The sequence below is a fragment of the Aphelocoma coerulescens genome, chromosome 3, assembly GCF_041296385.1.
Source record: "Aphelocoma coerulescens isolate FSJ_1873_10779 chromosome 3, UR_Acoe_1.0, whole genome shotgun sequence".
Lineage (NCBI taxonomy): Eukaryota > Metazoa > Chordata > Aves > Passeriformes > Corvidae > Aphelocoma > Aphelocoma coerulescens.
Window position 1 is genome coordinate 58,576,142 of NC_091016.1, and position 144,179 is coordinate 58,720,320.

The 144,179-nt window shown below is 40.0% G+C and overlaps 2 protein-coding genes across 9 annotated transcripts; both read left to right on the top strand.

Moving 5' to 3' along the window:
• The first annotated feature begins 7,230 nt into the window (after positions 1–7,230).
• On the top strand, positions 7,231–24,185 carry FBXO30 (F-box protein 30). 5 transcript variants are annotated; one of them, XM_069010438.1, is made up of 4 exons: positions 7,231–7,402; positions 11,934–12,038; positions 18,391–20,473; positions 21,302–24,185. In XM_069010438.1, the coding sequence occupies exons 3-4, from the start codon at positions 18,407–18,409 to the stop codon at positions 21,503–21,505; spliced, it is 2,271 nt and encodes a 756-aa protein (XP_068866539.1). In that variant the 5' UTR covers positions 7,231–7,402; positions 11,934–12,038; positions 18,391–18,406; the 3' UTR covers positions 21,506–24,185. The 5 variants fall into 5 exon arrangements, with proteins under 5 accessions (XP_068866539.1, XP_068866542.1, XP_068866540.1 ...); XM_069010439.1 differs by lacking the exon at positions 7,231–7,402 and adding an exon at positions 7,416–7,904; XM_069010440.1 differs by lacking the exon at positions 7,231–7,402 and adding an exon at positions 7,966–8,210.
• Positions 24,186–39,360: 15,175 nt separating this feature from the next.
• On the top strand, positions 39,361–82,718 carry EPM2A (EPM2A glucan phosphatase, laforin). 4 transcript variants are annotated; one of them, XM_069010443.1, is made up of 4 exons: positions 39,361–39,899; positions 58,482–58,656; positions 79,202–79,443; positions 80,822–82,718. In XM_069010443.1, exons 1-4 carry the CDS (start codon positions 39,638–39,640, stop codon positions 81,100–81,102), a joined length of 960 nt encoding a protein of 319 aa, XP_068866544.1. In that variant the 5' UTR covers positions 39,361–39,637; the 3' UTR covers positions 81,103–82,718. The 4 variants fall into 4 exon arrangements, with proteins under 4 accessions (XP_068866544.1, XP_068866545.1, XP_068866546.1 ...); XM_069010444.1 differs by having other exon boundaries at positions 39,816–40,268; XM_069010445.1 differs by having other exon boundaries at positions 39,816–40,268; positions 58,486–58,656.
• Positions 82,719–144,179: the final 61,461 nt, after the last annotated feature.

Genomic DNA, 144,179 nt, shown 5'->3' on the forward strand with positions numbered 1-144,179 from the left:
CTGTAAAAGGCAAATTTTACAAATAGCTTAAAAATAAGCTGTTAACTGTACATCATTTTGCCCATATACTTCTAAATATGAGCATTCTTCATAATATCACTCTCTTGGTTAAATCCTACTAGAATTCTTCCTTTTAGGATCATATTCACAGCCCTGTGTCTTTCATTTTCATGCCAAAACTGCCTCTGATTTACCTGCTTATGATGCATCTGTCAATTTTGTCTTGAAGAGGTAAGAGTGTATTAGCCATTCTTTGAAACAGCCACAGTGGTTACTTGTCTTTGCATCGGCAAGTCACCAAAACTTAGACTTTCTGAGATACATGGAAGTTTGTTCCATGTAAGAGTAAGGTCTAGCAAGAAAATAATTTTATTTTTATATAATATATAAAAATTACATATAATTATGTGCCATATAGAAATATAATATTTAAAGGTATTATATGTAAATATGTATTATTCTATATATTACAGACAGAAATATAAGCAAATATGGATATTTCTTCTTGTCAAATGTGCAAATACTAGGGACCAAGAAACAAATCTTTCAAGCTCACTAATTAAAAGTATATCTTTCAAACCTGAGCTCAAATCCTAACATGTCTTCTAGTATGTCTTTTACCATCCTAGTAATTCACACTAATATGTACAAATAACTTCCCCATTTTGGATGTGATCAGCATTGCTGATAACAGTTCTGAACCATAAGTACAACTGAGAGAGTCAATAAAGCCCTATTAACTTACTTTCATTGTTCTTGTTGCTGGGTGTATCCCTTGTATGACTAAAATCTTATTTGATTAGGAATTAATTCTCAGAGACTGTTAGTACCTCTTTATGAACAATACTTCAGCAAAAAACCCAGCACAACTTTTGCAAGAAATGCATTGATTTGCAACGGTGGGAAATGAGCTCCCGTACAGCTACACTTGTGCAAGCTGCCCTGGGCTGTCTACAGCTCCACGTCTTTGTGTGCAGGTTCAGGCCACTGTTGACCTCAAATGACTTCAAATGAGCCTGTCTGCAAAAAAAGTTAGTGTTCCACCACAAGTCCTCTAAGTAGCAGATAGTCCTGCTTTGGCTGCAGGACAAGCTGTCTTGTGCCTGTGGAATACATGATGTATTGGTTTGTATATATAGGTGTCAGAGCCCTCTCTTGAAAGAAGATAGCTCCTATACACGGCCTCATAGAGCTGGTAGAGCTGTTCCTTCCTCTTCTTGTTCAGTTTTAGTTCCCAAGCAAGCAGTTTTGTGCACTAATTTTCATTTTAGAGAAGCATATGCATGCCTTATAATTTGCCATTTTTTATCAGAATTGTACTAATTATGTCAGAATGATCAGAAATAAAAGATTCAACTTCATTTCCCATTCACATGGTCTCTTATGGTCCTATTAAACAAAAGCTAACAGGCAACAGGGAAGCAACTCCAACTAAGTGGTTCACTAGAAACAAGGAAGTTCTATGCAGCCTACTGCAGATCACCATCATGTTTTAGAAGTAAAAAATGTGACACTGCTTTGAATTCTTATCACTGTCTCGAGACTCAAAATGTAAAAGAACTTAAATATATTCATGTACATATCATGATGTGGCTTGCTTTCCTTGCCACTATACTCTTTTGGACTGGCACATGTGTGCACAGCCCAGTCACATGTTCCTGTATGACTAATGAACACACTGCTTCCTGATCATTCCGAAGGGCTGGGAGGTACCATGCCTCCCTGTCAGTAAGCTTTGGTAAAATCTAAAGCCAGATGTTTTGAGGCACAAATGGTTTATAGTTTACTGGGTGATCAGTGAGCTCTAAGCGCACTCCTGATAGTCCTGACTCTTCTCACCTATCATGATACTGCCAAAGCCAGAAATAAGCTATGCTGTTGTGCAGCAGGCAGTAGTATGTATATGATATTTCAACCCTTGCTTCCCTTGCAGCCCTGCATGGCACTCCCAAGTTCAAACATTTCAGTAGTTCCACGACTTGACTTTCAGGTCCTTACCCCTCAGATAAAGCACTGAGGCAACATTTGTCACACCACCAGTTCAGTTTTGTAAAGGGAAAAATGAAAAGGAATGAAAAGCACTAGCGGCTGACAGAATCTTTCTAAGTCTCCTGAATTAATCACCCATGTCAATGCTAGCTAGCTTTTTTCTCTTACTTTTAAAACAAATGATGTAGCTTGGAATCACTAAAACCAGAAGTCACACAGTATGGCAAGGGTGTATAGTAAGAATATTCCCAAATGTATGGAAAAATTCAAAATACTAACAGATAAAAATTGCTGAAGTGTAGCTATACAAAGAACTTGCTAGTGCCAAGGAGAATTAAATCCAGTGAAGGTGTTACACCACTGTTATTTTATCTGTTTAAAGGACACTTCCCTCTCTGCTAAAACCCAGTTTTGTGCTATTAAGCCCAGGAGGTGCAATGATCCTCCTGAGCACTGCAGCTTCTAAATCAAACTTGCCATGAGCTCAGAGAGAGGTCTTCTGATGCTGCAATGTAAAACTCAGCCATACACACAGCTCCTCTCAAATGTGGTGTCAGAGGCCCCATCTGTTACCTCTTTCTACTACTCCAAATCAAGACACAGCTCCCTTAGGTTTGCTAGGCCTATGCTGTATTTAAACAACTTCAGGAACAATTCAGTCCTAAAGTCTTGTCTAGCCTAGCTGCCATCCATAATGGAAGATGCAACTCCACATCACAGACAGTTTTCCCTTCAGACTGGAGACTGATGAAGACAGGATGAAGTGATGAGACCCACATGGCAGAAAACAGCTCTTCCCCATGAAAGCAACTCCTGAGTTGAAGAGCCAATATCGTATCCCAGAAAATCGTACCCTACACGTAGCACTCAATCATTTTGAGTTTCTTTTGCTTAGAAGACCATCACTGTGATGCTTAGTTCTTCTAACAGTCACACTCTTTGTCCTAGGTCTACAATCAACCCTGGGAGTCCAATTTGGCAGTGTTGGGGTTTTAGTTCTCCTCCTGTTTTTCTTTTTCTCTTAAAGGAATTTTCCCCTTACATGTTGCCAGGGGGGCAAATTACTGGGTGCTTAAGGAAAACAAAGGACCTGGCCACAGAGGAAGGGGTGCATCTCTTTCACCTGGGTTTGTGGGCAGTCAGTTCCTGGCGTTTGGACGGAGAGAGAGGCTGCTTCTTCAGCTGCCTTCCTTCTACCGGAGAAACCTGGGATCCCAAGCCCGCCTTCCCTGCCCTGCTGGGAGCCGGGCCATGGCCGCCCTGCCCCCGCTGCTGCTTCGAGCCTTCGCTGCTCTGCAGCCCCGCCGTGCCCTGCCCGCCGAGATCTCCGGGGGGTTCCCACCACAGCTCCGCAGTTTGGATACACCTCGTCTGCCACCCGGGATTTGTGCTTGTCCCTGCTGTTCCAGCCTGCTGTTCCCGAGGGTCCGGCCGGACACCGGGATCGGCTGCCCAGGGGTTTGTGAAGCCTTTGTCCCATCCCTTCCCGGGATCCCAGGGCACCAGAGCAGCCGCGTGCTCCCCGAGCTCGCTCCGGAGCGCCCCCTGCAGCCGCGGGGGAACCATCGCACCTGCCCTGCTCACCGGGAGCCGCCAGCGCCCCTGCCGGCTGCGAGCGGAACTGCACCCGAGGGGAAAGGGCCCGGCAGCCGAGAAGGCCGGGACTGGGTTTGGGATTGTTTGCTGTTACTGCCAGAGTTATTGCTGTTTGTCTGACTGGTTATACACATATAGATATATAATAGTAAAGAACTGTTATTCCTATTTCCCACATCTTTGCCTAAAAGCCCCTTGATTTCCAAATTATAGTAACTCAGAGGGAAGGGGGGTTGCATCTGCCATTCCAAGGGAGGCTCCTGCCTTCCTTAGCAGACACCTGTCTTTCAAACCAAGACAGGCAGGATTAAAAAATTGTTGACTTTTTAGGTCGTGGAATCTCTGGAAATATTCAAAACCTGCTTGGATGCAATCTGGTGTAACCTACTCTGAGTGAATCTGCTTTGGCAGGGGGCTGGACTACATGGTCTCCAGAGGTCCCTTCCAACCCCAACCACTCTGCGATTCTGAAGGTATTTATATCCCAATACCTGAGTCAGAGGACCAAGAATTCCCACAAAACATCTGTAGCAACCACCCATCACAGTGGTTGTAACTAGGTAGGTGGGCAATCATGCTGACAACAGAAACATCTGACCTCAGAGGGTAGATTTTCCTACCAAAATCCCTTCTTATGCCAAAGACAGAATATGATGAAAAAAGATAAAACCCCCAAATTCATTAGCTTATCTAGCAGCTTCTTGTATAATCAATGTTCCAGATGTTCTAAAATATCAACTGTTACTACCATAAAAAAGCTTTAGTAAAGAGATTACTATGATAACTTATTCTACTTCGAGTCTCTAGGCTATTTACTGGCCTTTTCTTTAATGGCAGATGAAGTACCTTGTGAAAGAGGAGAGGCTTTTCTTGAAAAGGTATAACCATAAAGGCATTAAAGTAAGTATCAGACGTCTTGATGGGCCTAGGTTGAAAACACAAGCTCAAGAGCTGCAAAAAACTTCTTTTGAGGTCTCTGTTGTTTGGAAACATCCTGCTGTCAAAGCTGTGCAGTGCAAATTGCGTATGTGGCTTTGTGGGCAGATCTCAGCTGTTTATTTTTACACACTGCTAAATACGAACGCCCATGCATTAGTAAATCTACTTGCAAATGCATTTCGGAAACACTTGTAATTTGTTTTCCCGCTCTATATCTCCACATCGAAAGAACTTCCAGACATAAATACCCATCAGTAAAAAGTTACTGTGATAGATTGAATTTGAAATTAGAAAATGGTTAAATAATTCACATTTTGTAGAAAGTGACAGCAAACAAATTGCACTGCCTGCAACCTTAGGAGTAAATGTGGTTTATTTCACACACAATCACCCACGTAGAGGAGACTGTTTGCACACCTCAGCAACTGCCTAGGCATTTGACATAGACTTTGCTTCAGATAAGGGGAAAGACACAAATCACACTGCCTCAAGAATGAATTTACACTTCACTCTCCTGTTGGCTTCAGTGACAGTGTCATGTACAGAACAATAGTGGACCAGACATGGATATTCATTTTCCATTCATGAGCAACCAGAATGAAGTTTCAGTCATTTTGGATTTAAGCCAGTAGAAAATAACCCCTTCAGGGGTTCACCCAGTGAATCCTCAAAGACCTCCTGGCTTGTAGATCAATGGTACTAAGCCAAATTGTATGATTAAAACTTGCCTGTTTACCTTAAATAGCAGTTCATGAGAATGATGATGATTGTTGGGGGGGGTACAATGGGATAGCTCTGGGACCATGAGCAAGTAGATGCACCAAAGCACTAGAGAAGAAGCAGACTGTTCCCTGAATGACCAGGGAAGTCTCAGCTGAGGTATGAGGACAGAAGTCCAAGCCACAGAAACTCACTCTCCTCACTCAAAAGAAGCAATTAAAATAAAAAGCCCCACTTCTGTCATAGAAGCCCAGTTCCAGCACAGAGGCAGCCCGTGACAAAAGCACTGCAACACCCCGTGTAATTAATACCTCAGCCAGCCAGTGAGCACACTCCACTATGGTGAGAGTAAGCAGCGCAGTAACCTCACCTGTCCCACAGCAGGCATTGCCAGTAAGAAGCAGGTCTTGAAAACCAGTGACTGTCTACATGGATTCTGCCCAGCAATTTATATAATTGTCTGCTGAGCAGATGAAATGACTTTGCTTGGCTTCTCTGAGTCACAGTGCCAATCCCTACCATCTTCTGGAGTTCACTTGGCTAATTATTATATACTGATCCTATAATCAAACCTATGAGGGAAAAAAGGGCCTGTACTCAGGATCAAGGAAGACCAAGGCTGTCATGTAAGGGCGGGGCAAATCTGAGAGTGCTTATTATAGGAAGTGCTGGCAATGATGCCTCAATATTAAGGTCATCTTACGTTATGTCTACATAGCTAACATGACAATGATTACTTACATCTTTCATACTCTCTTATTCTTAGAGTAAGAAAGACTCTTCTAAGATGATAAATGTCCAAACTTGCAACAGTCACATTTTTAGTTACTCCCCACCACACATGGGTGAGATGCTGAGAGGCTTAAAAGGATCGATGTGGCTAGCTCTTAAACATGCATTACCTCTCCCCATCAGAAATCTACACAGATGGCAGGGAAATAAGGTCTTCAGAAACCGGGAGCAGGCCAACAAGGTTTTCCTGGAAGTTTAAAGAAAGAATAATTTTTCTTGTGAATTAACAAACTAATCTCCCGGCTCCGTATATTCTGTGGCCATGACATATCTATCTCTACCTTTAGTATTTTCCTTCTGAAAAAAAGGCGTGGTCAAACTGTTTTTCCTCAGGACTGTAAGACACACTGCAGTCCCTTAAAACATGGCATGCATATCAGGAATAAGAACCTTTACAGGGGTAACACCCTGTATAATTCCTACCTAGCTACAGCCTCTTAAAGTACTGGCTTCCATAGGCTGAAGGGCAGAACCTCCAAAGGAAGGCTCAATAACCTGCACCTCTGGGCGCATGGCCAAGTTTCTGGCAAGAAAGTTCTGGACCGTAACTGTAACACACTCCAAGAAAAGTGTTAGAGAAGCATTGCCAGTAACACCAAAAGGCGTACTGTGATGGCTAGCAGGAAAGGTTTTGTTGAGGTGACAGCTTTAGCAAGGCCCAGCGTCTGTAGAGGCCCAGAAAGGGTGACTTTGGTTACGGGATGGATTGTGGTGGTGCTGGATCTATGCTGGAACCAAAGCTGGTGATCCAGCCCCAGGCGAGCGGAGCGCGGCTATCTGGACCCAAGACAGCAGCCGTTCTCGCTGTGCCCGCCGCCCGCGCCACCGCCGGTGGCGAACCCCGGGGGGACTCGGAAGAGCTGCAGGAGCAGTGTCCCCACGGCCGGGGACTGGCTCCCGGCTCGGCAGGGCAAGGCCCGGAGCCCCGAGGCCGCCGCTCCCTCCCGGCCGCCCACGCCACTGCCGGCCCCGCCGGCGGCCGCCTGCACGCACGCGCGCGGGGGCACCGGGGAGCGCGCGCGACATCCGGGCGCCCGCCCCCTCCGCCGCCGGGGGAAAGGGCCCCGCCGGCGCGCGCGCGCTCCCGCGCCTCGGCCCCGCCCCCCGGCCGCCCCGCCCCGCCCCGCGCGCGCTCGCTGGCCCTGTCTCCGGCACGCGCGCGCGCGGCCGGCGGGGGCGCGGCCGCAGCGGGGCCGCGCCGGGAGCCCCGCGGGCGGCGAGGCCGGGCCGGGAGAGGCGGAGCGAAGCGAAGCGAAGAGAAGCGGACCGTGCGCGGCGGCGGCGGCCGGAGCCCGGCGGGGGGAAGGGGCGAGGTGCAGCGCAGGCTCCCGCGCCTGCTTGCCTGCCTGCGGAGCGACGGAGACGGGTGAGCCGCCGCTGCTGTCCGCGACTGGCGGGGAGAGCCGGGCCCTGCGTCCCGCCTGGGGCCGCGCCCGCTGCCCGGCAGCCGGGCGGTAAACAAATGGCGGCCCGGCGGGGGCCCGAGCGCCCGGGGGCGTCTCCCCGCCGCCGCCCCTGGCAGGTGGCGGCGGGAAGAGGCTGCGGAGAGCTCGGTGTGCGGCTCCGGCGGCGTCGCCTCCACCTCGCCCGTGCCCCGCGGGGCCCGCAGCGCCGGCTGTGTGCTGGCCGTGCCGGGCCATGTAGGGTGGCTGCTGCCGCCCCGCCCCCGCGCCGGCCCACGGGTGGCGGCGGACTGAGCTCTGCCGCGGCCGCTTCCTCTGACCCCGCCGTGCTGCCAGCGCTGTCGGGGTGTCGCGATAGCACGTGGGAAGGGCATAGGGCCGGCGTCTGCCTGGGGCTGTGGAGACCGCAGCCGAAGAGTCGCCTTTCTGCGTGAAAGGAGGGGGAAGAGAGCAGATAATCCAGAGGTATTGCTCCAATCCTTCTCTAACCCCCCGTGTTTGTGTTATTTCGAGTAGATGTGCTCAGACTATGTAAGAGGTGGTGTTTTGTCTCGCAGTTCCTTTTTTTAATGGCAGTTTTTTGACGTGCGGTGGAGCCTTTGTTTCTCTCCTTTATGAAGGTAAAGAGGAGTGTGTGGCTGTACTCCTGTAACCCCACGGGTCGGCAATCAGAAACATACAGGGAGATGACAGCAGCTTGTTCAACGGCTCGCGTATTGGAACAGTTGTGTGGCCTCACTTCCAAAAGTTCTAGCGTCGCTGTTGTTCGCAGTAGGTCTTCAGAATTCTTAAGGGAAATAACCTGTGGGCTGGTGAGGTGGCTTTCTTTTGTTCTGTAAAGCTCTACTCGGATTTGGCTGAGGAGCTTTTCATAATCCATGTTTCCCTTTTGCTGATTATGGTGTTGATATGCCAGATAAGTGTTTGTTAGCATACTAGTCCAAACCCAGTACCCCAGAAGTAACAGCCTCACCTTGCTTGTGCTAGCACTTAAGGCAAGATGTTACTTCTGCTTTCTCTAATTGGTGTGGAATACTTGATGGTTAAGTCCTTCACCTGGACACCTGCTGCCTTCTGCTGCACGTTGATGTGATACACCTTAACTTGTGCTGTGATTTGGGGGATTAAGGTTCGTGCATCCCATTTGATGAGGATGTTAGGTATTTATGACCTTCCCCTCTGCACCCCTCTCCCAGAAGTATTAGAAGAACTTTGTTGGTAAGCAAGTTGAATACCTGCAGTACTGAAAAATGCACTGGCAGCTTTACTCTGTCTTCCTGCATGCATACTCTGTATGCATGTAAATATCTGTGTGTAATTTCTCCATAGTGGTCAAGTTTCATCAAGAGAAGAAATAGATTAGTGAGGGTGAGTTGGGATTGTATGGCAAGCTGAGACTTTTTTGGGGTCTCTTGTCTCATTTTTTTCCAAAGTTAGAAGATGTTAGAGAACAGGAGAATCCCAGCAGAATGGGCAAAAGTTAGGCAAAAGCAGTGTTTTTACTCCGCTGCCTGAACATTCTTTCTTGTGCATTAAATTCTGCATTTACTCAATTAACTTCTCAAATTTGGATTATATTTCCCTTGCCTCCTACTTTGATGTTAGAAGTCTAATGGGCAAAATAAGTGCTGCGTTTAACAAGCAGTATCTGGTTGGAAACTTTCTGGACAAGATTTCTGCATGGTTTTGGACAGCCAGGTTTTTAGGTCATAAAGAGTGTCTACAACAGAGGGTGTAGTCTACAACTTTGTGAAGAAGAAAGCATATGTTTATTAGTCGTCAGATGAGTTCCTGTAGCTGTTGCAGATTTCAGCTGTGTTAAGAAATCCCTGTTTTGCATTCAATCCAATTGAACTAAAAGTAACAAAATTTTCCTCATATCGATAGACCTGTTTCTTTGGTGGGCTCTGTTTAAAAGGATGCAAATGCTGTTTGCCTCTGGCACTGAGATCCAGTGGTATAGAGATGGGAGCAGGGAATCATATATAGTCATCATTGTACTGGTGACAGTTTCCCTTCAGTTTCCTTATCTGCATAATAAGAATAAAAATAATGTATCTGTTGATGAGATGGTTAGATTGTATAAGGGGTGGTAAGTATTCCTGAACAGACCACAAATAAACAAATATTTACATTATTGATGGTTGCAGAGAAATCTGTGTAAGCTGTCTGAAATGTCCGGACACTGTCTAGTCTCAATATTTGAACGAAGGCAGAAGACTGAAAAGTTTTGTCATATAAACTGTTCTGAAACAGGCCAAGAGAGTTGAAATGGCAAGGGAGCTCTAGATTCTGACTTACTTTGCAAGCTACTGTTTTTAATAGTTTCTGATGTGACACTTGGTGTATTGTTACAACTTTATAGTAATCTGTTAATGCTGTTTGAAGCTTCAGTACCCTGCAAACGGCTGCAGTCGGTAGAACATCCAGTTGAGTAGATTGTGCTGTTTCTTACCAAATGTCCAACATTGATCTAAGCTCTTAATGTGAAATCGTGATTAAAAAAAAGATAGGTCTAAACATAAGGCTTGAGAATGAGAGGCATAGCGAGGTAAATTTCTGAGTGGTGTAGTTACAGCTGTTCATGTAAAACTTTAGGTAGTGTTTCAGGCTGATTGTGATACCTGGTTCAGACTTGGCTACAGAGGTGCTGGAAGAGTGGTGTTTTGTTGAAGTTCAGGCTTTTGTTTGTCTATTTAGAAACATCTCTAGTACAAACTGTAGTTTTCCAAAAGTCCTGTTTGACAGAGAAATTTGTTGGTGTGATAGATTCATTGCAAATAGGATCTTTATAGAAGTGTGCTTTATTGACAAAGCTTTAATGCTCTTACAAAATCTTGTTTTGGCTGAGTCACTATTGTCACCAGATAAGGAATGTGTTTGGATAGGATCGTTTGGCTGGAGTCTTTGGGCAAAAAGAAATAGCATCAAGCCTGTTGACATTTGGAAAAGGCAGTCTAAATGATATCAGAGATAACAAATCGATGAATCATTGTATGTCCTAAAACCCTGCACAAACTTGTAGTGAAGATGTTCTTGTATTCCAGTTCTTCATTCATGTTAGAAACATATTGAAATAGCTGGTATAACATGCTCACTATGAGATGTATTCCCAGCTTTCTGTCATCAACTATTTGAGATAGGTGAGGTTTTGTTTAGACAATAGTTTTATTTAAAACTGTCTATTTTTTTTACTGTTTATTTTTTTTGTCTCTGTTTTGTTGGTTTTAAAACCAAGCAGCTTGGAAGGGGGAAAAGCCTAACTGCTGCTGCAAAAAGTGCCTTTCATTTGATAAGAAAGGGAAATACCTGAAAATAGAATAAAGTTGTTAAAACTGTCTGTCTTATAATATTGTTTTACTTCAAATTTTTCAAAATATTTTGGGACAAACTCCCATCATTTCTACTTCAGTGTAATCTGATAAGGTATCTATGTGGGGATGTCTGTTAATTTTTTTTGGGTGCTGTCTGTTTTGGTGTGTATTAGGCCATTGTCTACTAACAAGAGTGTATTTTTAACAGAAAAAATAACTTGATATGTACAGAATACATGAGATTGCACTTCAGTGTAGGATGTTGGAGAGAAGTTGCTTTCATAGTCTATTTACTTTAAAGCTGTTTTCTCATTTTGCTATGGGACCTGGTTAAACTTGTGTAGTAAGACCTGAAACAGTATATTAATGAGATGTTTGGCCTGATTTCTGTAAGTATGCAGAGGTCAGGAATTCTTCAGCAGCAGCATGTATGAATTAAAATATTACGTAAGAAGGGTTTATTTTTGGTTTCTTTTGGGTGGTGAAAACTACCTACTGTAATACAGAATGCATTATTTTTTTCCAGTAGTTCTGTTTCTGGTTTCTGAGGAATTTTTTTTGCTTTTCTGGAGGATTTGTGAGTTGGTACTGGGATAAGAATGTCATTGTTCCTTTGTGCATATCACCTCAGTTTCACCTCTCTTAAGTTTTAGTGATAATCCTTGGGCATGAAAGAATAGAAAACCATCCTGTTAGAGTAAAAAGCTTTTTAATAGTAAGTAACTGCTTGGTAAGTTCCCATGTATGAAGACTGATGATGGACACATTTTAACTAGACTAAAATGCAGGTTGTAAAAGAACCAAACTTTATTTATTTTTTCTAGTTCTCCATCTGTTGCAATCTTTCATTCGAGTTTGGTTTTTTTTGTGAAATGGTCAGAGCAGTGGATTAAGTGCAGTAGGTCAGAATAATAACTTCTAATAATCTCTTACAGCCTTAAATATAATTAGGTTACCATCCAGTGTGACTAACAGCTAGCAGTATGCTAAAATGACAGAACTTAGGTTGTGCTTGGGAAGTCTTATTAAAAACTTTTTTATATTCCCATAAAAGCTACAAAAAATTCAATGTTTGTAGCCCCAGATAGTGTAAGAACATGGCCTTTTCAGGGGGTTGTACATATGGAAAGCAATGTCTACACCTGAAATGAAACCTTACTTCTGATCTCATTTCTTGCAGAATCTGCAGCAATCGAGGAGTCACACTGTGTTCAAGTTCAGAAGTGCTTTACACATGAAATCTACTGGCTCTCTAGCTGATTCTGCCCTGTCACCATCTCAACAGGTAGAGTGCTTTTGTGCCTGAGCCATGCAGCAAGTGTAGCTGTTCCTTGTGCGGTTGTCCTGTGTCAGTGTGTGGCCAAGGGCACATTGAGGTCTTTGGGTTTCTTCTCTGGGGAATGTGTCAAGGAAGCAAGAATGCATGGCAGATCTGTCACAAAAGTACTCTAAAGAAAAGCCTAGTAGTTTTGCTTTTGATTTTTAACATTCCTTTAACTGAGTTTAACAGGGATAGGAGAAAGTGTTCTGTCATTTCATCAGAGCTTCTATTCTAAAATAGAACAAAGCCAGACACGTAGGGCATCAGTGGAAGGTCCACTTCAGTCAAAGCAGTGTTTTGCTTTGGGTCATTTTCCCCTTGAATTCTATTCTTTTTATTGGCTGCAATGATTTGGGAGGAAGTAATCTCCTTGTATTCTCTGAATGGTAGGAAGATGGTTTGCCACTAAAAAGAAAGGATATTTGGGGCAGGGGAAGACATGGAAAAGTCTTCTTTATAAGGTTGGCATAAAAATGGTTGCACTTCCCTGTAATTCCAGTGCTCATTATTTCTGCTGTAGTTAGAGATTTCTTTTCTTTGGTCTGTTTTTTTTTTTTTTTTTTGTGAGGTGGATAGGTAATTTTGATTTGTGCTTAAAAAAGTAGCTAGTATATATTCCTTTGATGCTAGACCACTGATAAAACTATAATCTTTCCGGAAGTATGTGTCCCCCTGAGGTTTTTATTCTTGCAACAAAAAGCCATGCTTTGAGGATAACCTTTTTCTTCCACTTTTGTGTAGTACATAATAATAGCTGTAGACTATGATGATAGTGGTTGAAGTTGCATCCTACTTATATAGTCATTTGGGCTTTAGTAATTGGAGCTCTTCTCGTGTTTTCAGTGATCAACAATAAATTAATGTAGACTCGTTCTAGTATGTGTAGTATGTGCAGTCACTACCAGCCAAGGAAGATGCTTTCATCTTTGTTGTGGATAAATTCATGTTTGAAAATGCAGTGAACACTCATCCAACTGTTTTGAATATAGTTTTAGTTTTCCTGGTCTGCCTTGTTGTAACAGAAATCAGGGTTGTCCTGATGAACTTAGGGGTGGGGGGCAGTAATTAGTATCTTCTAAGGTTGAGAATTTAAGTTTGGCATCTGAAAGAGAAGCTCCTGACAGAAACCTGCATAAAAGATGGAAGATTTAGAAATACAGCTGTCATTTCTACAGTGTCCAAAACAAAAGGGATTTTTTTTGTATGGTTTGCATGTATTTGCTTGTGGGTGGATTTGGATGCTCCTGGGCGTTTAAACCTGTAGTACAGCTTGTGTGTCTCTAGTCTTCTACATCCTTGAAGCAGTAATTGAAGAACCTGTTGGCTTATTCAGTTGAATTTGATAGAAAAACCTCAAAAGTAGTTGAGCTTTATAGGTTTGGTGAATAAAAGGTGGCTGAATAATGGAGGCCTCCAATAGCAGTAATGGTCGCTGTGATTTCCTGTCTTACTGGCCCCAAAGAATTCCTATAGGAGAGAGTGAGCAAGCAGGCTTTGGGTTTGATAATAATAAGGATAGTGTTTTTGTGGTATAGAAGAAGGTGAGAGCTTGCACTTGCAGCAGAAACACTGTGTGAGTCTGAAACTCTTATTATGCTATTTTAATGTTTGTGTTACAACAGCAACTGGAAATCATGTGGCTGTAGCAGCTGGAATTTTAATCCTTTTAATTATGACAGATTTTCAAGGCATGTTCTGGCTGATTTGGTCAGCTGACTGTATAGTATGTACAATAACATCAAGTGATTGCACAAATTCTGAGAGCAGTGGTCACCTCACTGGAACGGGATGTATTTTTAGGTTTCTCTGCTAGTAACAGTCAAGTGTGTGTACTTAGGCACCCTGGACTGAAGGAACTGAAGCTGGTTGCTGACACTACACTATTAGAAAAGGACAGCTGTTGGTTCCTGCTGTAGTCATTGATCTGACACTGTCTTCTGACCATATTGTGACAAGGAACACAGTGGGATATAAACACTGTAAATATTATTGGTACATGCTTTAATGACAGGTATTTTTCTTTAGGTCAGCAATGACATTCTTTGTTAGCCTTTTCAATTTGCTGTATTAGAGAAAATGAAAGGACATTGTTACCTCTAGCGAAAATGTTCTTTATCTCCCCTTTACCCAACAGTTTTTTATCCTTACAAGGAAATATTTGGGAAGAGGGTAGTTCTTGTTCTCAGTATAGTACTGATGATATACTGGTTATGGTTCTTTAATGGGAAATTATTAATATGTGAATGCTCTTAATCTCTGAATGAAAGAGGTGCTAAGTTCTGCGGTTTACAAAGTTAGCTTACAAAATAGAGTGAGTCATGGCCATTTGCTGATTAATCAGTGTGCTAATTCTTGAGGTCTTATCCATTTATTTCACCAGTTTGATAGGGGCATTTGTTTTTTTTCCTTTGGAAATAATTGGCAATTTAAGAATGGAATTATATCAGAAACCTTAAGTAGTTCAAGCAGTTTAGGAACTCATGACTGCCCAAAACAGCTGTTGAGTTTGAAGCTCAAGTATTAAAATTAAAAATGCATAAAAGGACATTTCATACATTTAAAGAGACTTTGTAGTAACCTATAAATAAAATGTGACATTCTGACTAAATTGAAGTTTTGCAGCAGGTGCTGAGGAGTTAAAGCTTGTAAGCAGAACGCAGAATTTTAGTGAATGTTCTGCTGAAGGTCTATGGATGTCTGAAGATATTTCAAATTATATATTTAGATAATGAGACAAAGGATTTGAATTTTAAGATAAATGGCAGCTAATATCAGGCTTCTTGGTGACCAGTTTCTTATTTATAGAAACTCAGAGCATAAGTTACTTCAGCTATTTAATTGATTTTATGCATAACTGTTTCTTGATGAAAACAACCTGAAGCATCTGTTACAGAGCAAATTAGCATCTAGCTATTGATAAGACTTGGGGTTTTAGTGTCAGCTTTGTCTTTCATACACTGTCTGTTGGTGATACTTGATGTTTTCACCAGATTTGGTTTCCTTCTTACTTTGAAATGTGATTTGCTTATATGAAATAATAAAGTTTTGAATATTATGTGTGAAAGGAGTTCAGGAACCTGAGAAAAGCCAGTATCATTGTGCAACTCAGGTTTCACAATCTGACTTTTAAAGACCAAGATAGTGTGCTGGGGAGGAGGATGTTTTACTGTCTTAATAGAATGTTCTGTGTAAGCTCATGCTATTTAAAGATAGTATTTAATGATGGTTGACTAACTTAGGCTATGTCTACAGAAATGGTGCAGGCAAACACGAGCTCAGTTTGACTGTGTTCTGAGCTGCTGCATGTGAGCCAGCTTTGGCCTAGAAGCAGTAGAATAGTGCTGGCTTAGCAGTGTGTGCTATTTTTCCAACATAATTGACATATGTCCCCTTTCTGGGTTAAGTGAAGGCGGCTTGTCTGCCTTGCTCAAAATCAGTAAAATTTTGGCCCAAATTGCTGTCATGAGACACATCTTGACATGATTGATGGTGTTGATGTGAAATTCCCACTGAAGTCCAAGTGTCACAATTGATAAGGAATGGGCTGCAGCCAGTCATGAGGGTCTGGAATGGATGTGTGCCTCCACCCACTCTACGTGCCCAGCGCGGAGCCGTGCGGTGGCAGCGCAAAGGGCAGCCCAGGCCTGCCCTTGCTGCTGTGGAGGAATACGCCCGCTCCTGTGGGCATCCTCTGAGTCTTGACAGCACTACTCCCCAGGCTGCTGTCACACTGTACCCAGCTTTTTCACCCTGTGGGTAGAGGGCATTGGCAGCTCATGACATGAGTGCCCTCTTTTCACCTGGGATCCTGTCAAGTTGATGGTGAAGCCGCTTGATAGGGTGAGAGCATCCATAACCCCCACAGTGAGGCAGAGGTCATCTCGGTTACCCTCACAGGTAGGTGTGACCTGTGCAGCTGAGCCCAGTTTGCAACACACTGTCCCATCTTAAGAGAGTCATAGGTACTCCTGCCCCTAACGCACCCACGTGCTGCTCTCCAAGTGGCTCACTTCTGGCCAGCTTGAAGTGAGCAGGCTGTTGTTTTATGGGAGCAACAGGACTCTGCTTAGATAGATGAAGCAGGGGCTGGGCTCTGTAAAGGCCCTGGCATTATAAACGAGCAATTGTCTTTTTCAGTGCTATTTCCATTTTGTCTTATGCACTTTAAAATACACACATAACCTGAGAGCTTCCTTTTGATCTCTGCTCACCTGTTGACTTGAGGAGAAGTATTTTGGTTTCAGTAGTGATGGCAATTTCTGAGATTTTCTTTGGCCTAGCAACAGGCTGCGGTATTTGGCAAGGATTACTCAGAGAGGGCTTTGCTGCAAGAACCAAAAATATCTTCAGAGAAGTCAAATAATTTTTTCATTCTTTACTGAACATGTTTCATCTCTTTGTAGTAAATTCCATCTGACTTAATTTGCAAGTTGAAAACAGGTTGTGTGCCAGAGAGGTTTGCAAGAATGTTGAGTAAGTCAGTCACTGAGTCCAGTGACTGATACACTTGACAATTTATTCGAAACTTACTCAGTATTACTTACTGTAACTCAGTATATAAATGCTAAGGTATGGTGGGGGAAATTCAGCTGTGTTTTGCCTGCTAAGTGTAGCACATATGTTTTTTAGTTAAAAGTGTTCAGGAGAGTGGGTGGCTAAAATATTTAAGTTATCCAAATTACGACGGATGGGGGATGAGCACTGATTGCTACTTAAAGTTGGCATGAGTTTCAAAGCATTATAAAAGAATACAAGTGAGTGAAGTGTCACACAGATTTCTATTTAAATGCTTTAAATTACTTAAAGTGGAGTGTCTAAAAGGCACTTTTGTTTCCTTTTACCTTCAGTTTGAAGAGAAGGAATGATACTAAGCAGTTTTGTTTTTATAGTTTAGAGTAATTTTAATTTAAGAAGGTTTAATGCATGTAAACTGAAGTGTTTAGTCTAAAGACAATGTGTGAGAGCACTTGTTAGCAGAATAAGGAACCATTTTTATTAATCTTAAATTCCTTGAGCATTTTATTTCTCAAGAAAATGCCTAGAGGGTCAGGAGTAAGGAAAAGATGGAACTGAGCAACGTATGTTTGAAACAGTATTTTTGAGATTTTGCTTTGTGCAAGCCATTCTGTGATACCTCTAAACTTCAATCCCTACTGGTATCACTTCCGAGAAGGAGTTTGTAAGAGCATAGGGGAGAGCTTGGTAACTTGTGTGGGCCTGCACTCCAGCTAAAGAGCAGTTCCAGACTTTCTCAAAGTATGGTACAAAGACACAAAGTTTACTCTAATTTTTTTCTTTTTTCTTTCTTTTTTATTTATTTTTCCATGCCACAACAAAGAATTGAATTTTTTGTTGGTATCAGTGTGTTGTTATAGATTGCACCATGGATGTATATGTATTTTGATTTTTATTGCTGTTTGGCCTTGTTATGTAGAGTTGTTGATATCCTTACACTTTGAATTGCTGGTATTGTGATCAGGGCAGCCATAGGATGCATTAAAAAATTACCTTTTGTGGGTTGAACTGGACATATAGATAGGACCATGTTGGCAACTTAAGATTTATGTAAATGGTTTGAGTGAAATAAAAGGACTTATTTAATGTGTAGTGTAATTATGTAGTATAATTGCTACCCTTGTACAACAACGACTGTAGAAAATGGAGGGGCTATAGGCTATAGATGAAGAAAAAGAGTGAAGAGCTGTTGTAAAGGACTGCAGTCTGTCAGAAGCACAGAGTGGGGAGAGAATGGCACATGACAGGGAATTGAGATACTCACTGAAGGCTGCAGATTGCCTTAAACAGAACTGCAAGAAGAGAGTGCCAGCAGCTTAGGTGGTAGCAGGTAGCCTGGGAAACAGGTTGCCTCTGTTTAATTTAGAGAATTGGACGGACATCAGGATGAATCTGGATTCCTTCGTCTCTGTACTCTGTGCAATTGTATCATTTATGATTTTAGGTAGTAGGCTATATAGTCAAAGGTAATGCTTTGTTTTTCATGGAATGATTTATTTGCAATGGGCAGGGAAAAAGGGCTATTCCAGAGTGAAGGATTATACAACATTTTTACTTAAGTTGCATATATTAGGCCTGGTAAATAAACGTGTAGACTGTGTTCTGAACTCTGATACAAATGTGTATTTTTAATTTTCAGATGAACTTTTAAGCACCATTTCTTTGAAATAAGGTGTTACACACTTGTTTTCTTAGAATGTCAACTGACCAAGGATGCAAAACTGCAAATAGTAGCTAGTAAATATTAACAATATTGAGTTAATATTCATTCTGTGCTGTTGTCTCCTTTCTCTTTGCTCAGAATTGGATTTACAATCATGGAGGAACATCAGCAACACTTACACTGTGTGAACTGTGTCAGCCGTCGCTGTATGACCAGACCAGAGCCGGGCATTTCCTGTGATTTGATTGGCTGCCCCTTGGTTTGTGGAGCAGTTTTTCACTCATGTAAAGCTGAGGAACATCGCATGCTATGTCCACTTGAAAGAGTGCCTTGTTTGAATAGTGGCTTTGGATGTCCCTTCATAGTAGCCCGAAATAAAATTGCTGATCATCTAGAAGTTTGTCCTGCAAGTGTGGTATGTTGTACCATGGAGTGGAATAGATGGCCAGTCAGTTATGCTGACCGAAAATCTTATGAAAACCTGAGTAAAGATGTTGATGAAGTGGAGCAGCTAGATATGGCTTTAGCTCTTCAAGACCAGCGCATGTTATTAGAATCACTTAAAGTAGCAACTATGATGTCAAAAGCAGGTGATCAAATACCAGAATCTAGAGAGCAAACCTCTGTCAAATCAAGTGCCCCTGATACAGTGCATACCAATGGCTTGATGCCTGTAGATGAAGAGTCCTATGGTGCACTTTATCAAGCTACTGTAGAAACAACGAGGAGTTTAGCTGCTGCTCTGGATATCCTGAACACTGCTACAAGGGACATTGGTATGTTAAGTTCAAACCTCTGCATTTCACCACATGAAATGAAAGAAGATCCCAAGATTAAAGAACAAGCTTCTAGTGGCATTATTCAGGATAAAAAGTCTGACTCTGAAAATCCAGATGAAGATAATGTAGGAGCAGTTGGGGGAATTAACTTTGATAGCCTGAGTCAAAATTCACAAATGGAGCAAAATGGTTCTAGTGATATTTGTTGTGATGTAGTGCAAAACCATGACTTAAATCTAAACCTCAGTAACTCCTCACTTTTGTGTAATGGCTTTCATGTAGAAAATGAATGTTCAAAGGTGTTGGACCACAGTGAAGATCTTGGTGTATCTAATTCAAAACCGTCCAGTGTAGCAAATGGTGAATGTACTGCATCTCATGATGATGAAGCATTACAGTCGTGCAGCTCCTTCCCTGTAACAGCACAAGTTGAAGTAATATCAGCTGATCACTTAGTTAATGGCAATGTTAATCATGTACTACTTCCCCATAATGCTCATGAAGAAGAAATGTTAGAGAGACAAGTGGAGCAAGAAAGATTGAGAAACATAGATGCTTTTTTACGGCATCAATCATACAGATTCCTTGTTAACCACTATTGGTCAACACCAAAAGAAGACAAAGCTGTTGATACATCAGATTTGGAGATAACAGAAGATCCTATGGGTCTTCAGGGAATTGATCTAATCACTGCAGCTCTGTTGTTTTGCCTAGGAGACTCTCCTGGAGGTAGGGGGATATCAGAAAGTCGCGCTGTCGATGTGTATCACGTTGACTTTGGGACCCAAACATTTTCTCTCCCATCTGCTATACTGGCCACAAATACAATGGTGGGGGAAATAGCTTCAGCTTCTGCATGTGATCATGCCAACCCACAGCTCTCAAATCCAAGTCCATTCCAGACACTTGGATTGGATTTGGTATTGGAATATGTGGCTAGATACCAAACAAAACAGCGTTCAATGTTTACATTTGTTTGTGGACAGTTGTTTAGAAGGAATGAATTTTCATCGCATTTTAAGAATGTGCATGGAGACATTCATGCTGGCCTTAATGGCTGGATGGAGCAGAGGTGTCCTTTGGCATATTATGGGTGTACGTATTCTCAACGAAGGTTTTGCCCTTCAACACAAGGGGCAAAAATTATTCATGACCGCCACTTAAGGTCATTTGGAGTTCAGCCTTGTATATCCACAGTATTAGTAGAACCAGCAAAAAGCTGCTTAATTGGACTACACAATGATCATCTGAGTAGTCTACCTTTTGAGGTGCTGCAGCACATTGCTAGCTTTCTAGATGGCTTTAGTTTGTGTCAGCTTTCAAGAGTGTCACGTTTAATGAGAGATGTATGTGGAAGCTTGCTTCAAGCACGTGGAATGGTGATACTGCTTTGGGAGAAGAGAAAGTACCCAGAAGGAAGTTCGTGGCAGGTAAAGGAGAAGGTAAGTTTGGGGTTTTTTTTATCTTGAAGGTGAAAGGGAAAGTATTGGTCCTGTTTCTGCTTTTTCTCTTAATATTGTATCTGTTACTACTGGATTTTGGTATAATAACCCTTCAAGAAAGAGATTGTTGTATAGAAAAAGTGAAAATTGCTGCAGGTTGTCTCAGTCTTTTCTGCACTTGGAGAAGTAGAAGTAGAGTCTGTCTAGTTTTTGCTAAAATTGTAAATTTACTTCTGTTTTTTCCAATATTTTAAAATGTTAAAAGATTACCTTATGATTTGCTTTAAGATCAATATTCCATAGAAGTGGGAAAGCTGCCTGCAAAGTTTGCTTTTCTTGTCTGTGTAGTGTTTACAGCAATTTTTTTTTTCAAACCTGTTGATATCCTATCTATTGCCTTGGTACTGAGTGCCTTACTGAAATAATTTAAAACCTTTGGATGACCTTTGTGTAATACAGTTTTTACCATTTTCCTCACCCAAAATTGCAGAGTATTTGCAACACTCATTTGGAATTGCAGAAGTTGATAAGAAATAAATTGTTGTGGTTGGTCTTACAATACCTTGTCATTTAATTTCTGATTGTGTCTATTTTGTAGACACAAAAAACATTGCCTGTGTTTCTTCCCAGTGTTCAGAGTTTCTTGGAGCCTGAATCAGCCTGGGACTGACAATGCTAAATTCTGTATGGTATATTTTTGTCGTGTTGATTTTTAGTGTGAATTACAGACAACATTACCTGAAAGTTTTATAGTACAAAGATGTAATTTCTTGCTCTGACTTCAGGTATCTTAAAACATTGTGAGCCTAAGTGCAGCTTATTTTCTAGGTTTGGCGCTTCAGTACAGCATTCTGTACTGTAAATGAGTGGAAGTTTGCTGACATCGTGAGCATGGCTGACCACTTGAAGAAGTGTAGCTACAATGCTGTGGAGAGAAGAGAGGAGGCTGTTCCGCTGCCATGTATGTGTGTGACGCGAGAGCTCACCAAGGAGGGACGTTCACTGCGCTCTGTTTTGAAACCAGTACTTTAAGTATTGCAGCCACTCCAATTGCACACACACTCAAGCACCTGATATAACCTCGGTAATATTATGAGACACTTTATTAATGTACTAAAGATACTTTCTAGCTAAATCTACTCTGTCACTGTGTATATAAGGTTTGAAGTGACATTTATTTTTTATAGTACTGTTTAGCTGGAAAGTAATGAAAGTTGCCTTAACGTTTGAAAAATTCGGAACTTGCTGGACAGGGTAGTTTTATCTAACTTATATAATTTAAGAACAAAATCCTAAGGTGTGTTTTCTGATTCACGGGTGCCCATGTTGCTGTTGACTGATAACATTTCAAAAATGGCCTCTAAATGGTATCTGCATTTGGATAGGAAACACTGAATTGTAGTGAGAGAAAAGTCCTATCCAAATTTGGTACCTTCTGTATCTGGTCTTTTTTTTTTTTTTTTTTTTAACAGATTATAATCCAAATATTTGAAAGATAAGGATGAATTCAAAACTTTATAATAGATGTCTCAAACACAGCTTTTAAGCACATCTTTTCTCATGAAATCAGTGTTCTACTGCTCTTCCTAGTTAACAAGTGATCTAGGATCAGCTTTTTTAAAATAAAGGTTTTTTAGGAATGATTTAAGTGAACTCAGATTTACAGCAGCTTGATTTTTAGTACAACTTTGTTTTGACATGTCAACAATTGCTATTTTTCTTCTGAACTCTGGGAGCAAAACTTTTAGAGCTAAAACCATGGAATACTAGTTTTTACTCTAGCACCTACAATGATATCAATGTCAAATGTTCAGAAAATTTTTCCTTGTCCTGCAGTTGGCTGAGGGTTAAATTGCTTGAGAAGTCAGAAGTTCAAAGTATGTGATGAACAGTTATGAATTTGCAACGCAGCTAATGAAAGGGCTTTACTTGTTCTATGGTATTGTGAGAAGTATTGTCTCCTGTTAATTCGTCTATAAAAATGCTGCTTTTTTAAGGAGCATTTTAAATTACTGGTATGTATAGCAAATGTATCATCTTCATAAGATGAGACATGATTTGTTAATTGCATAAGGCATATCAGAAATGTTACGTTAAACCACATTTGTTAAACCAATAACTTCAATTTGCTTCCAGTCTTCCATAAAAAAAGATCCTACAAAGCGTTTGTGAACAGAGAATACACGCTATGAAAAATGGCCTGGTATAGCAAAACTGTAATAACTTGAACTGACTTTCCAACTTGTTTGTATTCCTGTCGGTGTCTCTAGCCTGTTGCACTTAGCAACTGTGCCACAAAGCTAAAACAGAAACAGACCAGAGCTTGGAACAATGAAATACAGTACCTATTTCCATTATAGGGAAAAAAAGATTAGTAAGGAGGAGATGTTTACAAAAATGGCTAAATTTATTACTTGTAATTTCTGTACCGGACACTTGTTTATGGCTAGTCTGGCTGCACTTCACAACTTTGGTATCTGTGCATTTCCCATTCTGGATTCAGTCCAGCTAAACATTCACTGCCTTTTTGCTGTTCAGAGTGCTACAGGTGCCCAGAAAAAAAATTCAGTTCTTCAGTGCCATGAGTTGAAATTATAAGAGCTCAAATAGAAGCTTTGCCTGGATCTTCAAACTGTGTGTTCTCGTTCCACAACTTCTTTCTTGTTTGAAGAGAAGAAAGGAGTAAACCTTCTACAGAAGTTAGCAACATTTGCAGTAATTCTTAGCTGTTACCACAGTTATCTGGAAGGGAGAATCTAGATTCAAGTACAGATCTGACTATACCAACTGGGTTTTAGGTAGGAATCTTACACCTGCAGCCCAGTTCTTGGAATGCACTGAAGTGCTCATTACCCACAAATTCTTTGGTACAAGGCAGGAGAGAGACTTTCAGTTCTTGTCTTTTAGCTCTAATGGCTCCTTGCTGCTGCTCTCCAATGTTTAAAAGTACTTGTGTGACTGGAAGGATCCTGAATGTTGAGGAGATAATGCTTGCATTTATGGCTAAATCTACTTTAAAACATCTGTCTTGGGTTACTGGTATTTTTTAGTGAGCAATGTGGTGGTTTTGGTACTCTACATTCTTTGTAACTCCCCAGAACCCTGATGAGTACAGCAGGCAGGCACATGTCTTGGTGCTTACAGGAAAGAGGATGTTCAGTTAGAGGAACTGGTGTTAGAACTTTGCTTGTAGCACAGTGCAGAACTGCATCTAAAGTATCATCAATTGTTGATCTATTAAAATGAACTTTTTAAGACTCTTCTTAAAAAATAACACTATTTCTCAATACATGCACTTTTATTTTCAAATGTAGATACAGGCTTTTTTGTTAAATTAGTTTATTTTTTATGAGAATCCAGAGCTATTAAAATATCAATGTTGTAAACAACATCTCTGCCTTGTAAACTGCTCCAAATGCAGGAATACAGTATACTTAGGATAAAACTTTTTTTTTACACTGCTATGCAGTTTGTAAAACATCTATGGTGTATAGTCAGTCTATCAAAATGTGACTTGTTCAGATTTGCCCTTGAATTTTAAATATGTCATATCCCTTTCCTGGTACATGTTCCATACAGCATATATAGACAGCTGTTGCAGTCTTTCTTTTACTTGATACCACATTGCTTTGTTTAAAATGTTATGTTTTCAATCATTATGCAATATTTTTTTCAATGTCTGTTGAAATTCTAATAAAACTTTTGGAGTTTCTCTTTTAGTATGACTGTATTTTCTTTAAAGAAAATATCCCCTGCCTTCTGGTGTTCAAGCATGGTGCTCAGTGTCTGCTTATAGGATTCCAGTAAGTACTCAAAAAATAAAGTTGCATACAGGAAACTATCTACAAACATTCAAACACTGGATAATTTGGAAGTGATTAGTATTTCTACACATTCATTTCAGTATGAAGATTGGTCAGTCATTTTTAGATTATCTACCCATTTCTATTGCTTTGGTCTATTATGCAGCATAGACTTCCTTCCACAATTAACGATTTGAGTACATAACATTGAAGACATATATTGTAGCTTGTAGGTTTGTTCTGAATAATAAATTGGAAAGATTATCTGATCAATATGATATGCTGCTGGTTTGCAAAGACCGTTTTCAGTGTGTTGTTTCGTGAGTAAAGTTTTCTGTAGAAAGTTGTGGGTTAGAATAGTACAGAAACAAAAATGTAGGGTGTTTAGATAATGGTTGTGTTTCAGCTTGCTTATGGAATGGCAAAACATAAAACATAATTAAAATAGAAGACTGCTCAGAAATTGACATTTTGCCCTGGCATTTGCTAATACTGGCATGCTAATAGTCTTTACAAATAAAAATGGTACCCATACTACACTAAGTTTAGCCTTAAAAACTTGTGACTATTTCACTTTTTAGACAGACCACATTTTGGTTTTCTCTCTCCATAACTGGATTTGATATTCTGCTGTGTAAGGAAATATTTTTCTTTCACTTTACCTTCCTTGATGCTTAAAGTATTCTAGAGGATTTGCCTCTACGTTTTAGGTTGTTTTTTTGAGATTACTAGTGCTGAAACTGTCTTCCTGACTCTTCTGCATGTAATTTTCTAAAATGAGATTTAAGTTCAGTGGAGAGTTCAATACCTGCTGTAATATCAGATTTTAATTCCTTTAGTCAGAATATCTGTTCAGGCAGCTTTGATCATCTTCAGATGAGCAGAAGGTAGCAGTTGTTTACAGCACTGAGGAAAAAAGTAGTATTCAGATAGGATTTATAAAAAGTTATGGCATGTAAAGCAGAGTTTGAAGAATGGGAGTCTCATACTGTGACCTTTTGGCATGTAGTGAATATTGAAGTAGTAATCTAAACTGGAGAGAGAAACTGAATGAAGAGATAGAATAACTCAGGCATCAAGTCCCAGCATATAGAGACTCTTCTTAGACACTGTGTGAGAATACTGGGAGTTTGACTTGTGCATGCTGCAGCTGTGTGGTTTATCAGTTTCAGTGGTGGTTTATCAGTTTTTCCGTAATAGGAGAACAACTCCTGCTGCTACTTGTGCTTTAATGGGCTTTAGTTGTAAACTGTCTCCAAGCACTGCTTGCATTCTTGAATCAAATATTAGTTAAGTTGAATGCAGTCCTCTCTACTGAATGCAAGGTATGTATTTGATGTAGATTCTACATGATGGTGGTATCAGAGGCAGTATTTGGTAAGAATAATAGAAAAATAAGGTTCTTCAAGAGGATTCATCTGCTTAGTTTTTATCAGTATTTGCCAGAAAAAGAGACAAAAAATGTGTTAGGGAATGCAAGGAGCAAGACTGAGAGCATTCAGTATAGCTCACTAATAACTTGGTAGTCAAGAAAACGTTATTAATCATCATTAGATGCAGTATGATGAGAGAAGTCCACACCTCTGCCATTTTGACAAGCTAAATTCTGTGATGCATGCAGTAGTAGGTATACTTTACAGTGTCAAGTAGTAAAAAAAAAACATGTATACAGAATAGATATATATGATTTTAACTGCAAAATATATGAAAGCTAGAATTTCATTAGGTATGAATTCACATAGGGCTAGATTTGTACAATGAATCAGGAAAATGTAATTTCTGCCTTGAGGATGTTTCAGTGTTCTGGTGCTTAGTTTTGTCTTAGACTCAGCTGACATTTTTATATTTAACTAAATCATAAAATGAATGAGCTGCAGGAGAACAGTAGTAGGAAAAGATAAAATGACCTTACAAGATTGTTTCAGTTTCATAGTATCATAATGTAGTATTGAACTGAGAATTTTAAGAGACGTTAAACGGAACAGAAGAAATAGATTGATACATGCTTTTCATTTGACATTTTCCGTTTTTTCCCCCCAACGGATGTTTTCAAGTATGTAACAGCAGAGCTACCTTCAAGTTTATTGTGATTTAAATGGAGGCAATTCTGCTAGTAAAATGAAAGTTGGGTTGCATTAGTATTCATAGCACAGGGGTAGGCTGCAGGACAAAACTAATCTGATTATGTGACTGGTTAGCAAATGAACAATCAACGACCTGGTGTGACCCTACGTTGGACTTTGTTCAGAAGTGTTAATGTTTGATTGTTTTGTGTTGTGTAATCTTCTGAATATTGTATTCTCTTTAGTATTGTAATTATATAGTTGTGTTCCACATGTGATTCCGGAGGCCTTTGCAGCAAACAGGAAATAGTGTGCTGCTTAAAGAGATTTGAACCTTGGTTAAGGTAAAATATTAGTGCTATGAACTGTGACAGCTGTTGATGAGCATCAGCTGTCCCAAGTTGCACGTCATTGTGTATTTGAAGAGGAAGAGATGACTGGATGCCTTGTTGTCTAAGCAAGGTGGCTATACTTACAACCAAGAAGATTTTTATATGGTATGGCACTGGGCATGTGTTTTTTAATATGCAGATGGGTAGGATGTACTTGAATTAACAATGTAGTAAGACTGCTGAGTAGATGGGATTGCATGCAACAAAAATTGCTTCCATACTTTGTGATAAAACAAAATCTGTTTTGGGTTCTGTCCAAGTGACCTGCATCTTTGGCATCAGTTAAATGGAATTACAACTGGTAATCATATTTTTCAGCTGATGCCATTTTGGATACACACAGAAGCCTTTATATTAAAGGTTAGAACCAAACCAACCAAGAAAAAAAACCCACCCCAACAACTGGAAAAATTCTCAGCAATGTATTTTAGTGTATAAACAGCATTGATTAATGTTTGTTAGGAGAGCCTGGGAAGTAAATAGAACACTCAGTTTCTATATTTTGTTCAAATGAAATCTCCTGAATGTAGACAAGGAATTGCATCTTTTTAATGAAAAACAAAGCCAAAACAAAACACATTTACAAAGCCTGTATGATTGGCAATATAACTTTTCTACTGTCCTTCTAATCTTCAAGTAAAACTTAAATGATACCAGCTTTGCTAATTTTACCATCCAGATTTTTGTATTCTCTTTGACTACTTGAAGTATGTAAATAGCTGGGGAAAAAAGAAATCTTTAGGCTTTTATAGGTGTTTATTGGGCTGAGACAGTTTAAAGTACAATATTGTACCCCTGATCTTTGCCAAGATTGTAGGGGGTCTTTGCCAAGATGGTGGTTATTGTGTACATCAGATGCAATGAGATCATCTTTTCAACCCTATATTGAAGATCAAGGAGAAGCATGGTTCTTGTATGATCCTCAATACAATCTTGAAGCTCTTGTTTTCTGTATTTTGTATTCAATTGTACAAAATTGTATTTTTGTATTGAATCTACAGGAGGTTCACCTCATGTCACTGTTTTATGTTTTGCACTTCATGTTTTATTTCAAGTGTTGTCCAGGTTTCATAGGAGAAATAGCTTTTATACTTAGCAGGGAAGTTAACACGAAAAAACCAGAACACTTAAAACTCTATGCATAAGTAATTTGGAATGTGTGCCAGGTTAGGCATCACAAACTAAATTAACAAAGGTCTTCCTCTTGAGGGTGTAAAGCATGAGCAGGACTCTGCTGGGTTTAGGATTGGCAAGGATTTGGTAGCAGGGGGCTGGGAAGGAGGAGCTCTGTGAGAAAAGACCGAACATGCTGGTCACAGTTGGTTCTAGATGGTTCTGCAGTGGCCCCACTGCTAGCCAATGCCATCAATGAAGCTGGTGATGCCTCTGTGAAAACATTTAATAGAGTGTGAAAAACACCAAGTAGCAGCTGTGAGAGAAGAGTGACAAAAATGTGAGAGAAACAGCCCTGCTGTTCACAAAGGGTCAGGGGGAGGAGGTCCCTGATGTGGGAACAGAGATTCCTCTGCAACCTGTGGAGAAGACCCTGGTAACTCGGGTCATTCCTCTAGCCCATGGAGGACTGCAGAAGAACAGGTATCAGCTCTGCAGGCAGTGAAGGACTCCATGTGGGGTGCAGGTGGACCTACCTTGAGGGAAGCTGTGGTCTGTGGAAAGCCCTCACAGGAGCAGGCTTCTGGCAGGAGATTCTGCCCATGGAAAGGAGGCCATGCAGGAGCAGGTTTTGTGGCTACTACATTTCTACTACATTAACTAGTCCCAGAATAACACACAGAAACCTGTATGACTTAGTTACCTTGTGCAGAGATGTGGTAAATAAGGTCGGCCAGAACATCCAGAGATGAAATAAAGTGTAAGTAAGAAATCATCGAAATAGGTGGAGAATATGGAATCATTTATGTTTTTGACGGTTAAGATAAATTGTATCTGGTCTTTAATTTTGCTCTGACCACAGGTATGCTCTCAGCAAAAGTGGGTTTAAAAACTACTACTCTAAAGATAGGGCACAGCCTGCCTTTGGAATATTATATTTGAACTTTAAGCCACTCTTGGTTGACAGAAATTGAGCAACTTACTGTTAACTATGGTACTTAGTGAGAACAACACACAAAGTGAATGAGTATTCCCTGGCAGCTGTGGTGACCTAGCAGAGCTCAGGGAAAAGTTAACAAGTGGCCAACTGATGCATGCTATGCGACTTCAGATCTTGAGTGAAGTACCTTATGGTTGCATGAAGATCATATGACCATGTTCTTCTTCTATATTTTGACCAGGTTAGAGTGACTACTTGTATCCATAGAGGTTAAACTTTTAGAGTTGTGCTCAAGCTGAAACTATGATGAGGATCATTATCTGGGGACTTGCCCAGGGGTTACCCATGGTAAGGGTAACTGGCCCCCAGACACATGTGACCCCACAGCTTGTAATTGCAATTGTTCTCATGAACTTAGCCATAATGCAACTTATGTAAGGAAAAAAGAAAAATCACTATTTATTGCTGTATGGATCATATAGATGTAGTCACATTTAAGTGACGTGAGATGCTAAAGCTATATGACTATAGTAATTCTTTGAAATCCATGTAGAGCTAATTTTATGCTTAGTTGGATCAATGTATCAAATGAGTTGGTTTCTATCTCCTTGAATTTATGCAAGTAGTAATGTTTGAACAAAGATGTGCTACAGCAAAGCAAATACTAATAAATACAGAATAATAAATGTAAAATCACTCATTCTCTAGTGGTATGGACATAAACCTTAACAAAACTTAGGAAAGACTACCAGTAACTTGTGAAAAGTGATGCCAGATGGATTTATTATGTAAATAACAACTTTTCACAGGTTTTTGAGTGTTTTTGGTCTCAGTAGAACAATGAAATTTGTTAGCTCATATGTTATACATATTCATAGCATAGATATTTGTACATATTCATGTTCTGTCATATATCAACACTATTACTAAATATACATAAAGAGGTGTTTGTGGGGAAATGAGTGGATTCATTTGACTTCCATGCAATTTTCAGGCTGTTCTAATCCAGGTCACATGGGTTGCTGCTTCTAATATGTCTCAGTTCTAAACCAAAGTACTAACTCTCCAGGTCTGAAATAAGCCATTCTAGGTAATAATGTGCCATTCATCCATCACTCTAGTCCACTGCCGTGAAACAATTGAGTAGCTTTCCCTTTTCTAGGTCTCTAGTCAATGACATGTCCTTAAAGAAAAAGCTGTTACATTTGCAAGCATTTCTGAATGGCAGAGAATTGCAATTTTCAAGAAAAAAAACCAAATCAGTAGCTAAAGTTTAATAGTCCCCTTTACATTTTGAGCTGATTGATTGTGAGCTTTCATGAAATCCACAGAGCTTTGCAGAAAACATGGCTGAGGGTAGCAGTAGAAAAAGAATCAGTCTCTCTTGGTGTCTGTGTTGTACAGAGAGAGAACAGCTTCTTTGCAATATTACCTTTTTTCCTAATTTCTGTTATTTTCTTGGCATTGTTCCAAAAATAATATCTCACTGGCTGTTCCCACTGAGCCTTTTAATCTGCAGTCATATGAGCATAAATTATATGTAAAAGGCCATTTTGCATAGATTTATAAACAGCAATTTTATTTTCATAAAATAAAAAGTTAAAACTTGCACCTATGTTAAATACCCATGGCTTAAAATAGATGGTCTGAAAGCACAGAAAATGAAATATGTTTCCAGAGGTACATAATTCTTTATGTGGTGATAAAATCAAAGGAGGATATGGATTTATCTGTTACCTCCCATAAAATCTTAGCTTTCAACTTCCAAAAAATAATGGTTTTGCTAAAGTCACTTTGAGTCTTTTTACTAGCAAATGAAGGCACTGACCGTGCTTTTTATTTCATGCTTTTTAAATATGAAGAAAGAAAAGCCTACCTTCTGAGGTTTAGTTTTTAACAATGTTAGAGAACCTCATTTGAGTAAGATTGGTTTAACTTTCCCTACAAAGACATGGAGACCAGAATGATCTGAATACTGGTTTGTCTCTGTCCTTAAAAATAGTAAAAGGAAAAGCATTAAAAGGTAGATATAATTGAGTTGTTACAACACAATATGCCACCTTGGCTCAGTCTTTGGAGGCAAATAATGATGGGCTCAGCTCTTGCAGTGTTAGATCTAAAAAGTCTAAGTCTTATTCTTGTTTGGCATAGGATCTTTCTGGACTCAAATACCGATGTTGCTGTGCTGCAGAGGGTTGTTTTATACAGCTGTGGATAGGTCTGTGACTGCCACGTCTTCTGCAGTGCTTGGCTTTGACCATGCTGTAGCATGGATTGTTCCACTGGTCACACATAGAAACAGGCTTCTTTTTTTTTTTATTGACGCTGATGACTTGCCAGACTGTTTACTTCCAACCCACAGGAGGATGGTTGATAGAGACAAACAAGTATCTGCAGTGACTAAGGGAGCATGGAGATCAACATGCAAATATTAAATGTGCTTTTTGTGTGCATAATCACTCTTTAGAAAAAGAGTTGAAGGAAACCCTGTCAATTATTTTAGCTTATTATTTTATATTGATAGAATTTATGTAGTTCAAAAGCAATGTGTGTACAGCTGAAAGCGAGGTAATTCAGAAAGCAAAGGTGATAAGACAAGTGCTCTGTTATACTTGGAACCCAGAGTCAATACCTCCAGTAATACACTCTTGTTCCTGGTGAGGAGGAACTGTGCAATAACACAACAGTTACATTAATTAGGCCAGGAGTGATACTCTCAGAATTTCTGATTATGGAAGCAACAGATTGAGTTATCACACCACAGTCTTTGCAAAATGATGAAGGATAGTTTATTTTACGTGTCATTTAATGCAGTTCAGGGTAGTGAGCACTAACAATATCAGTATCATTGATCACTAATGTAAAAAAGGTTATTTTATATGCATATTCATACTTAGAGTCAAAATGAAAATGCAGAGTTGAATTGTTGCTTTCATTTAGAATGTGGCTGCTTCCAAAGGAAATCTAATAGTGGCACATCAAGTGCTTCACTGTGCTGCCCCTGTCAATCCAGACTGGTTGTCACGCCAGTCTAACAGCTCTATTCTCTTTGCCTTTTCTTTCTTAGAAACATTTTATCCACTGGGATAGCTGTATTTGGTAATAAATTAAAATTACTCATAAACGTGTGCAGTGTAAAAGACCTGTTCTTTAAGTTCTTGGGAACTTGGAACATTATATTCTAGTACATGCTACAGAGAATTGTTAGCTGGCTGACAGGAACTCAAAAGTGCTTGAAGTTTGCATGAAACTAGTTCCAACAATTCCTGTATCAATATATTTTTAAAAACTCCATTTTATTGTTCTATGGGCAGGAACCTAAAAAGCGAGAGATCAGATCAGGATTTATTCTACAAGTTTCACAGACAAGGGTTTTGCTATCAAGCAAAAACTAATTCTGATAATTTAAGAAAATAATTCCACTTACCTGGAATTTGAGATCATGAGTGTAATACTTGAGAATGATGCAAATTTGGCCAAATTAATGCCTGTTATTAATATATGAATTTGTTTACTTTTCTATTTCGATTTATCTCAGAATAGGAAAGATATTTGGCAACAATATTTTATATAGCACTAAGCCTTAAAGATCTTGGCTTGAGAATTTGTGCTTCTGGAAGAGTGCAGATTACTTAATGTATAAAAGTAAACCAAGAAGGAATCTCTTAACAATTAGATCACAGTGCTATTTTTCAGTAAACTTAAAACTACTTTAGAGGGAGCAGATGTAAGAAGTTTCAGACAGCTTGTATAATTATAGTTTCATTCAGTAAGGAATAAAAAGTAAGCAGTGAGAAAGATTCATTTGAAACTTCAAGTGTTCTCATAGCTGTTCAAGTCAATGTATGTGTAATTCAAGGGTAGCTCTACATGGAGAACATTTGAAGTGTGTGCTGTACTTAGAGGCTGTTGTAATACTGTTCATTAACATGACTTGAAGTGGTTTTGGGCTGATCTTCAAAATCCATTATTCCTTCAAAACAGGTGAAGAAAAGACCAAGTGGTCAACTGCTGACTTAGGGGCCAGGTACAGCTCCTGAGTAGCCAGCTGTGGTTTCTGTGGCATTACCTTGAGGAATGGCTGTGCTAATGGGGAGGCATCTGTGTGAGAACTTGAGCTCAAGTGGAAACAGGTTACTATGGTACACAACAACATACACACACCAAATTAAGTAGCAGGAGTCCCCTGTCTATGATCTAGTCTGCAAAGTATGTCATACACATCTGGTTCTTGGCTGCAAGCTGTTGCCACGGCCTGTGGAAGGTTGCTAAGTTGCAGGCTGTTTACACTCTCATTCTAGACTGCAACTCCTATTTCCAAGGGTTTCTTTATATCTGGATGAAAGTAGTGTTTGTTTCTTAGCAAGGATTATTTGTGTGCCAGGTACATGAATTTAGGGAAGCTTACCAAATCAGCCAAAATAAGGTCTCTTTAAAATAAAGAGATGTGCGTTGGAAAATTTGGTAAATACATGAACCCAAGAATATAAGCAGCAGCAGTAATGTGTTGTATTGATACAGTGATACAGCAACAGATTCATATATGGAAAGAAGATAAGAGAGTAGATACTCTGTATGCTGTTATATACCTGAGCATTAAATCTCTGTTTTATTAGATTTGGCTGGTGATATAACCTCTTCTTATTTTTCGTATGTGGTGGGACTACTGGGTAGGGAGCAGAGGGGTTTCTGAATTACATTTTTTTTATTTCTGCTGCCACTTTTCCTAGACCTTAAAAATAATGTGTTGCTCTAAAGATAACTTCTGGATTTATTTTTTGATCCAACTGCAGTCTAAGAAAAAGGCTTTAAGTTGTTTTTACTTTTTTAATATAATTGGAAAAATATATTGATTGGTGGGGTCAGTCACCAGTAAGTTTGATTTCTTGCACTATGAGGAGCATAAAATAACCACTGAGAATGGTATTCTTAAATGAATAATTGTTTCTACATTTCATTTTTTTCTGTTCCCTTTTTTGATATAGGGCCCTGGCTTGAAGGATAATATCCTTCAGTTTGTGCCTAATTTTTTAAAAAACAGTAAAGGTTTCTCTTTACTGTTCCAAACAGCTTTTGTTCCAAATCCGTTTAATCATTATACAATAAAATGGTTCTAAGTTACCTAAAATCTAGTCAGACTTTTCAGCAAGACTACAATTTTTTTCTAGGCTGTGTATTAAATTCCAGTCAGTTTTGGAGCTAGAAACCTATTGCTTAAGCACATATTGAGGAGAAAGTTTTCTTGTCAAACTTCCTTTCCCATGGTTGCTTCTCTCACCTTTTACTCAACATCTAATGCTGTGTGTGACTTCCTGAAATTTTGTTGGTCATACATAAAACAACTGCAATTTAAAAATTGGCATAATGAAAAGTAAACAATTAAATTTTTCTTAAAATGGTCCCAGGAGTATAATACACAGGAACTTTCTATCCATCAGTAATTTGCTGGGGATCCCAAGAACACTGCAACCCTCCACAGGTACAGAGGGTGCATTAGATTGGAGCACAGTTACTAGGATCTGTGAGCATCTGCTTTTGAAAGTGGAAGTATTATTTAAGTGTCCACAGAGAAAAGGCAGGCACATTGTTCTACTTAAAAATTAATCTGTCATATTGCATGTAAGTTTTGGGTCAGATTGCATTCTCCTAACTAATGAAGTTTTGCTATTCCATACAGTCAAGTATTTGTTTTTACACCGTCTTGTTTCTAAACAGCCAAAACACTTATTTTTTTCCCTGATTTAGGTGTTTTTAATTAGAAGCTTGATATAACATTGGTGGTAAAAGGCTGGTTTCAGAAATGAAGCTTATAATAAGGTGATATTTATAATGAGTATTATAATGAGTAATGATTTACTGCTACATACTGTTTTTCACTCCAGAAGCTCAAGGTACTTTGATCTCCAAGTAAGCACTTGGCCTTTCTCATCCCTTTGTGCGAGGCAGAAGAGCCAGGTTCCTGCTGGGGCTACCAGAACTCTGGGTTTGCTTGGGACATAGCATCCCAATGGAAATGCACCACAGAAGGCCTGGAGCATGCCTCCAAAAACTGTGTGGCTCACTCTGAGCAGGAAAGGAGCCATGTGCTGGACTAGTCTGCGATATTGGTTGATTTCTGGGCATTGATAAGGCTGATAGGACATCCTGAAAGGACCCTGTGCTGAAATATGTTGGGACTTTTTCCAGCTCCCAAGGTGTACAAGGCTGGGCAGGATGCAGAGATGGCTTTACTGGATGTTGAAAAAAGAAACCCACCAGATCAGTTATTCCTGTGTGTATTTCTGTAATGTTTACTGTAATGTTATTGCATATTTATACTGCCTAGTTACTTCTAAAAATAACATACTTTTTTTAAAACATGCTGTATAAATCCCCATGCAGAAAGTGGAAACCATCTCCTGTAGTGTCCTACCTACTCTTGCAGTGTAATTTTCCAACATGATTCCTAAAATGGTCAGTACTGACAGAACTTATGGAGCTTAGTCTGCACAAAAGGCTACTCCTAGCAATAAGCAGCTAAAATGGTTCATGCAGTCATCACTGCTCTCACATAGCTCAACTTAAAACTAAAAATTATGAACAGCAGTGCTTATCTGGTAACAAGTTCTTTAAATCTCAGTCTTCTTTCGGTCTTCAGACTATAAAAGTATTTCTTAGCTGCTGTATTGTCAAATCAGAACTAATGGTGAGAGCATTAGTTCATCGTTCTATCATAATTGTTATGAGAGGGACAGTTAGAATTAGAAGGTCTGGGTCCATAGATTGATTAGTTTAGATTAATCAACATAATTAACTTAAACCAGTGGTCTTAAATGATTTGCACTAGAATAGGGTTTATTTTATACTTATCTCAATCTCTTTGAAGAAATACTGGCTGTCTAAATTTTTCAGCAATGAACATTTTACCCGAATTACTAATACATCTAAATCAGCTTATCACATAATATAAATGTTTGCCTCTTTACAAGCAAGACTGCATACCATGTGCTGCCTTTCTCTTTTCTATAATTAGCAGAAACATTTGGAATTTGCAATAACACTTTCTCTGTATCTTTACGAGAAAGAAAATTACCTAAAAAGGGAAGAAAGGCAAGTCTAGGAAGGAGCACAGCTAATCTAAACATCACCCACAACTTGCAATCAGGGACACCCCCTCCCTTCTCCAACCAGATCCTTTCTGTATTTGTGTTTTGTTTTTGTTATTCAAACTCCATCTCTTCACTACAGATTTCCCTACTTGGAAATATTATCATTTGACATCACTGTACAGCAAAAGCAGATAAAGCTGTTCCAAGCTGCAAACTGGGCCATGGGGTAAAAGTTTGGAATCAGTAAAGAACACATACACTGCAGACACATGCTACCTCAACATGGAACTATTAAGTTCATCTGTCATTTTAGTAGTGTTCACGTTGATCAGGTAACTGTGTTCTGTCTCTATACCTAGTAGACACTTTTCAAATAAGAAAATTGTGAATAAAAATATTACTTTCCACTTGGAAAGCTAATTTTGAACTGCTGTATATTGTCAAACTTCTCAACTACTGTCTTCACTAAAATTTCAGCCAGCAATACTTTACTCAAGTTTTTTGTCTGTAATCAATGGTTCAGAACTCCTAGGTTCACAAAAATATCACGACAATTTTATGCCTGGAAGAGACACTATAAGAAATTAAAGGGACTTCTGCAGAAAGTTAGAACTGTGATTCTGCAAAAGTTTAGTGCACAGCAAGTGAAAATGCCTTTAATGTGTTTTACATGTCTGCAAATAAAGTCACAGCTCCAATTTCTGGACATTCAAACTTTTCCCTAGAATCTTTTCAGATACAGCACTAGGCAGAAACTGAAGGCATAACTCTTGGTTGATGTTAAGTTGGTACACAGCCTCAGTGAGTCCTCCTGTAAGATCCTCATCACCTGCACAATTTTTGGGTAATAAACGAGCCAATTATCTGGAAATTACATAAGGCTACTACGTATTGGCACAATTTAGGCGAAATCCATGAAGCAATTGATTCTTGCAGAGACTGTGATCTCTAGAGTCCGTTCTTGCACACTAATGTGAAAAAATAAGCTTTTCTTTTTCATACCATTCCCCTTTTGCCAGTTAGAAACAGCTTTAGCAAGTGCCTGGGATGGTAGCAGCAACAATAAACTGAAGGCTTTAAAATAAACTTGGCTCTAAGCCTCACTGTCTTGCTAGTTCACTGTTTGATTTGAGGTCAATCAAGGCTTCCACTCAGCAAGTGGCTGCTGTAAGTTAAGTATACTGAGAGATCCTAAACAGCTGTGAGGAACACAAATGCACAACGTTTATTATTACAATTCAGACAGACCACTAAGATGGCAGTTTGTTCCCATAGGAATCAACAACTGACAATAGTTTTTCTGACAGTTAAAAGCAACTTGATTATTAGGGTTTTGGCCCCTTTATGCCACAGCTTTTTGATGGGAACTGTAAGGCTTGCCAAGTTGGAATGAGGACTTACTATAGTGGAAAAAAAAAAAGGAAATAGTCATGTTTAATTCATGGTTGTAAAAGATGACTGGATTATAGGGAAAGCTTTTAGGTTTCAGAATAGTGTTGAGGACTGCAGGGGAAGAGCACTGGCCAGGCAGTACTAGAATAACAGGTCATTTTGGCAAAGGAAACTATTGTTAATTCCTTAAGAGGCTTAGGGTGACACTTAAAACTAAATTTAGGGTTATGGCAATGGCTCAACTGTGGAAGTACTTCATCAACTCCTTCAATCCCAAATACTACCAGTAAATGTAACTCCTCCCCACCTCCCCTGCCTTTACTCCAGCTGAACTTCCAGTTTAGAAGATGACAAATCACAGACCATGCAAATCTAACAGGACAAAACCATACATTTGCCTTTGCTTCTTGACCTTAAACACAAACCTTACAGCACCTTTAGCTTCTCAGTCTCAGATCTAATGCTAATGAATTTTATCCTGTCTACAGCCCTCACTCAGCCTGCAATTTCACCAATATAAACTGCTCTTCTATTCCCACTGTCCCCAGCCATGTGATGTCCCAAGCCAATCTACATTTCTAGTTTTTTTCTCAGTCTTGTAGGATCCATCAGTAGATCCAGTTTTTCAGCCCTTCCTGTTGTTCTCTCAACCTAATCCTAATCTGCACTAGGGTTTTTGAGGAAACCACAGGAAATCAAGATGGCCACTTTCTGTCATCTTTAACCTTAATCTAACACACAATATTGACTGCCACAAAATGGATTAAGGCAGATCCCGGAGAAGAAATGGACTGAATTATTTTTAAAGATAGCACTTGATACATCAAAGTCTATGCAACAATTTTTTATTGTTCCACAAGGCTTATAGGTCTAAGATGAGGACCCAATAGTTACAGGAATAAAGCAGTTCGGATCTGTCCAAAGTGAAAGTTGCTGGTCTGTCTTTACACCGAGGTTTAGACAACAGCCAGGAACTAAACTGTCAATCACATGTACTATTGGATCCTGCAGTTTCTTAGCTGAGACTGTGACTGGAATGAACAGAAGCATATGGTTTTATGTAGACACAATATGCTGGGGTGGTTTTATCACTTCTGTCATGCTTGAGCTTTAGGATAAAACCCCAAACTTGTTATATTCTGTCTTGTCCGTGCTGCTAAGATGAAGGTGTATGATAAAGAGATAGATATTTGAAAGACAATTATGAGACAGAGTATGGGCAGCTCAACTGTAAGGCTGAGCAAAAACAGACATTAAAATGTAATGCACTGTTCCACAATGGCAGCAGTGCTACAGTGAAGATGGCTGCTAGCAGAAATGGAGGACAGCAAGAATTCCATTAGCTTTGGTTACTTCTGGAAAAGTGGTGGCATATCACTTGCACAAATTCAATGAGTATCAGCGAAAATCAGCTAAAGCACTCTTAAAAATAAATTTGGCAGCACATACAATTCAGTGTTGTCACCCTTGAATACAGGAAACAAACAGCCATCTTTTGAGGCAGGATTTCTTTTGACTCACTGAAAGGCCTTCATCCTGTTCCCAGAACTTGACCTAAATAAAGTTACCACTCCTCTGTTTCTGTCTTTAGAAGCTTCTGAAATGCATGTATTCAAGCAGGGACCACCCTATAAATGGTTGGATTGCATCCTCTTCCTCAGTCAGTCTTTGTAAGTCCTGAATATTGCTATACGTAGGAGTTGCCAAATTTTCCCCTTCTGCTTGTAAACAGAATGCGTGCAGTGAGCTCCAGATTTTTTTTAAAAGCTTTCTAACCTCCTTCAGAATTTCACATTTCTGCTCTCACCACGACTGGCTGTCTGTCAGTGGGAAAGATACAAACATCATGAACACTAAGGCATTATTTGCAGCCAGTCCTTGTTTGTAGCTGCACGTATGGCAATTTTTAATGATGTGTTTGCTGCGCTAAATTAAGCCTGGGCTCTTCAGAGTAATTGCAGTGGCTTCCTTTAATGCAGCAATAATCCTTGTTAAAGTCAGCATACGTGATGCGTAGCCTTTGGCAACCAGGAGAGCCAGCGTTGAGCTGCAGGGAGGATTTTCCACCCCAGTCCCCACTTCAGGAGGCGATCGGGGGTCGGTGTTGTTTGAACTCCCAGCCGGTACTTTCGGAGGGGGAGTTCTGTCGGCTACGTGCGTGCGGCAGCCAAGCGCCCGACACAGCCGGGAACAAGCCCGCCCGAAGGAGCCGCTGCCCGGACTGCGCCGAGCCGAGGGGCAGGGGCGGTGTCCGGCCCCCGGCCCCGGCGGAAGGGCGGGCCCTGGCGGCCTCCCAGCGGCGGCCCCGTTCCCGGCCGTCCTGTAGCAGTACCAGAACTCTTCATTAAACCACATTCTCTGTGCGGCAGTAAAATGCTGTTCCGCTTCGGCGTGGTGCTGCCCGCCCGCGTGACGGAGGGCGGCGCGGAGCTGCTGGTGGCCGGGTCGCGGCCGGAGCTGGGCGAGTGGGACCCGCGGCGCGCCGTGCCCATGAGGCGGGCGCGGCCGAGCGCTCCGCTGCCCGCCCAGGAGCCCGCGCTGTGGCTGGCGGAGGTGGCGGTGCCGGACGAGGACGCCGCCAGCCCCTTCTGGTACAAGTTCCTGCGGCGGGAGGGCGGCCACTTCCTCTGGGAAGGTAACGGAGGGAACCCCCTCGCTGCCCCTCACGGCCTCGGCGCTGCCCAGCCGCGAGAACGTGTCCGCCCGCCGGCCCTGCCGGGAGGGGCGGAGCGGCGCTGCGAGCGCTTCTCCTTGAGGGATGGCTTTGGCTACAGCCCCCTCCGGCAGCTCCGCCTGGTTCCTGCCGGGGCCGGGAGGGTGTCCCGGGCGGCCGAGCCGTGCCTGAGCCGGGTGCTGCCGATGCTCCGGCACAGCGGCGGCCTGAGCTGTGCTTGCAGGTGGAGCCGCTCAGGCTCTCGTGGCGTGACGTGAGTTCTTGCAAACAAAAACATTTCTTAACCGCGTGATGGAGGCGGGTGAATGCAGAAGGAAGCTACCCTTCTAGGTTGGTAAAAGTTATTTGAAACGGTTTCATTATTTCCCCCCCCTTATTTTAGGCATCCATTGTCATGATGTTTTGGTTTTTTTTCTTCCCCCAGAAGTAAAGAATTCAGGATCTTACGCACTATGGTGTGGGTTGTTATTTTATGTCACTAGGCGAAATGTCATGATAGCATTTTCAGGCTAGTAAATTTTACTATTGTGATTTCTTAAAGGAAAAACCCAGGGAGAAATTCAGTTACAGCTTTTCCAATCTTCTTGCTGTTTCAGTAGTACTTCCACCGTGTTTTTCTCTTGCTATGTGTTGTCAAGTGTTGAATAACTCTAGTCAGTTTCCATGTGCTGTTCTAGTATGTTTAAGTATCTTAAATACAAGACAATTGTCTGCTGAGTCAAATAAAGCTCTAAATATACCTCTTGTTACTGAGGGATGGATCTGACCTAATGAAAGGAAGACAGACCACTAGGTAATTTGTGAGGGTTTCTTTTTTACTCAGCTTTACAATCTATGTACCAAAATAACCCATTGTAGAGCAGTTACTCTTCACCCATTTTAAGAATACATACCACACTTCTGAGCTGCCTTTCTGTCATGTAAACTAAAACATGCATGTTGTCATAACTGTTGCATTTTTTGTTCTTCTTTATGCTAATAAAAGACTACGTGTTAATGCTACATTCACAGAAGTTTACACCATGAAGGACTAACTACGTCATGCAACAGTAATTGTTTTATTTAGCAGCTAAAACAGTATATTCTGCCTGTTTTAACCATGTTTTTCTTTTCCAGAATTGCAGGAAAAGTGAATTTATGGGATAAAAATCTTTACATCTGTCCAAGGAAGGAGAATTGGGTCTCTTTTGAAGGTGCCAAGTTGTATATAATAAGACAATGATACTGGTATATAAAGCTGTCCTCACCACGCAGAATATAGAAATAATAACAGAATTAGAAGTAATTAGAATTCTAGAGAAATAATAGAGAATAACTACAGTGAATCAGCAATTGTAAGGTTGATGGTTACTGTCTGGTTTGGAAGTAGTGGTAGGTCAAATTATTGTCTGTTCCAAGGGAAATATAAACAGAGTAATAAACATACTGTGTTTTGGCAGATTTGCAGTTTTAGGATTAACCTGTGTGGCATTTTGTTCTTGTCATTGTGAATGCTTAGGGTTTTGAGCTGATTGCTTAGCTGGAATGATAGACATCAAATGGGCATATCATCCAAATGCTGAAGAGTTTTGTAATTAGTCACTCATATCATCAGTTTTTTCCTAAATTGATATTTACAGGAAAGAACAAATTTTCTTAAACCTTGAACATTTATTGTTCTTCATGTATTACAAGAAGGGAGCCTGTTTGAACCATGAACACTGCTTTAACTGCTTTGTTAAACCATTGTCGGACACACTGAAGTAGACAAAGTACAAGTACCATGGTGACTATAATGACAATCAAAACATACATGCCCGATTTCAAAAGCTCTCTCCATAATGGAGCGAGGCTCAACCAATCAAACAGATCATCCAACCATGATGCCCTTTCAACTCTGAATTTGATGAAACCTTCTTCTAATTGTTTTTCAACCAGAAATGCAGCATTTGTGGTCCTCTGGAGGGCCTTTGCAGAAAGGAGAACAAACACGGCACAAGGAAGAAAATGAGAAGGGATAACAATTATAATTAGACCTCCCATTTTATGAGATCTTTGATCCATTTAGTAATTTTCTAGTTAACAGACAGATCATTAAACCAACCAGACTAATTTTCTTCTCTTAATTTTGAAAGACCTATTTGCAGTTCTTTGATATCAGCAAAGACTGACTCAGAGTGGTCAGAAAGATTCATGCAACACATTCCAAAATAAAAGGAGGATGTGTGAGGATCGAACTCACGACCTTCAGATTATGAGACTGAGGTGAAATGGCACCAAGATGTCGCATTTTCGTACAATGCATGATTTGGAGTGACATCTGTGATTTTGTTTTTATTCTGCTTTGACTCAGGAGAATCAAATATTATATAAGAATCCATTTTTACTGAGCCAAAGATTTCCAATTCTTGAGGTTCATAGGGTGTGTCAGGGAGAAATTTAGTCCAGACACCCCATTCCTCTGTGAGATTCATGAGGAATCGTGAAAGGTCTGAAGAGACATTTTTTGGTATTGGCCAATTGTGTACCAATAAACCGACCAAGCAGATTGAGAATGGCTTTTCTGGACTTGAATAAGTCAAAAAAATGGTATCCAGGCCTGAGGTATTGGCTAAGGTCACCCAAACACTGGTTTTTGGTTGACTCATGGGCAGGATCTCATTACTTAAGGCAAACAATGAAGTAATAAGGCACAAGTACGATATCTGATTTAGTTTCATACTTCTCTTTGGTTTCTTTTCTTAGTCTCGTTCTGGGACAAGCCAAGCATAAGGCACAAAAGTTATTTCTTTTGCATTCAATTCTGCAAATTTGGACCTCTTTAAATTCTTTCTAAAGTTCTCTCCAGTTACTATGGAGACGAGGACTATTTCCTTCCTCGTGACCTAATATAATTAAAATTTCAGTGGCCTTATGGTTCATATGTAATTTTGAATCATAGCATGATCCACACCACGCACTTGTCAACAAGGCTTTATGATACCAACATTATTATACTGGCACAAAACCCAAGGTTCACAGATTCTGCATGTGGTATAAAAGATGTTTATTATCAGCTATGGTCTTTCTGCAGTTCATGTCTGTGTGCTTGCTTCTCTGCTTCTGGGGGTGTCTGGGTATTCCTGTGCTTTGTAGGGCTTCACATTTTTTGAAGGAATCCACTTTGGACCAGCACCTGTAGAGACACAAGCATACCCTTTGCCCCACGTTATTAGTGGGAATGGGCCTTCAACTTTCCCTGTCTCTGGATTTCTGATCAAAACTAAAGGGTTTTCCTTTAACTTTGCTTGTGTGGTGTTGGAAAAATGTCTGATTTTTGGCAGATTTGGTTCTGCAAAAGAGCTGTTCAAAACATTTAAAACATAATAGCGCTTTATTCAAGCACATTTGAGGCGTAGCCTCTACCTCCCCCCTCTTTTTGTTTATCCAAAAGGGATTTGAAGGTGTGGTGTGTTCTTTCAATGATTGCTTGCCCTGTAGGAGAATGAGGAATACTGAAGGAGTGATGCACACCCCAATTAATTAAGAATTTATGTGGCTCTTTTGCTATGTAAGATGGACCATTGTCTGTTTTTATTTCTTGAGGCACACCTAATGATGCAAATGCTTGCAGAAAATGCTGACGTGCATGTTTCGCTGTTTCTCCTGTGTGCAAGGAGGCAAAAAGCGCATTGGAAAATGTATCCACTGGCAGATGAATATTTTTATATTTCCCAAAAAATGGCTATTTGGTGATAGCTGTTTGACACTCTGTCAGGAGCCTCTTGAGCCTCAGGAGTAAGAGTCCTGGGAGACGTGATGTCCCAGTCTCCTCTTAGCAAGTCAAAAACTGGAGCAAGTTCATCATTGGTGATCCCCAAAATTGCCCTGATTCAATTGATTTCTCCCAAGAGCTGCTGTAGATCCTGCAGGTTGTTGACACAGGTTCTAAGTTGTATCTTCTGTGGCTTGATGTTATGTCGTTGTATCTCATTGATGTTGTTGTGTCTTCTTGGGCTTGTCTGCCCAATTGGTAAAGCTAGGTGTATCTTCTGAAGAATTACTTGGATTATTGTTTGAAAATACTCCTAAATTAGGAGAAAATGTGACTAATTCTCTATTTGTATTGTGTAGATTGTTTGTATTTTGTAGATTTATGCCTTGTAAAGATGCTTTTCCTTCTGCCTTCAAAGCTGCATTCATGCTTTCTTCCCTTGTGCAGAAATCTGGTTGTCTTTGTGTCTGTTTATCATATATATTTGAGAGTGCAACAGTAGAAGCAGCCACAGGTGGCATTGCAGCTGGAGGATGAACAGCTTGTTGGCTACAAGATGGCCCAGGCAGAGGTACGTAGGCATTGTTTATAGAAGTGACCTGGGCTGGCACCATTTGGTACGGCGGAAGTAAGCTGGGTGCCGCCATTTTGCAAAAGGAAAAATCCCATGCTCACCGCTGCGGTGGGGGATTCTATAGGATTTTGCATAAAAGCGGGCAACTGGGGGGGGGGACCACACACTGCAGCGAGGGGTAAAGTATCACATTCTCTTACAGTGGGGATTACTGTAACACGCGTATCAAACAAGGCGGCCAGTGGAAAAGAAATATATATAGGCTGATTCTTGATAGATGTTTCAGAGATGTTTATTTCTCCAGCCACATGGCTGGGTTCTGCCGAGGAACTGCTCAATCACAGGACCCGAGGGTCCTTGCCCGCGCAGGGGAACACAAAAAATCAATGGGGAACGAGGCTGACCAGGGGCAGGGAAACTCCGTGCCTCCGCCCCCCCCCCCCCCCCAGTGGCCCCTCTCCCAGGGCTACATGGCGGGGGGAGGGACCCCGACAACATTCTGCTTCTCTCTCACTTGTCTGGGGCAGCTTTTGTTGTTTTGACTGCTCCAGTCACGGGTCGGTCCACACCGCAGTTCGTGAATTGACCAGGTACGAACCTGGGTTCCCTGCGCTCCCTCAGATGTTACCTGCTTTGCTTTTGCTGTATCTGCTGCACCAGTAATTGTGTTTAGCATTTCGGGCAGCTCGCAATGCGTTACAAACTCCTTCTGTTCTGGAGTTTTAGCTGCCACCACGTGAGGAGGAGGCGGGGCTCCCTCCAGAGGCTCCGTGTGAGCCGTGTCGCTGTGAGAAGCTGCCGGCACCTCGCTGCGCTGTTCTATCTGATTTTTGCTTGCCATAATTTCATATACAACTCTGCAAATGGGAGGAAGCCTTGCAGTGGGACCATTTCCAAGAGAGGCTGTATTATATAGTCTTAGATGTACAGAGTCCTGGAGATACTGAGATCTCTTAATTGTTTTTTCAGGAGAGCTGTAGGGTGTTCTTTTACCATAGATTCTAACTTACTAAGTGCGTCTCTCTGCGATTTTGACATAACATTTCCCACTATGAATTAAGATTAACCCTGAAGCATATAAATCATACCTGACTTTGATGTCAGAAGTCTTTCTCAGTGCCTGTGTTCTGGGTCTGTTCAGCAGTCCAGTTCTGGTTCCTTTCACCAGCCTTTAGGGTTTTTGAGCTCCTTTTTCCCCAGGGAATATTCTTCTTCCTTTTTCTCTTCCAGCTCTAAGCTGCTTTCTCTTCTTTTCTCTCGTTTTCTTCAGGGAGTCCAAACTCTGAGTCCTCACACACGGGCACCAATTGTTAATTTTCCCCATTTCTTTTCTTCTTTGCCTCTGTTTCACAAGTTCTTTTGCTCAGAGTTCGGATTGAAACGCAGAAGACAGGGAGTTGTTCTTTGGACTTAGACGTTTATTATTTTCTTATCTATGGTACAACTGCACAGGATGTGCTTCTTAGTTAACAAGGTGGAAAATGCCCCAAGTTCTAACTTCCAAGGCCATTTAAAGTCCTTACTATCTAATTATGGATTGCCAACTAATTTATTTTTACTTATAATCCAGTAACTACTAATTTATGATCCGCACTGCGGGTTTTTTGAACCAATACCAAACTTCCCAGATTTGTGGAGAAGAAGGAGGAAAGAAGAAGAGCAAACCCACACCCAAAATCCTCCATCTTGTTACACATGTATGTATCACTATATCCCATAAACCTAAATTTTCTAAACCCAGGGTTTCAACAGGAGCCTAAGGATATTTTTGTATCCAATAATTGAGCAATCTTGCAGTTCTTTTTTATCTAATTTGTTTTAACGTTTTTTGGTTTTTGTTTTTTTTAACTCTTGATCAATGAAAGTTTTGGCTGTCATCTGCTTATTCTTATAAAAATCGCAATTTGAAAAGACAACTTCCTTTTTTAAGAAAAGAACTTTTTTTTTGTGCTAAACAAATGGTGTGCATTGTCTCTTTAGTATCCTGCATGTTTAGACTTAAAATGTGCTTTGGGAAACATTTAGCACTTGCAGAACATCTGCAGTTTTGAAGATGTGGTTGTGAAGGATAGAGGAAAGTGCAGAATGATACTTGCTCTGAGTTGAGGCATTCATCTGTAACCAGAGAAATTCTACTCCAGTTATGGATGTCAGATCTTTACGTATACTGGATGTTGAAATCGTGTTGTATTTAAGAAAATGACTTCAGTTTTTTTATTAAGACATGTATGTGTGTGAGAATTCTACTGGCAGTGCATATTGTTTTTATAATAGTACAGTACTTACCGTATCATATATTTTGAGTACAAATTGCAGCCATTCCAGTGCAGTGGGGAGACTGAAAGATAAAGTGAGGGTAGTTATTTCTGTGGGCTGGAAGGGTCATAGTCACAGGCCAGTGTTCTGTGGCTCTTGGTAGGAAGCTTTCAGGCAAGGCTTGGCCTGTGCGAGACTCGCTGGGTTGTTGCTTGTGCCTGGAGGTAACAAGTTCCCCTCCCTAGCAGGAGGAGGTGGGAGAGGACACTGCCCTGTGCTCCTGAAGGATCAGATACTTACCTCTGCCGTCCCAGGGAGATGTTGCTGGTCTGCACCCAGGACTTGTCGCTTAAAGCCTTTGAGCATTTCTGGCTCAGATCATGTGAGCTGTGTGGAGTACTTGCTTACCTACTGTGAAAGCTGAAGCCTGCTATCCAGGAGGGTTTGTGCTATGCTGTGGTATCTGTGGAAACAGGTTGGTTATGTTGAAGCTTAGAATTTGGGAGCAGGTTTAGAAAAAAAACCCCTAAATTCATGTATATACCTTTTTTCCCCTGACTGTACCTGTGTCTGTCTGTGTACTTTGTTTTTGATGGTTATTCTTCAAAACTGGACATAATGTCTCTCAACTTGGAAATTAAAAGTATTTTGTGCCAACTGTCAAAATTAAATAAATGCAAGATGAAACTTCTACTTGAATTTGGTTTTGTGAGTTTATGATGGAACACTCATCTGTGCCTTTATCCCCTTACTTTCATCTAAATAAACTGTAGGTACTAATCAAGAAACATGCTCTGTAAAAGGACAGATAATTTACTAGGGTTATGCCCCAAACTGTATTTTGAAATGATGGAATACTATCTGCTGACACTTTATATTTTTGAGAAGGGGAAAAATAAATTATATAAAACCCATATACTTGTATTGTAAAATGTTGATTCATTGTTGCCCAGAGAAGTTCTGGATGCCCCTTCCTTGAAGTGTTGAACACCAGCTTAGATGGGGCCCTGAGCAACCTGGTCTAGTGAAAAGTATCCCTGCATGGGGAGGAAGTGGGGGGCTTGGAACTGGATGATCTTTAAGGCCCCTTCCAACCCAAACCATTCTGTGATTCTGTGAGTTTCATGTAGGTGTTAGTTTGGTGTAGATGGAGCTTGCTTGAAGCTTGACAGATACAGTATGGCAAATGAAAGCTCAAAAGCAGGATCAGCCTATATTCTAGTAATTTGTTCAGGTGAGCAGAACCTTAATCCTTCCAAAAAAAACCCATCTCTGGTTTTGGGGAAGGGGGAGGAGAGAAAAGGAGGTGTCTTGTTGGCAAGACAAAACAAGCAGTACAATACAGTTCAGTTTAGAAACAGTTATGTTATTCAGCCTGTGGTAGGTTAGCCTTCCAACATTTCCAGCTCCTGTGAGCTTGTTCATACAAACCTGAAGATCAGTACATTTATCAAGTAATAAAGGTTTACATATTATTGTAATAACAGTTAGTGAAAATATCAGAAGTAAATTCTGGTAATAGGTTTCAAGGGTTGAGCATCTGATTGGTTGAAAACATCAGTGGTAGATAAACACATTAAAATTTCATTTTTCAAGTGTGTTGAAACTTCAAGCAATCTGACTTCTTGGCTTCAGCTCTTTGAAAAAAACAGGTATAATTTCTTAATTTAAAGGAGGAGATTCTTGCAAGGCTGTATGATAAGGTGAGGCCTCGTTGCTGTTTGCAATGGAGATACTGTAACAGAACGAAAAATACTTGGTGCTAAGCCTTAGCAGGATACACAAATATTCTGTTGAGGCCATTCTAAGTACAGTTGGATACAGTGCTAATTTCTGTAACAGAGATCCATTTTTTTTTCCTTTCCCCAAAGCTAATCTACAGATCCCCAAAACAGGTAACAGTTCCATTATTAAAAACAAACAACCAAAACCAAACAAAAAAATCCAGCAAACTCTGAAGAGTTACATTTCTTCATCTCTCTTTTAAATGCAGGTATTTCATGTAGTGCTGTTCCCACTGGGTGGTGCCATATTCCCTGTGTATAGCCAGTGGCTGCCTAGTGTCTTGCAGCTGCTTGCATGTTTCATGAGTAGTGTAATCTGTTCTGGTTTTGAAAATAATCCAGTTTTACTTATTTTGCCTATCTCAGTCTTGTTCTGAAGTAGGTGGTAACTAGAAATGAACATTAAAGCACAGTTGGGTTTTGATAGTTGAATAATTGTGCATCATAGGCATTTTGTTCCTGCAAGGCTGTTACTTTCTGGACAGTGCTAGATACCTTAACACCTTTCAGATGTGATGAAATTTAATGAGCAAAAGTGGGTTACTTTGAATTCTACAACCCAGTATCTCTTTAAGGAACTGAAAGAAATTTTGGTTACGAAGTGCAGTAGCTCCTGGTGTTTTGTTCTTCAGCCCCCCTCAAGACATATACATAGCATGCATTTTGGTGCAATTAAGTGGTAGCAAGTTTCTCATTACTTTCCATCTGCTTATCAGCATTAGTCAGATTACTGATCAGACAACCAGATATCAATAAAACAATGCAGAGTTGCCTATGTGAAACTGCAAAATTAGAAGAATAAAAAGAAATACATATACTTGCATTCCTCTGGATTTGGCAGGTATATATCTTTTCCTACCCACAGAGATAATCAGAGGCCAGTTCTGATTGCTGTGAGAGTCTAATTAAAGCCTTTGTGGTTATAATGGCAAATTTACAATAAATGCATTGCTTATGCAAATCCTGTATTTACCATTTTTCCTGTCCCTCACTTCCAAGTGATGGTAGTGTGCAATAGAGCTCAGCAACATATTTTCAATGGCAGGAAACACAGAGAAGTGATAAGTAACTGGGATACTTTGGTTAAGGTATTGCCATGGTTGCTGTTTTGTTGTGGCTTGTTTCCTGCCTGTTCTTCTTCTGGTATGATAAAAAGTAACAATCAGTAGTAGACAGTACAGTAGAGAGTGTCAAAGCAAACGGGTATTATTATTAAAGATAGTATTAGATTATAATTTTGTTGCTATCAGCCATTATTCTCTCATCTGTATTTCCTTTAGTCTTATTTCTACCATCTGTCAGAAAAGAAACTGTCTTTTACATGAGATAGATTTCCTTTTAGTTGCTTTTCTCTGACTTCATCTCCATCTTTAAGCCAGGCATTTGGTTAAAATCTCTTAGTACAGTAGAAGTTCCCACTGAGAAACACTTGTGCCTGAGCAGACCTAGAGAGAGAAATAAAACATATTTTTGAAAGTTGCCTTTGAAAAATCAAATTTTCTTATATCTGATTAAAAAAAAGAAAAAGAAAAAAAAGCCTTGGTGATTAACAGCTTTGAGTGCTGAGAATGGCTTTCTTGTAAACCATTTAGTTCTAATTCTGGCGTAATTTCAAAATATAGTTCCATAAAATAATTTTCTTAGGATATAAGAATAGACTAAAAATTCTCAAATTCAGCCTGAATTTTAATTGAATTAAAACTTATTTCCATGGTTCTATGTATCAGCTCTACCAAAAGGGAAGCTGAAACAGTCTGCTTTAAGTCTGGTAAAATATAAACATGTGGTATATGATGCAAATGGTTTTCTGCTTTTTGGGTATCTCTTTCGGGCTTGCAAATGCAAGGAAACATATCTGAAAATCAAACCAGTTATGAAGGAGTTACTGAACTAGGTGTGGCAAATTAACAGTTTTGTCTTTTATTAATGCTAGGTGTTTAAGTAATCCAATAAATTGATCTACCATTTACAGAATCTAAGGGAAAGATGATTTACTGACTGTAGAAAAAAACAGCATTAAAAATCAAAGTATGCTTTTCTTAGGCATGCAGGTAAGGTTTCGTACATGGCATACAGAATTAGAGCTATTTGTCAGAGCTGTGAAAACAAAAGGGCTGCTACTGAGGGCTTTGCTGAGACTTGAGGAAGGTGGGACTCCTGAGCCTGTGGCAGGCTCAAACTCTCCAAAACTTGACCTCGCGCAGTTCCAGTGAGGGGAATCCAGCCTCCCCTACTTCTGTTTTTTAACGATCAATAGCAATTCAGCCTTGGCAAGATTGAGACAGATGCTATTTCAAAACATCAGAGATTGAATTTTGTTCACTTTTGTGACAGGATCTGGTGTGAAGGGTAAGTAGATTTGAATATTGTGAATGTACTGGAGGAAGTTCAGTTAGAGTTGATGTGTGGTAACAATGCTGTGCCGTGGTACATTCAGATAACTGAGAACTGTATCCAAAATAGGATTTCAGACTTTTCTTCATTGTAATGTTGGTATAAAAGGTAAGGAAGCTGGCAAAATCTTAAACCTTTTAAATGCTTTATTTTGGAGATTATTTTTGGTATGTTTTCTTTACTTCCTGTTCTATTTTATTTTTTTTAAAGGTCTTTTATTCCATGCTCTGTTTCTCTGCCCCCAGAGTGCTTATTGTAATTAAACTCTTCCAGGGGAATTTCTAAGCATGAACTTAAGATACTCTTTACCTTGTTAAAGGACCTCATTTGATACAGCAAATGGAATTACTTAAAATATTTAGACATAGTTAAAATTTTGAATTGACACTTTGTCATAGGTTAGCAAGCATAGTCCCAGAAGTGATGTTCTTGCAAAGGGGTGCTTACAGCTTCCTGTATGATTTGACAGAACCTATCAGCTGGCCAGTTTGAATATGGACAATTCTTTAAGCCACTTAAAGTTGTGACCACCTCTGTGATGCACACTTAAGAATAGACAAACCCCCCCCATAGTTCTGTCTCGTTTCCAGTGCTGGGACAGGTGGCTGCGGGCCCCATGCGGGGGCCAGTGGGCCTGGCCAGGCCCTGCTTGGGCCAGGCCAGGCCGGGCCACGGCCATCCTGGAGCCAATGGGCCCTGTTCCACCCACGGAACCCTCCCCACAGCCCTGCTGTGGGCAGACGGCCGGCTCAGCTCCCCCCCCTCCAGTGCTGCCAAGATTCAGCTGAAGCTGCACCGCTGTCCGGCAGAGATCATGTGACCAACAGCGATAAGCGGAATTCCAGCTGCAAGGCCGAGGTGAGATTAACCCTTTTAGTGCTGTGAAGAGCTGAAAACCTGAGGGAAGAGAGAAAGGAGATGCTTAAAGCTGAAATTCTGTTGTAAAGCTATGATATATCAGAGTTCCCATTGTAATTTCATGAAGATATGGGGGGTGGAGCGTTCAACTTGTACTTGTGAGCAAAAGCACCTGTGCTGAGATAGGCAGATGCTGACGCAGCTGTAATTTCATGAGAAGTTTGGACAGGGAGAGATGGAAGCAATGAGGACTTTTGCTCCAAATGAGAAAGGAGAAAACCTCAGTTCCTAGAGATGCTCCCAGAGATAGTCCTAAAGATGAAGATGAGGAAGACCCTTTGCTCCCAGGGAAGGAGAAGGGCCTCTGTTCTTAGAGATTAAATGCTCCCAGAGATGGGTGAAGAGAACTTTTGTTTCTGAACGGCTCAACCTTAAAATTGTACCCTAAAAAACTTCAAGAGTGGACCCTCAAAAGCAGTTGTGGGAAAAGCTGCAAGTTGGGGGGAAGGGACTCGCATGCGAGCAGAGAGACTCCTCTTCCTAAATGGGCTGAACAAAGTTATTTGGAAGTGGGCAGCTGTCTCGGTGTGATACGGTTTTCATAGCATGGGCAAGAGAGACTCCTCTTCCTAAATGGACTGAACAAGGTTATTATGGAAGTGGTAAACAGACTGAACATCTCAAGGGTTGTCTTTTTATACTGTCACTTGGAGAAGGGAGAAAGGTGGGGGGAGGAGAAGAGTTCTGAAGGTGTGGTATGATTTTTTTTTTCTTTTAGGTCTGTTAATAAACTTCTTTATATTCTTTCAAGATTGGTGCCTGCTTTGCGTTTCTCCTAATTCTTATCTCACAGAAGGTAAACAGTAATGAGTATTTTGGACCAAACCACTACACTAAATTGGTGTTTCCGCCCGGTTACAAACCCAACCCGCTACACACTTAAAGTGTGTTTGTTCATGCAAAATTTATGACAAAGATTATAGGAGTTAGTCTTTGCTCTAACTGATTTGTGAGTAGGTGATCTGAAAATTGCCTGGCTGCTTGTGGTTTGGGTTGGTTAGTTGCTGTTGAAGCTAATGTGTGTGTCTAAGGTTATCTCAGTAGCCCTGTGGTTTTTAAAGAGGTAGCAGTGAACTGAGAAACGCCCTTACCTTACTGGGGTTTGGAGGCTTGGAAGTTGCATATTAGTGTTTTAAGGTCAGGCTAAGGCACGGATGAGATACCCAGCACCTTTATGGCTGCTCTTGTGCCCTGGAGTTCCTGCATACATCTCCTTACACAACACAGAAAAGAAAAAATTAAAACTTAGAGCAAGGTGTGCAACAACCTCGTAGCTGAAAGAGCAGTGGCTGAGCAGAGCCTTTGCTGCAAAGAGCTCTGCAGAGACAGTGGGAGAGGCAGTCTTACTTTTTTCATTTATTCATGTGGTTCACCCTTAATGGTGATGAGAAATTTCATTGACCCAGATTTTGTTTATTATGTTTTAAGATCAAGCTGGTAATTTCTCCACTGTGACTCTTTTGTGCAATCTGTGTGCAGTTCTCTGCTGTGTCAGGATGTGTCTGTGCTGTTGGCAGACTGTTGGATTATACTTCTTTCACCTCTGCAGTACAGCTGTAAGAAAATAGTAACTGCAGGTTTTTCTTTGTGTTTTGTTGTTGTGCCTCACTAGATTGAATTTCAGAACATCCTCTTCTAGTCTCTGCTTACCTTCTTCCAGTCTAGATCTTTGCATGTCTTGTATTACTTACTATATCTTCATCTGGTTTTCACAGAATTGATCAGGCTAGAAGGGACCACAGCGGGTCATCTGATCCAACCTCCCTGCTCAAGGAGGATCAAAACCAAAGATTTCCTTTGCTTCATTCCGGTCTCCTTTTTTTGCCAGTGGCATTTATCAGTTACGTGGAGATCTTTGGTTTTATTCTTTTATTTAGTTATTTGTACAGCCACTTCATACACTAGTTTGGTCATCCTTCATATGCATTAAACAAGGAGCCATAAACTGCAGTCATGCAGATTTTGAAAGAGCCCTCTGTGAGGCTTGAGCTGTCAGTGGGGCTAGTTGGTTGCTTTGCTCTCCAGCAGTTCCCTACATCAGTGGTTTCCACCACACAATCATCTGCAGTACAGAGCAACAAGGGCAAAAGCAATGAAAAACTTCATAGTTTATTGCCTAGAAACTTATCTTAATCTTTCTCTTTCAGATAAACGTTTTTGCTGTGAAGAATCACAGAGATGGGTTTTGAATTAAAAAAAATAGGGATCTAAATAAATGAAAAAAAGTGCTATCCTAGAAGTTAAACTAGGACCTGTATATTCTAATAAACTCTTCCAAAATTATTTTCTTCTTCAATTAGGAAAACCAACATGATCAAATAATGGGAAGATTAATACTGTTCAAATACGTAACTTATCCTTTTTTATGATTGAATTTTAGATGTTTTCAGATGATTGTGTATTTGCATCCCAACAATATGTTTTGCCACTTGGAATATGAATAAAAACAAGATGAAAAAACTACTGATACAGAAATGGGTTTAGTTGTAAAACTATGTATTTACTGTTGTGTGAGCCCTTTCTCAAAGGACATTTGGGTTTGTTTTCTGCAAAGATGAACAGGTGAATGGAAAACATTTGATGTTCTTGGTTTTACTATAGTCTCTAGGAACAGAAAAGTTGAAATACTTTATAAATTGCATTGTTGTCTAACGGTATCCAAAATATTATGGAGTTTCTGTGACAAACTGTGCTAGCAGAAGCATGATGTGAACTGATACAACAACTTTTTCTTTTTTTGAAACTTTTTAAATGCATCTTGTGAAGCAAACTGTGGTGAGAAGCACTTGTGTAATCACGTGGATATTACCTGGGTAGTGAAACCTGATCTTTTTTGGTAACTGCAGATTTTCATAACTCTCTTAAGAAGTGTAGTGAATTCAGCTTTCTGAACACAGTCCACTTTGATCATACCACCCCCTAAATTAGTATTTCTTGAAGATGGTAGCACTCCTTCCTGTATGAAACTATATCTCATGTGAATATATGTGTATGTGTTGAAAATATGTTGATATACATTCTGTTACACAGATGTCTTATTTCAGTAGGAAAGTTGTTTAATTCATAGATCAGTATATAACATAAGGAATAGTAAAGAGCTAGGCAATTCTCATGAAATATGATTCGAATGCAAACAATGTTATTGTTTACCTGATTATTAAAGGCAAATCAGAACCATACCTTTGAGATTCAGGCTTGACTGTAGGCCACAGCGGGAAGGTTGAGGCTGTTCAGTGCAGAAAAATAAACGGTGATAAGTATTGATTACAGAAGAAAGCATTTCAGAATGAGATTTGACCAAACCTGTTTGAGGGAACAAATAAATTGCTGTTGGCAACTTACTCTTGGCCCCATTTCCATATGTGATTGTAGGCTGTTTAAGGGAATTAATGATGGTGAAGGTGGTGAGGTTACAAGGCAAAGACATTGCAGCTTTTTAAGAACGCAGAGAGAAGGAAGAAGGTCATAGAAAAGGAAGGAAGGCAAAAAAGAGACAAGAATTAAAGCTGGAGGAGGAGGATGAACTGCAAAACTGGCAGATGGCAGAAGTGCGTGCATCTCAAGCAGCAGCAGTTGGAAATGGGGCAGTAGAAAGCACATGGTGGGTACCTGAGTACAAGGAAACACGAGGCTGGGAGTAGTAAAAAAGCCAGAGATCCTGAGACCATGGTTCAAAACTGCCAGGGTGAAGTGAGGGCTGGCGACTCTGGGGACTGCAGGGGCACCCCATGGGACTGGCAGTCAGGAACAGACAGCTTGGGGGCATGAGGGCAGCCCAAGCCCTGAGCATCGGGTGGGGACAGGCTGAGGCTGGGACAGGACAGGGGCCCCTGGGCATGTGGGGGTTAGGATCAGAGACAGCCTTATGATGGCAGGACATGGCCACGGTGATGTGCGTTGCTACAGACAGTTGTTGGAGGGTAGCATGGGGAAGGCAAGATACGGTGTTTGTGGTTGTATTTTGCTGAATGCATGAAGTCAATTAAATGTCATAAACATCCATAGATTTTGTTATGCTGTTGTATGTGTTGATTTATGCTGTTGTCTTTTCATATTTTTTAAAAGCAGTAAGAATATATGAACAATTGGAAATGTGAGATAAAAATATAGTGATAAGATTTGTAGCTTCTGAAACTATGTACTGATCTTGCTTACCTAATTTATAATCAAAATAGTCAAAAACTATATGATGCATAATTGCTCAGCAGTGTGAAAGAGAAGATAGTTTTCTACCTAGTATTTTACTTTTTATTTTTGGTAAATAGTAATATTTCACAATTATGATAAAATGGGCTGCATGTCATTTGGAAATAAGGAGATGGTTTGGGCTTTCCTCTTAAATGTTATTCTTACTCTATAATCATTGCATTAATATATCTCCCAAAATGCTCTTGTTCTAGCAAATTTCCGTAACTGGGGTGGTTGAAAACTGGTCATGCATTTACGTGCAATGTGAAATTGAAGATACTCCTTTGGGCATAATTTTGCTCAGAAATATTTTAACATCATTAATAATGTATAAGTGTAACAGGCTTAAGCAGGCCATAGACTAGGTCACTTCTGATCTGCACAATAATTATTCCTACATGGCAATTAGTATTACAATAAGTATGTAAAAATGGTGGTGAGGGGTGAATATACATGTACTGTATTTTTGGAAGCTAGATAACCTTTTGATTGATGACACAACCCATGTCACTTCAAGTTGCTTACTCTGGCATGGTATTACAAACCAGTTTTCAGACTAAAGCTCACACTTGCTGTAAGAGAAGAAGAAGAGGTAATGAGTATTAGTAGAAAATCGTAAGAAAAAGAGTCTTACTTTAAACTAGGCCGTTTAAGGTAGTTGTGATCGTTCACCATTGCAACTGTGACTGTCTCTCTGTGGGTCACCTTGAGTAACTTCTACTGTGTATGAACAGACTCTCGAAATGAGACGTGCATTTGAAGACAGCAAAGTGAGCGTTTATTGGTCAGCAAACATTAAAGACAGCGTTTAATGAACTCTTTGGCTAGATATCCCTATGTGTCTGGTCTGCAACAGGAATCTGAAGAGTCTTTGCTGGCCAGGCAGCTGTGAATTGTTAAGAATGAGACTACTCTTAATGTTAATTAAAAATTAACAACTGTTTTATCTAAAGAATAATTTTTGAAAAATTAATTAAAGCTAAAATAATTCAGTCCAGGAAAATCCACTAGTAAGGAAACCCAAGTAAAAATCCCAAAACCTGGGTCCGCAGCGATTAGAGACCTTTAGGCCTAACTGGCAGAAGGCCCCAGCGCAGGAAGCCTGCAATGCTGGGTTAACTTTGGCTAGTCCAAAGTTAGGTAATTAAAATGGTCTTTCTGGGAGGTAGAGCCCTGAGTCACCAGAATTGGGCTTCGCCCGCAGCTAATCTGAGGCAAAAAGCGAGCTCCCATGCTGTGCACTGAGTTTTATAGTGTCCATGCTCCGCCCAGGTCCGCCCACAGTCCAGCCCCCATGGTCTGGAGCGATTGGTGGAGTCTTGAAGTGAGGTCATCTGATCCTGCCATTGGCTGGCTGTTGTCTGGGGTAAAGTTTAGGGATGATGTCACTTGCTTGAAAGGCAGGGAAATGTCCTCATTGACATTCATGTTGCCGTGGAGCTGAGTTGCAGGTTAAAGGGCAGGAGACTAAAAACAGCTTTTGACAGTTAAAAGTCTGCGCTTGGAGCTGGGCCTGGAAAATTGTAGAACTTAAGGACAATTAACAAAAGCATTAAACTGCACTACAGACACTTCAAAAAAAACCAACTTTTAGAACAATCAACAAACATTTTAAGGAACTTTTAAAACAGAACTATAAACACTTTAAGGAACTTTTAAAACATACTTATTAACTTGGATAACTTGGGTATGTGCAGGAAACAATACATTTGTAAGGTTAAAGCTTAAAGAAGGGATGAAACTTATTTTATTAATTATTATAAATATTTTATTAACAGGGATTTTTAACTAGGAACTGTGTGATTAAGTGATTCTGAGAATTAACTCAATAACTTTAACTAGTTTGATGGGCATTTTAAGTATGTAAAGACTAATTTGGCAATTGAAACACTTAATATGCAAAATGTAAAACTAGGACATTTAACATCTTATCATGCAAAATCAGGGCACTTAACATGCAAAGGCCAATTTGGTGGATTTCATATATAACAAATGAAGTGGAAGAGGGCCACCCTTCTTTGCTCCTTTAAACAAGTCTGCATTGTTTCTGGGTTGCTGTCTGCCACCTGCTTTGGGCATTGATGCCTTTCCACACTGATGTTTTCCTCTTGAATCCTTAAGCTGGTAGCAAATCCTGTGTCGCCAGTCCTACCTCTCTTTGTGGTTTTACCTTTCTGATCATGCATTGCTGTCCTCTGAACTTTCTCTGAGGTATTTCCCATATCTTGGCAACTTCCTTAAAAGTCAGCCTGAACCAAGGTGAGGCTGCCGTGGCATGTCTGAGCCACAGGAAGATTGACCCCCCTAGAGAGAGGTCACAGAGCAAGAACATTAAACATTGAGGTCACATACTATGAGACATCAAATGAGGAACTTAAATGACATTAATTATTCCTTAAATTTTAAGTGATTTAGGAGTCTTTAATATTGGGGAGGGGGGGGTTAAAATAAATAACTAAATTTAAAAATATTTCTAATAATAATATGCAAGATTTTATTTTGATGCTGAACATCAGCTTTGTGGCAGTGCTTCTGTTGCCACTATTTCAGTTGTTACTAATGTGTTATGAGAAATGCAGTTTGAAGAGGCAGGAAACACTACTCCAGGCCTTGAAGGCTCAGTTCAAATCTCCCAGCAATTTCTTTTAAAGATTATCCAGATACACAGCCTGCAATTGTCCTTTCTTCTGTTCTAGGTAGTGGGCCCCATCATGATCGAAGTTGTGTTTACAACCAGAGCAACATAGTAGATGGAGTTTACTGCCTCCCAATAGCACACTGGATTGAAGTCTCTGGACATACTGATGAGATGAAGCACACAACCGATTTCTATTTTAATATTGCAGGACATCAAGCTATCCATTACTCCAGGTAAAAGAAATGTGCAGAGCTTGGCTGGTGTCAAATGTTACAAACAGAAAATCTGAACTGGCATGTCAGAAGACTGCATTTGAAGTAGTGAATGCTTGTTTGTGTGTAACAGTAAACTTTAACAAAGATTCAGCACCTCTTTGCAATTAGGTGTCAGTTTAGCAGATCCTACGTTCAAGGATACGTGTACCCTGTAGAGGTGTGTTATGTTGCATCACATCTGAAAAAGTTTTGTGGCAATTTATGGACAGTCATTTTCAAATGCTTGTCTATATACACAAGTAAAATTGCAAATATGTTATGTGTTTGGTTTAAGATGATTTTACTGAAGAACGTATCCTGGGAAACAAAAAGAATATATTCCAGCACCAGAACTTAAGGGTGACATGTTGCTATGTGTGGCAGCAACTGCAATTAGTGACAGCCGTTGTAGATGACTTCTGCTTCTGGACATGTATTTAACAAAATACTAAAACTTAGACAAGTCTTAAAATGTTAGTATTCCGTAGTGTTCACTTGAGTCCACTGTCCCACCAGTGAATCATCCTGGCTTGAACTAGGAGACAGTAAAGATCAAGGAGAGCACTCACCCTTCAGGGCTGCAGATGTAGCACAGGCTGTGTTCAGAGCAGCAGCCTGAGCACTGGTGGTTAACAAAGTAGCAGTGAGGAATTTGGGATCCTTTGTAGCTTTTTTCCCCTTCTCCAGTCAATGGATACAGCCACTGGTTTGTAGATTGATAATAGTTGTGTGAATGCTGACAGTCCTGATATGCCACATGCATTACAGAGCAGTTACTTATCCCAAAGGGATATGTATTTTTTTAAGAAATCAAACCACCTTGTACTTTCATTAGGCTTAGCATTGCTTTGTGTCAGTTTCTCCAGACCACTGTATCAGCTACCGCAACCTCACCATCTTGTCTCTTCTTTGTGCTCTTTGTCTCCACCCTCTCACAGGGTGAGGGAAGGAGAATTGTCTCTTCGCTAGACTGAGGGAAAGATTTCTTCCCCTTGATATCTTTTGGAATAGCACGGACTCATAAACACTGTCAGGCATATGTAGGTATTTGTGGGAGCTTTTCCCTGAGACCCCCTTAAGTAATATACTGTACCTGATAGACTATAATGGTATGTGGATCTTAAACATCTGTTTCCAACATCCTATCAGAGTAAAGATCTTGTTTATTCCAAAGCACAGATTTGTCAATCCCAAATAATCTTTGCTTGGCAGAGAAATTTTTTGAGAAAGAAGAACAGCTGTCAGAAAGTGAATATCTAAGTACCAAAGGCTAACTTATCTTCCTTTCCAGAGGCAGCAGTGATCCATTTAATACTGCCTTATCTGCATGACTATGTGTTTCAAAGATTAGGTAAAAAGCTGCAGATTCTGCTAGAGAATATTTCAAGAAAATTTTCTGAGCTGTGTAGTCTTTTGCAGATGAGGATCTTCTCCTTCATTCCATTCTCATACACATGTACCTTCATTGAAAGGCAACCTTATATTTACATCTCAGTAATTCTTATCTCATTTCTTTGAGCTATATTAAGTAAGCATACTCTGTAACAGTCCTGTCACATAATTACTTCTAATACTTTGAAGATATGCAGCCTTAAATGTTTTTTTAATTATTAACAGTTGGGGGCAGATTCACCATTCTGCTGGTTATAATAAAGCAGGCCAAAAATACTAGCTATTTTAGATTCTTTTGTTGTTGTTGTTGGCAGAGCAGCTGAAGTGAGCTGATGAAAATGCCTTTATTTTGCTATGGATTTATTGATTCAGAGGAGTACTATGAATATTAATCGAATAAAAAATAAAAAAACCCCATATGTATATACCCCCAATCCTCCCCAAAGAAAAAAAAAAAAACCCAACAAAAAACCAACCAAAACCAAAAATCTCAACCAAAAAAAACCCAAACAAAAAAAACCCAAACAGAAGCAAAAAGCCAGTCTCTCTGCCTGTACAGTTAAATCTCAGCGTATGATCAGATCTTGGTTTTCCAGCTATGATTACATTTTTCCATGCTGTAATGAAGGCAGCAGTGCTGCAGGGAGCATGATGACCACAAATTCTGAGTCCTGTCACTACGTGTAGGATCTTTACAGAGTGGTGGAGGCTGGAAAGAAGTGGTTTATCAGTGAAAACTTTTGATGTGAGCCCCTCTTCTGTTGCTCCACTTTATAGGGTTGCCATGTGTGAATTAATGAGAAAGGAAGGTTTTCCTCTGTCAAAGGGGCTTCCCACATGAGCCCTGTGACTGATTTTACTTGTCCTCTGTTGAACCACAATTAGAAACAGTTCCTCTGAGCTTTGCTGCCATCTTGCTTCTTCATAAAACATGAGCTTCTGCTTTAAATGGGCTGCTGCAGGATGAGAATGGCCTGCTTCTGGCTGGGGCTAAAACCAATTTTGCATTATGCTGAGGCTGATGACAATGCTCTGAGGAAACAGTTTTTTCTTATTTGATAGAGATGTATCACTCATAAGTCAGTGAACTCACATTTAAACTTATATTTAGAGAACTCATTTTGTGTTGGTCATTCAGGTAGGAGAGTATATAATGTGGTTTTTAAGCACAGCAGGATTTGAACTAATTTCTTGTAAATGTCAAATGGAGCTTTCCTACAGCTAGAATCATGAATGGTACCTCCATGGCATTAATATTCACTTGGTTTGAACATGTAATAACACCTGTGACCAAAATCTGACTCAGAAAAAAAAATAACAGTCAGTTTCTCTTTTGTGTTAGATATTACTGCAATAAGATGGCTTCAAATTGCAGGAGAGTTCACTTAGGATGCAGTAATTTTCTAAAGTAAATTAGAGTTATTGTAATCTCTTCTGGGAGAAGATGACTTCAGAAAATTTTTGAATCTGGGCCATATTATCTCTGTTTCAGTTCCGTCTGTGAAAGGTGGAAGTTCCTAATTTGTGGATGTAGGATACCTTATTATTTATATAAAAACATCTGCATTTCTCAGAAGAAAGGCATTACATAAGAGCAAGAGAGGGAGTGACACCTGAAATTACAAAATCCTTAAATAATGTGTTGAAGACAGTGATGCTTGATGGCAGAATTAGGTGCTATGGAAATTAATGTCTGATAGGAAAAGCCATCTAGTTAGTTTCCTGTTTTCAGATTGATTTTAGGTGTGTGCTTTGTGTGAATCACATTTCTCAAATCTGACAAAGGAAAGTAATTTTTACATGCTTTGCATATAAAATGCAGATAAACTGGGATCTGTAAGTGAATTCCTTAGACAACAATGATAGCTAATCTGTAACTGAGGTATTGTATGGCTGCTAAACATTTTGGAGGAAAATACACAATTAGCAATCCACAATCAGGGGAGTCACTACGTGAGAGTAGGCATGGGTTCTGATGACAATTTTTTGAGGTACAGGTTTCTTTAGTAGTTTTTTTGCATTTTATATATATATATATATTTAGGCCATCAAATACTAATATTTCATGTTCATGTTTATGGAGTGATTGGGAAGTTGACAAACATGTTGTTCTCATCAGTGTTTATGTCCCTAATTTTTTTCTCTAAGACAAAATTAAGGTAACGGTGAAAGAACATTGACTCCCATGCTTGGAAATACTATTTTTGTTTCTCAGTGATCGCAAATGAAACACAATTTATGATGGAGTATTTACAAATGCTTTGTGGCTTGTTGGTAAGAAAGTTTCCTTCAACACTGCCAGTAATATTGGTTATAACCTAAGTTGAGTGTTAAGTGGGAATGATCAGGAGAGTCACATAAAATGTATGTTCCTGCTTTATACTAAATGTTCATGAAGACAGGTGAGTGAATGAAGAATGATCCAAAATGGACAAAATGGAGATGCTTCTTGTTTACCTTTTGGAGGCACTAGAGCAGTATTTTGCTGATGGAGCACAGAATTTCTTCCTATGGAAAAAATGAGCATTTACTTGATTGATATGCATTTTTAATTGGGGTGGAAAACAAGAACCCGGCTGAGTATATTTGGTTCAGTATGAAATTAGAATTGCCTTTGAATAAAGTACAAGAGAGAGCACCTTTTTTTTTTTTTTTTTAGTCTTTAATTTCTCTGACTGGTTGTAATTCATTCACAAAATAAAATACCTTTCTGTTTTAAATATAATTCTGAACGAATTTTTTTATTACTGAACTATAAAAGAGGCTTTAAAGAGTAAGCTATCACCAAAACCCCCTAGAGTGCAGTGACCTATGCTACTGTAATAGAAAGCTGCACTGGTATTTTATGCCTACATTATCAATTAAGAGGTGATGATGTCTACAGAGATTACCATAATTAACATTAAAAGCTGAGCTAGCTGTCCCCTGTGCCTAAAGAATGCTTGTGATATTAGAGAAAAGAATGAGAAATAATGAGCTCTGGAACAAAATTCATTGATTGTCTTCTAGTGAAATAGTCCTGATCAAAAGGACTTAACATCAATAAGAGTTCAGCCTTTGATTTCAGTACTTGAGGCTCTAACTGTAAAGTTATCTGGTCATTTTATACATTAAGTAATGAAAATATTCTAAGGCACATTTTGTGATATGTTTATCCCATAAACTAGGATATCTGACTACTCCTTTGAATATTGTTTTATTGTACTGAGCTATAGTCTGAAACTAATCTAAATTAGAACCATTGTTTACTTATTAGTGGGAATCACCTTTTATAGAACGATTTAAAGTTTAATTCTACTTTTTGTCCTTTGTGAATCTTAATTTTTTTTCTACATCACCCCTAACTGGAGCTGTGAAATGCTTTTACTAACCACTGTTGTGAAGAAAATGGGTTTCAAATCAGTGTAAGAAGTGACATTTAGGCAATTTTTTATTTAAGTTCTTGAAAATTAAGAGGGAGTGTGAGGAAATAGGAACAAGAGTGAGAAGAAAAATTATGAGGCTAGAATTCAATCAGTTTTTAGTCCTTATTTGTTTTCATTTATTTGATTTGAGTGATCTCTATATTGGGTAACAAATGCATTTTTCTTCCACATTTGTTGTGCATCCAAACAAAAAGCTTCTCCTTTTGTCAACTCCCCACACTGTGCCCTACATAACAAAGGCTAAAACCAGGAAAAATTATTTCTATTTTTCCAAGTTTTGTGATCTTGCATGGGCAGGATGGCACCCGGCTGGGATAGCCCAAGCCACACTATTGATGAGTTAACTACAAATCCCAGTCTTGTGAAATGCGAACTGAAATAGAGTTAGAACATGCCAGCAGTGCAGTCACATGCCGTGAAGTTGAATACTGTGGATGAACTAAGATGGCAGGAACTCGCTTTTCCATTATTTTGTTTTTCTGAGTATTAGCAAATAGCCTTTGCCAGCACAGCTCTGGCTCTCTTGCTGTGACCTACGGCCTGAGCACCCAAAAGGAACTTGACATGGAAGCTCCTGGATGTCACTCATTTCTAATGGCGTTACTTGTAAGTGCCATAGAAGCAAGCAAAATCTACCTTCAGAAAGGGTGATTTTGCCAGAAGAAAAAAAGTCAAAGAGCTTCTAGATTAAAGATTTTTGCATGACTGTCATCAGTGTTTGAATTCCCAGTATTACTTCTACCTACGGTGACTGGTCTGTTAAACCTGATGAATGGCTATTAGCCAGCAGGCTGCCAGGTCTGTTGCCTCCTGCAGTGGCTGAGAGACACAAATTATTGGCTAGACTTTGGGATGAAGTTGAAGTAATGTCTCATGAATGGTACATTACCTGTGTGAATAAGCTACAGGGGATCTTAGCATGGTGTCTGGTTAGTCTTGTGCGTTTTCCTGGAGGTTTTTTTCTGTATTTTTCTTTACCATTCTGCCATTCATATATGGTTTTTGCAATGGGTGTTTGATTGAGAATTTTTTACTTAGAAGGATGATTGTTCAGGAATGAGTATTTTATTAATAAAATGGCAGCAAGCAGAAACTGGCTGTTGGTGAGAGGACGAGGCCTTTAGTCAATTGGCTGGTAATGGATGATATTTACTTAAAACCACTGTTACTCTATAAAACCAATCTTTTCATAGGTGTGCCTCTGCACAAAATGATTTCCTTACTTCTAAAGAAAAACTTGTAATTCTGTGTCATTATGGGAGAAAAAAACAGAAAGAAGATTGGGAACCCTCCATGGAAAAAACTGGAGGAGTAAACGTAGTTCTGTTTTTCTCTGTGGGATATAACAGAAAAATGTTGATAGTCCAGTAAGTATGAATTTGATGTTGGGGATCACTGTTAGGGAGCAGAAACTATTGTTGCTTCTAATTTCTCTGTGTATTTTACTGTGTCTCCCTGCCGCTTGTCTATATTTCTTCTGGAGGTTTTTAGCCCTTTTTCCTGCCTCTTTACTCTTTAACAGTCAGGCTGTCAGCGAGGAAGTAAAGTTCTGTCTCCATTGGAAAGCAATTTGCTGGTGTTCCTGGCTGTGAATGAAATTGACTGAGATTGTGAAATCCTGGGCAATTTAGCTCACAGCTGGGATGACGAGGAAGGGGTAGCATCACTCTCTCACTGAAGATGATGTTCCAGTTGTCTTGCAGATATTTATTTCCTCCCAGCTTTTACATGCATTTATTAGGTGCCGGGTAATTGCTGGCATTTATTAATACAGTTTATCTAAAGATAGCAGAACTCTTTTTGAAAAGCAGAGACTGTGTATTCATCCTTATTGCTATTTAGTTTACCAGGAGGGAGTGAATTCAGATTTCTAGTTGTTGTTGGAAAAACTTCATTAATGCAACTCCGTAAGTTACACCTGGTGAACCTGTTGAACCAGGGACGTGTGTTTGCAGAGTAAACCCACTCTGCCTGCCCTTCTTGTGATTTTTTTGCAGGCACAGCTCCTAGGGCAGGTTAGCCCCGTCAGCCTGAGGCTGACTCTTCAAAAAAAGAAGTCTCAGAACAAGAGGGTTTTTAGTCCCCAAATGTGAAAAGTGACACCATCAGATGTTTTATTACCACCAGCTGGTTTGATGTTTGCTTACTTGTTCAGTGTATACTATATTTCTGAAAGAGGTGACCTGAAAGTCAAAAAAATCTGAAATAAACAACTGCATAGTTACTTCAAATGAAATGGGAAAAACATTAGAGATACTTCATTTGAAACAGTAGAAAGCTGAAGCTATTAAGTTATGAATTCTACCTCCATCTTCAATAATTTTTGTAAATGCTGAGAGATATAAATGCTAGTTTTCATGCTTAAATGCTCTAGGTATTTACAAGATAATTTAAAAAATGCACCTGCATATGAAAATATGGAGAGTCCTACTTAAAGGATAAAAAATTATTTATTAGAAAGGAAACTGGAATATAGCTCTAGTTCTTTGAAGTGTGTCTCAGAAACATAAGTATTTTATTTCCCAAGAGTAAATAGAGATTATCAAATTGTTGCTGTATTTTCCCATACATAATTTTCTCTCTGTAAGGAAAAAACCAACTCAACAAAGAAATGAACTGCATTTGTCGTCCCAGAGAACATATTAAGAGGCTGAACTGAAAATCTCTTGTTCCCTCCTTTAATGCTTGTACTTTGGGAAATTTAATTTCAGGGAGTCAGATACATAATTCCTGCTGTTGTTCAGAAGTTTAATGTGTGTCCTTCCATGAACTGTGGTAAAAATCGAGTCAAATGTCATAGACATTGCCAAGCTTTAAGAAATGTGGATTTCTTCTTTATTGGTTCAGTAGACAGCAGGCTTTATAAGTTTAAATGAAGTGTCTTTTTTCTTTGATGTGAAAACCTAGTAATAGAATATATGATTTTAAGCATCAAGAAGAGGATAAAGAGGAAATATGCATTTCAGTTTTAATACAGACACAAGAAAATGTAGAATATATATAAAATAAATAATGAAATAGGTGCTTACTTTGTCCCTTTCTTCCCTTTCTATCAGCTGTGGGTTAGCAGCAAGACTCTCCATCACTCCGTCATTTATTCCAGGGGCTGGATGCCGGGTAAAAGTACATGTGGGTGGGTGTTGGTGGGCTTCTAGAGCCTTTTCTTTTTTAATTATTATTTTTTAGTTTAACTAACTTCTCCAGGACTGCCTTTTAAAAACTCTCCAGAACAGTTCTATCCAGTGCCTTCATTTTCTCAAGGTGATGACCTGATAAGGAGGATATGCAGCTTCCCTAATAAAATAATTTCTCTAATGTTCCTTCTTTCTGTGGTCCAGCTGCCAGCCATGTGCAGACCAGTGCTAAAGAGTGTTAAATACTGCTTTCACTGCAGAAGAATTTCTCAGCTTCCTTGTAATAATGAGTTGCTTCAATCTGGTGAGATGGAAAAAGCTTCTCAAATGTATCTGTAGTCTTGGTAATAAGGCTGTCCAGTATGTTTAACAAATTTACAAAGTCAAGCTTCAGCTGATAATGTAAACACATTTAAACAAACTTTAGTAACTGTAGATCACTTTAATATATTTGTTCAAATGCTTGGAATTTTGATTTCCAAGCAGATGTAATGATACTGCTAGGAAAAAAAAGAAATCTGAAAGAAAAAAAAGACATTTTTAAAAAAACAGAGAACCCCTGGTAATTCTTGTCAATCTTTGAGCTCCAATAAAAACTGCAGTATTGATTGTTCATAAATGTAACTCTCATGATTTTTTCCCCTTTTGTCATCCAAGACTTTTTCAAGAGATTCCACTATACTTTGTAGTTTTGAATTAAAAAGACATACATAGGTTCTTCTGGGACCTCTCAGTAGCTCCGTTACCATCCCAGCCTCAACCTTTGTTGTTGGCTACTCATCCACCATGGTTATTAATCTTATGTTTAGAATCTAGTAACCAGGTACGTTAGCTAAAATGAAGTTTTCTGACAGTTTTGTTATGATGGCACTATACAGCTGTCGTTCCTTTGATTTGACTTTGCTGTGAGAACACCTTATTTTAGATATTTATGTAGCTGACTGTGGTGAGGCATTAATTCAATTTTTCTCCATATTTTTAAGATATTGTCCCCCAGCCTGTGCTTCTCTAGTATGTATCTGTCCCTCTTTAAAATTCAAATAAATGAACTGTTACGGTTTTGGAAATCCTGGATAAATTGGAATGAACATGGATACAGAGCTCATCAAGGCTGTTTTCAGATGGTACCACAAGGGATGAATGTGCATCTTCCTCTGATTGTTGGAGTTCTGAGAGATTCCATTAGTTTGTACATGTGCTTATGGTGCCCTGTGGATCCCAAGGCCACCTAGCAATAATCTGTGCTTTGCAATTATGTAATTTTCATGAATACATACTTGTTTCTGAAGCTTTGAAATTTAGTTCCATTGGATCTGAAATGCTACATTTTCAAAAGTGAATTTATCTTCTACTGTTTTTGCAGTCTAGGTTCCTAAGCAGCTGCTAATAGGTAAACTCTGCAAGAAGACAAAATATATTTTTACCAGTGATTCCCGAATCTTCTCGGTCACTAACTTAGAGTTCATTTGTAGCAGTTTAAGTGAATTTTGTTGAGATGCTTTAACTTACAGGTGCCAGCAGTGGCATCATTCCCATTGCTAAGCATTAATGTTAGAAATTCTCATTCCTAATGCCAAGAGATTCATGGCTTATTGCAATCTGGCTGAGTTTAGCAGCCTGTTGTTCTTGTGTTTCCGGGTATTTGTTCTAATTCAAAACAAATGGGAATGTTGGCAGTCTAACAGAGACATATGTAGGAAGTAACCATTGGCAACCGCGGTTGCATGAGACAAGATTCTATAATTGGAGCATTTAGGCATTAATACTCACGAGCCAATGGAGGAGTCCTTTCCAGGTTGTTCAGTACAAGCCTTGGAACCTGATTCTCTTCTCAGGCTGTATTTTTGTAATTGGCACACTGTCTGCTTTCAGAGAATGTTTATAAAATGAAGGTACAGGAGGAGTCATTTCTTACAAAGGCAAACCTTGATTTCTGCTGCATACAGTGTGCTCCTTAGGCATCAGGTGAAACGTTGTGTGTGTTTGGAAATAAATTCTGGCTAAGTCCTGTAAGGCTGGATCTGGACACCGTGTCCCACAAGGCATTGGTGTGCTTGTGAATAATTTCTTTCTTATCTTCACAGTAGAAATATGTAGAGAAATATGACATAAAATATTTCACTTTGAATACAGGGAGGATAAAATTTAATCTTCCACATTTTAGTTTTGGCTATGTACATAAAGTCTTGTGTGACCATGTTATTTTAGATCATATCTAGAGTAGATACAAAATAGATTATAAAAATGTATAAGAGATAAATTAATTGGCTTTAAGCTTCTTAATGGAATGAAGTGAAAAAGAGGGGAGAAGAGTTTATGTTGTGGGTCTTTTCACTGGATAGATTTGAATGTACTGCAAGGTTGATAACAGCAATTCCGCTGAACTTACTGGAGTATGTGAGCTTAGTTTAGAGACAAAATTAGATAAATTTGATCCATTATTTTGTCCAGAGAACAAACATGCAATGAATGAGTGCATTTTCCATGGGATGTATAGCTTTTATGCCACTGGAGTTGAAGCAAGATAAATTGGCTTGAAAGGAGCTCTGTGCTACCATAGTTTGACTACTTCTGGTGCCTGGGATAGACAGCATAGTTTAATGAAGACTAAGAAAGAGTATCTATTAATATTTGTAAAAGACATTCGGGAATTGGTACAAAGGGAGAAGAAGAAGTATTGAAATTGAACCTGTTTTGAGATCAAATGGATGTTAATTGCTTCTCAATGAATTTGGAGTGTAAATTAGAACAAGGTTTCTGTCATCAAAGGAATGATGTCTGAATTCCGGCATGACCTTTCAAATAGGGGAGGAAGGACAAGGAACCTAAATTATTTCAAGATGGAGCTTGATAAATGAATATAGGTAGTGATTCCAGAAATGGAAATTAAAGTTTATGATTATAGTATCATAGATCATAGGCTCAAAGAGACCTCAGAAAGTATTCAGTCCATTTCCTTGCCCCAACTTAATCTCAATTACATTTGAATCATTTCAGGTTTATCCAGCCTGATCTAAAATATGATCTCATCTTAGTTATGAGGCTCTATAGGCCTGTTACTCTTCCGTTCAATTACCTCATTATTCCAACCATTAAAAAGCTTTACTAACCTCAATTTAAGTCTTCCTAGTGCAATTTAAGTTAATTTCTTCTTGTTCTCTTCACAGAAGACTTGGAGAACAAATTAGTATCCTGCCTCTCTATAGCCCTTTCATATATGCTTGGAAACTCCTTTTTTCCCAGAATCGCAGAGTGGTTGACTTTGGAATATTTCAGTTTGTTCATTCTGATATTAGGCCTTGGATCTTTCACTCTTTTCTCTGAAAACTTGTCTTCTAGAACTCTGATTATTCTGGCACTCTCTGCTGGGCTTTCCAGGTGTTTCTCTTCCTTTGTTCTATTTCTCCTGATGATGGTCCAGTATTGGTAAGTACTGAATACAATAGAAGGATTATTTTTTGACTTTCAAGCATAGTGCTATGGCTTAGCCAAGTATTATTGTCATTTTTGCAGTGTGGAATGTGGTTTACTTCCCAGTTGTCTAGGTGTTTTCATCAAGTAAGTTCCCTGCTGTGGCAGCGTATAGGATGTTAGGAGCGTGCTCAATCTCTGCATCTGTCCTTGTGAAATGTTTTTTGTGAGTTTCTTCTAATAAAGCTCTTACAGTCCTTCTAAGGGAATGTTTGGGATTGCTATGGAAGGGGAAAATGGGCCATAAAGAGAAAATTTTGTGGATCTGTCTAGACTGAACTATTACGTGACTGACTAATTCTGCTCTGGATCTTTTTATCCTGTATCCCTGTGCTGTGCTTAGGCATTAGCATGGTTGCTCAGTGCCTCATAACCTGAAGAGTGTACCATGGCGCCTGCTGTAAGAGCAGTTTGGTGGATAAAGTGAGGACGATCAAGCCCTTTTTGTACCATCAAGCTGCTGCTATGGAAGTCTTTTCCTGAGACAGCAGAACCTGAGGGCAGTGTACCACTGGAACTACTTTGTAGCTGAATGTCTGGGTAATACTGTATTTCAGTTACAGGTTTGATATTATACCTGCTTTACTTGTAGCACATTGTCAGCTTGAGGTCAAACCTTAATGGCTTATTTGCTTATGGCATATCAGCAAACGAGGTAGTTTTATGCCACAGATTTGTGAACATGGAATAAATAAGATACTATTAAGCATAAGACAGAATTCAGGGGCTTGAGAAACTTTGCATATTGCTAAGCTGACAAAGTGTTGTTCTAAAGTGATAAAAGCAGGTGTTTCTTTTACATTCCAAGTCTACTCCCATGTGAGAGGCTAGATAAGTAGTTCAAATTACATCTAAGAAGAAAATTTGCCAGACCTTAATTGCTTTTCATCAGAGTGCCAAATAAGAAGGAGTAAAAAAACCACCTTGGAACTACATTGTAGTCTGCTTAATTCTCCTTGTTTAAAGCCCTGAGGTAGAATTCTTAACTTCAAAATAAACGGCACTCTTTCAGCGGTAAAGCAGAACAAATTTATAAGCAATGGCTTGTGCTCCTTCCACATTTGACATTTAGGTAAGAGCAATTTTTTGTTCAAGAATATAAATAGTTTCTACAAGGCCTGCAGCTGTGTCGTTTCAGTAGGATATAGTTTTGTCATTAATCAGTGCTTTTTTTTGATGGCTTCTGCTAAGGTTATGGCCATTTACTCCATCTTTCTTGATAAGAGTGATCTTATTAAGCCTGTTTTTTCTGTCTTGGAGTTAGACCATGGCATCATCAAACCTTGCTCTCCTGCTCTGGCTACTACTGCTTGACTCTGTGCTGGGAAATCGAGTACATCCAACTGTTCCTAGTCAGTCCTGCTTAAGTCAGGTCTCTTATCATGAAGGGTCCATCAGTTTGTCTTCTGCAAGGAGACTTTATCAGTAAGTCAATAGGAGAAGGGATTAAGACCACAGCCATTACCCTTGTGCTGTATGCAATATGCAATGAAATGTCAGTGTCATACCCCTCAATTCTACCTTATTATTTCATTGGTAAGGAGGCATTTTGCTGAGAGATTCTTCTGTCCTTTGTTTAAGCCGACTATAGTGAAACCAGAATTCCTGTACAAGACCAAACCAGGGACTCCTCTGTTTTGATATCTGCCTATGTTGTCTGTATTTTGGAAGAAGATAGAAGACTAAAAAAATTATTTTAAAATGTTGCCATTTTTCTCATATCTTAGTAGTTGCTTTATAGGTGAAATGATACGGAATTTGATATTCTTTACCTCTTTTATGTAGATAAAGCCAGTTGATTTGCCCATTCCATAAATTTTATCTTTAAGCAGTGGTCCAATTCCCTCTTAAGAACATTAAATTCTTAGTCTGTTCTAATATGAAAGTATTTTCACAAGAAATATCTGGAATCTTCTGTGTTTTGAATGTTTTCATTTTTCTGTATCTTTCTTGTTACAATAAAATATCAGTAGAAAGTTCAAAGTTTGAATACATAAAATAGGATCAGTGATTTTTAGACCATTACTATAAATTTTCTGTTACTTTCAGTTAACTTCTTGGTACAGGCTCAAATTACCACTTTGACCTCTTTATAAAGCAATGTTTTCACCAAGCATCACTATAAGCAGGTACTGTTTCCCTTTCTATTTGTATATAGTTATCTTAAAACACAGTGATGTGCATGTGAGATGATTTATTCCAAGACATATTGCTGAGGTGCATTCATTAGCTGTGAATCTCATCTGCTCCTTTGCTGTGTTTAATTTGACACCACTGGCAATTGAAACTAATAATTCTGGTTTGGACAAACTTTTGTCTCTCCTTGAGTAGGTTCATCTGTTTGGAAAGATCTTAACTTGAAAGAAGAATTCCATGTTGAATGTAGGTCAGCAATGACATGCTGTAGAAGGACTGCCAGGGAACTATAAAGAGGGATAAAGCCTTTGAAGCACAAGAAGTAAGTAATCTTTGGTTCTTCTCAGAAATGTACTCTTTTCAGTACTGGGCATAACATATTCAAAAAGAGAGGGAGTCCAAAGGCAAACAAGAGTGATCAGAGGCTTTGAATATGTGACAAGTGTGTGTGTATGTGTGAAGAATGCAAAGCTGTGTTGGATGGTGTTAGTAACTTAGAGATAAGTAAAAGGATTCTACAGAATGGAAAGAAATAATCTGTTCTTTGTGTCCATTGTGGAGACAAGAAGGTGTCTCTATGACCTGGGACTTCACTATTCATATTGGACAACAGAAATGTTTTTCTGAGATGAAGATAGTAATCAGTGTGTTTTCTACAAAGAATATTTGAACATGCTCAGATCTTCTACTGGAGAACAGAATTTGGTCATTTGAAAATCCTTCTCAGTTTGTGAATGCATTTCAGGGCATTAGACAGCACTCTAAGTAATGTTTCTAGATTGCTCTGACGAAAGTACAGGAACCTCATCTGATTTCTGGCAAGTGCTCACTGTCACAGGTTCAGAGAAAAGAACAAGGAAGGCCTGGAAGAGAGGTTTCTAATTTGGTACTTGTCTTGGTCTTTGAGACAAAACTTCAGGAGGAAACACTCCGGAATGAGTGTTCTTCCCCTTCTTCTCCATCAATGAGACAAATGGGTCACAAGGAATGAAAGTGGGAAAAAGAAACCAAACTGTTTATTAACGCACAAACAAAACAGGGTAGAACAGGATTAAAAACCCCCTCAAAATACAACAAATTCCCGGAGAGGGAACAGACACGCGGGCTCAGACCAGCCGGGGCCACCCCATGGGCTCCCCGGACCGGCAAGGATGGTGGAAGGGAGGCAGTGAGGCAAGGGGGAAGGAAAGGGAAAAAAAAACAAGAAAAAAGCCAAGAGAACCTTTTCCCAGCTAGCTGGAACACAAAGGAAACCCAAAAGCAGCACAGCGCTCCCGGCGCTCCCTCCCGAGCCCTGCCCAGAGCCTGAAGCCCTTGGGCTGAACCGTTCAGCCGCCCCCTCGGGCCCTGGCTCCGGCCCCGCCCCCGGGTCCATCCTAAAGGCACAGCGGCCTTGGGCATTGAGCGGGCGGGTGAGGAATAAAGCGGCTTCATAACCTCAGCCCAGGACAGTACTTAAGGGAAGGCACACATAGAATAAGCTGCTATATGTTGTTAGAAGGATGCCGCTGGCACAAGAAGGAGCACATGCAGGATGATACTTCTGGGTCATCATAATCCAGTGGTATCATCATTTAAAGTGATGTGCCTTGTCTCAAGGCAGAGAATACAGAAAAGATGAAAGAACATCTCAGCTATAGCTGGTAGGATTTCCTATATTCTCATTTTGAATATGCCCAAAGCAATACTTCTGGAAATCTCTTCTTTTTGTGTCAAATGAGACAGGGAGCAGACATCTGGTCTTTGAACTAGTTTAAATTTGGCTGAAAGTTGAAAGTTTCTATGAAGCTTTTGGTTCAGACAGATCACAACTTTCCATTAAAAATCCACCTTATAAAAAAATTCAGAATGAGTTCCTACTTCAGTGCCATCAGGGGAGGAAATAGGAATGCAGTGTAATTTGAAACAGTCTCTAGTAGTTCGAGTGCTGCAAAAATCATCTGTAACTGAGTTGTACTTCAGGCCTGTATTCCCTCTGGGTTGCTAGCTTGTAGTGGCACCAGGGTAAGAGCACTACATTGGTACAAAAAACCACTCTGTATGCCCAGAAGCAGCACAAAATGCTGGGGGTAAATTGACTGAATTATATATGTTGCTCTTCTGGGAATGCAGGATAAGTTTTGCTGCAAGTTCCATGTAGCTGTGATTGCATGCTATACCTTAAGGAAATAAGAGTCTTGAGGGAGGACCGAGTCAATTTAATCATTATTTTGTTTGTTGTTTCAGCTAAATTGCTGTGTTTTGTTATATATTAGGACTCATCCCCCTGTCATCAGATGCTTAACGGGATCTAAGAAAGTCTGGTGTAGACAAGTGAAGTGAAGTGCAAGCTTTAACACAGGCTACACCTTGACCTGGCACTGAGGGATGAATCAATCCATCACTTTTCATTTAAAATAATAGACTGGACCTTGGTCAAAAATATTAGTGGTACAAACAAATGGCATCATTGATGGATCACTCTGTTGCCAATAACCAATGACAAATACCCTACTATTTTTCCTTAGCTTGGCAAAGTCCTCTCTTTTGATTAAAGCTGGAAACTAGCAGGATAGAAGGACATCTGAAATACTGTACCTGATAGATACTCGGATGAAATGTGTCCCTAAAGTGCCGAATCCTATCCTTTTCCATAAGAACTGTGACTCTTTAGAGGGTTGATTGATTTTAAGGTAGATTCTAAGATGCCTCCTCCTAGCACACTGATGCTGGCTCAGATCTGGAAGCAGTACCTGAGTCATCCCAGCTTACAACTCAGCATTTTAAGGAAATTTGAATTTAGCATCTGTCTCAAAGCATTATTAACAAAAGCAAGGCAGGAGCTGCTGAAGAAGCAGAGTAGACATTGGTGTCATGGAGGAAGAGCTGACTGCCTGATGTCTTCCCCTAGGTCAGGTCACCTTCCCTGGGAATCAGATCCCTACAATTACAGTTGCTGGGCTGGTTTTGTACTGTACTAGGATTGAAAGGTACAGTGTGTCATGCTTTGTGAACCAGCCTGAAAATTAGTCTGCACCATTAAAAAAAAAAGTTTTACAGTGCTAATTTTTCATTGCCTCAGACTCATCTTCTCCTTAGGGATGGGAAGACCATTTGCATATGCATTGATTAAGTGGAATGCATTTATTATTTTGGATGCATTCACACCGAATTGTTATATTTTAATCCAGGCTGTGCAGGGTTCTGGGGGGAAGCCAACAAATAGAATATATGTCTAGATCATTAAAAATAATTTAAGTGTGCTGGAAAAGAAGTGTACAAGTGATTGCAGGTGTTCTGTATTTATTCTGTGGTAATGATAAATAATTGTTGGTTTTCTCAGTTTATAAGTTAAAAGGCAGGTTTTAAATATGTCAGCCTTCAGTCTGGGCTCTGTAAAGTAAATTGAGTAACATCTGTCTAACATTTAGTTCTTGTTGCCACAAACTCAAGCTTCTCACATTAATTCATCCATTTGACCCCTGGAAGTCCCCTTAATGTATCCGTATTACTAGTGGAGAACTGAAGTGTAGGCCAGGCTGAAAGTAGTTGACAGAAAGTACCTATAAAGAAAGGGCTTACAGACAATCAGCACGTCTTAATCTCAGAGTATTGCTGAATATTGTTGACGTTTAAATCACTCTAGGTGATTTCTTCATTTTTAAGCTGTCTCTGACTGAATTGACCATGTCTTCTGGAGCCAGACATATTTTACTGTCCTTAATGCAGAGAATTAAGATGTACAATGACAAAGTGCCATTTTTATATTAAAGCAGAATTCCAAGTAGAATTTTGCTAAAACACCATCCTGTTTTGATATTTGGGGAACATCAAAGTGGTTAATGGCTGAAAAGATTAAAGGTCTATTGATCACTAATAATTTCTAATGTTTTTTGAACTTAGGGATCATATAATCTGCTGCTGGAATACAACCACATGTGAGCTGGAAAGCAGTGGCTATCAGAGAGCTCAGAGCACTATAACATGACAGTTTAGAGGGGAAGGTAAAAGAGCTCTCTTTCCCATGCCAAATAGTCTTGTGGCTTAAATCTAACTACCTACTGAAGTACAGTGGCAACTTAAGAAAGGCCACATTGGAAAGGAAATCTAAGTTGTATTATTAAGGAAAGAGATGTAAAAATGAATTTACCACATTCCTGCTTGGTTCAATGTGTATGTTTTCCTGGTCCTCAGCATAATGAAACCCTCAGTAGGGCTATCAAAAAAATCAATATATAAAATATAGCTGCTAAACTCTCCATTAGTCTCTGTACTTGCACATGTACAAACCCCTTTTATTCCTTCCTTCTGATGTCAGAAAAAGGTGAGGTATGAATTAGATAAATAGAAATATAGGTACTATGCAGTAGGATTATCCTAGAACTATTACATAAATTGGCTGATAGGACAGCTCTGAGTACTGTTTTCTGTTTAATAAAAGGGTGGTTAAGCCTTGTCCAGCAAGACCAGTAATTACAGTTATTTGCAAGTGGGTAGATAAGGGGCTTGGAGACCAAGGTCAAGGCTACATCTTGATCCTCTCAAAGGCTAAACTTTAGGACCTGATCATAAAATTAATTCACAAGAGTTGCTGCCTGTCCTAAATACATTTTTTAGGTCATTCTCTGAATGCCTCCACTAGTTTGGGTAATTACAGGGAAAGACAGTGGTAAAAAATTGGTAAACTCTTCAGATTGTTCAGTAAATGCAATTAGTATTGTGCAAGATAGGGGGTCTTGTCATGTACAAGACATGTTAGGCTACAAGAACGAAATAAACAAATGGTCTGTATCCCAGGGGCTTGCAGATAATAGCACAGCTGTGATGTCTTCCCATTAAAAAATCATTGGGGGGAAAAGTTATAAAGCATTGGTTTATCAGTAAGCAAGAGTACTACCCAGAATTTTATTTATCTCAGGAATGCTTTAGTCACTGTTAATTCAATCAAATCCTAGAAAACATGCTTTTTTTCTCCCATCAAGGTAATTCAGTGCATTAGATGTTTCACAGAGAATCAAGTGAATTACATATGTATGAGTCTTCAGGAAAGCCTTTGAAGGAAAGGTACTAATGTTCTTGTTCTTGAAATAATATCCTCATATTGTGACAAGGTATTAGTGAAATTGCCATTTTTCTTTCCTAGGAATGGAGTTTTATGGGCATTGCTCATCTCCAGCCATTTGTCAGCATCTCTTAGGGCACTCTAACTCAAATTTGCCACCTTGAAATGCTCTAATCATTGTGGCAGGTTCCTGTGGTAGAATCCTGACAGCGGTCACTCGTTCAGGTTGGGATGGGGGTTGCTGTGGGGCTGGCATGTGGGAAGGGGGTCAGTGAAGCAGTTGTTGCAGTGGACCTTCATGCATCCCTCAGATCAGTGAGAATGCTTGAGCTGGTTGCGTTGCATTTTGGGCAATTCTTGAACATGTATGTGAAACAACAACTAAGTCAAATCTTTTCAAGTGGTCTCACTGTTGGAACATGGTTGAACATGGTGTAATATATTTGTTTAAATTGGTCTCAGTTACCATATATTGAGATGAATAGTGTTGTCCCACTGAAACAGGGGTTGTTAAGGCTGAAGGCTGTGTCTTTGTGACTGGTATGCAACTCACCATGGATGCAACTGACAAACGGGAAACAATAATAATTAATGCTTCCTGGATCTGAATTTTTCTTTTTGATAATATTTCAGTACTAATATAGCAGGATTTAATAATTACAGTCAATTACAGGTCTTAATTAAATGCTAGTAAGCACTTACTACTGTGATAGTGAAATGGAAATAGCTACCTGATAATTTAAGAGTGGTTTATAGGCTCCTGAAAAAATATAAAACTTTCCTTATTTGTTACTGAGGTTAAAATTGGGAAAGATCGTAAGACAGGCATGGCAGACATTTTATTTTTGAGGATCTTGCTTTTGCTGTAGATTTGCATTTAATAGTGTTTGCTAAATTTGCAGTTAATAGTGTTACAGATTTGTTGCTGTTAATGTTTGCAAAGTTGTTACATGCAGGGATATTTTGTGTAGTTTGTGGATTGCACCTTCAAAATTGAAGTTTATGGAAGCAAAAAAAAATGAAAGTAGATCACTAATAATTTGAGCATCTAGATAATCCATTGTGGATACCACCAATTTAATTGCATGTGCATATTAAAACCCCTCATTTGAAAACAATCTTCTTAATATTCAGTTTATAATGTCAAAATCTGTTGAAGTATACAATAGTTTTATGATAATTAGCAATGGGAAAACCACAGAAGTCTTGAAGTTTGATTTAGATAAGCAACCTTATTTCTGGTACTTACACATCCTACATAAACCTCTTGTTTTCCTGAAAAATTTCTGATCCTTCAAGCCTTGAGGGTAGCTAGACATATATTGTAATTCTGTATTTGATTCTCAGTAGACTCCAAGAGATCAGAGAAAAATTAGAAGAAAATTACTCATTAATTTTTAAGTTTCATCACAGAAGGATAGATCAAATTGCTTTTTTTTCCTACTTCCCTCATTACGGTGGTAACTAAAGAGTGGGAAGAGTTCTTTATGTTTGACTTATTACTAAAGTAATTCAGATCTTGAGTTCTTTTTTTTTTTTTGGTCTGTGTGCAAATTGCATGGATCTTCAGGGTTTTCTTTTTCTAATCTATGATATTAGTAAGCTTCTTCTGCAAGCTTAGTGATGAATGATGCCTTGCAGACCTGTGCTATCACTATGCTCTGAATTTTTTTCTCAGTTTATCTGGCTCTTTATGGTAGGCTAGGAACTTGATCTGCAGCATCAGACATCACCAACTCAACTGTAACAAAATAAGAACCTGTAATGAAACCAGAAGTTTCTTACTGCCTGACATGAACAGTCTGTGCTTAGCAGTGTTTGTGTGATGATGTTGAGCAGGTTTGGAACTGGAACACCGATGTACTTGGCAGTTTCCTTGTTAAGGTATTGTAATCAATCCCACTGCAATGTTTTCTCCATGCTAGGATTCTGCCAAACATCTGGCTGGGAAGTTGCCCTCGGCAGCTGGAGCACGTGACCATCAAGCTGAAGCATGAGCTGGGTGTTACAGCTGTGATGAACTTCCAGACTGAATCTGACATTGTTCAAAATTCCTGGGGCTGCAACCGCTACCCAGAACCCATGAGCCCCGAAATCCTAATGAAACTGTATAAGGAAGAAGGTCTTGCCTATGTCTGGCTGCCAACTGCAGACATGAGTACTGAAGGTAATGCTCATGTCACTCTTGCAGTAAATTATAGCAAACACTTTTGAGTTACTAATCTGTCACTTTCATGACAGTTTGGGGGGGGGGGGTTCTGTGTACATTTTGCATTAAAATATAGCCAGCATACAAGGCATGATTTCTTTGTGTGCTGTCTTTAACAAATTATTCCTATTTTCTTGTAGGCAGAGAGGCCATCTGAATTACTTTGTGTCTGGTAGTATTATGTGTATTTGAGTTTAAAGTTATCTGACGTCAGTAACTGCTTGCCTGTTTTTGCTTTCAGCTTGAATTCAGCCTATATAGTGAAAATATGCTGTGTAGGTGGAAGACTGCAAGTTTGCACAGCAGGGCAGCTTGCCACACTAGCAAATTAAAAATGGAGCAACAGTGTTGTGTGTCTGCTGTTCCCTTCCCAACAAATACTTCAACTGTAGTGTCCCAGTCTGATGAAACTCCATAGAGACATTTATATAGTAATATGCAATTAATTTAAAATACTCATAGCACCTGATCCGTAACATCAATTACTAGTACTTTTAAGCCCTTGGTTGGAATGCTCAGTTCAAAGTCTTGTTTCCAATCAGAAGGTTAGAAAGTGAGTGTGTTTTCAAGAGAGCAGCCTGCCTGCAGAAGAGAGTGCTTTCAACTCAGTTAAATACCGCTGCTCCAAATAGAGAACTGTCATATCAGCAATAGGACATCAGGGAAGACAGGAGACCTTAAAACAGGGATTTGAATGTCAGTCCTCATATGTGCCATGAGGAGAATTTGGGCTCTCCTGTTTCCAGCTGTGGTTCCCAGGATAGCAGGAAGAAAAGTGTCAGAAAATACGGTATATTCATCCCTTTGGGAGTGAGAAAGGCTATTCTGTGTTGTTAAACTGTATTCTTAGTATACAATGAAATCATAGCAATTTTAAATTGTACAGTAAAATGTTCTTCTGCTCTCCCTCCCTCACTTGATGGCCTTCATTACAATGTTTTGGAAATCAGCAGTACGTAGGTACCCTTATAGAACTCTGACATTAAAAAAAACATTTCATTTTTGGCCTGCTAACTTTAACGCTATGTAAGTTGTGCTGTTCTCTATAATGTGCTGCCTTGTCTCAGTTCCTTTGAAAATGAGTATGCCACACACACCAGATGTTAATCAGAATGTATATTTAGAGAAGCCTAGGGGCATTTTACAGTTTTGTATGATCTATGTTGCAAGAAAGAAACCAAGATAGCCTAGAAGGTCATTTGAAAAAAGAAAGAAAAAAGTCATATATGTCAGGTTTGCCCTTACATTTCACAGTTCATCAGGCTGTGCAGGCAGAATCTCAGCTATGAACTGACTTTGTCCAGTGCAAATGAACATGTCTTGTTTTTAACCTTAGGAAGAATACAGATGTTGCCACAAGCTGTCTGCCTCCTGCACGGGCTACTGGAGAATGGACACACTGTCTATGTCCATTGCAATGCTGGTGTTGGCAGGTCTACAGCTGCTGTCAGTGGCTGGCTGAAGTACGTGATGGGATGGAGCCTGCGGAAAGTGCAGTACTTTTTGGTTTCCCGGAGACCAGCTGTCTACATAGACGAGGAAGCTCTGAATCGTGCTGAAGATGATTTCTACCAGAAATTTGGGCATCTTCGTTCCTCATACCAAATACAGGAGTAGAAAAGCAGAAGAGGAAAAGGAAGGTGAAGAGGAATCCTTACATTCGAACCCCAAGAAATTTCTGTGACTCAGGCACCCACCTCACCTCTTCAGATTATGAGCTTCTTGTAAAACTGATGAGAATTTTGTTTAAACAGTGCCTTTGAGTGTTATTTATTTGCTTTCTTTAAGCTGACATGATTCATGTTTTCAAGCCTTTTGGTGCAATTATGAGACCTAGAAACTCTGCAAAGTGAAACGATTTTGTTTTAACTATTTGCCTAAAGGAACTGAGGTTTTAGGGTAGACACTAAACAAGATGTGAGGTGAATAGAGTGGGCAATATTTCAGTGACAAGAAAAAAATACAAAGATTGGCTGGATTAAGGTTCAGGTTAGGATGGAACAAATCATCATCAAAGCTGCTCAGTTATTTTAGGCAGATATTAGATTGTTGCAGTGTTTTGTAGTAATTCTGTAGACAAGTGGTGTTAATGAGAAAGACCAGAAGGAAACCGGTTCTTCAACTTAGTGTTTAAAAACAAAAAGCTAATGTCTAATACAGTGAACTGAAATTTGCTCTTTGTCTATCTAGTTAATGTTATATATTATGAGCTCCAGCTATATTCTTCTATGACATCGGGGTTATGCTGGGATGTGGCACGAAGAGAGGAAACAGCTCCAGCTGTGGCAGTCTTGCTCTGTTGTGGGGAAGGACCACTGTTTATTACATTATCCTAGGCTGTGAGTTCTTGGAGTTGAAGCTACATTTTTCTCCTCTGATCCATGCAGTGCTGTACAGTGGGCTCCCTTAGGTGCCAAGTCAGTCTGAGCAGTAACCACTGGGGCAAGACAGGACCTATAGGAATTGTGTGATAAGCCTCTGTGCATGACTGGCATCACAGCCTCTGGGCTGTTGACCTAGATCAGTATCTTCAGTACAGCAAAAGCCTCTCCTTGTGCAAGCAGTGGTGTGTGTTAGGTTTAGCTGGTTGAAGCTAATGCTGGGCTGTGAAGTGAATGCTGGGCTGAATGAAGTGAATACCTTCCTCTATAGGAACAAAGAGCAGCTCTGCAGAGGATAGTTTCTCAGGAACTTCACCTCAGTGTTAGCTTTGCAGATGATCCCTAATGTTTTCCATTGCTGCTTGGTCCCTTAGCTAAACTAAGCAGTGGCACCAACAGCTTCCAGTCCCACTCAGATAAAACCAATTTGCTGTAGGTTCAGTTCAAGAGAGAAGAGAGGATTAAGGATGCATAAACATTAAGAAACCTAATTTCTATAGGTTTATTCTTCAGTGAAATCTCATTTTTTCCAGCCAATTTGTTCCTCTAAAGATGCAGTCAGTGACAGATATATATCAATATATCAATATATATCAACTTAACTGATATATATTGATTTTCTGAATACTTAATGGAGAAACTAATACATATGAACTGTTTACAGAGAATGTCCAAAATAATAAGTTTTATTTATCCTATACTTCAATCTTGAAAAGGAGAAATGTTTATTTAAGTTATTCTATGTGTGGTTTTGATCATGACTTTGTTTCTGATTTTTTGAAATAACACTGCCTGTTTAGAAAGTGGGTGAGAAAAATTCTCTGTTAAATAAAGACAAAATGACAATTCCAACAGCCCATTTTGTCATATGTCTTTGTCTCCCAATTTCACAAATAGCAGAAGAGGTCATGACTGATATTTCTATGCAGAAGTGGAACCAGCCACTGTAATGGTAACAGCCCTTGTCTGCTGTGCTGTGTCAGTTTGACAGAAAATCTCAAAAAACAGCTCAGCAAAGGCATGTGGATCACATGGCACCTCTGGTACCTTCAAAAACAGGTACACACAAAAATAGGTGTTTCTTCTCCTAGCCCAGTGCAAAGAGCAGAGGGAGTGTGTGAGGGCTCCTGCCTGGCTGTTGGGCTCATGTGCGAGTGTGCAGAGCTACAGCTGCCTGCCCAGGAGTTACCTCATTTTGACTGAGTTTAAAGTAAAATTGGAGAGCTTTTGCTACCATGTTCTCCTCAAAATCAAGCACTGAGAGAAGGAGAATGGCATAAGAAGTAGAGAGTACAACTGGCTTAAGTTTTACGTTTCTGTTGAGATCTGTTTGAAACCCCAAACTTAAAATGTGTTTCCAAGCATCACTGACAGCCTTTCCATCAGATGCAACTTGTAATAAATGTTGGGGCAAATACCTATGGATTTGATTCTTGTTCCACAGGTAACTCTATACATGTATGTGTTTTAGGGCTCTCGGGATTGAGCAGTGCATAACATGACACAAACAAGTAAGTATATGGCTAAGTAAGTACAGCCACTCTGTATCAGCTACTTCCTAATTATGTTTTTATCGGCAGTGGAAGCAGACTGATGTTTCATTTGTAGGGCAGGAATTCATATGGTACAGGAGTCACAGATTCAAGGGTGCCCTAGCAGGCTGTTAATTCATTGTTTACTGTCATTTCAGCAAGGGGTTGTTGATTCATTGCTTATTGCCACCAGTTTGCTTCTCTGCTGAACTGCTTGGGAGCACATATCATAGAGATTGCATTAGCTCCTGAATGGCGTGAAAGCAACTTGCTAACATCATGTTAACAAAGAATGCAAAGGGTCCTGGGGGATCCTAGGGGCTTGCAATCCCTTTGAGCCTATTTGTAGCATCCTTTTTTTTCTTCATTGTTACCTTCATGCCTTCATCATTGAAGGACACTCTGTCAAGCAACATTCATTCAAAGCCTTTTCTGTGGAGTGCAACTAGGAAATCAAATGCTAAAGGGATCATTGCAAGAGACTACAGCAACAGAAAAATCAACCATATAAAAATACCCAATTTCTTCAAATGTATAATTACATATTAAATTTGCATCTAGAAATTATGTATTAGATTTCAGATTTGTAATGTGTTCTTAGGCTGATTGGATCATTGGCTCTTTCCACAGACTAGCCTCTTGATGTAATTTGGATGAAAGGATCAAGACAGGCTCTTGTTTATGTACTTGTAGATTTCCTTGCTACTTTAGTCCTAAAGCACTACAAAATTTAGAGAAGAAGAGCTCCTACAAAAAGAATTAGACATAGATAGAGAGTAATGGTTATTACTGTCTATAACAGGGGCCCAAGAGGCCAAACTGATACACAGACAATAATGGGAACCAGGTAGAAATATTTTGATAACTCGTCACAGAAGAGCATCAGTTGGGGAAAACGGTTGTGATGCTGTGGGCATCAGTATTCTCTGCCCTGTTACAGCCATGTTTTTGCCTCCATTAAATTAAAGTAGAATTTGCTGCTTGAAATGGGAACATCTGTAACTCCAGGTAGTTGGAGTATCTCAGTGTCATTTTAAGGCCAAACAAGAGTTTGTTTCTTTCCTAGGGCTGTGCACATGAAGGAGCTAAGCAATTCTCTTACAAGTGATTTTGGAACAAGCACAGCCCCTTGAGGGATAGGTCAGGCTTTGAATGGTATAGTTTTGTGAATATTTTTCCTTTGGACATCAGAAAAGTACTAGAGACAATCTTCTGCAGGACATTTTAGATTGGTGATGCAACCTGATGAAAGGGGACTGGGTCTGGCTGGTGTGACTATTGACTACTTTCCTTTCTCCCTACTCCTTACTTGCTATTTTACACTTTGAACTTTGGTCCCTTTGCTTGTGTTGTAACTTTATGATCTTCCCTCTCTGTACAACATCAAGCACAATGAAGCTCTGGCTGCAGGTTTGGTACCAGGCTGTTCTCCATGGTTGAAAAGTCTAAAACCTGGCAGCTGAGTTCTATGTGCTGCACAAAATCATGTGCAAAACAGTCTCTCTGCTCTGGAATGAAATTAAAATTTGAGACTGCCAGTCAAGCACACTTGGGCAGTGGTAAAGAAAAAAGGCTGTAGGTTGTGCAGGAGCAGGTAATAAAATCCATATTTAAAACAAGAATGCAAAAAGTCAGACTTATTCCATTACCTATCATGATGGACTTTTTGAGCTCTAATATATAAAACCCACTGAATTTACTGATCTATAGTTGAGGGAGGAAAAAAAATATTTGAAAAACATTTGCTGTAACTGTATTACCCTGTTTCTCCTTTTATTCGTCACAATTAAATTGCAGTGAGATGTTTCAAACCAATGATGAAGTTACAAAAAAAATTATTCTTTTGAAAAATACACTATGCAGCAGAAAACAATCAGAAAATACTTACAAGCATAATAACTATTGGAAAAGCATATATTTGGCAAGGAGGAGTTACCTTCTGGAAGGATAATGAACATCAGGCTGCTGTTACCTAAAATGGAATCGGATTAATGCAGCAAAGGATAGCTGAATGTCTCCAACTCTGTTTACATTCTCAGTGGTAAATCACCTCTGCAGATATTTCTTAAAGAATATTCTGCTGGGAAAAAAATTGTGGTTTATTTTCCACATGAATGTAACATGAAGGGAAAGGGGCTGCTCTGATGGAGCAGACTGGAATGGTATAAGTGGAAAGGAATTAATAATTTTTATGTTTTTTAGCAACAAGAGTGACATCACCACCAGCAAGACCAAACCACATGACTTCATAATTGGTCTCCTTCCTAAATTATTAGAGGAAAGCAGTATTTTCAAGGGCAATGACATTATCATATATTAGCATAATTGCATGATTTTGATACAAGCAGCCAAAATACATATTGTTGGCACTTCAGTTATGCTAACAGTGAAACTATGGGGTGTTCATTCTTAATTATACATATTTTCCTCTTGTTCTTCCTTTCACCTCAAGGTCTTTCATTACAGTCCTAAATGGTTTACTTTTTAATTTTGCAGCTAAAAATTTTCATATTTGTAAGGATGACTAATGAGTATTTTATTAAACCCTTTTTACATACTGAGACTTGTCTTGCAAAGTAAGAACTGTTATACCCTGTAAAATAAAGATGGCAACTAACTTAACACAACATCATTCAATCTTTTTGAGCTTAAATGTGTTGTCTTATTTGGGAGATTGAATTTACAAAGATTGCAGGATAATGTCTGTGATTTGATAATTACTTCAATGCTGATGTTGTTATATTTACATCAAGGAAAATAGAAGGCCTGTTTATTCATGAGCTGGTAAAATATTAAATGGTATCTCATTCTTGATTTAGATAATGTGAGGAAAAAGCATAAAACAGCTGCCAAGAAGAAATTTCTAATGCTGGACAGGTTTCTGTGGCCTTCACTTAATGTCATTATAATAAAATTTATTTTGTGGTAATGCAGTTTCAGCAGGGAAATAATTAATGGTCAGGCCATCATCCAAGAGTAGCAGCCATGGTTAAGTTGGGCAGCCAGCCCAAAGTCACTGCAAGAAATCAAATGCTGAAAATTAATCCAATCTTCAAAAATTCAATAAAATGCATAAACACAGAGGTTAAGAATGAAAGACTGTATTTAGGCTTAAAATGCAGTTTGCAGTATTTAGCTAATATTTAGCAATATTAGCAATATATTAAAAAAATAAAAGTGAAAGGGTAAGCTTTCAAGAACACAGACCAGTTGGATTCATGGAGTGTACTCAAGTTGGTGAGGCTTCACGAGCACAGAAATTGTTGCTGGTGCCCTGTGGTTTGGCAGTCACATAAATCCTTTGCGTAGAGATGTGTGGTTTGGAAATAGGATCGATAAGACTGTGCTTTAGAAGAGCTAATGGGAAGGGCACCACTTAAAATATGCTTAAATTATAGCTCCAGAGGGAAGTCTAAACAAAAACACGTCTTGATGAAGTCTTTCTCTTCACATGTGTCTTGCTGAAACAGGCAAGCCTCTTAGAGGTCTCCCAACGTGCAACACTTGTGCTTATAGCCAAAGAGCTGGAATGGGAAATCCTTATGTAGTAGCAGTGGCCCTGACACCAGCTACACTCTGCAGGTGAAATGGATTGTTTAATCTCTCTGCTTGAGTTGTTCTGTTTTTTAACATGACACAAAGGATATTCAACCTCAGTCCCCTACCAGTAACTAAATGGGAGAACTGCTGTTCCCAGTGCCTCCACTCGCAGTGGCTGTGGGGGTGCCTGTGAGCACTTGATCAGACAGTATTTCAGGTTCTTTGGAGCTCCATGTTAATATGGTCTAAATGACCACCTTAAATTTCTCTGAGAGTTACTTGTCCATGACCCCCACATACTTTCTGGCCACATGTGGGAGTACTGCAGTTTGATGGCACTCACAGGCAGCTCACAGTCTAGCAGTAAGAACCAGGACTCTGACCATGCCTTCTTCCCACCTGAGATACCTTACTCACCTGGAACAAGGATGCATGAACAGATACTGTCATCTTTAGCCAGACTCAGTGTAACTTTTTTGGTGCCTTATGGCACTTTCCATCTAAGTGCCCTCTTCAAAGAATAGTGTAAGCAATCATGATAGGGTATTCTGAGCACCACTGAAAATCTCATTTGTGGGGTGGTTTTAGTTAGTTAGTTAGTTAGTTAGTTTTTTTAATGAATCTTAATTTAGACATACAGCTGTGGGCAACTGAAGCAGGAAATGCTGTTCTTAATTTTTGAAGTCTTCCACTCTTCCTGTATGGTAAAATAAATGCATTATTTTTCAGCAATTTTCATTCAAAGGACTGCAAAATGTTTTGTAAGGCAATAACTAGATATACTAGGCCAGCAGAAGAAGATGGAGAAACAGGAGTAGGAAAATATGTAAACTGAGGAAATGAGCAGTCTACTGAGATAAGGCAGAGGAAGTGGCCAGGTGGCCTTCCCTCCTGAGCTCTCATGTCACCTGAGAAGAAGCAGAGGAGAAAGTGAGGCTGGCAAGACAGGCTGAGGACGGGGAGGGGAGCCAGTCCGGGGAGAGCTGTGTGAAGCAAGAGTGGCTGGGAAGCAGCCGCACTCCTGGGCAGAGGCTCAGGGCTGGGGTGCGAGCAGAGCCCATTCCCTGGGGACAGCAGAGCCGCAGCCGCAGTCACAGCGTCCCATCTTCACTGGGGTTTCAGTGCACTCGGAAATACCTCATTCAGCTGTTAGCAGACACAGGCACGGGGACTGCGGAAACGCAGCAGTGAGGCACAAATGCATCTCAGCACCCAGCAATCACCATAAGCACGCAACACCCTTGGGAACAGCAAAGCCTGGCAAGCTATTTAACAAAATTTGCCAAGATCATTATTTTTGAGAGGAAAAAATCTGATTAGGTCTCTCTTGATTGCTGGGAACGTAACTTGAGTACACTTTAGAAAATGCTGAGCTCTGCCATTTGTGTATTTCTGCTTATGGAGCTAAAATCAATAACTTAATTTTAGCTACAAACACCGTTTTATTTTGCTTTCCTGAATAGCTGTAATTTCAAGGTATCTTTCAGTGGCACTCTGATTTAAAAAGAAAAAAAACAACCCCCCAAAGAATTGTATCAGAAATTGATGTACATTGTATCAATGGGTAATTTCTGTGCTTTTAGGGCTGGTTTATTGGGGTGTTACTAAACTCAAAATGTGCATTTATCTTCTTTTTACTCAACAGTATATATTATATACTTATAACTGTCTTATATTCCTGACTAAAAGATATTCTTTAATAGCACAGATAATATAAAACTATGTTTGAAACTGTTATGTTTTTGTATTGCTTTGAAGATTCAAGGTTCATTGTGTTAAAATTTTTGTTAAAACTCCCACACCTGTGAAACAAACATTGATGAGAAATGCAGTAGCTACGAGAATCTTCTGTTATCCTGCTGTCACCTGCTTTTCATTTGGCAAGGCAGGAGAGAAAATGATGTGGAAAAACTTATTAAAGTCAAAGAAAAAACATACCTGTGCACATCGGTGTACCTTTCCTCCCTTTTTTTATCAGTGGACTTGGGCAGGTGATCGGCTGATTCTCCTCCTGTGCTCTGAAACGCTCTGCTCAGGTCACGTCCTTTAGGTACAAATTGAGCTAACAAAATACACACAGCTTTTGGAAATTTAAGTACCAGAATAGTCACAGGGATTTCAACTTGAAAACTTTACACATGGTACCCAAGTGCTTTGTTGCATTCTCCACCATGATATTTGATGAAACAAGTTAAAAATTAGTTCATTGCTGCAACTAAAATGCCCCCAGCAAATGCCATGAGTTATGAGGCTAAGGACATGCTCTTGTTACATGACTCTGTGACTCAAACAAGCTGTGTAAGGCAGCAGAGTGAAATCACTTCATTTTCCAGGATATTGGGTGGTAGTAAGTGTTGGAACTTCTTCACGCAAACAATATCTGACAATATCTGTTGTGCACACCAGCAGAGTTTTCTGAGCATCTGTGTTCATGTGCCACATGCCTCCCTGCAAAACAAATAAAATGAAGGGCAAGCCTACCCAAGATCAGGGTTTTCAAGACTGAAAATTAAAAGAATGGAGGTGTACATGTCAGATACATAGTGGCTGGAAATGCAACTGAGCTCTGCAGTGTCTTGGTGAGAGTCTGCATTTTTCAGCAATATTTCTGTTGTGTTATGCATGAGCATAATTTTTCTCTAGTGTGTACCCATTTACTCCTGTACTCTTCTGCTTACTTTCTCCCCCTCCTACTCTCCCATTTGAAACAGACTCAAATACTACAGAAATTTTGAGGAAAATTCTTTGACTTGTGGAATTTTTTTCTCCATGGGCTTTTGTACTCTATCTTGGTAACCATTCCAGACTTGCCAAAAAACAAAACAATACTATACCTACTTCAGTGCCACAGCTGCTTCTTTTCACCTATGTTTCTTCATAGTTCTGTAATTCAGTGGAGAGAAGCAAAAAACTATGTGAGGATTCTGCATGGCTCTGAATCACCCACAAGAGATGTGCAGAAATCATAGCAAATAGATAGAAATCTTCCTACTGAAGAATCCGGATCCTACAGCTGAACAGGATTTTTCCGTAAGTCCTTCTAAAGTGAGGCTAATAAAGCTGTTCTCCTGCAGGCCATGGCTGCGCAGAGCAGTGGTGTGAGGTCACACTGAGGGTTACCCCAGCCCAACACCCCACTAGGATGGTGGGTGAAAGCAGAAGCCAAGGGCAGGGGGAGACCAGGGCAAACATCAAAGGCACTGTGCTGCCCCCAGGCTCTGAGCATTTGTAGCTCAAGAGTTTTCCAGAGCTGATGTAATTTCTCTGTTTGGTAATCTAGAATACATCTCTATTTAAGTCCTTGTGCTGTCTTCAGTGTGCAGAAGCTTCAAGTATTCACAGCAGCCTCTGGCAAGGTACTCCTTGAGTCTGCTACATGCTGGAGGAATAACCACATTATTTTGTTTATTTTGCAGTGCATTTCATATCCCCAGGTTTTCATACCGGAAGAGACAGAGTGTAATTAATCTGTTCTCCACCTTCTCCATCTGAGAACATGTGCTCTGTTAAGTACACACATAACAGAATATTATGCCCTTGATGAACTCCACTGGGAATTAACAAAACCTTAGCCCAACCTGAACACTATCTCACCTGCAAATGCTTTGCTGAGCTTGAGGACTCCAACGGCATTGCTGTGGAGCTGAGCTAAACTAATCTTTTTCTGTTTTAAAGCAGAACTCTCTGCTCCAAGCCTTCATTTAGGTGCAGAGATTTAAAATGTCCCTTGTAAACCTCTGCTTTCCTTGAGACAAACTTTTTCCCCCTATGCTGCCTCAAAAGCCTTCTGGCTTATTATGTTGTTAAACAAAGTGTGTATGCCATTCCCACATAACTTTCATTCTTTTAACTCTTCCTTACCATTGATTTCCATTTTTTCACTGCCTGTGGTCAGAGGCCACCAGCACAAAGAAGGAAAAGAGCACCTACACTTATCTGGCCATCTTGCAGAGCCTGAAGAAGTAGAACTCCTATGAGCATCAAATGCTGTTTCTAGGTACTTAAACAACAAAGTGGAAGCAATCATCACATTAGCATTGCTTGTGTGGCTCTGCTGGGTCCTTGTACTAATGTAATTCTGGTGATTTATTTTATTTGTAAAAATTCTGAGGCATAAATGCACAGATAAAAGACCTAGAAGTAATGGAGGATAACTTAAAGGAATAAAGGTTCTCATGTTTATGACTAATGTCTTATAAAGTCCTTGTCCCCATCCCTTTCCCCAAAGCTTTATTTCTGCATGACCTGCAGTTGTAATAGCCCAGCCACAGAGCAGACAGCAAGAAGTTTCATAATCAATTTTTTAAATTACCAGTGAAAAACTTCATCAAACCACATAGGTTTTAGGGCTTTTAGGGACCAACTGAAGCTATACTGTTTGGTGTCCCTAGCCCCTATATGCCATCTGCATATTGACAGAGGAGTCACCTGGAGATACTGAATAGAAAATCAGAGGTCAGAGGCAAATTTGGTACCTGTCCCTAGCTGGGGAGAACTTCTGATAAACACTTCAACCTGCCCAGGATATGAGGTATAGCATCATCCCTGGAGGAGACACCTCTTGTTTGTTATGAAGTTGCTGAGTCCTGCTTGTTTATCAGGGTGGTGGGACACGGGTGATAACTGTAGTGCTCATTGCAATTATTCAGGGCTTGAAATACTGGCCTAGAAAATTCCACCCAAAATGTTTCACGACTGTGTCTCCCAGGATGTGGCCCTAGATGCTGAGCTGTATAGCATGTGAAGGAAATTTATGTTAAAGAGCCTTAACAAGCCAAAAACATCCTGGAGAGCAGAAAGGACACTATCAGGCTCCTTGTCAACCATGAGCCTCCTGGTCTCCAGATCCCACCATCAGCATCTCTGTTATGCTTTCCCTCTCTGGCCAATGCAACTTGTATTCTGTTCTGCACTCTGGCACAGCTCTGGCATGATGCTGGGGGGAATTGGGTGACTTGATCCCACCATGCTGCAGCCTGGCCTAGAACATATTGGTAAAGGAATTTGCAGATTTTATGCTCACCTCAAAAGCCAGCATTCTTAGAAGGAGGCTATTATGCCAAAAATATCAACATAATCTCTGGTGTTTCAGAGGAAATGAGATAAGTGGTAGCACAGGTTCACATCAGCATCAAGATACCCACAACCAGTAAGTGATATTTGTGCTCTGAGATGCACTAAGGGATCTTCAGTGTTGTAAATCCCAGCAGTGGTAGCTGATGTATACAAGGTCTGCAAGTGCTGTACACTGGCACCACCATCACCCCAGAACCTAAGGGAGTTTTTTGATCTCAACTTCTTCTGAGCCTGTCATCCACTGTAAGTGGCAAAAAAGTATGTATGTGCAATCACTATTTTATTCAACAACTTCCAACATTTTCTAGTGAAAAAAAGAAGAGGAAAATTAGGGTGCTGCCTCATCAAATGAGAAATGTTAAATTTCTTCTTATTCTTAGCCCATATAAGATATCTGTATACTGCCAGCAAAAGCTGTATTAAGAATGGAGAAATAATATAGGTTTATAATGTAAAGAATTTGATTTTCCTGTTGTCTTTTTCTTCTTTTCCCCAAATGACCAAAACATTTAAATAATAATTTAAAGGGAAAAGCTATCTCTCAAGTTGGAGAGCAGTCATAGAAAACACCAGTTTACTGGTGGTTTCCTAGCAAGGATAGCTATATGGGGGAAAAAGAAAGGGAAAGAGAAAGGAAAGCTGCCTTTGCAGCGATTCCAACAGTGTTCACCTGCCACTCTGAAACAGCTTGTCCCACTGTGGGGGAATTCTGAACTAGGCTGAATTCCCTCAGGAAAAATATTTGTGAAAAATGGGACATACAAAATCATGACCTGAAAGTGGGTGTCAAGGTGAGGAATGACTTTTTGGTTGCTGTGGGAGTTCAGTGCAATCTGGGAGAGCTCTGCTGTGCACAGACAGGTCGTGCCCTACTGCAGAGAAGTGCCCATGTGCCAGAGGATCAGGTTTGAGGGCAGCCTCACAGCAGAGACCAGCCCCTCTACCTCAGAGCTGGGGACAATTTTAAGCACCTTGGGCCCAGGCTGGCAAGTGCCCATCACAGTGGTGGTGTAGACACTGGAAGTCCAGACTCCTGGCCTGGGGCACCTCTTCCCCTCAGGGAGAATGGAAGGGAGAAAAGCAGAGCAAAGCCATGGTAGGGCCCACTGTCTCAGGGCAGCATGGCTTGTGGGGATTAGCCTTCGGCAGAGTTTGTGGAAATGTCAACCTTGCAGCTGGGCACAAAAACAGAGACAGACTCATGCTTAAAAAAACCACACAATAGCCTCCTTATATGAGCACGGTTTTGAGAGTTGCCACAAAATGTGTTTGGGACATTGTGCTGAAACCTGCTCATCCTCCTGCCAACATGTTTCAGAGGGCAGCGGAGAGCCCACGCCTCCTGCCTGTCCATCATGCTGCCCTACTGCCTGTCTGGGCCAGCAGGCAGAGCAAAACATAAAGATAAGCTGCAATTTAATAGTATAAAAACAGGACAGCTGGAGAAACTAGGTTGGAAAGGAAATGAGAGACCTGGGAAATTAGGCAAAATACACCAGGAGAAGAAACTATGAGAGATCACCCAGGTGAGCATGTGTGTGGTTTAGTGACTCTGTCAAAATGTTCCCTCATCCCCAAGAAAGTGGGAGGAAAAAAGGCTCTATATTTACAGATCCTGATGTTTATAGGATCCTAATAAAAAAGTCTGTCCTCCACATACCCCTCAAAATCTCCTGTCTACACATGGGCTCAGAGGTTGCTGTTTCTTGAGGTTTTATTTTGTTCTGTGTCTTGCTGACTAAAAAAACACTCATGAAATATGTATGGAATTATAGAAATACACAGAAGATCCTTTAATACTACCTTCTGTGGGGATTTATTTGCTTTTGCTGTGGGCCTGTCCTTCTATCCTGTATCCTAATGCTTTTGCACTTGGTAAAGAGCAGGCATTTATCCAGCACCTAGCCATATTGTAACTGCAAATTTTCTTAAACTGTTTTCTTCTACTTCCCCACAAGATACTCCAAGGGAAAAATGCATTCTCTTATTCTAGTATTTAACATTATAATGTCTATAAGTTAGTGTGAAATGGAGGAATGACAAACCTCCCCTACAGTTTATCTCATATATCCCATAATTTCTGTGATTAACCCTCTAACGGGGACATCTTGACAATAGACCTCGGGGAGCTCTGATAACACTTTGCAGGGAAAACATTTCGCTGTGGAAGATGCCAGCTCCTGAGAGACCCACCTAGAAGTGCCTTTGTCTTGATCTCACTTGACAGTGCAGCAGACTGTGCCAGTGCTACATGTCCTCAGGGCACCTCGTGGTGTGAGAGCAGGCTTCTTCCGTCCTTGTTCATCCTCTCTCCCGGGAGATTTCAGGTCACTGGCCTCAGAAATGCAGGATTTATTTCCATTGTTTCTTTTACTTCTCTGTTACTGGGTGAAAACATGTACCTTAGAAGCACAATTTTTTTTAAACGATTTTGGGCAAGTTCATTTTTTTCAGCTCTCTGTCTACAGAGCAGACAGCGCTATGAACTCCTCTTGCTGCTGGGTCTGGAGGCATGGCTGTAAAGCAGGTGGAAATTTTGAGAATGCAAATGCTGAGTATGTCTGAGGTGCTTATGGAAAAATCCAAGTGGGCCCCTCATACTCTGAAATATTCTGTTTCAGTCAGTATTTGCCGCGCTTGAATTGGTCATTCCTTGGCATACTGCCCTTTAGCTGTATCATTTCATGGTCAGTTCATAGAAAAATGTCAAGCTGGCTGACTGGAAATCTTTGCTGTAATATATACACAAAGGGCAGATCAGTAAACTGACAGGGGAGCAGATGCACAATTCATTGCTTCTAGCTGGGCCAGAACTGGTAATTCTAGCTGGGCCAGAAGAGTTACTTCCACTGGGTTTGGGAAATTCATACCCTGCCACAGGTGACTGCTTTGCTCAGGATCAGAAAGATTAACACATGAAAACACACTGATATCCTGCTTTCTGGTTAAGGTTAAAAGTTTCATTGATCTCACAGGACTTGGCACTGCTTCAGATGTGCAACATCTGACCTATAAGAAATAGGGACACATGCATGTGAAATAGGTACAATGTGAAAACAAGAAGTAAAGAATAAAGCTAAAACCAGCACTTTGCCAAGTGTTATGGCTTTAAATCTTGATCTGCACATCAGCACCTTCTTTGGTTACTGACTGATGTGCAGAACTGGGAGTTCCAGAACAGTGTTCATATTCTTTTCTGAAAGTGTCTTCCAAATTAACTTGACTCCATCTCTATCTTCCCTCTCTCCTTCCCTTCTCAAGTGTTCCCTTGCTATGCATTAATTGAATTTTTAAGTCACTTCAGTTTCTATTGGTCCTTGAGGAAAAAAATGCAGCACCCACAGATGGGTTTGAACATCCTGTTTTGTAGGGCTTCATTTTTTAGGGATGTGAGTGACAGTTTTAAAGTTTTTCTTGTGGGGCTGTTGAAGGGGTTTTTTCCTATCTTCATGAGTATATTCCCCTTTTCATGTTTTTAAAATGGAATTTTCATTTTCATTTCTATTGCTTGAGGAAAATGAAATGGAGCACCAGGGAAGGTGACTTTCCTCATTCAGATTAGATTGGTCTGGTTTCTCATTAAAAAAAAAAAAAAAAGATAAAAAAGGATAAAAAAGATGAAGCATTTGACAGTGCAGCCATATCAATCTTAGCTGATCTTAATTTTTGGGGAATGAGGGTTTCTGAGTTAGTCTTTCATCAGGCTGTCAAGACATTATTTTCTCTTACAAACTATAGGTCCTGTTTGCATTTTTGTGGCATCCTCAATCCCGATGGACTGACAGCACTTCACATTCTATCCATCTGCTCTGTCTTCACCCTCTGTTGAGGTACAGCTGCCACAGTCTCTGGAGCACAAATTGGATATGTGTTTAATTGTGTATAACAACACTCTCCCATAGTGAAGGACAGAAGCAAAGCAGAATCCAGCAGAAACAGCGGGGGACCTTCACATAAAAGTGTAGCTAAAAATGAATATTCTACTTAAATAATTTTATGACAATAAATTTCACTTCATCTCATCCCTTACCTGGTTCAAACCTGCTTGTATTACAGGTATCATGTGGAAGGTATCTGATCTGCCTGTCATACCCTAGACCTAGTATTTTGATCAAAACACACAAATTTCAAGTTTCTTCTGAATTTGTTTAGGTAGTACATGCTTTCTGACTCTCAGAGGTGCTCAATGTCTTTGCAAAAAATCAGTGGCTATTGATGGAGCCCTGTTCACATACTCATCCTGCTGAAACACAGGCTCCCTAAACTGCCCAAGTCAGGAATGTCGAATGAATTCCTGCTCCAGAAAAGTTTGATCATAACAGCAGTACCCTGTTAATGCACAATGAACAAAATGTCAGAACATTGGTCAGGATCATTACAGCCTTTTCTAGCTACTAAGGCAGTTCAGCACCTGAGATAAGCACAGGCCTTCAGGGTTTACAGCTGCTATAAACGGTGGCTCTTCTAATGGCGGAATGGCAGCAGTGCTCTGGGACTTCAACTCAGCAACTGGATGGTCAGTGATATAATTTTGTGTGGCTTCCACATTGTCATCTGCAAGAAAACAGGACAGCCAGCACAGCAGCCCAGAGCATCACTTCAGTGTCCCTACTTTTGTTGGGAAGAGGCTATTTTGGTGGTGAACGGAAGAAAGGAGAGTAGCAGTGCTGGCAAGCATGGGCAGGGGTCCTTGGTGAACAACCACAGAGGAAATAACTTGTTACATGGAAAGTTTTTAGCCCCAGTTACCTGAAACTGTAGGGAAGAACATTTAGCTGGTAAAAAAAAGAGGTTTAAGACAGAAATTTGTTGAAGTCAGTGAAATGCTCTTTAAGGCAGATGAAAGTAGTGAGGTCAGTCTTGTAGACAGCTTTTTGGGAGTTCTGATTTCACCAAGGTTATTCTGATTTAATTATATGCTGCTCCTCTAAGCTAAGGCCATATGTGTGGCAGTGCATGCTCTAGAGTTATCTTTAGCATGTGCCATTTTTCTAATCTTACCTGAACATCATTTATAGGTGAACCAGTCTGCCAAGGAGATTTGGTATTCATGGTAGCAATCCCCCTCCCTACCTTCCAGTCATCTCAAAGGACTCATTTGGGCATGTCTATCACATCCAACTATGTAGGAACCCTGATAATTAATTAATATTACCTTCTAATGGTTATGCAATTCATTTCATTTGGAAGAATATAAAAAAAAAGAGTAAATAACCTCAAAGTGTTGAGTCCTATTTGGCAAGATAATACAGCTCATCCTGCCCAATTACAATGATAAGGTTTTAAACTAATTGAGCTCACACTGTGCCTCTCCATTACCTGACATTCAGCAGCACACAGAGAAGATTAAAGGGATTCAGGGAATGGTGTGTTTATAAAACCAGGAACAGTCACACCTGATTCTCATTTAAGCATAAATACATTATAATTCACAACTGAACAATACTTTATATGGAGATTGCCATAGAAATGAGCATATTTTAAGTTTGGGGCTTTTGTTGGCATTTCAGGTTAAAAATAGTGACCTGGGATGCTCAGGACCTCATTACACAATGGCAGGTGCATATCCTGCAATCAGTTGCTCACCATGGCACCGTAGGAGCAGAGAGCTTCCCAGACTGTATTAAATAATTTGTTCATCTAACTTGACATTTTGCCTTCTGGACTGATATTCTTGAGGAAGGTGGAAGGCTCCCATAATGCCCATTACCTATCCAATTATGCTGTGTGGTGTACAGGGAGGAAACATCCTTCCAGAGCCCTGTAGGCAATTAGCATACACCCAGAAGTGTGATATTCAATTATCCTCATTATTTCAGCATGCCAAGCAGCAAGAGGTGGTTAATGATTGCACAAAATTTTCTAGTATTTTAGGAAAATATACTCAGAGTTACCAGAACCTTATATTTCATATCAGCAAGACCCATATGAGGCCCACTAAGAGCAGTAAAACTGCTGGAAGGCCAGTGATAGATTATTCACTTGCATGGCAAAATTTGTCTTTCTAAGCCTCTTATTCATACCCACAGAATTAGTCCCGGGGGACATTGTACAGGATGAAAATGTTCACCCAGAAGCAAATCAATTACTCTCCCCAGCTGAAGCTCAAGGCTTTTTGTTCACTGTACAGAACTGGCTATTTTTCAGAGAAAGTTTTGGGCTGCTGAGCTCTGATTCTATTGCAGCACTTTGGACGCAGAAGTTGATGGTGACCATGTCCATGGTACCCTGACATCTTCTGCCACTCACAGCAAAACAAGTTATCTTTCAACTACTTTCACTTATCTTTCAGTTTCAAACTGAGTTATCTTTCAACCATTAATTCTAAAAACTTTGCAGTAGAGTTTGCACTTGAATGGGTATTTCCACTGTAAGGAAAAAACGGGGTCAAGGATGCCAAGGTCTATGTAAATTGTACAGGAAGACAGTAAATCCATTCCCATACCATAGCAGACCATGCAAGAACAGGAGTGGTAAATAATAACTGCTATGAGAAATTATACATTTGATACCTATCTTTACCAGAAAGGTCTGGGCTGGTAACTTTATGTCCTTCAGAGAAAACATAAAGGAGATGATGATGAAATGCATCTGCATTTTTTATTGTACCAAACAAGTGCTGAACTTTGTCAAACTGGTGTTACAAGTGGGCTTCAGGTGAAATTTCCCAAGACCTTCAGTCTCTGAAGGACATATACTCTGATTAAGATATATTGAATCATTACTTATCCAGTAAGAGGCAGTTAAGTTCTTCCGGCTAAAAATTCAAGCAAAAAGCATTGTCTTCAAGCTTACAGAAATTGTCTTCCTTTTAAGTGAAAAACTGTCTGCTAAAACCAAAGGTGGGGTGATGGGTGCCTCTCACAGCTTCAGACCATCATCCAAGTTCACAGGGTGTCAGGATGCCAGTTAAAATGCAGTCTCATACCTTTCACCAGTACTGATTGGATCAAATGAATATTCTGTAAATACTTAAATATCTACTGATGTCCATGGCACTGCCTCAGTAAATAACAGGACTGATTCTGACCTGTTTCACACTAACTAAGAAATAATTTAACTCCAAAGCCTTCATAGAAATAAAGACTATTTGACTAAATGGACTTTTAGAATGGACTAGTTAGGAAATGTGAATTTTAATCTCTGAAGTGGCTGATGGTGTTTTGGGCATAGTCTTGGGATTCACAAAGAGGACATTGAGATTTATATTCCCCAATAACAGACCTATTGTTCATGTCAGATAAAAGCCAGCTGCCCCCTCATGGGTCACAATGAACACATAGAAACCAAATATTGCTTTGCCAAGCGTACTTGATTATTGCAAAATTCATTTCCCTAATATCTCTGTTTCCTGTAGCAGATGATAGGAAAAAGTGAGACTAATCAGCTAAAATGTTTTCTTCTCCACATGAGGATTAAAATTTCATGGTGTGCTTTCAATTCAAATATTCTTGAATACGTACAACTGCAGCTTATTGAATAAAATGAGTGTAAACTAGAAAAATGTATGGGTTTATGTCTCTCATTAATCAGAAGAATAAATTGCATTAAGATGTTGATGTTTTCCTAGAACAGAAAACAAATGATTCTGTGAATGACAAATAGGAAGTAACACCGAACTGCTGCAAGTTATGTAGCAGCTGCCGCCAAGAGCCACAAACATCAGAGGCAAATGAATAATCACCAACAGAGCAGAACAGCCATCAGACATAATGATAGAAAACCTCCTTTCACACTCACAGACATCAAGTTTTCTGTGCAATTAAGAGTTGGCAGAAGTAAACAATTGGCTTTAAAACAAGACAAAGAACTATGAAAAGAACCTGGCTTTTGCTTTAAGTGAGCGGACTGTGAATGAATTCAGTTGCTCTGCTTGGAAAAGGGAGCAATTGAAAGCATATGCTTTTGCACCCTTCAAAAAATTCAGTGTAAGGAAAAAATCAAACTATTTAATAAATCAAACAAGAACAACCCCAAACATTCATCTCCTGCATTTCTTTTGAAGCAGAGCTAGTAACACCTCTCAAGAGCATTTTTAGATTTGTGTCCCTCTTGAAAGAGGTGCAGAGAAATGGGAGCCAGGGACTGTATCACTAGCTGATGAACAGCAAGAGTAGGATAAAGGGGGATCACTAAGTGTCTTCTTCCATGGGATCTATTTTGTTCTGGTGGAGTTCTATTGATTTCTTGAGCATCACTCATACAAGTGAGACGAGACTCATTTTGTGTCCTGTGTGGCTCAAAATCCTTTAAGCACTATTTGACTTAGTATTTTATTGCAAGCTACTTCTGTTTCATGAAGGAAGTTGCAAAAGAAGGTGGAGGATGTTATTTGTGTGGCACCTAGTAGGAGATAGTGACTGAAGAAAGGATAATGTAGAAAGAGAGGGAGTGTGCTGGAAACAGAGAACAATTGATCTTCTCAGTGCGTGGTAATTTCCTTGTGAATGCTTTTCTTTCTGTGTGGGTTTGTGAATTTGAGATACAAAACTTGGAATTTGTCAGGTTTCATTTTTGTTCTTGTTCTAAATTTCTGTTAAATTCTAATTTACACATCCTAATTCCTTCCAACACCAAGTGGATAAGCAATATTTCATTGATTACCATCTTTAAATGACTCCAGCCATTCATGCTGAGAATCTTAGGCAAATAAAAAATATATATTTCACCACTGAGCAAGAGGGTGCAGGACTGCATTTTTCTGTACTCTTGATTGTTTTATTTTTATTATTAGCAAAGAAGATAGACAATTGAAGTCTATCTATAAATGAGAATACCTGGAACTTTAGAACAGAAGAAAATAAATTAAATAGTACCTTTCAGAAACATTTTCTGATTTTGGTCATTCCAAGTGAAAGGATGGCACTGTCAGTCTTCTAACCTTTAATGAAAACTTTCAGGCATCTTGAAATTTCAGAGTTAAAATTTATCAGCATAAATCTCCTGAAATACTATGGGGAATGTAATTTTATTACAATTCCTTACCACTGCTTTTTAGCTTTATTTTAATAGCAAGGTGAAGAGCAATTTATTGCCTAAGCAAAAATTACTCTTCTAGGTTGGTTGGTTTGGCTACTAGTGTTCACTGAAGGAAGTTCTAACACGAGTGCCTGGCTATTAGCACATTAAGGTATTGCTGTGTGGGAAAGCATTTCCACACTTGAGCGTTTCATTGAACCGAAACCACAATTTAAAATGGTGTTAACATAGGGAAGTACATAGTGCTGGAGCAGACAGGAACACTAAGCAAGAAGGAAACTTTTCAGGGGTGGGAAAAGATTAGATTATATTCTTTGCACCAGAAAATAAGGAAAGGGAAAAAAAGAAAATGGAACACAAAATAAAATCCTGTCCCCTTACCTCAAGAGGGGATCAACCTGATCAGTACAAGATCAGACCCAAATATTCTCATGGATCTGGGCATCCAGTCGCAGGGACAACAACCACCTTCCACCCTCCTCTGGTGCCAGAGACCTATATGAATCCTGGTGGAAGTTAAATAGACAAATTAAAAAATAAAATAAAAGTTCTCTCTTTAGTTTCAGGTTCAGTTAAGTTTTTCAAAACATAGGCTCTTAATTCATCACTCCTTCTCCATCAGGCTGCCCCAAGGTCTTTCCCAGTGAAGGCTTGGATTAATCAGGTATCACGAATAACTGGCTTGTCTTTGTTAAGTTTGAATTAGAAAAAAGAAAACTACAAAAGAACAGGGCTAAGAAAGACAGAATAAAACCCTTAAATTCAATAGAAATAAGATGGAAGAGAGGGGAAGATGGTGAACCTGAGATTTGAAAAGCTACCTGAATATTAATAGTTTGGACATCCTTGCAGATTGCTTTGTGGGTGCATTGAGGGATGATGTCAGGACCCCTGAGAAGGAAAACTAATTGTCCAAGCTCCCTGTTCTCAGCACTTGTCCTACAAATGACCACCCTGACTCTTGCCAGTGCAATGACAAAGAAGGACATGGTCCTTTGTCACTCCCAGCTCACCAGAGTGACAGCTATGTCTGTCATCCAGGTATCAAGAAAACGCTTTGGGTGCTTCAAACACAATTTGAAATTCAAATATTTTCTCTTGCTACTTCTGTGCTAATTTAGGGCCCCAAATAAATACCTAGAGTTCACTTTCACTGTTGAATTCTCTATGGATTGCCTAAACCAGGCAGAAACATTTTTCTCCAGCTTTGCCAGAAAATGGCTTTTATCAACAAGTTTATGGGAAGCATTTGCAGGTTGAGCTTGATTTTCTGTAGCTTTTATCATTTTAATTCAGCAAGACATTTAAAACTCTAGCAAATTTTTACAGCATTTGCATGCCCCAACTATAGAGACTTAGGTAGTGTAAACACTCAACCAACCTGCTGGTTTGGACCCCTCCTGTGAAATGTGAGTGTTCTTATTCTCACAGTATATTTAGCAGTATGTAAACTCTACACAAAATAAACTTCTTGTAGGCTCTGAGCTTGGTTCTCTTACTGGAAAAAAAGTAGCATAATTTCTCTGCTACATATATAACATTTTCCTTGTTGAATTAAAATATGTGTATATATTCAAAACCATATTTCCTGTATCTTTACATCTAATTTTTTTACTTGTTGCTAGTAGATGATGTAATTCCTTACTCTGTGCAATAATTCTCTTAGTTGCAACCACCTTGCAACTACTTTAAGTTTTTCTCTATTCATTTGTTCAAACCAACACCATAATTTGTGCTGCATCACTAGGTTACTAAACTAAACTCACTAGAACCATAGGTGCCAGGGCACAGGGCTCCTGGAGATAAATGGTTCCACTACTCTCTGAAAACAGGGAAATCTGAGAAGACTGAAATCAAGGAGGATCTTCCTACTGTTATTTGCTATTTTGTCAATGATGTCTGGCATTTAAAAACAAACAAACAACAACAAAAAAAAATACAACACAAAACCCCATCTTTAAAAATGTCTTGGAACAGATCCTTCCTGATTGCTGAGGCAGATACTTTTCCCCAGCAAGATCCCAAAAGAGAACAACTTTGCACAAATAGTTTTTAAAGATTTAGACCTCTTAAATTTTAATCTTGTGCAAGGCACCTTCTAGAATCAAGAGCAATTTGCTTGTGTCAGGGCTACCTCTGGGTGTCCCAGGAAATAAAGCAAAAATTCTGGGGCCAGAAGCAAGGCTTGTATTCTTTAAAAATGAAAGCTAAGACTTCTCATTTTCCTATGTGTTCTCACTTTCACATGTGCTTATTCTTTTTCTTTTCTAAATCTCAGCCTCAGGTTCTCAGAGCTGTAGCAGCACCTTGGCTCATCTATGTTACCTGGTTCTCTCTCTCTTGCAGGCTTTTATCATCCAGAAATCAATCAATAGAAAAGTAGTTTGGTATTTGAAGTTAAAGTTGTTATTCACATCAGTGGCTCAGAGACACTTACTAATGAGATGTTGGTGCAACAGATTTAAAAAATTTAGCTACTGGCTTTTAACTTCAGAGGAACTGAGCAGCAGGGGATCTGGTGGTGTTTTTTTTGTCTTGCTTTTGTGCATGTCAAGGTTTATGAAACAAAGATCTCTTTAGCATTAATACACTCAGCAACTCTGAGGGCAGTCAATTTGTCTCTCACTAGTTGCTGTTTCACCACCATCAAGAACTCATGTCTAGTCCAAGCACCATCAAATGTCAGCAGCATCAGTTTCCTGCGCTAAAGCCATCTTGCCCTCATCATATCTCTAATTTCTGCAGGATTTAAATATGCACTTGGCTCTGTTGACAAGATGGACTATGCTGACACCCTGGGAACCAGTCTGTGCAAAGGGTGACTGTTCCTGTTCTGGTTACAGGAGCAGGGTGCCAGTGCAGCATTATGTGGATATTAACAAACTGTGTATTCTACTCCCCTCTACATCATTTCTGATGAACTGTAAATTATGGGTCGTTTTCAGGAGCTGCCCAGGGCACACCCAACACCTCAGGCTACAAGCTGGGTGTTAAATGAGATAAGGAAAAGAGGCAAATCCTGAAAGGCAGGCTAATGTTTCTTTTTCGTCACAAATAACTCCCCTGTGACAACTCCCCTCCGGGGGAGCACCACCACAGTTACACCCAGCCTGAGGGGTCATCTCTGCTAATGGGCCGTGGTGGACTCAAATGGCACCAGCAGAACAAGCAGCTGACCATCAAGGACTCCCAAAATATCCCATGACGATGTGTTACATCATCCATTGCGAAACCCCTGGCCCTGAACCTAAGCATGTATAAACCTTTGGCTTGGGGACTGGGGATGCCACCATTTGATAGATACAGAGGAGGACCAGAACTTCCCCAGGACTGTGACCATGGTTCTGATCAACAGGTGCCAGGTTGTACTCTGACGCTGTGGGTTAAAATCAGTATTCTCTGTGTCATTGGTGTAATCTCTTTAGTAAATTGTAACTCCTGTTGCAAAGGAGGGAAAACCCAGACGCTCAATATGAGTGATCAGCAGGATTTTGTTTATTGATCGTATACAGGCTTCTTATATACTATCAATAATAGGCTCATACATATTCGTAAAGGAGCATTCTAAGTGGTTCACGTAGTCTTAGCTGATTTCTTAACCCCTCCTAGTTCCTCTTCTGTGGTCAGCAGTTCTCTTTTTTCTTTGTCTTTTCTAACCACAAGTATTTTATTGTTTTACTGCCAAAGACTAACCTTGCTAACTCTGCAATAAAACACTTAGCTCAGCAATAAGAACTCAATGGTGGCTCAGTTGTTAAGCAGGCTAAGTGCATCTTTCTGCAACTACAATTGTTACACAAGATGCATGCGATGTTGAGCGAGATCTAGCTCAGCAAGCGGCAGAGGTTTTATGTGCCCTTTCTCACGTAGCCAATCTTCCACAATAAACTCCAACCGGCAATCTCTCTTGGGGTGGTTGAGTGGGGTTCATTCCTCTGACCAGTTTACTTTTAGACCAGCCCAGTTCTCTCTGAGCAGTCCCAGGCTGATACTTTTAGATGTTTTCTGACAGCCGCGGTGTGATGGTTCCTTTGAAGATCAGTTTCCCCGAGACATATGCAACATTCTCCTGAATCCTGGGCTCTGATTCCATTTTCCAAAGAAAAGGTCTTAATATTTTTCTTCTGTTGTTTCCTTCACCCCACACAAGTGCTGCGCTAAAGGCAGAAATGTTGTTTTCCTCATGGACTTCTTGGGTTGCTCATCTTATTATTTGAATGCATCATACATTTAATGTCATGACAACCAGGTAAAATGGACTGCTGTTGTCATGCTTGATTTACAACCGGGATACTGAAGCAAAAGGTAGTTGAAGTGACCAGAATAACTGATGATCATTAAAGCCTGAGTGACGAGGGGCCTAGGGAGGCACCTGAAGGCTAGTTTTCAAGGGTCTTTAGCTCTCTCATGCTTTCTGCCCCTCCTGCTGCTGTGCCACCCAGCAGCATCACCTTCTGCTGTCATCTTTCATCTCTTGCTTTGCTCTCTGTCTGCTGCTAAAAGCTCTCTTCTAAATTTAGTCTGGTCACAAAAGTGCACATTGATAACCTAATGTAAATTAAAGCATTCCTTAGCCCAACTAATCACACTGACTTCAGTAAGAGTAATAGCGTTGAGCTTCATATATTAATAAACAGGGGAAAACAAATGATGGAGTTGGAAATATGTTTTGTATTTCATCTTGGCTGTGAAACAAATATGCATTTTTTGGTAGTCAATTCATATTATATGGACTGCTAAAACAAGTGTATCAGATGACAAGACCTGCACGCAGGCTCATATTTGTGGGCAGTAAATCAGGCAGGGAGTGAAGAACTGTGTGTTGCAGTTTCAAGGGAACAATGACCATGCAGCCTCAGAGCTCACTGTTGGATTAAAACCACAAGTTCTGGGAAAATAAACATTTATTGGTCCCAGAATTCATCTTTTTGTCTCATTACTTATTTGCAGTTTGTGTAAGCAGAGCTGGGCAGACAATAAGGGAATAATGAACAGCACTGAGTTGCAAAGAGGAGCCTTCCAAAGCTGGGCTGTGCTACTCTGTGGATATGACACCTCAAGAGCAGCAAAACTTTAGCATCTTGTTTGACCAGCTATATCAAATGAAGGCCTGGATGCAAATTCTGCAAGAGAGGTTTGCAAGAGCTGCAAGGGGGTCGTCCTTGCCTTGTTTGGCCCCTCACTGCTGGAGCTGGGATAGTGCACTAAGTGAACTCTGCATTTTATGCTGTGTTTAGAGGCAGAGTCAATGCCTACTTTTTAGTCCAACGTAAACTCAAAAGGCGCTTCAATCTTTTGATAGCTACATTAAGAATATTAAAGCAAATTTTTCCATATCTCTTAGTTAATATCCTGAGTTTTTTAAACTTTAATTTACTAAAGCTATTTGATTCCCATGCTACATCCTCTACTTCTGACAAGAAGTGTGAAAAGGCACTGCCAAGGTAGGGGCAGAACAGTATGCCACAATGTCCTGAATCATCAAAAGGGAAGCTTTTCCCCCTCAGTCTTGGATGATTGAGTTAAAATTTAATAGGAAGTATCTGTCCCATGGATGCATTTTTCATAAACAACTTTGGTTAATGACCACAGTAATCAAGGCAAACTTCTATATTGAATATTGATCTATTCTGATATTCTCCAGTACAGAAAAGGAAAATGTTTCCTTCTAAGCTGTTTGGTAACAGTCACTTGGGTATTTCAGTACCAGGTGAAAATAATTTGGTGATGTTGCTTTCCCATCAGGCATGCCTACAGAAAACGTGGTTTGGCTGCATTTTGAGAATTCTTATCAGGCATCCTAACACTTTCTTTCCACACTTGGAGCTCCAAAAAGACCTGCTGTTTTTATTTTTTACCGCCTATGTAAAGAGCACTGTATGTAATCAATGGAATTACATACAACACATCCATACAGCCTGGGAATTTACACTTCCGTAAAACATAGTGATTCTCCTTTTCAAAAAACAAATATAGGTAGGTAAACAGCTCAACATTCAATTCAGAAAAGAGAATCTACTCCTTTTGAGAAAGACAAAGTGACTGGCAAGAGGAAATGAGAAGAGGGACATGAGCAGGATAAGAACAGTTATTTTATCAAGGCCTGAAGGCAACATAAAGCAGGGTTGCTGTCGAGCTTTAGAGTGTTTAGTAGTTTATAATGAAACTGCATCCCTGATTATTTCCAGGTGACTCACCTCCCTTAACTTCCTTGGGATGTATTTGACTCCCACATGGAAGCCTTGATGTTGTCTCTTTAAGTTCAGCATCTTTCTTCTGTATGCCAAGCAGGATAGCTTGCATTTCCCTTTGCAGGCCAAGATTATCTGTCCATCCAAAGTCAACAGCAGCCTCTGGCATGCAGTACTGCATCATTAACAGGGTTATTAAACTGTCTGCAGAGCTGACAGCAAGATGGTCCCATCTCTTGATACTGTTTAAATCTATAGAAATATTTCTCACTTCGGGAATTAACCATTTGACTATACTTTCAAGAAAGGGGAATGCTAGGCCAGGTTTTTGGTGGAAACTGCTTTAGGCAAGATGTGGATGAACTTGGCATCTTTATAATCTCAGATGCTTTCAGATAAGCTTTGATCTTGGCACTCCATCATGAAATTCATTTTCCTGGGAGACTTCACAGAAATGCACAATTAGACTGCTATCTGCTTTTCTAAGATCACATGGATGACGAGCATCAAACTTTAAAACATATTATCTTTACAACCCTAATTAAGAAAAAACACCTAGGTTAATTGCTTACTTCCAGATATGTTAACTGCTGCATCTATTTATATGTGGAAGGTGATGATAGCACCAGGAAGGTCTAGAAGTAGAAGAAAAATTATAAAGGAAATTAATACCAAAAGTATTTGTATTCCTCTCATTCCCCCAGGAAGAAAGCGTAGATTGCAAATGTAGGTACTAGATAAACTGGCACAACTGTTTGTCATTTAAATGTGCTATTCTCATATTTCTAAAACCCCCAGATATTAATACAAAGTCACCTCAACATCTGTTAAAAGTAATGACAAATGTGTAATAAATATTTTGGACAGTATAGCTAAGTATGTTTTTTAAACAGCGCACCACTTATGAAAAAGTCCTGTTCCACCACAAAAACACTTCATGTCCAGAGTTGCACAAGCTTAGAGTGGAATAAATGAAAACAACAGTGAATATCACTAAGGCTGCTGAAGAAGCCCATTCATGAAAGCTCATACATACAAAGTAGGGGTCACATTTTAAAACAAGAGGATCAGGAAGAAAAAAGCTTGCATAGACACCCATGAGAAGTACTATGATTTCATTAAAACGAGACATAAGTCTGTGTCTTTTTCCTTTTAATCATACAATTTTTAGTTCAGTCATTTAGTGACTTGTTCAATCTGTTCTCAGTTATTAGAGGATCTCTGTCTAAAGATGTTTTAACATCCCAAGGGCTTGCCTTAAATATGTACTTAATAAAATTGAATCAGAATATCTGCAATCCTTCATTTCCATGCTTAACGTGTACAAAGCATCACTTAAGTAAAAGGAAGCAAAGGGCTGAAGGATGATAATGAATCCATTTGCTGCTGTTCCGTTCTGGATTGCACATATACTGTCAGCATTATGCTTGCTCACTCTGGGTTGTGCCATAAAGCCATTTCAAAAAGCTTGGAAAGAGCATGTTTTTGCTGTAAACATCAGGACAGGAAGCTGCTAACTGCAGAAGGGTAAGAATTTTTTTTAAAACAGGGATGCAAAAACTAACATTTCTCGGTATGTGCTCTAAACAAACAGCAGTTGCTCATGTAGAGATATTGACAAACTGTGGTCCTACAGAAGGAAAACAATGTTGGTGTGCCTGATGTACTGTATTTTGGTGCTTTCCATCGTGATTCTCTTCAAGATGTAAAGCAACACCTTCTTATTGTTTCATCCACATTGTTTCCCAGTTAATCCACAGATACATGCAAAATCACAGCTGACGTGCAAACAGAGACATCCTTTAGTTTAAGGATAGTGCACACCAAAACCAGGAGTGGGGAGACCAATCTGCTTGAATGTATCCCAGGTCAGCAGGTGAGGAAATCTTTGGACCAGTTAAAAGATATCACTTAGAAAGCCATTGGCAGAGCAGGTCAGAGCACACGAATTACTTAGTGAGCTTTCATCCCTTGAAGCGCTTCTATGCCTTCTGTTTAAACAAAAGGTAGCTTTTCAGGACACGACTAAGAGAAATTTGTACTTTTTCTACTTTTCTGCTAAATAAGACTTCATGTTGCTGCCTTAAGTGCTGTAGTTTTCCAACAACAGAACAAGCACTTTGGGAAAATGGATCCATTATTTCTTTGCTCATGGAAGAATCTGAAAAATGTCTAGATCTACTCTGCTAACTGGAATAAGGAGAGTGGACCTAGTGAAGACATTTAAAAATTCAAATCCTGCTCATGGTGTGCTATACCAGTTTGGCACTAGTGTAGCATAGCCTTCCCAGGTTAACTCTGGTTCCATGATAATCACCTCAGGCTCTTTTTCTGCAAGTGTTTCTGTGGGTTTTACCCCATCCAGAGATTTTTTGTGAGTTTCTCCCATCCACAGTTTTATCCTCTTAGCTAAATTTCTTCCAAATCAGAATCACTACTTGCCATAGGCTTTACTGCATGACTGTGCCAAAATTCATAGTGCCACATCTGTGGTCAGAGCACTTGAAATCCTTTCCAGAGGAGATCTAATCCCAGCAGCCAGCCCTGCGCTGACTCTTGCTGGTCTCCTTCCCCAGGCCCTCACTCCCACCCCAGCTCCCAGTGCAGCCAGTATGGCCTGCGCAGGCCCTCTTTTGTACATCTCTGCTGGGGTGGGCATCTGGGATAGAGAGGGAGCAACACTGGGGTGCAGAGCTGCAGGAGGTGGGAGGGTGCACTGCTGCCCTGGCATGGGCCCACACCTAGAGGCAGCTGTGCTTGGCAGAACTGTGGGTAGCGCTGGCTGTGGGCACCCCGAGGCTCCCGGCATCGCTGTGAGTGTGAGTGTGCAGCACACAGGTCTGCTGGGAGAAAGCTCAGTGCCGTAGCTCCACGTGCCTCATTCGGCAACAGCAACGTTTGATTTTCTACAGAAAGTTTTAGAAAGTGGGTAAGTGTGAAGAGGGTATTGTGAGGACAAATCTGCAGGAGAAGCTTGCAGCATGAGGCCTTCTCCAGCAGCGCACTGCATTCCCCTGTGGCCTCTGTGGTCATCCACGCCCTGAGGAGACGAGGCTAATGCACACCCATGTGGGCATGGTGTCTCCTACCCTCATTTTACAGCAATATAGAAATCCCTTGGAAAGGGCGACTGATGGCAGACTGAAGGTCACGGCTAACCATCCTCCACTTTGCTCCCACCTGTATGTTGTGTACCTTTACTGGCCCATGACATATTTTGGGGGGACGTGGTTCAATGTAAAAATGAAAGACTGCTCCTTGTCTTGCTGCCTGCTCTCTTCATTCACACCTTCCTCCATGCTGCAGCTGCAGCCTGTTGAAAAGGTTGAGAGCAGTGGGTTCCAAGAAGGTGGTGTTATCTCTTCACTGTGGAGTTATTAAGCAATCTTACTATCTTTCCTGAATGTAACCTTCCAGTATTTTGAAAGAGAGTGCCACTGTAATTGAATAATCTCTTTACATAAACCAGTATTATCTCAGAAAGCATGCCTTCTTGCAGCTACGAAATAATTTTTTATGTTTCTAATTCTGCCAAGAAACCCTAAACAGAATATTTTTATATTAAGCCAAGCTTGTAAATTTTAAAAGGAAATAAGGCTTGAATTTGGAATATAATTGCCCAATGCCCTCTCTAAACCTCATAAATTGACACAATTAGGGGCTTTAGGAGGGCAGTGATAGTGAGTAGATGACAGTGTTTTAAAATTTATTGTGAATTCAGCTGAACTGTACACAGAGGCATATCCACCATTTCTGCATGCATATGTGTCATCTGTGTTTCAGAACAACAAAGGATCAAGGTGCTGCCCAACTTTAATAACTAAACTAAAGGTCTGATGACATTTCCTACAGGCTTGGATTTAGCCTTTGTGTTCTGCCTGGGCTCCACTTCAGCTCCTCCAGCCTGACCTACAATTTCAACCATTTTTGTCAGCCCCACGGGTGTTTGATATAGTGAGACTGCTCTCAGTACTGCGGTGCCTTCCAATGCCAGCCTCAAGATCAGGGTGCTTGCTGGTTGGGGAGACTGTGGGGGTATGCCAAGGGTCAGAAGGGTACCTCTAACTCAATTTCTTGTAAGTTTTCACCAAAAAACCCCTCCTGTCTGTGAGAATAGCCATGGTACACTTAGTGAGAAGGACAGGCTGCAGAGGATGTCCAGGGCACATCAAGATCCCAACTGTCTTCTGATGAATAGTGGCATAAATAGGAATAACTCCCTATGGAAATCAGTGGAGTTGATTTAGCCTTTTGTTGACAAGAGGATGATTCTCTTACCCAAGGTGTTGCTGGTAACACAGGCATCTGTTTTATAGCCTGGCTTCTGGCACAGGTCTGTGAGCACTCTAGAGCTATTGATTGGAAAAGAGAGTTTTGTGCCTTTGGTCTCACCTGCTATTGCTTTGTGATTTTGTTTCCATGTTTGTTTTGCAGACAGCTAAATCCTTTCCTCCCAGTGTCACTGAGCCCTAGACAAACACTGCAGTATTGGGACACCACAAAGAATATGTTTTGACAGTTTAATCAAAGGGGATAGCGATGAGGTCTCAGCTGCTGCCATGGTCCCAAGCGATTTCTCTTTTTTTTTTTTTACCTGATACTTCTTTGTTGAACAGCTTGTTTGCTTTCAGACTTCCCAACAGCTGCCACCAGTCATGGCTGACCCTGCTGTCCCAATGGTTATAGGTGTTGCTTGACTGGGCCAGTGAGAAGCGCCACTGAGTAAAGGAACCTGGAGAGTCTTAGTGGTTCCACAGTGTCTCACACAGAAGAATAAAATAAACTCAGATGAGCATGCCTTCAATCCTGTCTTTGTGCCAAACGGAGAGATGTTTTCACTTTCATTTTCTGTTTATCCAACTAAAAATAGAGATGATGGAAAAATGAATTTTTTACTCAGAAGGAAATTCGAGTATTTTGGGGTTTGGTTTTTACCTTTAAAAGGTGAAATAGAAACTTTTATTACAAAGGTGATATGAAATTAAATGAACTGAACAATTTTGGAGCAATGAGTGCTTCTGGTTGTGCTATCATAGTGTGCCATCAGATATATAGTTTGGGCAGTATGTCCAGAGACCATGGGGACATCAAGTAGCTAACAACAGCAGCCACAAAGCACAGAACAGCTGAAAAAACCCACAGAAATTAATGCTGAAGCCATACAGACAAGTCGTTTAATTTGGGTCTTCTGGTAGAGGAAGAATAAAATTTACTGGTTTTATTTCTAATTTAAATAGTAAATCAAACCCAGAATTTTCTTAAGGAAGTTTTCAACTCAGTGGAAGCCAGGTGTCACTGGAAAAGCAATTGGCTTGAATCTTTTTTCCTCTTTAAGTTAAGAAGCATGTTACCCTTTCCTTTGTCATGCTCCAGGAGAACAGTCTTGCCCACGCTTCAGCCCACCCTCAAGAGGTAAACAAACACTTGCTGTGCCAGGACTCAGATCCCAGAACACATAGTCAGGGACTTCTTTATCTTTATCAGAAAGATCTTAGTCTTTGTTTTTTTCCTGATTCCTTGGACACAGCCTTGGTACTTTATAAATCTTGGACACCACCCAGCTCTTGGAAATACAGCCAAGAGAGCTCTCGTTGAATGCACACACTGAAGTTTTTTCTAAGGAAGGAGGCAGAATTTACTGGCTCCTTCAGAATACAGAGGTTTTTTTAAACCTTTTGAGTGTATTGTAGTATTTCTTCAGCTTTCTTTCAGTGTCTGTCTAAGCGATGTACACTTGTGAATTGTTAGAGGATGCTTCAGACACCGGGTTACTCACTGGAGGGGAGTTGCACAGACCCAAGTGATGTTTCCTCTTTGCACTCTCTCATAAGGTCACTTGCAGCCAACCTGGAGAAGCAGCAGGCAGGGATACACACTTTGGCAGCAGTCCTTGCGGGTTTGTTTGGTTGCAGCACATTATCCCCAGGGGTCAGTAAGATTGTGATCTGAAGTTTATTTGATTTCTTTTCTTTTTTTGGTTTCTAAAGCAGGGCCAGCAAGGCAGTTTTAAGCAGGAGACAGGCAGTGCACTGTTCCTCCTTGTCCTTTCTGTGCTCAGGGTGGGAGCACACATCTGCAGTGAGAAGAATGACTGCAAATTACTTTTACACGTGTAATTTTTGGCCTGTCGGGGGCTGCATAGCAGTCAGAATAGCCTGAAGGTGGCTTTTCCTGGGCCACTTTTCTGTACTCAAAGAGTAGGTGTCTGACAGATGTTGGCTTTGTTTGGTGTCATGGTTCTTTCTGCTCACTTTGTGTAACTTAAGGCCTCCACAGAGCATTATTGGGTCTCACAGGGCTGTGATAGAACCCCTCAGAAACCTGGAAGGCATCCTTCCCTGGAGATGTGGAAATTAGAAAGGAATGTCTGAGAGACACTTTGTGCCCTTGAGCGGCCAGCACACCTCTGCTGTGCAAGCTCAACCTTTCTGCTTGTGCTACAAGGCTGCAGAGAGGCAACTTAGCCTCACTGGATCATTGGATAGTTCAGATTGGAAGAGGCATCAGAAGGGCTTACCTGATTAAAGCAGGGATCAGCCAAGGTCAGACCAGGATGCTCAGGCCTCTATTCAGGCATATTGACGGAGAGACTCTTGCACATAACTCTTCTCCAGGCACTTCTGTTTTTTTCGTTTTTTTTTTTTCTCTTTTTTCTGAAACCAGTAATATTTTCAGGAAACTGGGATATAAAAAGCAACAGAAAAATAGTGAAAAGCCCTGAATTTTTTTCTTATTCTTTACATGTTTGCCTGTGTATGCTCTATTTCTGCAACCTTTACCAAGGTGTACTGCTCTTTATGTAGAAGATTTCCTTTACAAAACAGCCAGATATCTCTATTTCAAACATCATCCTCATTCCCCTTCTGGCGATGACAACATTTATTCGTTTACATGATAGATGTTTCATGTGGGCTGGAAGCAGATAAAGAGACAAATCCTGATAAAGGCTGCAATTTATCTGATAGTTTCAATACAGTTTAGATGCTCCATATCTCTTTTGATTGCCATTCATTTTAGATTTGAGTACCACAGTCTATTTGAGATATGGAAATTTCTGTAGGGAACTAGAGCACACCCAGGAACTCGCTGTGAGGGAAATAGTCGGCTTTAGAGATGAGGTAGCGGGATGTTCCTAGAAGAGTTAACCCTATTTCTTTCCACTGACCTTCACACAAACAGGATGAGTGCAGCACTGACAGATTTGAGAAGCATCATCTTTCAAAAGAGTATGAGAATATCAGCACAGGAGAAGGATGGTGGATGGGGCAGAAAAATAAAATTTGAGTACAGGACATTAAAAGCATCCTTTAGGACAAGAAAGTCTCCATTATAAACTTTCACTGTAACCTGATCAGGGAGAAGTGACTAAGGTAGACTTGAATGTACTTGTCAACGACAGGTGTCTCACCACTTGTCACGTATAAGAGAGACAGAGATAGCAGAGATACTCCTAGAATTCTTTGGGAAAAATATTTCCCAGTTCAAGAAGTTTAAATATCACTGGACAATGTCCTGACAAGCCCTCCTCTGAAAGAGAGCAGTCAAGAGTTTTGTCATCAGTTCAAGAAAAATGAACTGAACCAAGAAGATGTTTAAAAATTCTGGCCAGCTAGACAGAGAACAAGATACTCTGTAGGAGAATAGAAAATGATTAATGAAATGGAGAAAAAAAGGCTGATTGTGGTGATGCCTTGAGAGGCCACCTAAAAACAGAGACAAGATAAGAATAAGGGTATAAAGGTAGGTATTTATTTGAAGGGCCTTCAAAGGTACCCCCTGGGGAGCCAGAGGCTACTGCCAAGATGGACCCCAAAATGGACAAGAGGTCATGAGTTCTTCACACCTTTATAAGTTTGGTTCATTTGCATATCAGGGTTGATTCTCCAATTAAAGCTTCAGTTAATGATGTAGTTTCCCCAAGCTCATCCCCCCTCTTAACATTTTGGGCCTACGACAGTCTGAGTGTCCTTGGAGAGCAGGCCTGGAGAGGCTTTGTTATGTCTACCTAGCATGAGAGAGCAGCAGTTAACAGGCTACAAGAACCATCAGTTACACACTAGGCAGCACAGGATTTGAAAAATATGAAAGTTAAAACCTAAGGCATCAGTGGTGTGTGCTTTTATGGTATAAATGCAAATAGAAAATGCATACTTTATGACTTAAGGCTTTAGCTTCCTGTGCTCTCCTTGTTTCTGGATTTTTCATGAGTTAGATGGACTTGAGCAGAGCCAGGAGCAGGAAGAAGACCAGTGGGAGACACTCATATTTAGTAGGTAGTCCCTATTGATATTAGGGTATTGGCAAGATGCTTTGTGCTTATCTCCATGTCTGTGTTCTCCTTTCCTTCCAAAGGTGTTGTAAAGCCTTATTATTGAAGTCAAAGAATGATAATTGTTTGGATCCTTTTTGGAGTTTTCTCATCTTATGTCCCACTTCCCTTCTTCTTGTAAGTAGATTCAATTTAGAAAGTACCAGATTTGTGGATTTGGAGTATTTCCTAAAAACAGCTCAGAAATACACCTACATTGTGCACAAGACCTTATTTCTGGTGTGGAGACTACTCCTACTTCTTCACCTCCAACACTCATTTGTGACCCTCCTCAAGTTTTCTGTCTTCTCCAGGGAACTGAGATTAATTATCATATTGCCATTCCCAATGTATATATTGCCTTTGCTATCTGTGCATCCCTGATTATTGAACATCTGCATAAATTGTTCCTTTATTTTTTCGGGTCATACCTAACTGATCTTTAATGTACAGGTTACCAAATCATCAGGACTAGCAGGCAATTTTATTTTCCTTGTTTCCTTCTGCTGTAGATTTCCAAATGACATTTTTTGTTTATTTTTCATTCCTTGCAGGATCCAGCTCAGGTTATTTTTTTTCAGTTACTGTTTTTTATCCATGTATGTCTTACCCTGTGAAATTTCACTTTACTTACATAATTGTCTTTTTGTCTTTCTAGGTCATGTAAGCTTTTTGCTTATATCCTTTAAAAAAGTAATATAATCTATTTTAAAATATCCTATTAAAGGTAGATATTTATTTACATAAGTGTGGAATCCATTTTTATAAGTTTTATTTCTGGCTGAGGTTAAAGATTTCCGTTACTTTCAGCTCTTCAGACAGCAATAAATTCCTTTCTCCTTCCACTGTCAAACTGCTGTATCATCTCAGTCCACCAGATTTTGTAATCTGTTTCCTTAGCTTGTCTAAATTTGCTTTTCTGAAATCCAAATCTTTAGCTAAAGACCTACTCCTATTTATTCTTTGGTTTTAAATATAAACAGAATCAATTTGTGATCATTCTGCAGTTACTTTCTATTATTCTGTCCATTAGCCATCTCTCTTTTAAAGCCCTTTACATTTGCTGAAATCCCACAGTGTTACATCTCATTGACAGCTTGTAACTGTGATGAAGAAGAAATGTGCTGGGTAATATATTCATGAATACCTTGTACTGGTATTGATAGTGCTCATTTTTTAGCCAGTGTTTAGGAAATTCAGCCTTCCCATAATGCCAGAAGAGTTTGTAGTATTTCTCCCTGAAATGGAATCAGACCTCTCTGTCACAGTCATGCCAGTCTGAAAATGCAACCTCTCCACTTGCCTGAAAATTCATCCAAAACCCATCAAGCATCTGGCCTTAATTGTTGAAGCACCATAACCCCAGAAATTCCTGTTCCACTTCCAGTGACCTTACCTACATGTCACCCAGCAGTACCAAATGTTGTACAACCTGACCCCTTCTGTTATTGAAACTATGAAATTCCTCTTCCTCAAAAACCTGTGGAGAGAGGGAGACATTAAAGCTTTACAGAGGGTCTTTTGTGAGATTCCAGGCAGAGCCCATGGCTGAACCATGACTGTGGTGATCAGTGGTGGAGGATTGCCATGGACGTGTGTCACCACACAATAAAGTCAGGTACATTGCTTGTGCCCTGCTTGGTGTTTCTTCCCCATGGGTATTTGACTGTGGAACTGGCGACTGTATTGTCAGCTTAAGGTAGAGCAGAAGAGCAAACCGCGGATTGTTCAACAAATGCTGTTCAGTTGATTGGATCAGTGTTTAGAAAATATAACTATAAAAAAAGGGCTCAAAGTCAGACTTCAAAGATGACTTCAAAGTCAGATGCATCTGGATTTAAGACAATTCTAGCTGGGTACTTTTTAGGATTGTACACAGTTGTAAGGAAACTTAAGGAATTTTGAGAAACCCATTAAGCATAAAATTCAGAGTTATTGTGGGGATTTTTAAGGTAACAAGTTAAGATCCCTTAAGTTACAAAGCCTGGTAAAGTGTCTTTAGGCTTATGAAGACTGCCTGATTTTTCTATGCAAAAAATAGATTTTTAAACAGACTTCATGAATTTTAAGGTAGGAGACCTCTCATACGCTGCAAAACTTCAGAGCAGAATGATGAAAACCCAGTAAAACTCTACTGTTGTGGCCCCAGGTAGAATTTTATAATTTTCTTCAATGAAAATGCTTTAAAAAAGTATCAGATAAGAAAACCCAAACCCAAGACATCATTTTACAGTTTCCAAGGTGTTCTCAAAAATGTACCATCCTAACAGTGGAAAAAAATTAGAACCCCGCTGTGGCCAGGAGGATGAGACAGCCGTGCTCTTTGCAGGCAGCCACGTGGTGGTGAACATAATCTGTCACAGGCATTTTGCAGCATATAGCCTGTGATCATTAAACCTTAAAATTACATTCTTTGGATGGTCTAATTCTTGTCTACCTCTGCTGTAATCATTTTTCTCAGAGCTGTAATTTCTTTCTTTCCCTTGTAATTTTTACTGTGAGAATGTATTTGCCAGTAAGAAACTGTGTCTGAGATTATAGTCTGTTGCAAAGCAACTGTCAAGTAGAAGTATTGTTGTTAAAAAATACAGTAACTTGAGATATATTCCCACTAGAGGCAGAGAGGAAATACAGATTCACTGCCTGAAAATCTTTGTCATCTGGATCTTATTGTGGCCAGCTGATGCTAGCTGCCCTGTTCACAAATTCTGGTCAAGCACAGCCTCCTCCATTGTGTCAGAGCCTTTCTCAAGAGCACTCTGATATCTCAGGTAAAACCTCCACCTCTCCTAATCTCTTACACCTCACAAGCACCTGCAAGGGCTTTGGTGTCAAGAAAAGCTGGAGAAGTTACTGTGTTGTAACTTTTCTTGCTTTGAGTTTTACATGCTGTGAAGATGATGTGAAGTGCCATTTGACACCTTTAAGGTTAGATTTCAAATAGCCAGTGAAGGACAAATTGAGAGCTGAAAGTAATTACTTAGAGTAGTTCACATCTGCTCTTCTGGACACCTGCTTGAAGCCCCTAGTGATGACTTCAAATGAGTTAATCCTTTGCCAGAGACCAGTGAGCTGCTAGAGGGCTGGATTTTTTCAAATGAGAAAACAAGTTAGTTCTGCAATGAAAGACAGGGGAAATGGAGGGAAAAGATTAATTAAAACCCATAGTGTAAATTGCTGCAATAGCAGAGAAAGGACTCCTCTCTCATCAGCATTTTCCAGTTGGCTTGTAGCATTAAAAAAAAAAGTTATAGCTTTCATTAAGTTGTAGAATGGTTTAATGTGTCACTTGTTGTTTACATAATGGGTACCTAGTTTGCTTCAGCATTAACACTGTAAATTGAATACTCATGTAGGCTAATCTCAAGCTTTGCCTGAGCCTACACAAGTGTCTTTCTTCCCCTTGGCCATCACAGTCATAGAACCAGTAGAGCACCACTGACCAGAGCAGCAATGAGTGGTGGCGTGGACAGGATGCTTGTGTCCAAGCTAGTGCCTTCTTCTGTCCTTTCTGCATGACATCTATGTTCACTGGAGAAGAAGCTTTGTATCAATATAAGAAGATCTGGGATAAAGTTCCTGTGTTTTAGCTGTGGATCTACTGTTCCCATGCCTTCTCATTTTGAATCTTCTGATTTTTGTGGGGAGTAATTTTACATCCCAACATAAGTCTTACCTTGTATTTTTAAATATTTTAAATTTAGACAAGTATCATCCCAGATGTTTATTCCATAGTAGAAAAATGGGAACGTGTAAGAGAATTCCCAATTGAAGCTGCTTAGCACAGGAGGGCTGTAGTGACATCTTGCCCAAGACACTTCCAGTTTGAGAGTTGGGATGTTTGTGGTTCAGGAGCAGAGAATGAGTGAAGGGTTTCAAAGGTATTAAGTGAATTTATGGAAAGTGAATTTATGAAAAAACATAAAATAGCCTGAAGCTTGCACTTCCCCAAAGAAAAAGAGGCCAAAAATTCTTCCTTTAGCTTACTGCAGTTTAGACTTTCTGTGGAGCTTATGTCATACTTTTGTTGCCACACTAAAGCGTTTCCAATAATGTCTGAAGAAGATTAATAATCAAGAAATTAGAGCAGTTATTGAATTTAATCAAATAGAAAAGTTTCTATAAATGCTTTTTTTTTCTCATTTTGATAACTGAACACATGATGTGTAAACTCAGAAGAAAGAGGCTGACCAAAGATTTTCTGCCCCCAGGCAGCGCACATGTAAAATACACCAGAAAAATGTAGCACATTTTTATGGGCAGTGTGGAACACTTTCTCTTTCTAGTACATGAGACATAACCATGTGAAGGAAAAATTACTGAGGTCATTATGAGAATTAGTGGCAAATGGTTTTATCTCTGATAAAATGAAGATGTTGATCTTAGCCAGGCAAATGTAAATCACTGGCCTACACAGCTGGAATCAACATCAATATTGAACCTGGAATTTTCAGTCTTTCTCAGCAGCATAGTAATTGGAAGGGTTTTTTTTAAGTTTGGAAAATGTTTTAAAATTGTCAAAATCAGTCTAGTCTAGGCATAGGCTTGAAACTACATGGGATTTTCACAAGTATCAAGTGATCTGGAAGTGTAACCATAACAGCCAGCAGAGCACATGCTCCTAATCACCTCAACAATTTCAAAGGTCCCAGACTGGTGCTCTCGCAAGGGTTTATGACATTGTTCACACAGCATTTAGTGTGAAACAGGAACAATACTTGGTGGAATGCACTTAATCTTATTTTGGCTGCACAAAATAAAGCACATAAAATAGGTTAGTTGTTTATACTCACAACATTAGTGTAAAGTGACTAATAGAAAGGCGAGAAAAAGCAATAAAGCAGCACATGACTTTGTTTTCAAATGAAGTTACTTACATCTTTTTTTCTTATTTCTCCACATGCAGAACTAGGAAACCATGGACAGTTCTGTTCATCAGGAAAAAATGGCACATCATAACTGGATCTATTTAATATTCATTGTTCATTTTGCACTAGGAGAGGAGAGAAACAAGCTCATTGTGCATTGTGCTCAGTAAAATCAACTGGACTGTCAGAGAGCTCTGCCTGGGTGTTTTCAAAGCCTTTGTATGGAGTATGGGCAGGCTATTCCAACGACACTGAGAATGCATAATAACTGGGGGGAAAAAAAAGAAGCAAGGGAGTGATTTTGATCACGGACCTTGACAATATGCTGCTGAAAGACATCTTAGAGTCAGCACTGATAAAAATTGTCTGTCACGTGAGTGATGTGCAGTAAGACAGTCCCTGGTGAGACGTAGAGGTCAAGAATTAACATCTAGCCTATTGTTTCTTTTTTTAGAGAAAATAGCTGACATTTTGTCTTCTGATTGCTGGGGAGAGAGACAAGAGTGTCACAGTTTGTGCAAATGACTCAATTTCCAATTTTAGGAACATAATATTTGTCACTTTCTTTAGCTGCTTTTTTCACTTTAGCTAAAATGAAATGTGTTAAGATACTTTTGTATGTGAGTTTATGAAGTCAATGGATCCTTCAAAATGAGTGGGAATCTAAGGTTGTAACATCAGTGCTATATCATACTGCCTTTAAGAAAAAAGCACTGACACTTAACCCTCTTATAAGAAATGATTCTGTACTGTTGCAAAGATGTAAAACTCACAGCTGAGGTGTGCACCTTCAAAGAAAAACAGCTGTTATTATCTTTACCTAATCAGGGTTGTTCTATAGACTGAGACACAAAAAAAGTAGGCTCTTGTCAATGCTGTCTGTATATTTCCTCACAATACATGCCTTCAAAACCACTGAACTTGTCACCAGCTGCCAATTTTCATCAAGAAAAGCCTCTCGTAAAGTTCACTGAGAACATTTCTGAGCTGTGCTCACAGAACTGGCTTTGTGTTCCTCAGTCTCTAGATGGATCAAACCCTGCTTTGCAGTGCCTGTTGTGCTTCCGCATTGCTTTAAGGCTTGTGCCTTGGAGGGAGGGAGGTGGAGTGCTTTGATGCATAGCTTGTTTTAGCAGATGAAAACAGGGAAGGCGGTTTGATTTCCTGTGATCCACTCTCCTGGTAGCTTCTGATCTGTCCTTGCAGTTCCAAAGTTTGTTGGGATTTGTTGACGTGTCCAGGGTGACAAATGTAGAACAGGGATACTGTGGACCATTGTAAGCTGAACTCTTTTGTGCACTTCCCTGGAATGGCGAAGAGCTGGTCTTATGTTCTTAATGCCTCACTTTGAACAAGTTGAAAATACACTATTGCCTCACACTTGCTATTTTAATAACCATTTTTTCACTCGCTATCTGTAGGATAGGAGGTAGTCAAGTTATGCTGTTATAGCCCTGGTTTTTACTGCTGCATGGGAACACAAAGGATGGATCGCTGAAAACAACAACTGTTTTTTTCTTGACACAAAAAATTGCTAGTTTTCAAGTTTTAGGTTGCTTGCTAACGACCTGGAAATTCTGAAAAAGTTGCATGAAAATAGTTTACTTGTACAAAACTATAATTTAAACCAGCTCTGTTATTAATGTAGAAGTCTGCTTTGTGAATGCTGCAGGCTAAGGGGATGCCCAATTGTATTTGAGGGTGGCTGGATACAGTAAGGGAAGATGGAGAGTTTCATGCATGGCAAGCCAGATCTGCAGTGTGGGACTTGGTTTCGGAAGGTAGGGGAAGGGTATGGAACAACAACTCTGGGAAAAAATAGAACAAGGTTTCAAGATGTTTTACAGTTCAAACTGTTATTCAAATCTGTTCTTTTTTATCTATCTATCTATCTATCTATCTATCTATCTATCTATGTATTTTTAGTATATTTTACAACTATAATAGCTTCTCATTATGAGATTGAAAACCTCATAAACCAGTCCTTGGCTTCAGCTGTGAAGAGCTGAGGTCACTCTTCTTTGCTTCGTGTTGAAACAGAACAAATGTGAGAGAAAGGAAAGGACTGTTGTCGGGCTCCCTTCCCCCCTGCCATGTAGCCCTGGGAGAGGGGCCCTGGGGGGGAGACATGGGGTTTCCCCAGCCCCTGGTCAGCCTCGTTCCCCATTGGTTGTTTTGTGTTCCCCTGGGCAGGGAAGGACCCTCGGGTCCCGTGATTGCTGTAGTTCCTCGGCAGAACCCAGCCATGCGGCTGGAGAAATAAACATCTCTGAAACATCTATCAAGAATCAGTCCATATATATTTCTTTTCCACCGGCTGCCTTGTTTGATACGCATGTTACAGTATCCGTAATGTAACAAATGGTGGAGAATTGAGAGCAGAATGGTCCCCGATCCCCAAGTGACTGATTTGTGAGTAAACTCTGGAAACTGGATTTCTCTTCTTGTTTTTGTTTTGCTATTCCCTATCTAAACTAGGGAGGAACCGTGGAAAGACTCTTGGCTCTCAGAGCCGCATATGGACATTTATCTTGAACTTAAAAAGATTCTTGAACAACGATTTGTAAATTTTAGTTTAATTCAAGCTCAAAAGGAACTGAAACATTTCCTTTCATGGTTGTTTAAGAACTTTTTCTATGTCTCTTGGGATTTAATTCTTACCAAAGACTTTTGGAATACCACTTGGACACAGTTAATTTTTGAGTCAAAATATCTGCTGATGGAAGAATATTTTCGTGAATATTATTTAATTACCGAGACTGTTGAGCAATGTCAGCTGTGTCTTGGTGAAAGGAAGCCTGCCTCAGAGTCCATGTGACCCAGGCCACGTGGACTGAGCCCCCTCCAAGCAGCAGCGAGACAATTCCCGTGCACGGGCGGAGCAACGCGAGCCGTGGTGTCGGCAGCAGAGCAAGGTGTGGCAGGAGCGGCACGACCCGGCGGTGCCCGCCCGGCCTCGCGCAGCGCGTGGTGGAGCGAGCCCTGTGAGCGCCCGACCAAGAGGGGCGACGCACGGGCAGCAGCTGGCGGCGATGGCGGAGTGGAGCTGCGCCCAGCTGAGATGCGCGCTGGAGCAGGGCACGGGGGGACCGCCGCTTGGGGGCCCGGCTGAGACATGGGCGCGGCCCCAGGCAGTGGCAGCACAGCTGAGAGCAGAGGCAGCAGAGGGCGGGCAGCTGAGTGGCGTGGCCTGGCCCAGCCCGCGCGGACCCAAATGAGACCCCGGGAAGAGTACACAGGCACAAGCAGCCCCGACAATTCCAACACGAAAGCAAGCGAAAGAGAAAGCAAAAACGCAGCGAGACAGAAAACAGCAGCCACTCGGAAAAAGGAAGCTAAGGTAGCTAAGGTTTTAGGAATAGTAAAATGGTATAATGTTAAACAAAATTACAGTTTTATAACGATATGTGACAACCAGAAAGACATATTTGTTCATAGAACTGCTATTAAAAAGAATAACCCTGAAAAATGCATCCCACGCTTGGGAGATGGAGAGGTGGTGGAATTCAAGATTGTACAAAGTAGAAAAGGGTTACAAGCAGCAGAAGTCACTGGGCCTGATGGTGTTCCTGTAAAAGGCAGTATATATGCTAAAAATCGTAGTCATGTTAGACAATATCTCCATTGTAACCCCCCCCTACAGTCTCCGTTTCCTAATCCCACCTTTCCCCTTTTACCCTATACCCAGTATGAACCCTTTCCTAAGTTTACCCCATCCCCAGTTTATTCCTAATATGTTTTTCACCCCATGGCTTCCCTATACAATTCCCTTTCCCTACAACTCCTCTTCAATGCCGAGGGGGGGATGAAAAGGGGGAGGGAAGAAATTAAACCCTCTCCTGCCTCAGTTTCCCCACAAAGCATGCTCAGAGAGTCCTGTCTCCCTTCTGTCAGCCTAAAGATGTTCCAGAGAATCTGTTTGGACATTTAAAGACTCAGGAGGGTGGCTTGTTTTGTTTTGAAGCTGTTTTTGTTACGTTTATCCAGTTGTTTTCAATGTTAAGTTCTAAATCTCTTTTTGTTAAAAATAAATGGGTGAAATGTCGGGCTCCCTTCCCCCCTGCCATGTAGCCCTGGGAGAGGGGCCACTGGGGGGGAGACATGGGGTTTCCCTGCCCCTGGTCAGCCTCGTTCCCCATTGGTTGTTTTGTGTTCCCCTGCGCGGGCAAGGACCCTCGGGTCCTGTGATTCAGAGTTCCTCAGCAGAGCCCCGGCCATGCGGCTGGAGAAATAAACATCTCTGAAACATCTACCAAGAATCGGTCCATAGATATTTCTTTCCACGGGCCTTGTTGTCTGATACGCGTGTTACAGTATCCGCACTGTAACAGACTGTGATCTTTTCTTCTCTTGCAAAGAGATAAAATCTGGCAAGAGCCAAGAAATACTAACAAAGATTAAATTAACTGTTCCACTCTTACTGCATCTTTCTTTCCTTCACTCAATTCACCAATTTTAAAATAAATATTAAAATAGAAAGCATTCTGTAAAAACAGCCATGGATATTTTTTTTTTGTTCAGAACAGACCATTTTCATCATCAAGTCTGACCTTCTGGAAATCACAAGCCATGAAATTTCACTTATGAATTCCACTGTCTAATGGTCTGTCAGAGAAGATAAATCTTGGGTAGAGTTTATTCTGTGTTGACTGGCCAATCTCTCCTGCTCCAACACAAAAATTTCAGAAGACTTTCACTCTGGCTTTCCACTTAAGTCAATGCTGATATAACTAGATCAGTCTGTCTAAAGGAATTATTTTCTTTCATTCTGAAGCACAGGATGACACTTTGCTTTTATTCATTTACAGGCTGAACTAAATGCCACTCACATCCTTGTTTCAGTACACCATGTTGCTCGAGGAGCTTGGAGACTGAATTCACACGATACCACCACCCACCCCTGTAGCTTCCCAGAGTCATTTCCTCTGACATGCACCAAGCTGACACATGAGCCAAAGGTAGCAGTCAAGAGCCGATCTTTGTAGAGATATTGATAAGAGGTGTTAAGATCACTTTCCCCTAGCATAAAGGATGCCCTGCCAGCTCTGAGAAATTAATTGACTAAAGACTCAGGATGTTCAATATATCACGCAGAAAATTTGCTCCTCTGTCCTTTCAGGAACTTAAATATTGCTGCAGTTTGCTTTTGTATGGGTTACCATTCTACTTCAAGACAGCAAGCAAAGTGGCTGACGACACATTGCAAATCTGCAGGAGGATCCCTTGAAGGCAAGAGGATATTCACAGAATAATGAATATTCCATTTTAAGCAGCCCATGGGTGCCTGCCAGACTTCAGTGACTCCTGTTCACCTATAATTCAGCAGGATGTCTTTGGTACTACAATGACATTCAGTGTTTACTTTATCCTTGCTCCATAATAGAAAAGTAGCACTTAAGAAATACATTGAGAGCTCCTGAATCAGATGAGTGCTTAGATTTTGCTGACTGTTAAATATATTCAGTTTTCTTAAATTTTAAAAAGTCAAAATATAAAAGCTGTGAATGTAAAACAGATTTTCTTTCAAGCATGATCTTAACTCCAAGTTTACTATTTTTGGAGAGTTGTAGCTGGAGGAGGACCCAGCAGGACTGGTGGGTTCTGGGTGAGGACTTACCCACTTGCCTCAGTCAATTCTGTAGCTGGTCCACCCCACCAACCAATGGCACTGAGGAAGTGCAGTCAAATCTTTCAGTCAGCGTTCTTTATGCCGACTTGATTTCCCATCAGATGAACAGAAAAGGATCATCTAAAATCCTTTGTTAGAAAAGAAGATTTAATGCTTTGTCTTAACAAAATGCTACAGACTCTGTGGTGTGGTTAGACCGACCAAGGGGGTCTTCCTTGTTTCTCAAGTCAGTGGGACTGGATTGCCTGTGATCCCTTGTTTTGCTGATGCAGGTTGCTTACTTTGTCCATGACATGTTCAGCCTGGGGGACAGAAATGCAGCTTAAATCCCAGGGAATACTGACAGATTATTTTTTTTTACTTTTCCCAGTGATGAGGGCACTATTTTCCAGGAACATCCTGCACCTAATCAATTCTTTGCCATCCACTACTCCTCCGGCACCAGCTTGGTCTCTCTGGTATTCTGCCTACAACATGTAGTTTAATCTCCTCAAAAGATCTGAGCGCCTGAAAATCTTTCGTTTTTCTAAAGCCTTTGGATTTAATATAAGATACCATCATGAAATTTAATGGCCTATGATATTTCAGAAGCCTGACTGGATGATCTAATGATTCCTTCTGGCTTTAAACACTAAACCTCTTGGATCCTCACTTTCCCAATGACTGCCTCATATAAAATACAATTTAGAATAAAAATAACCTGATCATTCATCATATATAAATTCTTCATGGGAGAAAATTATTTCACTGCAGCAAAATCACAGAAAAAGGAATTTTATTGGGGCATCTGTGGGTTCAGTGGAGTGTTCCTTAACCCAAAGCCTCATCTTGTATGGAGAATTGGAGCCATTTCTCTGTGCTGAATCAGGACTTCAGGCCTGTATTACCAGTGATGTGTGGAATGTCCTTATCAATAAAAAAAAAAGAGAAGAGCTCATTTGCTCAAGAAGAAAAACAAAACAATTTCCCTGCCAAAAAGAGTTCAAAGATTGAATGATGTGAAAGTCTCTGGGAGAACAGTGAGGAGCAAATGAAACCTAAATAATTACAACAAAAATAAAAATGTTCATTTAAAAATTATTTTAAAAGACAGCTGAACTCGGAGTCAGAAAATCTGGGCTCAGAACAGTGTATCAGGCAAAGGAGCCTGAAGTGAGATGTTAGTAGACTTTGGCTGTTTAGATCCAAATTTGTGACCAAACTTGTCTAAAACTGTCCCCAGCATGGCAGCAGCTCTACACTGGGGACAGCAGGGTGCTGGGCTGGCTTCTGCCAAATCCCCTGTGCAACCAGGACCATGGCACAAAGCACAGGGCATGGAGCATGGGACATGGGACTCCTGTCAGCATGCAGCTCAGGGGGTGGCTGAAAACCTGTCCCTGGATGGGACCAGCTCATGCAGAAAACACAGCTGGTGCCTTGTTTCCATCCCTGCTCCTCATGCAGCTTAGCCATCAAAGGGAGGACTCAGACATCAATTCCTCCTCCCTCCAGGACATCTGCTTTTCCACCCTGTGATGGGGTGCTGTAAGAGACGATCCAAAGATCCCTCATCTGCCTCACGACCATCGCCGAGGACAGAGACTGAACACAGGAGTCCTGGCCTGGCTGAGGTGGGATGTCTGCCAAGTGTTGCCTACGGGTGTGCCCGCTGGGAACTGGTACGCATTCCTGAGGAAAATTAGTGCAGGTCCCAATGGACTGCGCCGTTCTTGCTGCCCAGGTGGGAAGGACTGCGCTAAAGAATGACCTGTCCTGTACACCTGTCCTGTACACCTGTCCTGTACCTGTTTTCCCAAAGCAATGGGCCTCATAACAATGGCTGTAGATTTCCCCCACCTCTTGGCCAGTTGCCCCTCGCTTCTGAAAAGGACTATAAAAGGACTTTCTGAAATAACTGAGCCCGAGATCTCCACATGGAAAGAAGATGGATCTATTGGCAGAAGACCACGAGGACTTTGTCTCACCGGTTGGTAACTATTGCCCCCCTTTTTCTTCCTCTCTACTCTTTTACTTTGTTTTTCTTTATCTCCCTCTCTTTCTCTCCTCTATTGCAATACTGTGTTGTGGGCACTTATTAAAGGTGCACTGTTCTGATTAAAACTGAAATCTCTTGTGTCATTTTACACTCTGAGATCGATAAACGAACCATCACGACCCCCGCTTGTATTAGCAGATCGTGACAGGTGCCTTATAGATTGCAATCTTAAACCTGAATTGGAGCCAAGAGTCCAGAAAATGTCCATACCACTGCAAGCAGCATGCTATCTGTGCTGGCATACTGTGGGAAGCAGAGCCCCTGTGGAAAGTGCCTGGAAGAGAGATGGACTCTCAGTGTGGGCATCTCCCCACAAGTCCATTTTGAAAAGGTTATATAGAGAAAAACTTAGATTATTGAGAGAAAAGCACTGTAGCCCCGTTGATTTACTGCCTTTTGTCTCACGGTTTAGGACACTGCCTGAGAGATTGGTTTCCTCCCCCTGCCCAGAATGAAACCAGCAGGAATTAAGTAGTGGTGCTTTTTCAGATACAAATCATGGTTTCCCTCCCTGCTCCCTTTGCTTTGACAAACAGCTGTATGTGGCACGGGTACCTGCAATCAGTTCTGTGTCCTCTCAAAGTGGATTCTTGCGTGAAGTTTAGTCCCCAAATGCCTGACACAGTTACTTTTTGAGAAGGACTTTGAATTGTTTCTGAACAGTCTCCAGTGTAGTCTCCATCTGTGACTGAGTTCATTAAACAAATTATTGAGCTTGCTCACCAATGTCATTAGGAACTTCGTACTGCAATGAATTTGAAGGATGATTTTGTTTTGATTTGTTGACTACTGAGTCACTCTTATAACTGGTAACAAAACACATAAAATAATTTTTTATTCTTTTCTTATATCTTTTTTACATGCTTGGTTACTGTGTACAAAGCTACTGGTGTTACTAGATGACCCAAAATGCAGTAAGATTTAATTTTTAGGAGGACAGTCATACATAGACATACCAAAAATTATTGCCCTTGTTTTTCTGGTACATCTGTGGTAAGTAGTAAACAATAACAGCAAGAGTAAGTAAGTAAGAATGAGAATAGGAATAATAAGAATAATAACAATAACAATAGTAATAAAACTCCCCTTACCTAGAATGTGGTGAATAATGTCACCAGTCATATTACCTATGGTCCCTCTTGACTATGAGTTGACATAAATGACCTGAGTAAAATTATAACAATATGAAAAGTAAAGATATTCCCATTATTTTTCCTTGTCTATTTTGTAATAGACACAACTTGCCACACAACTATTTGCTACTGCTTTCCAGCTCTGCTGATGGTAGTTGTATCTTTTGATTGACTAGGACACTGAGTTTAACTGGTTATTTAATTTGGTGGTACTTATTCTAATTTTCCAAAAATTTTCTTTAACCTTTGCATGAACTTTTCTTCCTTCTCCCCTCTGCCATTTGGGAAAGAGCAGAAAATCAGCTCTGAGTAAAAGTAATTCTTATACTTTTGTTTCCTTATATTGGGATTTGTGTCTCATTTTCTTGCAAGAGATTATATAACATATTTTGCCTGTCCTCATCTTCATGATAGTATGATGCTTGATAAAGAACATTTGTACTGTAGGTGTGCACATTACTTCACAGTTTGAATACCATCCTGCTCATTTTCCTGCTGTGCCATGACATTCAGAGGATGATTTTTTCCCTTTTCATAGTGTGTTACTGCATTTTATCAGTTATGGTGATTAAAATATGTTTTTCTGGAAAAGAGAGTGAATTGCTCAGCTGAAGAATTCGGAGAGGGGTATACAGCATTTGGATATTCTTGGAACATAGCACTGATGCAGGTCAGCTTGCACACTGAGTTGGTGCCAAAGTGACTTCCATGGACTTCCTTGTGCAGTGTGAGCCCAGTCCTTCCATTTCTGAGCTTTGCTCAATTAAAATTCACAGTATACATAGTTTGCTGATTTGCCTGAAAATTAAGTCTCTGTCATATCAGCTGGCATATAATTTTGCTAGATCTGTTAGAAAATTGGGAACAGGGTGATAGCCAGAGCATGGAGGTATGGTGGCAGCCCCTTTCCCCTGCAGCCACTGCACGTGCCAGGACCAAGCTGTTCAGCACTGCAGGAGTAATGGAAACAAGCATTTGGGTAAGAGCACTTCTTCCTTCTTGAAAATCTGGTACTCTGACAGGGTGAAAATAGCTTGATACTATCATGCATATCTGGAAAACCACCTTAGGATAGCATAATTTTCTACCAAAGAGATTGTACCACTCAGTCCCTTCCCTCTGGGATTGGCAAATAATTTGTGCCATCATTCAGTGAACTACCTGTGGGACTGAAGTGGCTGAAAAATTGCCTGAGAAATCGCTTGCTCCTGACTATGTTAGTTTTCTGAACAACTTCACAGCTTGAGTGCAAATTGCTGCAAGGAGCGAGTAGTGTGGTCATGAGAAGAGCTGCTGGGAATGGGAAGTGAGCTGGATGCCAAAAAAAGAAGGACCTTGAAGCCAGCCCATGTGGTAAGTGGAATTTGGGGATCCTTGGTATAGAAAAGCAGCTATTCAAAAGAGAGAAAGACAAGGGGCATGAGAGTTCTTAGCCTTAGCACACCTATGAGCTTAAGTTTCAGCCAGGCCATGAGGCTTGTTCAGAGCACAGAAATTTAAGAACATATATGAAATTCTGTATAGGAACAATGTTTGAAGTGTTCTTTCTTAACTCTATTTCAATAGTAGTTTAAAGTGAAAAAGAAAAATAAATGTAGAAAAATACAATTTTCTGTATTTCCTCAGAGAATATATAAAGTCTTTAGAGAAAATTGACACAATTTTCTCTGGTTTGTTTTTGGTTGGTTGGTTGGTTTTTTTAGCTCAAGTAGGCCAAAAAACTTCCAGGATGTCTTCCTGGTGATAAGCTGAGCATAATTCACAAAATATTCTTCTAATTATTTATGACCTCTCAGCATGCAAGAACATGCCAAACATTATTTCCATCATTTTTTCACATTAAGAGGCAGTTAGAGACCAGGGAACTACCTCTACAATTAGGACCCAGAATTTTCAAGTCACTGCATGACAAGGGCTGCCTACAATGATTATTTCAGTGGAACAAGAGAAAAACCATTTTATCCAATCCTACCTATTCCATTAAAAATCTGTGCCTCAGCTTTAATCCACTCAGGTCAGTTTTCCTCATCTTTTTAAAAATTCTATCCTCCACAGTGTATGAAATAGATATTCTTTTTATATAAAAAGTAATTATGGCAGTTTTCCAAACAATCACAATACCACCATGCCCTCAATTCCCAAGGGCCATTCCAAGAATTTCTTTTAATTCAGAAATAGATTACAAACGTGATATAATCTTTTTGACCAAAATTGAGTACGTAAATTTGTCTGGGGAACCTCAGTCCTCCAGCAGCTCCACCTCTGAGCCCCAGTGCCCAAATGTCCCACCAGGTGAGGAAAATTGGTCATTTAGGTCATTCTAAGAAAAATGGGCCCAGCTATGCAGCTGGTATAAACTGACTCAGCAGTCACAGGAGTGATGCTGATTTTGATGCCAGCTAAGGAGACTATTATATTCATTTTGCTTGTCTGTGAAGACCTTTTCTGAAATAACATGTGCTGATTGTCTCTCCCAGGTAGAAACATGCCAGGAATTGTAAATTACCCATGCATAATACATTTGAGGTAACACCTGGGTTTATTGCCTCTTGGTAAGTTATTAAGCTTTTATTGAAGCATATTTTTTATAAGCATCAGTATTATCCACATGCTTTGTACCTAATGTGTTTCGCTTCTTTAGCACATCTCAGTTAAGGGTTCTAAAACAGGCTACAAACAATAATGAGTCGAGCTTTGCAGCTCTCCAGTGAGGAAGGCAAGCAGCATCATTGCAGGTCTGCAGGTCAGGATACTGAGGAATGGAGAGGCTTTCTAAAGACAACACAGTAAAATTCAGATGATGGTTCCTGCCCTTCTGTCAGCACCTCAAGACATTTCCCCTTTTCTCCCCAGCAGTGGTATAGGAAAGGAATGCAGCTTGCCTGTGGTTGCTGGCTGCATCCTCAAGGGCAGCAGGATGCCAGATGCACCCAGGACTGGACACCCTGCTTGGTGCCCCACTACCCTGCTTGGTGCCCCCCTGCCCTGGGCAGAGTTGGCCCCTCTGACCTCACAATTCTGCCAGTGCTCACAGTCTCTACTTTTCCTTTTATGATGAACTCTGTGATTCCTTGTCTGTGGTCCCAAGCATGCTCTTGCCAAGGTCCTCATCAAGGTGCATCTTTCCAGCTCCTGGCTTCAGCCCTCCCTGCTCCGATCCTGCTGTTCTACCCCTAACAACAGCACTTGGGGGCTCCCTCACACCCTGGCATGTATCCTTGCACACAAAATAATTGCAGCTGTAGTACAGAACTAAAGCCAATCACCCACAAGTGGAAGATGTTTTTAAAGCTCTTTTTCAAGACACATTACCTCTGAGGACAGCTCCGCTGGGACCTCCAAGCTAGCATACCTTAAGCATGAGGGCTTAGTGTTGCTGGAAATGTTTGTCCTTTATCACATGCTCTGCTCATGCGAACTCATTAGGAGTCAAGCAAGAGAGGAACTATGCCACCAAAGAGTAGAGGGACAATGCTGTGAGGCACTGATTTGGCCCCTGCCTGCCATGTCCTTGCTGGGGTCCTGGGGCTGCTGCTGGTGCAGCTGCCACTCAAGCACACATTTGAAAGGATTTAGATATTTATACTAATTCTTCCCTGGATCCCTGAGAGTTGCTTTTTTAAGAGATTAAGATGAATTTCAGTGTGTATCACCATTATAACAATAAGTAATACATTTTTTTTACTTTTGAAGCTTTTAATTTCATGAATGCAATGATCTGTAGAAGCCTTTAAAATTTTTCTATTAACTCTTATGCAGTCACTTTCATTTTTTCTCTATGGCCAGTATTTCCCTCTAGTGGAGCTGCTGCATTCAGTGCCCTGCTGGGTTCCTCAATCCTCGAGATTGAGAACTGTCACTTCTCATCACCCCTCATCTATTACTGGGTTCCCTGCTGGCTCTGTGGCTCACACGCATGAGCACACAGACGCAGGGATGGTTTCAGTAATATTAAGCTGACAGCAAGGAGTTGAGAAGGGTCCTTGCTTAGAGTTCCACAGAAAAAAGTTTATTGCTACAACTTGTGAAGGGTTCTAGAGGCAAATGACCCCGAGCATGTGACAGCTCGAGCTTAAGTACAGGGGTGTGGCTAACACCAGGAGCCAACTGGGGAAGCAGAGCTGGGGTACATTACCATAACTGAAAAAGGCATCCTGGGAGAGGCTCCTTTCCCTCACCATAACTGCTAAGTCTTTGGCACCAGAGACTGTCTTACCAAGCGCTCCCTGTGTCTTTTGTGCCACAGGTCAATTGGCCACCACACTGATCAGCTACTCAGTAAGAGATTAATTCTTTTTCAGGCTGGATGTAATCTTCTCAATCTTTCTTTATCAAGATTTAAAAATATGAAAGATAAAAGAACACAAACCAATCCTTCTCTCCTGAAACACAAAGTCCATATATGTAGATATTTCTAAACTTTTATTCCCCTTCTAGAAATCCCGCCACATTTGTGCATTCCATGTTCACCCACTCATCCCTGATGCACCCCAAATTTCCATACCAGAGTTTAGTGGCCCATTTATCTAGGTAATATTCCTGGATTAACTGTTTGTACAAGTCCATGTAACAGGGACAGAGAAAGCACTGTTTGGATTCCCAAACCCAAGTTTTGGTTCTGTGGGATGGGATAGTGAGTGGTCAGGGTCTTGTTTGACTTATTTTCATGGTAGTCTCAACCAGGGCTAGTTGTGCAGATGCTTGTTCTACTTAGACACAAAAACCCCTTTTCGTTTTCCTTTTTTTCCTTTTCTTTTTAAAAGTTTCCTCTTCTCCCCTTTTCCTTTTCCTTCAATTTATTTTTCTCTTTTTCTTTCTACTGCCATATTACATGACAGCAGTGCAGAGAGGGGACATTCAGAAATTTAGTAATGATGTTAGCTCATTAGAAACTTCCAGGGTTATATTGGGAAAATTTTACCAGTCGGTGACAACTTTCATGTCACCCCAGGAACAAAGAATTTTTGCACTAAAAGGGGCAGGACAGATCAGTTCTGTCTGTACACACAATTTTTTAGTAGACTAAATATTTTGTTCACCTGATACAATGAACTCCGACAGATAAGAAAGAGGATGAATTAATCCAATGGAAAAAAGTTTTATGAAGAAAGCAACAGCCATGTTAAAGTTGTGGAAAAGAAAAGAGAAAGAATGAATTTGAAACACAGTAGTGCACTGGAAATGAAGCTTGTTAGAGAGAGAGAGAGAATTAATTTTTTTAAAAGTGGCTCTGTGGAACAGAATGATACTTTCCTTGGGTTGATACTGCCTAATAGTATGTTTCACAGTGTACAGTGTGCCAGTTCTTCTGTGCCTCTTGTCCTTTGCCCCCACATATCCATGGTGACTTGAAACTGGTAGAATTTAAAAGAAAGTGCTTTGAGTAATTAACTGATTTTCAGAAGCCTAAATGTCTGTGCCAGAACAATGAAAGAGAAATCAAATTAGTTCTTCATACAGCTTGGGAAAAAATGGAAAGCATCCAAAATAACTGAGGCTGCATATGGACTGATATTAAAGTTCAGGATGTCCCTGAGCTGTTTGCCCATCTATCAATGAAAGCACATCTTCCTCTAGTGGCCTGCTTCAGATTTCAAACATGCATGGAATGAAGCCTACAGAGAACTATGGAGAATTTATTTATTTATTTATTTATGTTTTTATATTTATATATTTATGTAAAATATATTTCTATATTGTAAATCCTTTATGTTTTCATGGTCTGTATAAGAATTATTCTACAGGTGATCCATAGCTATAGCGTTAAAATAAAAAGAAGTTAGAGTTCCATCCTTGATGTGTTGAGATGTAGCCATAGGACTCTCCTTCACAACTGTGGTGTAGCAAGCACAAAATGTTTGATTACCAGTCAGTCTTGGGGATTTAATCCCTTTTCATGGATTGAAACATGTAGGGACCCAAGTGTTTAGGTGATAACTTCCAGATCCAGACAGCAGCAAGTCTGCCTTATCTGTCTAACTATGGCATACTACTCATAATAAAGCTTCTGTGAGCTGTTTGTCAGAGACTGGAATTGCAGGGACTGCTTTCTGCTAATCTTTTAGAAGCTTTACTTTCCCAAAGCAGCTTGTGAGGACAACAAGCATAGGTATTTAATGATGACACAAGTTGCAGCTGCCAGTTCTGTATTTCCTGGTGGGCCCATGAGCTAATCCATGGGAATACAACAGATCCCAACTTTAACTTTCATCAAAAAACCGCAACCATTCATAGTTATGTATTGCATTAGTTCTTTGTCTTTGCTTCCTCTCTGCTGAGTCACCCTCTTTACAAAGTCAATAAAATGTTGATATATTCAGTGGTGGTATATTTAGGAGCCTTAGAGAGGATGGTAAAAATGCCATTCCCAAACCAATACATGATTCTCTCCTCTGGATTTCAGACAGTATGGATTATCCAGTCCTGTCCCTCACAACTACCAATGAGTCAGTAGCTGCTTAATCCAGCTACGTCTACAGAATATTGCATCCTTACTCTCAGGAATTCAGCCAGACAGTACTTTTTGCACTCTGTTATAAACCTCAATTCAGCCATGAAAAAATTCTGTGTCATAAGAAAAGAGCAGGATAGTTCAAGGGTGAGTTGACAATGTCTAGCTCACTTTGGCAGCAAGTAAATTTTTTAAGTGGAAATGTTCAAAGTGATTCTAAAAAATTGATGGCTCCACCTGCTACTGAAAAGGCTTTCCTACCTTGTCACCAGTACCTGCCATTCTGAGACACAAAAGTGTACTTGGTCCACTTTAGATTTTAATCTATTGCTACCTTAATAGGAGTTCAGGAGGTAGCTTCTGACAAGTGATTTGCTCTGAATATGATTTTCTTTAATTTTTTTCCCTTTGAGAAAATATTAAAAGCCATTTCCTTGATGTAGGTTGCAACTTCAGTTCTGCTGGTTTGACAGATTTATAGATTTTACTTCCTTGACTTATTTGTAAACTCTGTGTTTTAACTTTCATTCAGTCTGGATTTATCCAAGTATCTGCAACTTCTCTGGAAGCATTCACTGTTTAAAACTTTCATAACTTTTCTTGCCTCCCCTGGTTTAATTTCACCTGGTTGCTGGTGTGTGGGTGTTTGGGATTTTGAGGGTAGCGCTTGCCACATGCTGAATGCTTGCTTAATGGGAATTTTGGGGGAAATAATCAGAGCTAAAGGAAGAAGAATTAAAATGTAAGTAAGAGAGAAACAAATCGGGGAAGGACAAAGGAGATTGAAAAAATACAAAATAATTTATTTTTCTTGTGTAGACATGCATTTTGTAATAGATAAACAGCTGACATGGACAAGAAGCATAAGGGCCTTTCTTGGAGTGGATGTTTGAGGGCCATGAGAAATACTGGTAAATGCACTATGAGGACACTGGTGCCAGAGCAATTTTGCTCAGCCAATGCCTCCCCAGGCACTGCTTAGTGCTGATGTGTGATGGTTTCCCACCACAGTGGCCCCTGGGAGCATTGTGACAGAAGCCATTTCTGCAGTTATTCCTGGAGATTTGCCTAGCATTCACAGCTTACCAGAGACTTTGGCAAAGGAAGATGCAGTCAGCATCTAGGTCTTTGTTCTCTTACAGAATCCTTCTCCAGACTATTTCTATGAATCTCTTAGATGAGGTTCTGTTTTTTGTAAGGGACAATTGATGCATTTCTTTCCATATTGGATATATTTTTGTCAATAGCTGATGTTTACTACAAGCTAGGCACTAAGAAACATATCCTGCTGAGACTATCTGGCCCAACTCTGAAGAGTTTTTTTCATCTCTTTCAAACTATGAGAAATTTATAGCAATAGCTTCTTGGAGAGAACAGTGGAATTATCTAAAAGTATTTTGTTATCTACAATTTCCCCCAACCAGCTGGGATATTTAAAAGCCATTAGTCTCTTGCTGGGTTTCACCTGCCTCTCCAGGTCCTCTGCTCTATGTCCCCTGCTCAGCCCCTCCACCTCTCCAGCCTTTAACCTGGGAGTCTTTGGTAAAGACTTTGTAGCTGATTTGTGTCTTGAAAGTTGCAGCTACAAACATCTTCTGAGCCTGACAGCAGATGAGTGCAGGAGCCAGAAGCAGATAAATCACACCTCCTAGATGCTAACTTTCCTTTGTGCTCTGAGTTTTTTTTAACTTCCTGCATAAGCATATGAAGGCAGAGGTATTGCCAACTATAAAGGACTGAAGTGGCTTTCGTCTTCAAAGCTTTACCGCTACTTGTCATTAGTTATGTTAATTCAAAAGGAGAAAAAAAAGGACAGCTTTAGACTGATGAGAATACATTGACAGTCAAAACCTTTCCTGGAATATTAATAAAGGATTATAAGAGATTCCTCTCCAAACAGCAAACAGATCCTGTTTTCCCTGCAATAAGCCAAAAGACACTCCATCCATAAGGATCCAAAAATCTTTGTGAAAAGATTTAAAATATTTAAATATTTTAAATATGAAGTACTAAATAGAAAAAAAATCAAACCTAATGTGAGCTTTCTTCATAACGGATTTTGTTGATAGTTATTAAAATGAAAGTCCAAGGAGGTGTTGCAAATCCCATCCATACAAAGGCCCTTGCAGCGCAGAAGACTTAAGGAAACAAAACCCTTTCTGTCTGGGTGTTGCTGGATGCACTCTGCAGAATCAGACTCTGCATAACCTTTGTTATGGTTATTACAGGCATTTCATCACCTCCCTAAGTGCACTCAATAAAGAAAGAAGCACAGACTGCTCTGGAAGGTCTTCATCCTGAAGAGACTGAAGTTTTGAAGGGGAAAGGAGACCAGACAAAGTCTCCATGTAGACACAATGATTTATATGTTTAAGTCCAGTTTTTAAAATCTCTCTTTTTTTTTTCTCTCCTATCAACAATTTTTTAACATGTCCGTATTTAAGTGCAAGTCCTTTGTTTGGGCGAGAGACCTATCTTCTATCCTCCATGGAAAATTATGCTACTCCTCAGCAGACACCAGAGCTGAATGGTTCAATGTTATATTAAAATCAGCCCATAAATTGTTTGACAAAGTCAGTTTCAGAATAGATACTGTAAGTTTAGCCCAGAAAGTCTAAGGAATCTTGTGGTTTTGTCACAACACTATGATAGAAAATGGTAGCAGAAATGTTACTCATGCTTTTTGTCCGACACTATGTGATTTCAAAGAACCTCATTATGGAAATATGTATTCAGCATCAAGACTTGTATGAAAAAAGAAAAACTGTTAACACGTTTTAATAAGAAGCAATCAATACTAGTATTAGAGTTCCCAAGGAAAGGCACACTATACAGTGCTTATTTTTTCTTGTACAAAAAGACTGAGTAGAGAATAATGTACTACTGAGTAGTAATTAGAATGATAAATGTCTGCAGAGTTGTTCTGTCACTTTATTCTGACTAACACTGATTGAAAGGTGGCTTCCAATGACAGCTGTAATATTTTTAACATAGGTAGTAACTATGTGTATTGAGTACACAAGCTTACCAAGACACCTTTGCTTTGAAATCACCTAATATCCTAAAAGCAATGAGAATTTTTTAAACTGAGCAGGTGTTTGCTACAGAAGAAGGCAGTCTGAAGTATATCAAAAGAGATTAAATCCTCTCAGAAAAGTTATCTAAAGTGCAAGGTGTAGAGTGTCTGCAAAATCTTTCCACTGTAACAGTGGCAACATTGGCTTCTCCTTAGGAAGGAAACACCTTGCAGTCCAGAGCAGAAAATGTGAGAGCTGTGATGAGTAAGGCACTGAATCGAACAGACCTGTGATTCATGATACTTAAGACAAGTCCAAAGTCTTTTATTTATCTCCCATGAAATGGAGACAACTGGTGGTGTGCAGGTGATTGAGAAGTGACATATATCACCCTAGAAAAATACCATTTATTTTTTCACCTAGAGGAACAGAAAAGGAGTAAAGCTGTGTAGAGGCTTTACAGGGATTTAGGACTTTAAAATGAAGGTGACTTTAATGAACAAGCATTATGTCTGCACATTCATGTACTTATATGCAAATATTTGCAATAGAATGGTTTATATGGCATAAGAATACTAATTTTCAGTCATAATTGCTTAGATTGTGATATCTCTGACACAGAGGTCTTCCTCAAACTGTCGTTTTTCTACTTTTTTTTGCCAACAGCCCGTCTCATTGGTGTGCTGTGTGTGGAAGGAGGCCAACAATAAGATAAGACACCTGAATATATAGAATTGCTGGAAAGGCTCACAATTTAATTCCAGTTTGTATGTGCTGCTGCAAGTGAGGAATGTTTCTCATGTTGAAACCCTGCCTACAGCTTGAATGAGTATGGAAAGCCCTAACCAACCTAAGAGGTGTTTAAAAGCATTACTGGGCATAGTTTTCTGTCAACACAGAACAAGTGCTTGAACAACAAAGTGAGTTCATATATTCCCCCAACTTTTACTGACCCCAAGGGTGATGTGCAGTCTCACCCTGCTTGCCCTGTAGCAGAGGACACTATAAGAAGCTCCAAGAGGCATTTTAAGTCTAACTGGGGACTGTCCTCTTTTTATAAAGAGCAATAAATCAGCAGTAATGTAACCAATGAATTCACATAATGAATCCACATTTACGAATTTGCATTAATGTGGAATAACGTCAGTGAAAAGCTACACAGGCACTAGATCACTTAAGGTTATGTATACCCTTGGGGCTACCCAATTTTATGTATTTCTATTGGATCTGAGAAGGTCTCTGGGGTTTCTTCGGATAACAGTCTCAACCAATTCCATCCTATAAACCATTTTACATAAAACTCTGAGCTAGGCTTGACATTCTTGTTTATGTACTAGCGAATACAACAGATGAGCTTAATGCAAAGTGAAGGAAAGGAGTGTCTGAATCCTCCAGTTAGAGCTAGAAAATTACTTACTGAATCTTAGTTTCTCATGCATTTAGAGTCTAGGCGTTTGTCACATGAGGGGAGGATAGTTTGTACTACAGTGACTGTCATTTGAAAATTATTTAAGGTTGGGAATAATATAAGGTAATAGGTCTGACAAAGTTCCCTGCCAAAGATTTTGGTTTATCTCATTCTCACTACCCACCTGCAGTTGATTTCACATTTTCCTGAGTTTCCTCACATTCCAATTTTTCCCTGTCAATGTCCTATATCTCCTGACTCCTCTTGGCTACAGGAATGATACCAGAAATGGGAGTAAAAATCGTTGAGCAGAATAAATGTTTCACTATGAGCACTTGGATTAACATCCACATAAAAGCTGTGGTGGATGTTCCTTGGTGTGGTATTTTTTAACAGTCTGGGACAGATGGTTGCTTAGTTATCCAAATCCCAATTTTCATCCTACCCTGCATGATTCCAAAATAGTCTTTCCTCAGAAAGTCTTTCTGAGCACTGCCTTCCAAACCTTTCTGACTGAGCTTTACAATAATTGAAAAGCAGTGTACAGCTTAGCTGGTAGCCGAAACTGCAGGTGATGCTTCCAAAGCCCTCATCCCTCATTTACAGAGTCAGGGATCTGTATTTACATAAGGACAGCTTTGCAACTTCACCTTTCCCTTTTCTAATTAACCCCTGCTTGCATTATACTTTGCATGGGGATTCATTACCTGTTTTATTGATAAATTTTGATAAGCTTCTTATGTTGATTAGAAACAAAAGGTGATGGTAGTCTAGGGAATCTTTAAAGTGGCAAAGTGTTTGCTTTGTGAATCTCTGCTTTGGAAGCCATGTAGGCAATGCTTGGGCTTAGCAAATGCAGAAGATATAAAACCTTAATTGCTCCTTCCAACACTTTACAAAATAACTTCTTTTAGTATTGTGCAGTTTGCAAGAAATTATATTCTTGGTATAAATACTCTTCTTAAAAGAGTATTTCCCTTTACTTCTTTTCAGGTTCAGAATGTTGCTCAGGTGCATTCACAAAAAATTATTAGAATCTGCATTAAAGGAAATCTTTTAAGGTCTTTTTGTCCAGCCCCTGCTTAAGGTAGGGCCAACTTAAATGTCAGAGCAGATTGCACAGAGATATTCCCAGCTGAAATTTGAAAACCTCTAAGAATAGAGATACCCAGATTCTCTGGGCAATCTGTTCTTTCATTGAACCACCTTCATGGTGAATTTTTTCCTCATATCCAGTTTCCTTGCAACTTGTGACTGTTACCTCTTCTCTTCATTGTGCACTTCTGGGAAGAGTCTGAATTTTCATATTCTCCCTTTGGGGAGGGGAGGATAGCAATTAAATCTCCCTTTGTCTTCTCTTCTCTGGAGTGAGCAAACCCAGCTGTTCCTGTCGTTGATCTGACATCATGTGCTCCAGTCTCTACTCCCTCTTTGTCATCCTCACAACATTTATGACAAGTGATACAGTAAATAAGTAATGCAAGCCAAATTATTTTTGCATTCCAGTTGGAGCAAGATGAAGAGGTAATAGTTTTTGCAGTGTTGTTGTGCAAGTTTGAATAGAAAATAACACAGATAACGTAATTGGGCGTGAAAATACAAGGAGGAAGCAGGGGTGTCCCACTGTGTCCCACTAGCCTTTAAGTCCTGATCCCCTGCACTATCCCTGAGAAGACATAAACATAATATGTTTGCATTGCACCTTGCATTTTTGAATACCCTAAACATAGCAGGAGAGCAATGGAGGAAGCAGAGCATTGACTCTGCTGATGCTCTGTGAGACATATGGCAAGATGAACGCAGGGGGATCCAGTCCCTCAAAAAGGCACCATCCAGTCCCACAGGAGGCTGCAGGCTGGGATGTCCTAAAACTAGTGGAAATCACTTACTGGACTTACCTGAGCTGCACAAGTTGCTTACGGTTTCCAGAAATGGTGCCTTATTTAAATCACCAGGCCTGATTCATCACTTTGTTATAGAGGTTTAATGGGGTGGCAAATCACATTCATCATTCTCAAAACCTTAGAAGCATTGGCAGAACTTCTCTCAATTCATAGACTTTAATATATATTTTAGGATAAAAATTTACTTTTAAATTTAAGAAGAAAATAGCACCCAGTAATCATAATTAGGGGGAAATAGGAAAATATTAATTTTCTGGAAACACTGTATACCAAGAAAAAGAAAATTTGTAACATTAGTGATTTATATTTTTGGCTTGAGATTCATATAGCCTGACACTTTTTGCCATGTTTAGATATGAATGCAATGAAAAACATTATTTCAAGACTTTAAGTCCTGTAATATTTTATTTCTGTAGGGTTTTTTTCCTGACTGCTTGCTATAATGCTCAAAATCCCATCCCCCTTTTTTTTATCCAGATCCTGTTAATTTTTCTCTTCCTTACTTTCTTCATCCATTTTACTTTATCCAGCTTGCAAGTAGAAAGGGGAGAGAGGAGCTGGAAAAGGTATAAGGGGCAAGGAGAAAAACAGTACCTCCACTTTAATTCTCTATTCAGGTATAAAAATATGCTGCAAACATTTTCAATTTTGGTATGGAAAACACTTCAACCAGCTCTAGAAGTTTAGGTGAAAATTGCCTAAGGTAATTCTGTCATGAAGAGAAGACAGATATCCTTGTCTTCCTTAGGTGATGTTTGGCAAATAAAAAGAAAAATTGTGGCAGATAAAAGTGGCATGTCCTTTCCCAATTCTTGTTGTCATTTGTTATCTGGAAGAGAACTGCTTGATGTTTTTTTCTTTTTTCTCTTCTTATCTTTCTCCCTTATTTTAAAGGAATAAAAACAATTGGACTGGAAACCCTCTCACAATCTCATAAATGCTTCTGCATGATACTGCACATTTTCTTCTCCATTCTGTCAGTTGTTATAGTATATTTTATACAGGAAAGCTTTGAGAAATGTAAACCATGATTGCAGTATATGTCCTATTGTTCTTGAAAGGCACTGTATTTAAGCAAGACTCATACCATGATTCCTATTTCTAATCCTGTCAATATCTCATTTTATGACCTTGGACAAAACTTCTCTCTTCCCTTCAGGCTACTCATCTGTTTTACAGGAACAGAAATCTGAGACACTTTAGGGCATTATGAAGTTTAATCAATATCTGTCGATTCTTTTGAGATGCTCAAAGAAGATTTGTCATCAAAATGGACAGTTCATACCAGTGTACATATACCCTATCAAACAAAACCTTCTGGAAGGCTTATCCTGAGGCAGGGAGTAGAGATCATAAGCTATGTGTTTGTTTAATTTATTGCCTTCTTCCTACTACCAGCTGCATGCACGAGTAGAGGCAATCACTGCCCAATTTTTCCCATTCATTTGTTTTTTGTAAGCAAATGCAAACAGTGAAAAAAGCATACTCTGACACTGACCCTTGGGGCACCACTGGGCTGCCCACTTTGCCAAAGCTGGGGTTTTCTGGTTGGTTGCTGAGCTGCCATCAACCCAGTGTAGTGATTTGTCTTCTCTCTCACTGCTTTTATGCAAGACAGCAGTATGAGAAAACAGAAACTTCAAACTAGGATGCCCTCACTGTGAAGGGGATCCCACTGGGAGTGCAAGGTAAAGGAGAGGTGAAGAAGCAGGAGAAATTCATCCAGCTGAAGGATTTTTTATGCTGTGAGTTCATTAGCAGCCATAATGAACCTGTCACTACCTGGGCCAGTGGGGTTGCCAACGACAGGCATTTTTTAAGCTTTTTTAAGATGAGCATCTGTTGGTACTGCTATTGAACATACATTAAAAATACATATTTATTTATTTATTGATAAACTTCATATGACAATACTGTTATTCAAAAAATAGGCATATTCAGGGCCACACACACAGTTGATATCTGTGTTTATAGTTCTCTGTTTCTTGCAATCATGGGCATTGAATTTATCAATATGTTAACACTGGGTCAGAAGAAAGCAGGTATTTGGATGGGAAATTGTTATATAACAATTTAGTTTGAAGGGCATTTTCCAGATGTGAAATGCTCATAATTCACCATAATTAACTGGGAAGTCTATGATTTTCTTGAATTTTTCACAGGTTTGCATCATGTGCAGAAGATAGACATTTCCTAGCTCAAGGCTTTCATAGACTCCTCTAATTAGGTCAATGTGAAA

What these genes read in the sequence shown, in the direction of transcription:
- FBXO30 (XM_069010438.1), top strand. Translation starts at nt 18,407, where the DNA reads ATGGAGGAACATCAGCAACACTTACACTGTGTGAACTGTGTCAGCCGT. An exon ending in CGTGGCAGGTAAAGGAGAAG is followed by an intron (nt 20,474 to 21,301) that starts GTAAGTTTGGGG and finishes CTTATTTTCTAG; the next exon opens with GTTTGGCGCTTCAGTACAGC.
- EPM2A (XM_069010443.1), top strand. Translation starts at nt 39,638, where the DNA reads ATGCTGTTCCGCTTCGGCGTGGTGCTGCCCGCCCGCGTGACGGAGGGC. An exon ending in CGGCCACTTCCTCTGGGAAG is followed by an intron (nt 39,900 to 58,481) that starts GTAACGGAGGGA and finishes CTTCTGTTCTAG; the next exon opens with GTAGTGGGCCCCATCATGAT. An exon ending in CAAGCTATCCATTACTCCAG is followed by an intron (nt 58,657 to 79,201) that starts GTAAAAGAAATG and finishes TCTCCATGCTAG; the next exon opens with GATTCTGCCAAACATCTGGC.